Source organism: Dermacentor variabilis, chromosome 8 (genome assembly GCF_050947875.1).
Source record: "Dermacentor variabilis isolate Ectoservices chromosome 8, ASM5094787v1, whole genome shotgun sequence".
NCBI classification, from domain to species: Eukaryota; Metazoa; Arthropoda; class Arachnida; order Ixodida; family Ixodidae; genus Dermacentor; species Dermacentor variabilis.
Window position 1 is genome coordinate 111,038,238 of NC_134575.1, and position 144,179 is coordinate 111,182,416.

The 144,179-nt window shown below is 45.8% G+C and overlaps 2 long non-coding RNA genes across 2 annotated transcripts; both read left to right on the forward strand.

Moving 5' to 3' along the window:
• Positions 1-15,842: 15,842 nt before the first annotated feature.
• Positions 15,843-25,876, forward strand: LOC142591234 (uncharacterized). Its single transcript, XR_012830406.1, has 3 exons — positions 15,843-16,069; positions 18,207-18,245; positions 25,741-25,876. It is a non-coding gene; the product is annotated as an uncharacterized LOC142591234 (long non-coding RNA).
• A 17,554-nt stretch (positions 25,877-43,430) lies between these two features.
• LOC142591233 (uncharacterized) lies at positions 43,431-113,435 on the forward strand. The gene is made up of 4 exons (XR_012830405.1): positions 43,431-43,568; positions 82,346-82,485; positions 84,992-85,077; positions 113,356-113,435. It is a non-coding gene; the product is annotated as an uncharacterized LOC142591233 (long non-coding RNA).
• Positions 113,436-144,179: the final 30,744 nt, after the last annotated feature.

Here is a 144,179-nt window from a genome sequence, read left to right on the forward strand (position 1 = left end):
CAAAACACAGAAAGGAGTGTTTGCGCAGAAGACCGGTGGCTGACTGAGTGCATATTGGAGAACTACTCGAAGTCTTATATACCACCGTTATGCTTAGCACCTCTCTTCAGCGTAAGTAAACCAGAACGCGTCTGACGTATCCACTCGGGGTAAGCGAAGGATTGATGACGAAATTGAGAGGCTGCTCTCACTGATTCCTAAAAAGCAGCGGCGCGGAACCGATGTCTGTCGAGTGAAGAAACTCCTTCCCACCTCAATATGCAAGCCCGCGGAAAGTTCGAATTCACTCCTACGCCAGAATGAACGGAAGCCGTGAATGCTTATTTGCTCTTATTATTTCATCTTCGGTCCAGCGCGTGTGCAGTTGAGAGGAACATTTTGATCTGCTTTTCGCGTCGAAGCAGTGTTGCGAAAGAGTCGACAAGCCAAGCATGCAATTGTTGCCACACATTCTCAAATGCCAAGCTCTCAAAATGTAGAGAAAATAAAATATTTTTCAACTGGACCGTATTGTCGATGTCAGCTCATTCACCGTGTTGTGGGAATGGACATTGTTACTCATTTAGGTACGTACGAAGACAAGAACCCCATTTGTATGAATCCACTGGCGCGTGCAGAATGTTGCTTGCAGGTGACAAAATTTAACGTAGCTCTCAAAAAATATGTCCGCAACGTTTGTAAGTTCAATAAGGGTCAGCAGCTCTTCCAATCCTTTAAAATTTCCCCAACTTGCTTAGTACAGTGTTTTGTAAAAGCTCAAAGTATACTCATCTAATCATTACAGGGCAGTGCCTTAACTTTCGAAGAGTGTTGGTATATAGGTCAGGTGGTGAATCATGATTTGGGAAGTTACCGCGGAGAACACACGGGATGAAGAAACAGACAAAACCGTTCCGTGTTGTCTCTTTCACCATCCCGTGTGTTCTTTGCGGTAACTTCGCAAAGCTTAACCTTCCTTGCCAGTAAAAACACCGCATCTGCACCAAACTGTAAAGCAATCAATTGACGCTGAAGCTGATGTTAAGTGCGGTAAAAATGAATTTAGCATAAGTGACTGGCATTGTAGAAAAATTTTATTACATAAATGTTCTTTTCTTTTCATCATGAACGTGATCATTCATGCATAGAATACCGCAACAGGCCTCCTGCGCTGCCCAGGCGGCACTGAAAAAAGGGTGATTAGTAGCTCCGCAATTGCAGAATTGGGTAGTACAAAGCGAGCTGTCACTAGCGAAAGTGTTTCGGCCAGTACGGTTCCCCGACTTTTGGTTGTGTTGCACCATGATTTGCAGAGTATTAACGATAACCAAAGTACACAAATTTTACTTCCTTGGAGAATGAAGAACCTGAGCGACTGTCCCTTCTCAGTTATTCTCGCATCAACGATGACTTCGTGTAGCCATCAACCGTGTTATTGGCACACCTTCGAGACTCTAATAGACGGCCTTATTCCGCTTATGTTTAAATGCCAGAAAGTGGTTAGCGCACAGCGGTACCTACGAGTGCATTGGAGTAACTGCCAATGGCGAGCCTACCCCTGCAAGAAAGAGGAAGGCGGTCATGCACAATTTCTTGCGAGTGAATCGTATGACGAGCATATAAGTTGCAAGCTAAAACGTCCAGGTTATGTTTCCAAAACCTACCTGCACAAAGCTGAAATCAAATATTTGCAATTTAGTTTTGGTTGGCGCAGAAAGTATGTGGTCACTCTGTGGGGTACGCACGCACGCATCACTAATTTATGGGTCCGAAATTTGTATGAGTTTTCTGTACGCGGAAACAAATAACTTACTGTGGATTCAGCCTCACACATGACACCGATGTTATTGAGTAAGCAGTGACTAAAACAAACCACTAAACGGCTCTGGGCGCAATAGCGACGAATCTTTTCTTGTCGTGTCTTTCTTTTGTTACAGCCTAAGCTGTCAGGGCTCATTTAAATTGCCGTTTTGATTGGCGAGATTTTCAGCCACCGCCACCTTCGCTGCCGGTGTCCGGTGTCCCTAGCAGCTAGCGCCAGGAATGAAAAAAAAAGAATACACAGCTCCTTCTGAGATCGATCCCGGCCACGCTGCGTGAGAGTGAGCTACTCTGCCACTCAACCACGCCAGCGCTTGCTACAATGCATGAGGAAAAATGACATATCGCGCCAGGAGACACGAGTATGGAGACACTCGATGTGGTATGCGTGCCGCGTAACATCGACACGTGCACATTTTGCGTTTCAGTTGCATATTGTCACGTGGCAGTGACGGTGAAGAAAGCAGCAATACGGTGAAATACAAAACTAGCTTTCATTGGGCGAACCTGTACCCACAAAAACTGGCTACACTTATAGCACAACGATAGCGGCGAACATGGTCGGCGATCGTGGGAATTCTGATCAGCGGGTCAAGCGCGTCGGCATTTTTACAACAGTCGTCGAATGTTTCATACTAATCGTTGGGAGCTGCGTGCCTTCCACAACGTTCTACACCATTCGAGTCTGGCGATGAAATCAGATAACACAAGCTTCGGCGACAACAGACAGCGTATAGAAGCATCGATAACTTTCCAGAAACTTCGCATACATGCAGGCGCGTCCCGTGCTGCGCGATAACATTTGGTGGCGGCGAAACGTGGTCGCCCGATAAAGATAAGTACACGTGGCAATACCCCCCTCTTAAAAAGCATCGACCCGATACTGCAAACAAAAGTAATAAATGAAAACACTCGTAGCAAAGAAAACAACAATAATAAGGAAGTTCGTCAGCGTCCGTAAAAGTGTTTAAGGCACACCACGTGGACCACTTCAGATCGTGCGCGGCGCCACTTTGAATGCGAAATGCTGTCTGGCACGACCTCATAGTCCAGAGCGCCAATACTTCGGATGACCCTGTAGGGTCCGAAATAGCGACGCACAACCTTCTCGCCCAGTCCTCGTCGGCGTATAGGGGTCCAAACTTAAACACGGTCACCGGGCAGGTACTCGATGAAGCGTCGTCGGAGGTTGTAGTGTCGGCTGTCGGTCCTCTGCTGGTTCTTGATTCGCAGGCGTGCGAGCTGTCGGGCTTCTTCGGCGCGCTGGAGATAGGTAGCGACGTCAAGATTTTCCTCGCCAGTGGCGTGCGGCAGCATGGCGTCGAGCGTCGTCGTCAGGTTCCTGCCGTAGACCAGCTTAAATGGCGTGATCTGTGTTGTTTCTTGCACCGCCGTGTTGTAAGCGATTGTTACGTACGGCAGGACCCCATCCCACGTCTTATGCTAGACGTCGACGTACATTGCTAGCATGTCGGCGAGGGTCTTGTGCAGGCGCTCCATGAGACCATTCGCCTGCGGATGGTAGGCAGTTGTCCTCCTGTGACGTGTCTGGCTGTATTGCAGGATGGCATCCGGAGCTCAGAATATGCACGTCAATGTTGCGCTGTCCAGAGAGCCCACGATGCGGCGGTTAGGCTCGGCCTACCAGTCCCCACGTGGGAGCGGCCCGCAGCTCTGCCCTAGGGCAAAGCTTCTCAGGACCTTGTCATTAAAGTTCTTTGTCTGTCTGTCTGTCTGTCTGTTGCGTGAGCTCTGCTGTAAAAGCCGTTGCTCTGTCGGTGATGACGACTTCTGGAGCACCATGTCGCAGCAGGATGTTCTCGACGAAAAATTTCGCCACTTCGGCTGCGCTGCCTTTCGGTAGAGCTTTAGTTTCAGCGAAGCGGCTGAGATAGTCCGTCGCCACGACGATCCACGTATTTCCAGATGTTGATGTCGGAAACGGTCCTAACAAGTCCATCCCGATCTGTTCAAAAGGTCGGTAAGGAGGCTTGATCGGCTGTAGTAATCCCACTGGCCTTGACGGTGGTGTCTTGCGTCGCTGACAGTCTCGGCATGTCCTGACGTAACGGGCGACATCGGCGGTTAGGTGCGGCCAGTAATACCTTTCTTGTATGCTCGATAGCGTCCGGGAGAAACCGAGGTGCCCAGCGGTCGGATCGTCCTGTAGGGCGTGCAGTACTTCTGGACGCAGCGCCGACGGAACAACAAGAAGGTAGTTGGCGCGGACTGGTGAGAAGTTCTTCTTCACGAGTAGGTTGTTTTGAAGCGTGAACGAAGATAATCCACGCTTAAATGCCCTAGGGACAACGTCGGTGTGCCCTTCCAAATACTCGACTAGGGCTTTTAGCTCCGGGTCCCCTCGTTGTTGTTCGACGAAGTCTTCCGCGCTTATTATGCCAAGGAAGGCGTCGTCATCCTCGTCATCTTGCGGCGGCGGGTCAATGGGGGCGCGTGATAGGCAACCGGCATCTGAGTGTTTTCGTCCGGACTTGTATGTTACAGTGATGTCGTATTCTTGTAGTCTGAGCCTCCACCGTGCCAGCCGTCCTGAAGGGTCCTTTAAGTTAGCTTGCCAACACAACGCGTGATGGTCGCTGACGACTTTGAATGGCCTGCCATAGAGGTAAGGGCGGAATTAACTGTAGCCCCAATGATGGCAAGGCACTCCTTTTCAGTCGTAGAATAATTGCTTTCAGCTTTTGACAGCGACCGGCGAGCATACGATATTACCCGTTCAAGTCCTTCTTTCCTCTGGACTAGGACGGCACCGAGGCCTATGCTACTGGCGTCAGTGTGGATTTCGGTATCGGCGTCCTCGTCAAAGTGTGCAAGTACCGGCGGCGACTGCATGCGTCGTTTGAGTTCTTGAAATGCTCCGGCCTGCGGCGTTTCCCACTTGAACTCGACATCACATTTAGTTATATGTGTTAGCGGCTCCACGATGCGTGAAAAGTCCTTGACAAATCACCTGTAGTAGGCACACACGGCAAGAAATCTACGCACTGCCTTCTTGTCGATGGGCTGCGGGAACTTTGCAATGGCAGCTGTCTTCTGCGGGTCGGGGCGTACTCCAGACTTGCTAATGACGTGGCGTAGGAACAGAAGCTCATCGTAAGCGAAGCGGCACTTTTCTTGCTCCAGAGTAAGCCCTGATGACTTGATGGCCTCTAGTACTGTTGCAAGCCGCCCAAGGTGATCGTCGAAATTTCCGACAAAGACAACGACGTCATCCAAGTAAACGAGACAGGTCTGACACTTCAATCCTGCTAAAACCGTGACCATCACGCGTTGTAACGTTGCAGGCGCCGAGCACAGTCCAAATGGCATAACCTTGAACTCGTAGAGGCCGTCTGGGCTGTTTAAGGCGGTCTTTTCGCGATCTCTTTCGTCGACTTCTATTTGCCAATAGCCAGACTTCAGGTCCATCGACGAGAAGTATTTAGCGTTGCAGAGCCGATCCAATGCGTCGTCTATCCGTGGGTCCTTCTTCGTGATCTTGTTCAGACGACGATAATCGACGCAAAAACGTAGGGTTCCGTCCTTTTTCTTCACCAGGACAACAGGGGATGCCCACGGGCTTTTCGACGGCTGGATGATGTCGTCGCGCAGCATTTGGTCGACTTGGTGCCTTATGGCTTCACGTTCTCACGCCGAAACTCGGTATGGGCTCTGGCGGAGTGGTCGAGCGCACTCTTCTGTTATTATGCGATGCTTTGCGACTGGGGTTCGTCGAATCCTTGATGACGTCGCAAAGCACTCTTTGTATCGTCGAAGTAGACTTCTGAGCTGTTGTTGCTTAATCGTGGGGAGACTTGGATTTATGTCGAAGTGTGGCTCGGGAACTACGGTCGTCGGGGTAGATGCGGCAGAATCCGAGAGGACAAAGGCATTGCTGTTTTCCAGAATTTCCTCGATGTATGCGATCGTCGTGCCCTTGTTGATGTGCTTGAACTCCTGGCTGAAGTTCGTCAGCAACACTTTCGTGTTTCCTCCGTGCAGTCGAGCGATCCCTCTTGCGACGCAAATTGCACGGTCCAGCAGTAGACGTTGGTCGTCTTCGATGACGCCTTCTACGTCAGCGGGTGTTTCGGTGCCGACCGAAATAACAATGCTGGAGCGAGGCGGGATGCTCACTTCATCTTCCAGCACACTCAAGGCGTAGTGACTACGAGGGCTCTCCGGTGGTATCGCATGATCTTCCGACAGCGTTATTGACTTTGACTTCAGGTCGATGACTGCGCCGTGTTGGTTGAGGCAGTCCATGCCGAGAATGACGTCTCGTGAACACTGTTGGAGGATAACGAAGGTGACAGGGTAAGTCCGGTGGTGAATGGCAATTCTTGCCGTGCACATTCCAGTCGGCGTTATGAGGTGTCCTCCAGCGGTCCGAATTTGAGGGCCTTCCCACGTAGTCTTAACTTTCTTCAACTGCGTGGCGATGGGTCCCCTCATGACGGAGTAATCGGCCGCTGTGTCCAATAAAGCGGTGACTGCGTGACCGTCGAGAAGAACGTCGAGGTCGGTGGTTCTTTGTCTGGCATTGCAATTAGGTCTTGGCGTCGGATCACGGCTGCGTCGTGTTGAACTGAAGTTGGAACGTCGCGTCGTCAAGTCGTCTTTCGTCGGTGTAGTCTTTGCTTCCACATTTCGTCGGGACGGCGGCGTGTCTTTATGTCGTCGAGGTAGTTTCTTCGGCGTGTTCGTCGGCGGCGGAGGATCTTCGTCAGTTCGACGAACAGCAACCGCACCTCCATCGGTTGCTGCTTTTAGTTTTCCGGATATGGGCTCGCTGACCGACCCCGGGCTGGGCCAGTGTATGCACGGCGCTGCGGCGACAGGTAGGGGCCTGGTGACGGCGAACGGGACGGTCGTCTAGATCTCCACTGAGTAGCGGCGAGGTAATCGGCAATGTCACGAGGGCGTTCACCTTCCCTCGGGCGCTGTGCGTTGACGGCGAAGCCTCGCAATCCCAGGCCGCGGTATGGACATCGGCGGTACACATGGCCGGCTTCGCCGCAGTGGTAGCGGAGCGGGCGGAGGTCAGGAGCGCGCCAAACGTTTGTCTTCCTCGGGTAGCTGCGCTGAGCGACGGGTGGGCGTGCTGGCAACGGCGGTGGTGGACGGAATTGCGGCGTTACATGTGCAGGGCCCTGGCGTCGTCGCGGAGGGGGACCTTGATGGCGGGCGACGGCGGCATAGGTTATCGCTTCCGGCTGAGGTTGCGGTGATCGCGGTTGCACCTCAGGGACTCTAAGCGATCGCTGAACCTCTTCTTTGACGATTTCAGCGATTGGATCCACTTGGGACTGCGTCCTTGGGTAGAACTTCTGCAGCTCGTCCCGTACGACCGCTCTGATAGTCTTGCGTAGATCTTCGGTAGCCAGTGATTGAACCCCGGCGTAGTTTGTAGAGTTCGTGCGGCGATCGAATTGCTCGTTTCGGATCTCGAGTGTCTTCTCAATGTTCGTCGCCTCACGAAGAAACTCTTCGACGGTCTTCGGTGGGCTTCTTACCATTCCGGCGAAAAGTTCCTCCTTTACGCCACGCATCAGTAGGCGGACTTTCTTCTCCTCGGCCATATCCTGGTCGGCGTGGTGGAACAAACGGCTCATTTCTTCCGTAAAGATGGCAACGTTCTCGTTTGTTAGCTGCACTCCGGCGTCCAGCATAGCTTCAGCCCTTTCCTTGCACACGACGCTTGTAAAGGTCCGCAAGAAGGCGCTAGGGAACAGGTCCCACGTTGCCAAGGTCGATTCCCTGTTCTCAAACCAAGTTCTGGCGGCGTCTTCTAAGGCGAAGTATGCATGCAGCAGCTTGTCGTCGGAGTCCCAGTTGTTGAATGTCGCGATTCGTTCGTAGGTCTCCAGCTATGATTCCGGGTCTTCAGTTGCTGCTCCATGGAAGTTTGGTGGGTCCCGAGGTTGTTGTAGGATAACGGGAGACGCTGGGGCAACCATTGGGGTTGTCTTGACCACGATCTTCTTTGTCGTCTCAGGTAGAAGTCCGTGCTCCGGGGGCAGTCCTTGTAGTCTGCGGCTAGCACGCTGGTCTTGGGTGATGTTGGTTCTGTCCTCGGGCTTCGGGCTTGGATCGCGGCTTTGCGGGGGCATTCGGTACATGAACGCACAAGCACCTCCACCAGATGTCACGTGGCAGTGACGGTGAAGAAAGCAGCAATACGGTGGAATACAAAACTAGCTTTTATTGGGCAAACCTGTGTCCACAAGAACAGGCTACACTTATAGCACAACGATAGTGGCGAACACGGTCGGCGATCGTCGGAAATCTGATCAGCGGGTAAAGCGCGTCGGCATTTATACAACAGTCGTCGAATGTTCCAGACTAATCGTTGGGAGCCGCGTGCCTTCCACAAAGTTCTACACCGTTCGAGTCTGGCAATGAAATCAGATAACACAAGCTTCGGCGACAACAGACAGCGTATAGAAGCATCGATAACTTTCCAGAAACTTCGGATACATGCAGGTGCGTCCCGTGCTGCGCGATAACATTTGTTAGGCGGCGAAACGTGGTCGCACGATAAAGTACACGTGTCAATATTACTAAAACAGGTAGAACGCTCTGTAATCGTTGCAGATGTTTTGAGGAATAAAAAGGAGTGTATAGGTATGTAAACAACATGCTAGAAAAAAATACATATATTGGGTACCTGATTGCACGAAGCTGGCTAGGCGATTATGTCACCACCGCGTTTCAACGGTGGTGCAAATAAGCGATAATATTAATCGTGTCACTTGCGGTGTGAGATGCGCGCCGCGTAGCTTCCACACGTGCGCTCTTGGCATTGCAGTTGGGTATTATTACATCAGGTGGCACGCACTGGAGCAGTTGAATAGGTGGCGGTACAAGTTAGAGAAGTCATGAGGAAGAAAGAAAAGATGTATAAATATCGGTGCAATGAAAAGCATGTATGGCTTACTTTAATAATTCAAGCACGTTATGTGACTTTCTTACCGTGCCGTTTAAAAGAATGTGCCATTAAATCATCATCATCATCATCATTATTGGTATCGCACCCTGCCATTTAACACACGACGAGTTTCTCTGTATATGCTCCCGCAGGGAGCAGAGTTGCGCATAGGTTCGCCGTTGTGTTCCAGCTTTGCAGTGAATAAACTCCTCGCGCGCGCAGGAGGCAAATGCCCCGCGGTGTTCTATTTGCTTTCTTCTCTGCTGGTCGTGAGCTACATGCAGGAATTGCTCGCAAGCGCTGAGCAAAATGACACTTTTTAATGCAGGCTACGCTCGAACGATTGGCGTAGCCGGAGGGGTTCCAACCCCCCCCCCCCCCCGTTATATTTCGTTTGTATGCACATATATACATGCACATATACCAACGCACGCACGAGCGTACATATAGGAGTTGGAGCCTCTCGTCCCTCGAAAAGCTAAAAAAAATTGCTTGCAAACGCGCATTACCTTGCAACTAAAAGCGGTGGAATGTTTTTAAGCATGGATACGAAGTTTTCTCGCGGAGGCTGGAAGGGAAGAAATGTTTTAAAGGGTGTTTAAAGAAAACTTCACACACGTTTGGTGGACAATTATGTGAGCACATTTTGGCTGCCGAAACCAGCCGGTTAATTCTCGTCGCCAAGAGAGCTATCGTGCCTGCAGTTATCTCAGTGGTCGTTAACAGAACGTCATTTATCACTAGCTGTCGTTCACAGCAGCTGCACGGTTTCTATATATGCGGTGCAGACACACAGATTAAGACGCATTTGAAATGTTCATATGCGGACATTTAATGCAAAGCGTATTTTTACAAGTAATACCGCAGAATAAACAGGTGCTTCGTAGCAACAAATCTGCCCGTACAAAACGTTCAAGATGCACGAGCTTCTAGATCAAACTTATTCCGTATGATAAATGGATGACCAATGGCTGCTGGCAGCAGGACAAGAGTGCTGGTTCATGGAGCCTTGGGGAGCGAAATTCAAAGCTACTAGAAAGGCAAAAAGTTAGTAAAAGTAACAATAGGTTATTATCATTGCACTTAATCAAATGAGATCGCAAACTTCCAAAGTAATTATTCACAAATTGCAGACTGTGATACGACAACACATTTTTCTTTATCTCTTCATACTACACCGGTTACTTTACTATAATACAGCGCTTATTAAACGTACAAAATAATTTCACATTCCTCACGTCGACTAATGCTGATCGAACAGCAAGATATAGCGGGTGGGGAATGCTCCAGCTATCACAACTATCTCATAGGCGGGAGCGGGAGATGTTTTCGCCTACTACAAAACAATTAACACGAGTACATTAATCGACCTAACATGAAAAACAAACGCCCACAAGAAGTAAAAAAAATACAGATTAGAGAAAAGCCAGGGCGCAGCGGAAAAATTGTATCTGCTAGTATTTACTCCATTTTGAACACACTGTTCTAGAACGATCGTACAAGCTACACAGACACAGCGAATTAGGCGAGTTGGTAAGTTAACATTCTTGGCGTATATGAGCAACGCCACGCATACGTGTCGTCCATTCTTTACCCCGCGTCTATGTTGGGCTGCACATATACACCAAAAATTGCACAAGTGAACAACCTCTCACGACAGGCGTACGCACTTCAGCGTCCACAGTAGTTTTTACTTGAGATAAATGCTGCTTTAGTGTGAACAAGTGGAACTCACCTCTGTAAACAAGGCGAACGCACCTCGCATATACCGGTCCCTTTCGGAGCTGGCCAGTCTCGTCCGTTCGCACGGCACCTTGTAAAAAGCGCTGCCACCTTCCGTGCAATTTGTGCGTTTTGGTGCGTTGTACCCCGTCACACTGGAATAGAAGTGTCAAAATGATGTGTTCCGTACCACTTCACCACGGCTATTAACCTAATATATTCGAATATCATACCTGCAACCCGGAGCCAGTCCGCGCAACGCACGCTCGACGGTGCGCTGATTGCAATTTCGATGGCACCGACAGAAGCGAGTCAACACCGCGCCAGTAAAGGTGGCTTCGCAGCGCCGAAGTTGAACATTTCACGCCATATTGTACCACGTGAAAGCGCTCGGCGAATAGCGGTGCAAGCGGCGCCGGAAACGTAATGCGCAACTTTGCTCCCTGCGGCAGCATCTACAGGAAGACTACTTCGATTAAAGTCTCTCAATAATTTTAAAGTATCGAAAAGCTTTGATCCAGCCGACGACGCCAGCGATAGGCTGATCGGCGACATGTGACTTTGGTCCGACCCTTTGCCGCCATGAAAGTTCCTGCGCGCTGACCGAAGTGCAAGTGTTTCGCCTGTTGTGCTGTGCACATTGTTGCGATAATATCGTTCCGGGAGGGCCGAAATGCCTTGTTGCTGTGCGCTTGGGTGCCGAGATCAGACGGAGGACGGCCAGAAGTTATTTTGCATCTCGCGCGGCAACCAGAACCTAACCATAAGAAAAGTTTGGCTGCAGAACGGAAGGATTTTGAACCGTCGGTAGCTGCACGACTATGCGAGGCAAGTGACATACAACGATACAAAGGTGCGATAGAAAGTATACACGCGCGTGTGTCGAGCTGTGATACTACTTCACTCGCGCGCATGAATGTTGATGGCCGAAGTTTGTGGTGATCATTTGTTTTATTTCGTTATGGAGCCCGCAGAATAGCTCAGTATGACCTGCGATGCAAGGGACCGAAATGCCTTGTTGCTGTGCGGGTGGGTGCCGAGATCAGACGGAGGACGGCAAGAAGTTATTTTGCATCCCGCGCGGCAAACAAAACCTAACCAGAAGATAAATGTGATCGCATAGAATTGGACGGAAAGACTCAACCGTCGGTAACTGCAGGACTATGCGAGGAAAGTAATGTAGAGCGATACGAAGGTGCGAGAGAAAGTATATACGTGTATGTGCAGAGCTGCGATAGTATTTCATTCGCGCGCATGAATGTTGACGGCCGAAGTTTGTGGAGATTATTGATTTTGGTGCATTACGAGCCCGTTGATGTAGCAAGTGCAGCGTGACCTGGCATGCTGGCATGCAAGCAAATAGTGGGGCAGAAGCGCATTAATTCGCTGACAAATATCCGCATTGCGTTGCGTGCGATAAAAAATTACAAATTTCAGCATCGAATTACACTTTTACACTATCATGTGTTTGTGCGCGCGTTGTTAATTGCGCTTTACAATATGTCCAAAAAATCATTTCCAACTCTGCATATCCTAATCGTATTTGGTGCATTGCATTTGCGAATAAATATATTCCTAAGTGCCTGCATTACTCTGCTATTGAAAACAAATACTGCATAGCCACTGCTACTGGCCATCAAATAATAAGGTATAATACAATATATCAAAGTACATTACATACAGATGCGAGCTCGTTCCTTCCAAGTTTCCCTTACACTCGAAGATGTTTCGATAATCGGCGACGCCATTTTACTGATGAAAAACAGGCAACTGCAAATAACATAAGAAAAACGCCAGAACCGATACACTGATTGCCAGCAAAACACTGTGCAGTAATAGCTAGGCCAATCCGCGTGCGTTTCGAATAAGGGCCCTCTAATTCTTACGGGGCTTTGGCGGTGCACGGAGGCAAAAAGGCATCGACACAACAATGCGCGCCATGATTCAAGTTTACGTGGCGACGTCGCACGGGTCACCAGAACAGTCAACCGCATTCACACACGCGCGCACACTACGCTCGATGTTGGTGTGCCGCGAGATTAGATCACTCTGGCAACCCGAACACGATTGTGGAGACTCGCTGACAGGATCCATACCGCCGCTTCAAAATGTCACGACAGTTGCACTGGCTCATTGCACTGAACCACAAAACACAGCAGTCGTCGTGTAATCGCTGCATGACAGACACACTCAGCGGCAAGAAGACTGTTGGCACCCTCGTTTCCACACGCGCACACAGGATGTTGTTTAGTTGCCGCGAGGGTCGCACGTTTCAGCGACGTTATGTAGAAAGTGTTTCGGTCCAAGTGACTGTCAGCCTTCTTTTTTACACAAATTCTTCGTTCAAAGATACTGCTATGTGTACGCAGCACACTTACAAGCAAAAGAATTCACAGTGTAAACGGGAATAAGCGCAAGCAATCACCAAGGCTCACGCGGTGATTGAGCGCAAACGAACGAAATGCAAACATGCAGAATCGAGGCGATCGAGCCCTTATTCCGCTCTCTTGAGCGTTTTTCTTTCAGCGCTCATTTGAAATTAACGAACTAAATTTAGCAGTTCAGGCCCTTCTTTCGTGTTTCACCACAGTCAGGCACCAGTAGGTTTTATTTCTGCGCGTGTTCAGATATTTTTTCAACTCACGAATGCCGCTGTTGAGCGTGGGCGCCGTCTGCTACAGGAACTTCCTATGTGGCACGCGCGGCAGATGCCGCTAACTTGAAAGTTATAGAGGGACCTTTCACGCGATGTGACATGTGCGCCGCGTTGTGTCGGTACGCTCAAACTTTGAATTGCAGTTCCGTTTTATTCCACCAGGTGTGCCTAATTGTAGCGTTCGCAAATAGCAGTTGCGCGATGTATGCAGCCGGACATCGTTAACTGAAACAGGCTAAGCGACTATTTGTCAGCGCCCCATTTCCAAGATGATGCCGACAAGCCGTCATTATCGAACAGCAAGGTACTCTGCCACGGGTCAAAGGATGTGGCGTGTGCTCCACGTAGTCTGGGTATGGGTACCTGTGTTTACCCTTTGGTGCGCGTTAAATAGCGCCTCCTCGCAAGCTACGAACCGCTGCTGAAGAAGCGAATCGTAGAGCTACGCGTGCGGCTGCACCCAGGAAACATCGAGTTCGACGGACCACTGTGCAGAGCACAGGGCAAGCCGCAGCCCACCGTCGACGTTGGGCGCATAGTTCAGATCGTTTTCGTGTCCCTCGTGAGCAACAGACCTAGATAGACGTACTTGCGCACATATTCTAGCGGCTATTCTATCTACAAATGGTGCGAAATAATGGAAACTTTCGAATTGCATGTCTCACCAACACTTTATTGTGAGTGAGTGATTATATCCGAAAATGTCAGGCTGCCTGAGTGACACAGCGTGCTCTTCACTGTTATGTCCACTGTGAATGGGATGACGTTTTTTTTTTGCATTTTTGCTTCAATTTCATATTTGATCGTGTACATCCAAGTACGTAAAGCATTGGCAAACTATATCAAAGATATTGGGATTTTCCAGCAGTGACTATTCCATTAGGTCCTTAAATGGAATAGACTAATATTCAATGCGTTATTCGGAAGTTTGGAATAATCGGCTGCACCAAGCTATCTCTAAATCGCTAAAAGGACGCCTCGCGAATGTCTCACTAGCCCCATCGGCCTATATGGCGTAATTTCAGAGCCCATTGTAATTCGATCAATTCATGGAAATCAGGACAAAAAATATATGAATGTCGTATCGCGAAATGTATTGCGTAATTCGTATCTACAGCCTCCCTTCTTACTCTTATCCCTCAATAATATCTAATTAGCCCCGGTCGATGGCGGCTTTGACTGAAGTTTGTGCGTACATGTGTTTCGAGTTTACTCATGTTATTCAATTCTGGAGTTTTACGTGCCTGTGCCAAAACCACGGGTTGATTATGACGGACGCCGTAATGGGGGACTCTGGATTAATTTTGAGTACTAGGAGATCTTTAATGTACCTCAATGCACGGAACACGGGCGTTTCTACATTTCGCGTCCGTAGGTCGTTCTGTGCTGCCCTGTAGAACGATCTACGACGTCCACGCGAGATTTATGCAGTCCTTAGGCAGAGACCGTCCGTGATAGGGAAAGTTTTCTTTTGGAAAGTTGAGAAAATCTGGAACGACCACCACTTTGGGACAGTCCTTTGTTTAGAGAGAGAGACAAAAGGAAGGAAAGACAGGCAGGTTAGCGAGTGCAAGCAACGGCTGGTTACGCTGAGCTCAGGAAAGGCTTAAACGGAATAAAAGGTGAAAGAATAAACAAACAAAAAATAGAGTCAGAAAAATTCACTCATTAACGCGACACTACGCACTACAGCTTTAGATTCGGTCGCACAATTCACAAGCCCTTAAGAGGAATCTTTAGCTCGAGTGCTCCTATCTAAATACATGTAAAAGGAGAATTCGTTTTTCTCGGCAACCACTGCACCAAATTTGACGAGCTTTGTTGCATTTACAAGATAAACTCAAAATCTAGTGACTGTTGGTCTCGAAGTTTTGAGTTAGGTGGTCAATTTTTTTATTAAAAGTTGGCAAAAATCTAAAATTTTCAAGATACGAAACTATCAAGTTTACAACTCTGTCACTCAACCACTAAAAATGATAATACAATTCTGTGAATTGCATCTAATAGTACATCTAAAGCGGGCGAAATTGATATGTTACACATGAATATAAAAAGAAAATTTAAGCATAGGGAAATACAACTTTTACAAAACCGTTGTAACCAACGTAACAAATTCACGTAAGATGTAAAATGACATATTGAATTCGTCCGCTTTGAATGATCTAATGGATGCCTTTACAGAACCGCGATATCGGTTCTTGATGCAGAGCTATGAATTTGTAAGCTTCGTGCTTCTGTTTTTTTGAAACGGTCAAATATTTGAAAATCGTTTTAAGAAAATTGATGCGCTAAATCGAAATTCCGCTTCCAACAGTCACTGGAATTTCACTTTCTCTTCCAAATGCAACAAATTTCATCAAAATCGATACAGGGGTTATCTCATAAAAACGCTTTTGCGTTTTACATGTATTTGAATAGGCCGCGTCGGAGTGTGGCCCGAGCTAAAGCTTCCTCTTAAGAACTCGAGCGAAGCCCTTAAGGCGCTGAGAGCCGAAACGCGTTTGGACCTGGAACTTTTTCGTCTGTGAAGGGGCGATCGTTCAATTTTTCGAGCATGGTCGCGAGCGCTTTTTTTGCCACATAGCAGCGGGGACAGTCACAGAAGAGGTGCTCGATCGTCTCCTCGCAGCCACAGTTGTCGCAAGCAGGGTTGTCGCCCATTTAAATGCGGAAGGAATATGCGTTCGTCAACTCCATACCGAGCCACAGGCGGCACAGAGGTGTTGCTTCCGCTTATGGTAACCCTTCTGAAAGGCAGAGTTGCAGAAGTGGATCGCATCCGTGGATACGTGTGTTGGTGAATTCACTGGTGTCCTCACTTAGTCTGCGTAAGCTCGCGTGCGAGGGGTCGAAGCCAAGCGGCCTCATCTGTGCTTCTGTAGTGAGGTTAAGAAGACGCTGCGAAACGGCAACGAGAAAATGGACTGATTGGAAATTTACGCGCAAGGGCATTAAAAAAGGTAAGAGACTTTTGCGGAGACGCGTTGATTTAAAGGGTATATTACCAAATAACATTTTGCATTCTGCTAAAAATTAGGGCCAGGCTACAACGGAGTCTTGTAAGGGATTTCCGTTAAAAAAATGCTTTGCAGCTGAAAAAGAAGTCGGGTTGGCCGAGGAATATCAATTCGTCACTCACTTTGAACAGCGTCATCCAGCATAAGATAAGAGTTTGTGCATTAGACCTGTATCTTTAGACGTGTGCTGATAGTAATACGGTAATAGATTTTCATACGCTTTAATTATTTTGTGATCTCTATATTATGCATAAGCGTTTGTAGGTTGATTTCTGACTTGCCGCTATAGTTTATTTTTCTGTGTTTGTCACTTTTCGTACTTTGCCAACCTTTATGTAAAAACAATCTGACAAGGATGTTTCAGGTATTGAAGTAAGCAATCATCGAAACAAATAAATATTTAGGATACGTAAATGAATGAATAAATAAATAAATAAATAAATAAATAAATAAATAAATAATTGGTGCGAGATCTCTTTAGGGGGAACGGGAATGCATTTCTATATCCTGCAAATTACCATAATCTGCTTTACCTATAACTTTCACGCAGACATCCATAGTCACCTAAGGCAACCACGTACTGGTTCACGTACTGAAGAAAACAATGGCACAACCAAATTACTAAATACATAAGTAAATATATAATAGTGATTTCACCACAAGCGAATTTTTGTTAAACTTTCCTGGTTGCCGCGTGGCCCCACCTGTGGATGTTGGAGCACATCTAGTTAGCGCAGTAGTCTGAACTTTTGTTCACAGGTGTTACCAGCGCTGCGCTTTAAAAGGGGGTCGCTTAAAGCTTTCATTCTCGCAGCTGCCTCCGGCGGTCTGAGGAGGCTGAAGTTCGACCGAGAGCAGATACGTCATGCCGTAGAGAAAATCGACTTTTTGACGCTGCGCTGTGCCCTATCAAATTTAGTCGCTCCTAGCTCGAATAAGCTGCAACACGCCGGCTCCTGTACGTCGGCCAGTGACCGGGCCTCGTCGGAAACAGCGTGGCCGCGCTGCTCTTTCTAGAGGCCAAAGTGTGGTCTCGCGTGGAGACCCAGAATATCTTTGGCAACATTCCTAGAGCAGACAGGCATCGCGGCGTCCATCTTGACGATGAGCGACTGCACGTCCAAAACAGCAGCAAAACTTTTGCGTAGTACATGCTGCTGCGTGTGGTATTTTCTCAGTGCAAAATTCTCTAAGAGCACTCAATAAGCTTATACGCGGGTTTTAACTGTGCCCAGGGAGAAGGAGACAACGGGCGAAAGTTATCCCTGGAGGAAAAGGCAAACGTATTAGGAAGGTATTGGATGGTATTGAAGGGTAATTTTGAGCATAGAGGTTGATTAAGCATTGAAGAAAAATTTTTGAACCACTGGGTTTCGTTGTGCCTCTTTATAGTAGTTATATAATATTTTTGCTATCTTTGCCTGCTGCCGAAAAGAATGGCATGAATTTTATACCTGGCTAAAAACGGGTCGTGTTGTGGATTACGCGCGCCTAAAGTTGGAACTGTGTAGGTTATTTATCAAGTTAAAATAGGTATACAGCAGTTCATGTTCGTCCTATTTTCATGCATTATAAGAAGCGCGAGTGCGTTTCTATGGCCACGTTTCTGGGAAAACTATAGCTACCGGGTGCGTTGTTATATCGTGGATCATGTTGTAGGTGATTTGTCACCAAAGTTTATACTTGTAAAATTTAGTATTACATTTACAGCACATTAGATATATAAAAGCGTGCCGCAACATCAGAAACGTAGTTTACGCACAGCGTGGGATGTTCGCCCTATGCCCTGGGTGGTGGTGACCTGGGAACATATAGGTAACATGTGGCCGAGTTTCAAGACCCTTATTTAAAATCACTTTCGAGCAACTTCCTTAAGCAAGTGCTTCAACACATTATAAAGCCGCTATCCACAATGTCTCGCATTTGGCTGAGACCTACATTTCACAACCTGCTCTTATTTGGTGCGAAATGAGGTAATTTGAATGGCAAGGGTGGTGAGCGTTTGACGTGTTTGTGTTAAACATGAGTTCTGTAAATAATTACTGAACCATCGTTTCCTGCCTCTTTCTATTCTGTATAGGAGGCATCCCCGTTGTCGTCGGTGAAATAAACGAAGCACGTACGTACTTTGTGAAAATAGGCGGCCAACTATGCGCGATAATTAGGCAATGCTTAAATTGTGTAAATTAGTGCCTTTCAACCAAATTGCTTGTAAAAGCACTCTAGTTTTATATGTGTGTTTTTACAAATCGCGTAGCAAGTTGCCTTTTGCACTGCAAGAACTGTATCATCATTACATGACGTTCCTGTTGCAGAACACTGCGTACGCCAGGCACAAATACCTTTCCTAAATTTTGGTACTTCCCCTACCCACAGCCACTTTATTTTCATGCTGAAAACCTTTATTCCCCTTGCAGTATACAACGACCTTGTGACAAGGCTTAATTCATTGTTAACAAATTATGGCTCGTTGTATGGTTCCCGGACAGGCCGCCATTGGAATCTGAACCTGGCAACGTTTAACGTTAGAACGCTATCTAGTGAGGCGAGTCTAGCAGTATTATTGGAGGAATTAGAGGGTAGTAAATGGGATATAATAGGGCTCAGTGAGGTTAGGAGGACAAAAGAAGCATATACAGTGCTAAAAAGCGGGCATGTACTGTGTTACCGGGGCTTAGCGGAGAGGCGAGAACTAGGAGTCGGATTCCTGATTAATAAGGAAATAGCTGGTAACATACAGGAATTCTATAGCATTAATGAGAGGGTGGCAGGTCTTGTTGTGAAACTTAATAAGAGGTACAAATTGAAGGTGGTACAAGTCTATGCCCCTACATGCAGTCATGATGACCAGGAAGTCGAAGCTTTTATGAAGACGTGGAATCGGCGATGGGTAAAGTCAAAACAAAATACACTATACTGATGGGCGACTTCAATGCCAGGGTAGGCAAGAAGCAGGCTGGAGACAAGTCAGTGGGGGAATATGGCATAGGCTCTAGGAATAGCAGAGGAGAATTATTAGTAGAGTTTGCAGAACAAAATAATATGCCGATAATGAACACCTTTTTCCGCAAGCGGGTTAGTCGAAAGTGGACGTGGAGGAGCCCGAATGGTGAGACTAGAAATGAAATCGACTTCATACTCTGCGCGAACCCTGGCATCATACAAGATGTAGACGTACTCGGCAAGGTACGCTGCAGTGACCATAGGATGGTAAGAACTCGAATTAGCCTAGACTTGAGGAGGGAACGGAAGAAACTGGTACACAAGAAGCCAATCAATGAATTAGCGGTAAGAGGGAAACTAGAGGAATTCCGGATCAAGCTACAGAACAGGTATTCGGCTTTAACTCAGGAAGAGGACCTTAGTGTTGAAGCAATGAACGACTATCTCATGGGAACCATTAAGGAGTGCGCAATAGAAGTCTGTGGTAACTCCGTTAGACAGGAAACCAGTAAGCTATCGCAGGAGACGAAAGATCTGATCAAGAAACGCCAATGTATGAAAGCCTCTAACCCTACAGCTAGAATAGAACTGGCAGAACTTTCTAAGTTAATCAACAAGCGTAAGACAGCGGACATCAGGAACTATAATATGGATAGAATTGAACAGGCTCTCAGGAACGGAGGAAGCCTAAAAACAGTGAAGAAGAAACTAGGAATAGGCAAGAATCAGATGTGTGCGTTAAGAGACAAAGCCGGCAATATCGTTACTAATATGGATGAGATAGTTCAAGTGGCTGAGGAGTTCTATAGAGATTTATACAGTACCAGTGGCACCCACGACGATAGTGGAAGAGAGAATAGCCTAGAGGAATTCGAAATCCCACAGGTAACGCCAGAAGAAGTAAAGAAAGCCTTAGGAGCTATGCAAAGGGGGAAGGCAGCCGGGGAGGATCAGGTAACAGCAGATTTGTTGAAGGATGGTGGTCAGATTGTTCTAGAGAAACTGGCCACCCTGTATACGCAATGCCTCATAACCTCGAGCGTACCGGAATCTTGGAAGAACGCTAACATAATCCTAATCCATAAGAAAGGGGACGCCAAAGACTTGAAAAATTATAGACCGATCAGCTTACTGTCCGTTGCCTACAAAGTATTTACTAAGGTAATCGCAAATAGAATCAGGAACACCTTAGACTTCTGTCAACCAAAGGACCAGGCAGGATTCCGTAAAGGCTACTCAACAATAGACCATATTCACACTATCAATCAAGTGATAGAGAAATGTGCAGAATATAACCAACCGTTATATATAGCTTTCATTGATTACGAGAAAGCGTTTGATTCAGTCGAAACCTCAGCAGTCATGGAGGCATTACGAAATCAGGGTGTAGATGAGCCATATGTAAAGATACTGGAAGATATCTATAGCGGCTCCACAGCCACCGTAGTCCTCCACAAAGAAAGCAACAAAATCCCTATAAAGAAAGGCGTCAGACAGGGAGATACGATATCTCCAATGCTATTCACAGCATGTTTACAGGAGGTATTCAGAGGCCTGGAGTGGGAAGAATTGGGGATAAAAGTTGATGGAGAATACCTTAGCAACTTGCGATTCGCTGATGATATTGCCTTGCTTAGTAACTCAGGAGACCAATTGCAATGCATGCTCACTGACCTGGAGAGGCAAAGCAGAAGGCTGGCTCTGAAAATTAATCTGCAGAAAACTAAAGTAATGTTTAACAGGCTCGGAAGAGAACAGCACTTTACGATAGGTAGCGAAGCACTGGAAGGGGTAAGGGACTACATCTACTTAGGGCAGGTAGTGACCACGGATCCGGATCATGAGACTGAAATAACCAGAAGAATAAGAATGGGCTGGGGTGCGTTTGGCAGGCATTCTCAAATCATGAACAGCAGGTTGCCACTATCCCTCAAAAGGAAAGTGTATAACAGCTGTGTGTTACCAGTACTCACATATGGGGCAGAAACCTGGAGACTTACGAAAAGGGTTCTGCTGAAATTGAGGACGACGCAACGAGCTATGGAAAGAAGAATGATGGGTGTGACGTTAAGGGATAAGAAAAGAGCAGATTGGGTGAGGCAACAAACGCGAGTTAATGATATCTTAGTTGAAATCAAGAGAAAGAAATGGGCATGGGCAGGACACGTAATGAGGAGGGAAGATAACCGATGGTCATTAAGAGTTACGGACTGGATTCCAAGGGAAGGGATGCGTAGCAGGGGGCGGCAGAAAGTTAGGTGGGCGGATGACATTAAGACGTTTGCAGGGACAACATGGTCACAATTAGTACATGACCGGGGTAGTTGGAGAAGTATGCGAGAGGCCTTTGCCCTGCAGTGGGCGTAACTAGGCTGATGATGATGATGATGTATGGTTCCCAGCACATTTCTGATTCCTTGTTTTTCGTCTCCACACGTTGCGTGTTTCAGGTTTCGCTGCGAATTTTGTATGGTATCCAAGGGGGCTACCTTTTCATTATATTATTTTCCGGACATTTAAACCAGATTCTTGTTTCTGCCTATTGTTTTATTTCTTTTCCTCCCGGGCGTAAGAGACCACTGATTCTGGTTTATGCCTGATATTTCTAGTTGTAATTCGGTTGTATATTTTGTTCTAGTAATTCTTGCCTCTATCAGTTGTATGGCTGATTTATGATATATCTTCTTTCTGTGATTTTCATCTTGTCTTGCTCTGTGCTGTTACCAAAGTTTGGTAGGAGGCTCATACTTTTCAAGTCTTTTGTCACGGCTTTTTATCTCCCCCCCTACATTAAGTTTCCGAAAAAAAAGAAATAAGCTTTCGATTTGATTTGACCAGATTTAATTTTCATTGTCTGAAAGCAACACACGGTCGGTGAGAGACATCGTACTGGAGGGCTCTGCTTTAATTTATATAATATCTACCTTGCGTACACATTCTCGTAAATCTAAGTAAAGAAACCGAAACGTGGCCACCATGGAAGTAAATTCAACCCGTCACCTCGTGTTCTACAGGAAAATTCCATGTACACTGAGCCATCATATGTATAGCGCCGCTGTTTTGTATATTATTTTAGAAAAACACTTGCTTTCCTTCTCTATCGCTGCTAGCTGCCTATAAGGTATCCGAAGAAACGCAAGCCATCCTTAAACCAAACGCTTGCACAACGCCACCTTTTCAATGAGGAGCCTGCTGTGCGCCGAACACAGCAGCCTTTACGTCACGGTTTAACAATTTATTTTGAATTCAGAAAAGAAAAATAATAAAACATGTATTTTGCACAAAACAGATATCATATGACAGGAGAGAATTGTGGGGAAATATGAGCTATCACTAACGTAAGTAACGCTAGCAATAACTAGTGACCTTTCTTGGTAGCTTGCAATCGATAACATCTTTTCCCTTTCCTTCTGCAAGTTCTGCTTCCGAAAGCACAAGGTTCGGAATTCCCCATGGACACATAAATATCTCAGTTATTCCGCGTGTAAAAGACTCAAACAAGAATATTTCTATGTCGCATAGCATCCTATAATTGATATTAGTATCAATAAACATGAATAAAGGTGAATGAGCAAGACAGCAAAGCAAAGGGACCATTCCACCCATGCCGGTGCGGGCGAGCAGCGATTTAGCGTCGCGCATGTGGGGAGGAGGAAACCAGTCTCGAGCACCCTGCGGTAGATGACACAAATGTAATGTCAGTCCCCGGTCGCGTGGCAGCGAAACTGGTCGTCAGCGTCCAGGAAAATAAATTATGGCGTTTTACGTGCCAAAACCGCGATCTCATTATGAGGCACGCCGTAGTGGCGGACGTTGGGAATTTTGACCAGCTGGGGTTCTTTAACGCGCACCTAAATCTAAGCACATGGGTGTTTTCGCTCCCATCGAAATGCGGTCGCCCTGGCCCAGATTCGATCCCGCGACCTCGCCCTTAGCAGCCCAACGCGATGGCCACTAAGCAACCACGGCGGGTCGCGTCCATGAAGCTAACGAGCACGCCGCCTAACGTTGCCCGCTCGCCCAGTCAGTTGCTCACGCACAGTTGTGCAACGAAGCCACGCAGCTAGTTATTTTGTGCCATGTTTATGGCCGCAGCGCTTTGCATGCGTTTTCGATGTCCTTTAGCTCACGGCTGGTGGAAATGAGGCACAAGCGCGCAGCCCCGGCTTCTGAGATCGTGCAGCCCACCGTGTAATATCGGGGCCCGAGGGCCTGGTCAGATTTCACGATGTCTTTAATAGCCTGTCATAGGTGGTGTGTCCAGCACGCCAGTCCGCAGAGCGCGGGAGGTGGCCAAATCGTGACGTTATCTAATCGCAGGAGCGGGGAAAGTTTCTCCTGCTAAGTTATGTTACTGCACCATAAGTGCTTGCAGATTGATTTATTCTAAGTTTAATCTTACTGACTTAGTCACTGAGCTCATGAGTGCTAACGATATTATAAAGCTGAAACTACAAAGAACAAATGACCGCGTAAAGATTCCTTATGTACTTGTTAGCCCTACGCTAGCCATTGGACCTGGAATATTTAATCCCTTCTGACCAACAGGCATACACGACATCATCGAGTCCATTCTCTAGCTCCCTATTTGAACAAACACTTCTCAGTTTTCATTTTTTCCCGCTCACCAGAGTGCAGTGATCGAAATGAGCCTTACCAATTACAAGTAGATTAGGACCTTGTTTATTCTGTCATGTACAGTTTATAAGCGTCATCTGTTCAACTGTATCTTGTACCTAATTTGTATCTAGTTACGCCTGTCTGTCCTGCTTGGGAAATATTTGTATTACATACGTGTAATGAATCAAATAAATATGAAGTGTATTGTTTGGAGTACGGTAACAAAAAACAAGATGACGACAACGAAGAAAACACGACGGGCGCTTGTTCTCTTTGCTTCCTTTTCGTTCTCTCGTTTTGTGCTACCGCATTCATAACAAACCATCACTAACTACCGCTGCTGCGAATTCTATTTTCTGTAAATACAAGGTGTTTGCGATTCTTTCTTCCTCATGAAAAATTCTACATCCCTATTTTTCTTTCTTTCATATTTTTTTAATCTATGTCGTCAATATACATGTACTAGACTTTATTGGACGTTCAGAAGGTAGCAAATTATGCGTGGAAAAATTCATTCATATACACTTTCCCACAAAGCACTATCAATAATTGCCCAGAAAAAGTCCCCTTTCTTAGTTCCTCTTGAAATATTTACAATTTCTATCATTGTTGTGTTGGCTTGTGCAATCAATTAACGTTATCTTATTCGCCTTTACAGAGTTGTGTAAGTAAGGTATAAAGAATATGAAAGCTCGGATTTTTTTCCTAGCATGCTCCAAGCGGGACGCCCTGCAAATGCACAATCCACAATTTCAATCTTGTGCAAGGTAGTATTTTCGTGCCGTAGGAAAGGACATTGAAATTAAAGTGAGCTCACTTGCGATTTATAGCAGAGTTTGACTATGTCGTTTAAAAATTTGACTAAAATCAGAAAATTCTTGGGTTGTATTCTTATTTGTTTATTTATTTTGCATGCAGTCAATCCCTCACGGGATTATAACAGGAACGGCAAGTACATATGGTAGTATTTGCGAACAAAGAATATAAATGCATTATATAATCATAGCGCGTTATTGCAAAGGTTTTGGCTTCGCTAAACAAAACAATTAAGTGCTTCATTACGAAAGCAATATTTTGTTTGGTACTTTTGGTATTTTGGTACAACATCCTAAACGAAGAAGAATCTGAGAAAAGGAAAAACTAAATAAGACAGACAGAAAAAGCCTCCTGAAAACACATGCGACATAATACACCTTATGAACATGATAACCAGGATGCAGTCATGTACCCATCTTTGTCTTCAGCTGAAAACGGCTAGCACTGAGGCGTTGGCGTCAGCGGAAGAGAAATAATCAGTCCATGGCTCAGCGCAAGTCAGCGAAGTAACGTAACTGCGCCGCATGTGAGATCCAATAATACTAATTCAAACGGCTATGCCCCACCTATTTTTTACAACACCACTAGCATACCGCGCTTATTAAGCAAAACTCCTCTGTAATCACGGTCATCCAGTTCACCAACATCGCCACATTTCTGTTGCAGCCGTAATGTGCAGTAAACAGAAATTGGTGCTCGACGAAATTGGCAGTAACGATTGAATATGAAAGCAAAATGCTACAAGCCTATAGACCCATCAGACGATGGTATGTTCAAATCAAAAAGCGTCGACTACGTGCTTTGGCGTCAACTATGCGAAACAGAGGAGGCTCCACAGCGGTGAGAAAGCGAATCGTTTATTCGTAAAGTTACGTGACAGGAACGATAATCCAACAAAGAGCGAGTAAATATATCTGGGAGAAACGAACATGTAATTATCAAAAGTGGAAGTTCAACGGCTCCATGAGCGGTTGGTCGCACTCGCTCAGTTTTCGTTGAGTTCGCGTCGCACTTGACGGAGCAACGCAGCAAGGGTAGCGAAGAGCTTCCAAGCGAATCGGCTCGCGAGAACCGGTATTTTCCTTCGTTTACCGCCTCGTTCTCGCGCGAAACGTCTCCTCGGGCATGCAACAAAATTAGGTCATCTATACCTCCCCTCGATGCAAAAAACCTTTGCTGTGTTCATAACTTCATGTGGCAAAACTTCTGAAATTTTCTTGTTCAAAATTTCGCAGGAATACTCGACAAACGCTTGTCTCGCTAGGAACTCCCACTCGACCTTGTAAAATGTCTAATGAGACATTTTTCCCTACTGAAAAGGCCTCTTTGTTTTATGGCGTACGCAATGATATTGAGGCGCACAGAGGTTGTGTGGTGAGTACATGAGCCTTATGCGCACTAAAGCAAAAATGAGAACGGTATGTTTCACGATACAGGCTTTTCATAAACCTCGGCAATTATTTGTTCAATATGGAAAATCACTTCGTGAAATTTATCCTCAGTGACCAAGCGGAATTCGCACCTGTTCCGAAAACCAGCACTTCCATCACCATTTTATGCTGTTGTCGCAATGATAGCTGCAGTACAATTTTAGAGAGCGGCAAATAGATACACGAGTAGTACGTTGAATATCAATAAGGCCGTTTCTAAAAGAATTGTTTTACTAGGAAGATGGTGCAACTGTGGAGATGGGCTAATATGTACAGGGAATTGCGCACAAATATAGATACGACACATATATCTCTGCGCAACAAGGGCGATTTCATAATCTGACGCCTAATAAACTTTTATTGTTGTGCTCGACCATTTATCTATTTCATTCTGCCAACCGTGGTTGCTTACTGGCAGTGGTGTGGAGCTGCTAGGCACGAGGTCATGGCATGGAATCCCGGCCATGGCGGCCGTATTCCAATGTGGGCGAAATGCGAAAACACCCGTGTACATAGAATTAGGTGCCCGTTAGAGAGCCCCAGGAGGTGCAAATTCTTCCGTAGTTCCCCACTACGGCCTGTCTCATAGTCAGATCATGGATCCGGCACGTAAAACCCCTTATTTTTTTCTATTTCATTCTAATTTACATTCATACTTGTTGTATTATGTGCTATGTTGACTGTTATGTAAAGTAATATGTATTTATTATTTATCGTGATTGCAGAAAAGCGGGAAGGATTGACATTTACATTCCTCTTTGAATCATGTTGTATCACGCCAAAGCGCAGCGTAAGCCTAAGTTACCTTACGGCGAACGCAACAGTGTCGGCTCTGAGTGCTTATGCGAAAGCACGTCTAAAGATACAATATTTCTGTATTAAGGCAACGAAGATTCTCTTGTTCAGTACTATGTCACCTGATCATTATCAAACCTCCACACAATACGTCAATGAGATATTTTTTGCATAAATTACAGATGTGTAAACAACCTCGTTAAGGACAGATAAGGGCTCATAAGGTTGGGATCGATTGCGATAAGGTCGATAACGGCCGATAAGCGTTGATAAGACTCGGATCGAGTAAGATAAGGCAGATAACAACCGTCAAGGGATGGATCATAATGGTCACGTGGAGTCTGATAACGTATATACAGGTCGATTAAAATTTGATAAGATTGATAATAGTATTCGCTGCCTGGAGATGAGCAAGTGGCACAATGCTTACGTCTGCATTGACAACTCCAGTGGAGTTCCTGCATATTTTTTTCAACTTATGCTTGGGCGTACGCCTGCACAAACGGCCCAGAATGATGTGTTTGCACTACGTTTTGTATGTCCTACTACACATTAACTAAATGACGAACTTTTCACACCCGTTTGAATACTTTGACGGAATTACAAGTCTTAACGCGCCTCTCATTGCTGCAGACAATTGACACTAACTGGAAAGGCTTTGAAACGAGGCTTTCTTGATTATTACCGATATGCAGCCATGGTTTTTGAATGAAGTTAAGCGAAATAAGGTTCCTGCCCCTTGTTAGTACACTCTACGTTCGTCCGAGGTAGAGCACCTCACATTGCTGTGCCGGACGCTCGGATGTGGTGTATATGCTGAGCGATGGAAAAAGAAAGAGCACCGAATCGAAGTGCTTTCTGAGCGCTTGCATTGAGTGACCGAGGCGCCTTGAGCACAGAATACCTCAGTGTTGCTTTTTTTGTTTGTTTTCTGAGGGACAACCGAGATAATGATATCACCTCTGCAATGCATAAAGAATCAATAGATATCAGAGCGCAGCCCTTATACGCCCCTTCCTACGGCGCACGAGCAAAGCGAAGGATGAAAGAGCAAACCCGGACCTCAGCGGGAGATGCAAGACGGCGAAAGCAAAAAAAAGAGCGCCACGAAGAAAGCAGAGGAGGAGGGCATGGCGAAAGCGCGAGAAGAAAAGCGTAGTGCCGCGCAATGTGGGCTCAGCGGTGACGTTCGCTATGAGATGACCTCAGAATAGCGCACGTCGTGTGTTGACCGATGACGCCACCTGTATCATGTATAAAAACAGGTTCCTAAATCAGCGAGGTCTGTCTGCCGTGGCTACGGTGAATGGCGCTCTCGCGTCACCCCTCGCGCTGCCTCCCACAATCTCCTGATTAGCGAGGCATTCGCGCCACACTTCGCTGTGTTTGCAATGTGCCGCACGAGACAGATTGTCCGCGCCAACTAATATATCGCGAAAAGAAACACGTATAGAGCTAGGCTCAAATGTCGCATTAAAAAGTATCGTAATCGTCGATGAATGAAATTTCACTGCGCGTTGACTTATATATACCACTGCGCATTACAATCGCTAGCCTGATTATTCTTTTGTTTAAAGCGAAGCTTGCTTTACCTAAGCTGCCATCGTTTCGCCGGTGTTGATCAGTCGGCCTATCGGCCGATCACTTGAAGTGTTCTAGCCTAGTAGACCCATCCCTACTTTTAAATAAAGAAGCCTGCCGAGCGGCAGAATTCAAGCCTCACCCCACTGAGGGAAACAGCCCTATGCTAGGCTCATTGGATCAGATTCACACGCATTGCTTCGCTCGTACCATGAATTAGCTCTTTCAAATGGTCGCCACGTGTTCAGTATGTTGATAAATTTCATACTACGCCGAGATAATATAGACACTATATCCACATGCACAGAATGGTAGAATGGCATTGAAGTGGACGGAAGTAGGAGGTGGAGGAAAACATTTATTGAAAAAAAAAATAAAAGCAGATGTCTTTCTGCTTCTGCGGGGAGGCGCCCTCAGTACAGTGCTCATGCGGCTCTTGCTGTCTACCGGGCCCGCCACACCAGTTGGTGCGGGTCACGAGGTGCCGAGCTAGTCAAAAAGGCCTCCCACTGCTCGGGTGTGGGGCTGGGCATTTGCGGGGCAGCCTTCATATTGGGGGAATGCCCATGTGGTGTGATATAGGGGTGCGTAGTCGTTACAAAGAAGACATGTGTACGTGTCTAGTTTAGGATGTATTGCGCGTAGTCCTCTCAAATGCAGGTATGTGTTGGCCTGCAATTGTTGACATGCAACGGCGTCTTCTCATGAGAAGGACTTGTGTGGAGGCGGATATTGTCGTCGGTTCAATTATTGGTATTGCAGTATGGCGTTGTAAGTGTACGGGCTCCATAGATGTGGATGTATGGCCCGAGCTCATGCTTCGGCGGCATGATCTCTGGCGACAGCGTATGCACACTGATTTTCACAGAGAGACTAGTGTCGTGGAGTCCATACTATTTCAGCGTCCGGGAATTGGGAAGTTTATTTGAGGAATCGCTGGGCGATGGAAGATATTCTGCCTCTCGCGTAGCTACAGCAAGCTGCCTGGCAGTCAGTAATAATTGTGACGTGATCCTTGGCTGCACTAGAGGTGATGACCAAAGCGATGGCTGTGTCGTCCGCTTCGAGGGCGCTGGCATTGCGGACCGTCATCTAGACCACCTCTCAAAGGTTATGGTTGACAACGCTGGCTGTCATGGCTGCTTTCTGGGGGCACTGCGCGGCATTTGTGTATTGGTGGGTAGGCTGTCCTATCTTATCTGGAGGGCCTATGCGTGTGCTTAGTGACGACGGGCATGATGTTCCGGATGCATGTTTCTGGGGACAGGGGCTACCTTGATGTGCTGCCGGATGTTGGTGGCCAGACAGATTGTTTGTTCGTAGTCTTTGCCCTTTGTGTGGTAGCCGAGGTGCGTTAAGAGCGTTCTTCCTGTTGGTGTGAGGGCTAGGCGTTCTCGTTGGCTTGTGAGGTGAACGTCTATGATTTCTCTTGTTATGTTATGCGCTCCTAGGACTTCCAGCATGAGTGTGGCTGTTCCCGGTGATAGGCCGAGCGTTTGATGTGTGCTTTCCGCAAAAGTATGTCAACTTGATCTTTCTCTTTGTAAGTCAGTCAGTGCGGGGCAGCGTAGGCGATACGGCTGATTATCATGGCCTGGATGAGCTGCGTTGCCTTTTTTTCGTCTATATTGTTTGGTAGTGATGCGGCTGAACATTCGCATGATTTAGAAGGTGGTCTGTTTGAGACGTTGGTTGGTATAATCACCTCCGCCGTCCGGTTTTATGTGGAGGCCGAGGATTTGGACGCGTTTTACTGTGGGCATTTCATTGCAGTAGAAGGTGAGCTTAATGTGGGGTATTTATTGAGCTTTCGTCCTGATTTTTGTGGAACGAATAATGGTTCCGACGGCTAGGGGGAATCGGAGACCACTTATTTTCGTACATTTCTGGATAACGCTGGTCGCTTGTTGGAGGCCGTCTTGTTTCTCTTCTTTGGATCTAGTGGTGGTCCAGATAGGGATATCATCCGCCTATATTGCTTGCCTGATTCCTGGTATTGCGTTGAATTTGTCGGGTAATTTCATAATAGCAATGTTGAAAAGGGTGGTGATAGGTGAAGTGGGCGGTACATATCATGCCAACGCCAAATAGGCCGTTGAGATGATCCCCCGGTGTTAATCGTGACTATATTATAATTGCCATACAGTGAAACACCCTCAACGGAGATGAGCCAAGAATTGTGGAGACCTGTTTAATACGACTTCCATACTGGCATATGCCCACAACCTGGCATTGACCAAGAAGCCGACAGTACATATCGTGTCAAGGCCAACTGGGTCTTTGAGATGATCGCCCCGTATTGATGGTGATTATGATATCCACACAATGATCAGTGGCTCATACTGGCAAAAAGAATGGGCCATGAATCTTGTCCGTGCGTTGATGATGATAATGTGTACTATGACGCATGCCGACAAGTGGAGAATGGCCATGAAGCGGGCGGCACATATGCTAACGCAAGCTAGCACTACGAGATCATCTCCACATGTTCATGATGCTTAGGATTTATATGCAATGACACATACCCGCAACGGGCGATCAGCCAACAAGCTTATCCGCGTGTTAACTATGATGATTTGCACATTATTCCACATGCCCACAAGGGGGATCTTCCAAAAAAAGGGCCGGTACATATTCTGCAACACTTGCTAGCTCTGATCATCGTCACCCACCATGCGCCGTTTTCTTCCCTTTTTGTTTCCCTCTTCCCCTTTCCCTACGCAGAGTAGCTTGCTAGAGGAATGCACCTACGCCTAACCTCTCTGCATTTTGTGTCGTTAAGCCTTTTTCTCTCTCTCTTGCAGGCTATTTGAGAAGATTGCCACATGTTGACAATAATTATAATTTCAAAAAAAGGGCACATACTCACAAAGGGGCATAAGCCAAAAAGCGTGTCGATGTCCTGATTAAGATGATGAGGACCATTTTCATACAATGGCACATACCCCCAATAAGGGTTTAGTCAGAAGCGGGTGGTACAATGGCACGAGCCCACGATTGTGGAATGGCCAAGAAGCAGGTGGTGCAAATTTCAACGCCAACTAGCACTCTAAAGAGATCAGCGCGTGTAGATGATTACACTTTCATTACGATGACCCATAACCGCAACATGGTATCGGCCAAGAAGCGCGTCCACGTGTTCATTATTATGGTGATTTCCATACTATGTCAGACACCTACAACTGATGATTGGCAAGTAAGCGGACAGTACATAGAGGGCCAACGCCAACTAGCTCTCTCAGATGATTGCCCCGTGTTCATAATGGATATAAATTCATTGTATGGCACATTCCAACAACGGGGGATCGGTCAACATGCCTCAGGCCCATTTAAACTCAGTAAGAAGAAATTAGGAAACATAGGAGAATATAAGACGTTTCACTTTGCGTGCACAGTTTCGCTTACGTCAAAGACGTAGGAACGAAATAACAACCATAACAAACGATAAAACTATAACAAACATCTCAACAATAACAAACGATGGAACAGCTGGTGTAAAGTACATTACGCATACTCATTTGAACCCATCTCGCTGTGATCATCTCTAGTAGGCAGCATGACAGAGGGATGCAGGGAAACAGAGGATTCTGCACACGGTGCCCTTGTACAGGGTGTTCCGCGTAATAGAACCAAGAATGTTGAATAAGTGGTTAAGCGCAGCTGTATAAAAGCAACGACATATGGTTTGCTGTGATGTGGAACTCCTTAGAGTATTTTTATTTATTCTGCATACTTAGTTAATTAACTAGGGTAAATTATACAATATCTTCAATATTCACTTTACGACCAAGTGCGTTTCGTTACCTTGTACAGGGGATTCAATTTCTGGTGACAAGGCACGTGCTGCGTGGTGATTATTTTCGGTGTTTAAAGAAAACCCACGAAATATAAATTAAAACTACATTACTGCGCTCATGCGCTATTTTATTGCAGTGCCTTCAACCGCGCTACGAAAGAAAGAAGCGTGCGCGCGGACCGAGGCGAAGTGAGCGGCTGCGGCTCTAAAGTCCGTTTTAGACATCAGGTGCAATGCTGCGGAGCTTATAGAGATACTTTTTTCAGTGGTCGCGTCCACACTTACAAATATTTTGATGTTCTTGATCGTAATTGTGCAAAACTGTTCTTTACATAGGCGCAGTATTAAATGAAAAATGTTTTGCACGTTAGAAATAAACAAACTATGGTAGGCGGTCATCTAATGCGTTATTTTAGATGAATTTGTGTTTCATGGCTTTTCTCCTGCGTTGTTCGTTTTTTTTTTTTGGTAGCCTGTCGCGACAGCATGACGTGTATGCTCGCGCGAGCATAAGCCATTGGCGCGCAGCGCCACACGGACGCAACACGCGGCGGAGTGATACACTTTCGTCACTGAATTTGTTGTGTAGCTTCGAAAGCGTTGCACCTGATATCTGAAACGGAGTATAGGCATCCACTTCACAGTGCGTCAGCATCTTCAGCGGAGGCACGCAGAAACGACGGGTCGCCGTCTTTCATAAGCGAACGGTCCGCGTGCGCGGTTCTTTCGCTTGAAGTACGGTTGAGAACTCTGCGCAGGGACGCGGTTGTGTTTCGTGTTTCCCGGACTTTCTTAAAACCCCGAAAAAACTCACCACGCAGCATGTGCCATCTTGGTCGAAAAAGTTAAGGCCGCTATGCGCGGCCGGGGAGCGGGTGCGATCCGCTTTCGCGGCGCTGTCGGCGCTGGCACCGTCAGCGCGAACTGCCGCTCGCTTGCGCCGAGGATAAAGAGGGCAAGGGAAGCATGTCTCTTACTCCCAAGCATCCTTTGATAACTGCGCTCGCGAAAAACTAGTGTGACGAGTGCTGCGCGAACGCGACAGTCGCGAAGTGGAAGCCACCAGACCGGCTATCATGACATTTTGCAGCGTATTCTGGGTGAACGGGCGAGGGTCACTGGCGACCGCTGTTAAACGCGATACGCTCAAATTTCGCAGTTCCGAGTATCGTAATCATGAAGCAAATTTTTTTTTTTTGGGGGGGGACCAAATTAAACGGACAACGCTATGAATAGTCCTGCGCATGCTTGAATATGGGCACTTTGCGAGGATCGTACCTAAGATCTGATTCCCGCAGCTGAATGCTATATTAAATAGTGTGCCACACTGCCAGCTCGTATATGTCATCGCGAATTTCATAAGTAGCAAATTAATCAAGAAAGCGTAAGCTTCAGAGTGTCACCTGCATCTCTCGACGAAATCATAGGGGGGAGCATGCCTTCAAGGCATTAGATGAGGTTTGGTCTGTGGTTGCCCCGAAGAATTGCAGCTTGCCCCCATGTTTCACTAAACGAGCCAAAATCTCTACTTTGGTTGAAAGGACGCTAGGTATAACCAATTTTTTTAACACTACCTGTGATGACCTTTCTCGTAGAGACGAACGAAGCGTCAGTACACTATATCGGAAATACCTCTTCTAGTGAACCTGTGACAGCGACAGCACCGCTGTCGTGACGCCTTTACTGTGCGAAAATTTTATAATCTCCTGGCCGTGGTCTACTTTACGCGATTCCAACGCATGGTTCCCAATGTAAATGGGATGAACTTACACTGGCCTGATGTGTGTTTGAAAGTGGGCATAACGACAATGAGACAGTGTGCACGAAAACATGAAAAAGGCCGGGTAGTTGCCACTTTCCAAAATGCCGATAGAGTGGGTCTAACTCAATCGGCTACTCAGGTAGGACAAACGTCTTTTAGTTCTGAAATGTTTCCATATTTTCATTCTGGGTTTATTTAAATAACTTGAACGTTGAACACAATCGTGTGGTCGTTCCTTAGTGGAGAGGTGCGATCTACGTATTTGGAATATTGTAACAGTGGTTACAGGCCCTTTCCAAAGGGAGCCTATGCAGTTGAAAGCACTTATTCTGGTCCTTTTTGAACCAACGATTAGTGAATATACCGTATGCTAATGTGCAACCTGGTACAACGCTAGATAGCACTGAGAGATGTCTGGTTTATATGTTATCTTTTGTATTCATCGCACTCAGAAATACATTAAAATGTATATTTAACAGCATATTGTGAAGGCTCTCGACTTTGAATGTGGAGGATAAAATTGCAATAGGAAATTTTGATGAATAGGACAACTTTTATACTATACTGTGCTGCATCGAAACCCGGTAGTTTCGCCTATGCCACCGGATTTACTCGCACGAACAGCCGTAGCACGGCGGTCGCAAGACGAGTTCGCAGCTGACAGAACGAACGCCGCACTAGTTTTCCACGAGCGCTGTTATCGGATGATGCTTGAGAGTAAGAGACATGCTTCCCTCGCCCTCTTTATCATCGTCGCAAGCTAGCAGCGGCGCGCGCCGGCGCTGTTAGCGCCACGGTAGCGGAGTGCAGCGGCTCCCCCGCCGTTCATAGCGGCCTTAACTTTCTTGACCAAGACTCTACGTTACCCCCAAAGATTTACTCGGTCATTTCTGAATACCCTCTACAATGTAACGAAACGCACTTGGTGCTGAAGTGAATATTTAAGATTTTGCGTAATTCATTATATTATTGAACTAATTATTCGAAATATAGAAAAGTATTCAATATAGTGTCACATGACCACAAACCATATGTCTTTGGTTTTATTTAGCTGCAATTAACAACTTTTTTTCAAATCCTTGGTTCAAGTTACGCGAAACGCACTGTGTGTAGCACTAAACATTTGTTTCTTGCCTTTCAAAAACACCGATTAGCCTCGCTAGAATATGTTTGTACAAGTTTTCGAAACAATCTCTCGCAACATAGCATGTACACCCGTGAAATGATGTATACGGACCAAGAATTGCGCGATAAAACATATTTTCTCCACTGTTCGTGGATGCAACTTGAAATTAAAGGCCAGTTCAAACTTGGCATTACGAATTTTCTAATAAACGCGTCAGGTTCCGTTTATGCAAGTTAATTACGAAGAAATTCAGTTTTTTCGGCGACCCTGTGGTCCGTATACTTTTGCTCTCGGTGTACAACAAGAGGATATTTTAATCTTGGTAAATTAAACAATGCACACACTCTGTACGGCGCTCAGTAAGCTCAATGGTTTTTTTCGATGGACGCATGTGCTTGTTGACCTTAGGATTAGTCGAGTGCGTAGATCATTTCTTAGCACTTTCCGTGGACTGCATTTTAATGATGTGACGATTTGGGGAAAGGTCGAAATATATTCAGTGCAATCACTGGCGTCACACGGGGTCAATGCGCAGCGCGGTGACAAGCCGAAATGTAGGAGGCTGTAAACAGAGCAGCTAAATTTATTGAAAGAGGGGGAAGAAAGCTTTATCCATGTTTCAGGTGGTTTCCTCAGTCCGGGACTCCATTAGCAGAGGCCCGTCATTGATCTGCACCTCCCAGGACGCTAGGTGAGAGTTCTGAACGTGTGTGACGCCTCGAGGTTGTTGTCATTCCTTTGGTCAATCGTAGAGTGTCAGGGTGGCATGGTAGTTTGCGTTGCAGTTGCTATGACATCGAGTGGAAAATGAGCGTCATGTATAGGCTGGATTAGGAGGCGGTTTGACGTCAACGCCAGGTGGTGGCCTTTTGACGAATGAGCTGGCATCGCGAACATTCTTCTGCTTTCAGCTAGCGCCGTTTTCGTCACCTCGCTTGCCTTGTAGTGAACGTGGGATGAGGTGATGCAGCGAAGCACTGAAAAGTGAGTATACGAAATGTCAGACGTCTCGTCAGCCAGTGATGAGGTGAGGAACTTCATATTACGGCCTTTCCGGATGTCGCCTCGCCTAGCGTAGACGTGTAAGGCCATGTAACGCTAGGCGATGCGAGCCTAGAATTGACAAATGTGGGTTCATCTTCAGGTTCCGTGTTGGCATCATGAAGCACCTAAGGACATTTCTGTGAAAGCAAAAGCGTGCCTAAATAGCGCTATATTTTTCTAGGTGGCTTTGGCTATACTCTGTTTCATACATCAGGTGCAACACTGCAGAAGCTATGCAAGTAGTGCGGTCTTCAAATTTTATCACTCCTCGCGTTTCGTCTATTTTTCGCTGCGCGCCGGCGGCGTTTGCTCACGCGAGCATGCCTGTGAGGCTGCCGCTGACGGGCTGCAAATAAAAAAACAACGAAAAGCAAACAGATATTAAAAAAAAACACGTGTTAGCAGCCAAATGAGCGCATGGTTTGTTTGTTTCTAAGTGTAAATTGTTATTTCCATTCGGAACTAACCTTACATAAACGTTTTCACAGAAATCGGTCAAAAGACACCGAACTGTTTCTAAGTGCGAACGCAGCCGCTGAATAAAGTATATCTAGCCTCCACAGCGTTGCATCTGATTTATGAAACGGAGTATAGCTACAAGTGCATCTCACTAACCGGCAACATCCGGAGCGCAATTTTTTTTACTGTCTGCTTTTAAAGGGGAAAAAAAGTGGAAAAAAGAAACAAGAAAGAGCCGTGGCGTGGCTGTTGAAATGCTCAATTTCAAAATATAATTGCACCTCAATTATTTTTTTGCCCTCCAGGAGGCTTATGACTAGGTCTCCTGAAGATTTATGGTTGCCAGGATGGAACTGAAAGCACGTCTCCTTTCGACAAGGCAGTGCCATGCTTTTTCGCGTCATGCCAAGCCTGTAGCCAATTGTTACTCTTTTGCCTCCTTGACGGGATATATATATATATATATATATATATATATATATATATATATATATATATATATATATATATATATATATATATGCAGTGCGTCTCCATTCCATCCGGTGAAAGTGGATGCACAGTCAAGTGGTGTGGACGTCAGAGAAGTGCCACCACCCCAACTGATGTTAGACGACGTTAGACAGGCACCACTACAAGCTACGTATGTCACGCGCACACGCAATTGTGCGGAAGTGCAGCATACATCCACATTCTTCTAGCCCCTCCGCCGAGAGCAAGTGCCTTATTAAGGAGAAAGTCTGATATGTCTTATCAGTCAGTCGACCTTAACCGAAAATAGGTCGACGACACGGAAGGTACAAAAGATACGAACCCCCAGCCATTGGTGGGAGTCGAACCACGACCACTTGTAGGAGTCGTACCCTCAGGCTTTGGAATTACGGGTAATGACTAATTAAGTGCAATACGCGAATTCAGGGGGATGACTAAGCGAATACGGAGGATGAATAAGCAATTTAAGGGGATCAGCAAGCAAATTAAGAGGGATGACTAAGCGAAGTAGTCTAAGTGAATTGAGGGGGTTGCATACGTCATGTGTCCGTCTTTAATGCATCGGAACTTCAACTTTCGCCTTCAAACGGTTTTAGGGATCACATAAGAGACCTTTTGTGTTTTTACGTAAGTCAATGTTTAAAATTAACTTGCGTCAGAAAGTGCCTAAAGTAAAACTTACAGACAAGCTATATGAATGATAGCCTCTGATGGTTGTTTAAGTATACGAGAAAAAATAAATCTGTTATGCGGAAACTGACAGCTGTCCTTTGAGGTCCGTCTGAGTGGCCGCCGCCGCCAGGTAGCGAAACCGTTAGCACAGCATACATCCTCACTTTTGTAGACCCTCCGCATAGCGCAACTGGGTTATTGAAGTCATTGAATTTCTCAACGTAAAAGGGGTCGGGAAATTCGTAAAATGATTGACATACAAGCTACAGACAAGAGACCATCGGATTGTAATTCGAGAACACGAGAAACATAATTCTGTTAAGGAGAGACACGAATACAAGCCTTCCAGCTGCCGTTCTTTTGGGCCCCCTGCCTGGCGCAAGTGTGTCATTGAACTAATTGAATTTCTCAAAGTCAAATATTTCAGAACATTTGCAATGTATGACTTACAGACAAGGCACAGACAAGATAGCATCGGATTGAAATTTCGATTTACGTGAAAACTTAATTCTGTTGCGCAGAAACTCACACACAAACCCCTTTTCCACCTGCCATGTTTTGGGTGGGCACCCCACTAAATATCCTTACAATGTAGAACTAACAGCTTAGCTGTAGAAAGTGATCAGCATCCCGTAGTACACAGGAGCTGAAGATGACGTCCTTTTGATCAAAAGGTTACGCTTCTTTGACACCAAGGCGACAACCACAGGATGGCTGCAGCGAGACAAGTTCAACCACTCCAGCGATGACCTGAAAATTGAGGTCTCCGGTGGTATTTGACCGACATTTTCAATACCAATGAATCATGGGAAAACATGAAAGAAAGCGTGGTAGAATCGTTCACTGGTTCATACATTGTCGCCTGATGAGAAGTTAGCGAATCAAGCAGTATTACGAAGAGAAGGCACAATTGGGCTGCCTCGCCAACTTGAAGGACGCCGGTATGGTTTCAGGCTGAACTGACGATGTTCCTCCAGAAATGTAGATGCATCTTGCTACGGAGGCATTCTCAACTTCAGTGAAGTGGCTCGCCACTGCGCTACAAGCAGTCAGCTTTGCAATGCACCGACATTCACCGTTCAGCAAGACAGACAGTGATCCCGCTGCGAAGCGACAAGACTCAGCAGGACCAGCATGCATGCCACCGGTGATTGCCGACACTGTGGCTCGGCTCGAATGAGACATCCTCACTGGCAGAATGAATGCCTTCGCCGTTAAAGTGTTTCTCCCTTTGCCGTCGACCAAGGAAACGAAGAGAGCGACCAAATGCTATGTTGATATGGTTAGATGCTGTTGTGAACGGGAATGCTGTGAGCTCGACTTTAGATACACAAGCTACCATTACCTACACCAACGGTAATGTGTTCAAAGCTCTAAAACTACAATTTAGGATATTATTGCATAATCGTACAAGTCCTATCATAAACAAACACTTTGGGTCGCGCGCAAATAGAACATAACATAGAAAAATACAGAAAGATAGTCCAAGCTTTGTGCGTTGCAAGACCGGAAAACAAAACTATTACTTGGCCTGAAAAACATATTCGCAGTTAGAGAGAGAGAAAGTGAGAATCAACTGTTATTGAGCCCTTAGTAAAGGCTCAATAACAGTTCGTGCACGCTAATGGTTGGTGCACGCTGGCACCAGACGGGGTGGAACCTTCTTCTCAGGTCCCACATTCGTCCAGCAGTTCTCGGCCCCTAGCCGTCAGTGCGAGCTGGGTCGGTAGGTAGGGGCTGGACAACAAGGTCTCCCATCACTCGAGGGGGGGGGGGAAAGATGGTGGGGGGTTCTTGAGCTTAGTGAACTCTGCAAGGATGTGTTCTAGAGTGCCTTATGATCGTCTGTAAAACGGGCATGAACTGTCAAGCTCTGTTGGGAACATCTTGTGCAAGAGCACGAGATGTGCTAGCGACCCCGCGTGCGTCGCTGGATCGTTTGCGGCCTTCGGCTGAGTTGCGGATGCGGACGGGGAAGTCTACATCTGCCATTGAACAAATTTCTGTCTGCCTCTGGACCACGGTTCACTGCAGGCAAATTGAAAGAGCTTTTGAAACACAACTTTCATTAGCTGTTCACATCGTCTCAGCATCCACAGTGCAACGGCATGAAGTAACGTACAATTGAGAATATAGTGACTCGACTGAAATGTAAAACCATTGAAGAGTCTCGTAATCCATGCATTAAACATCTTTCGGAGGTCGTTCGCGATTACAAGAGGACTCCACACGAAGTGAGAAGATATCCTCCTTCTTTTCTGATGTATGGAATACCTTCTTATCTAGCACTGCTAAACAGCGAGCCAGGAAATCTGGGAGAGAAAAGAGAGGCTTCAGTTCGCAGTTCACTCACATATCACCTTAAAATCGAGGTCATAAAGGAGAAATAGTTTGCATCAAGTGAACTTCAAGTTGGTGACTTGGTGCTCTACGAGGCTCTGTGACATACAAACAAGGATAACTCTGTGCAGTGAGGGGCCGAGCTTACAAATTAATCCACCAAGTATCCACCATTAACTACGAGATTGACCGATCCACTGCTTCGTAGAACTACCGACAGTCTGCATGTCACCAAGTTGAGCCGGTATTATTGTCCCAGCCAGATGACCTTTTCTGTGGGGGAAGGGGAAAACTGTTGGTTCATGGTCATTCAGCAGGATGATTGTGAGCAAGCAGGAAGAAGTGCTCGTGACTATAAAATAAGTCCCAGTGTTCGGGTTGACCCCGTGGCCTTTTCGTCATATATATATATATATATATATATATATATATATATATATATATACAATTTTGCCAGGCTCGCAAAAATTGTGGGCAAACGTGTGCGTGCAGATTAGTCACGCGTTCTAAGGAATCGTCCAAGGCAGAGTGGAACAAATTTATACAAGGACAGCAGACATGGGACCACACTAGACATATAAACTAAATATAGATAATAAATTAAACAGGTTTGCCACGCTATTGTCACTAATCTCCGTTCGGGTTCTGCGCCACTCACAGTTCTCATGGTAGTGCTGGATTCGAGCCGCAGTGTTTGAGTAGCGCTGGCTAGGGCGGGGCTCAGCCGCAAGACGCTACGACAGTGACGGGAGCCGTCTCGCAGCCTGACCTCGGCGGGTGAGGAACGGTGATAAACACCGTAGGGCGGCCTATCTCGGCCGCGACAGGAGCCGGGCGGCAGCACGGCCTCGACAGGTCAGCACAGCGATGAGCGCCGCAGCGCAGCTTGTCTCAGAAGCGTCAGACGCGGGGCCGAAGCCCGGCCAGGGCAGGATGTGCGAGGCAGCGACCGAGGATAGCGCTTTAAACCGGTGCGAAGCCCGGTTCAACAGGGGCAGGACCGGTGACGTCGGGACGTGGCCCTCTACTCGATCCGCAGTACTGGCTACAGCTTCTCCTGCTTTCCCGCTCCGCTCAGCTGCTCGGCCCCGTCGCTCGAGACGATCCCGCGGGACCCTCGCAGGAATCACGCGCAGAATCGCGCTTTTCGGCCCCTCACACCGACACGAGCACCAATTCCCACGCACGTGCACCTCAGATACCTTCCTCCTGCTAGAGTGCTGCAAACACCGGAAGTCATCGCAGGATCTGGCATTACATCACGCCTCCAAAGAGTCGGTTCGTTTTTGCATGGGCACCGTGACCGTTTGCTGCTGCTGCTTTATCGCGCGAGTGTGGAATTGTGGACGCAAGTCAACGGCGAAGCCCTTGCTCGCCATTGGGTGCAAGAACGCGCGGAGCGAAAGATGTGGTCTCGAACAGTTTCAAAGCAGAGGACACAGCAATGGGCTCTCATTTGCTGACGTCACACAGACCCTGCCAAAATACCGATGGCTGTCTGTGACATGTGTATCGAGACCGCGCTTTCAAATCGCACTTTCGAGCCGAGTACTGATAGGAGTCGGATACTAGGATTCTCCATAGGTATACACTGTATTTAAGCTATACAGTTTTTTTTGCGACTATGAACGTCTCCAGCGTCCTTTGTAAATTTTTGTTTTTACAGTATAGCTGTAGTGGGGGGAGGCGGACATACTTCGACAGTATTAACCGCAGCTTCAGCACACTAATTGTTACGATGGTACCTTTTTGAATATTTGCAGCATTTGTTTCAGAGAAAATTTGGCGACAATCACATTTAAACCAACCCACTAAAGAAACCTTGCATACCCACCTCATTCGATAAATTCATCATCGCATTTCATTCGTTATTTCAGGCAATATAGAAACGGAGCGCGCGTGTTGTGCAAAATAGTTAGCCTCCTTGTTTCGTCACACGCACATTCCCGAATGAGTGAGCATTCGGTATTAACGCGATAGAATTAAGGGCCCCCTGTGGCTTAAAATCCTACGTCGGCGCCCTGCCACCAGCACCGACCGTTGTTTCGGCAAAAGTCATTTCGAGCCATGCATTCCCAACCACACAGGCCTTGCATGAGTGCAAGGAAGTTACTGAAGTAATTGCATTTCCCAAAGTAAGATACGTCAGAAAAATAGTAACGTACAATTTACGCACAACCCAGAGGCATGAGAGCGACGGATTATAATTTCTATACACGACAAAACAAAATTCCGCTACGCGGAAGCTCAAAACCCAAACCCCTTATCCAGCGTTTACACCGTTCTTAGAGCGGCCATGGCCTCCGAGATTGGCGCGCGCAAATCTCATAGGATATAAAGCGGCGGCGCATCCGGTTCCTTGCAATACCTCGAGATGGCGCTCGCCTCCACTGCATCGAGGCCCAGGCAAGAAGCCTCGTTTCTACCAGAAAGCTCGCCTTCATGCATAGCGTTCGCCGCCAGCGTTTCCAGGTAAAAATTACATTTACATAAGCTGCAGCTGGCAGGAAGTGTGAGAAGTAGTAAGATATATTTGAATGCTGTCGCGCCTCACTTATAAAGGCGAAACTTGATCATCCGCTGAATTTTTGGATTCGGTAATCAAACTTCATATTTTTCGAAATGTCCGTGATTAATTTCATTCGGAAGCGTCGCAAAAAGAATACAACTAGACCACAGCTCTTGCGTGATAACGTAGAAGGAATCAGCTATGTTGTAGCTATGTCAACCAGAAGCCAATCTGGAATTTAGGACTTGCTGTTTTGCGAACACACGTTCAATACAGCTACTAAATAGCTTGCGAGCGAAACAATTATATTCTCCACAATATGCACAGGTGTCATCAGCAATGAAGGTGCAATTATAGTATCGCGAAGCGTCGTCTGCGCGTAGGTGTAGTGGAAATTCCTTGAAATAACGGCGTTCCGCTATAAACTGCCAATATGTTGGCATATTGACGGCAGTGTTACGTAAAATATATTTATGTCTCTTGGGCAGTCATAATGCGTGTATATTGCCAAATGATGAAATTTAGTGCACAATTTATTTATTGTTCAATTACACTACAATTCACGCGCAATATTTTCGCAAATGAGGATACAAACAGCACCTGCACAACCACCTTGAATTCGAATGACGGTATTGGCTGATAAATTGATCGTAGTGCATTAGATAGAGGCTCGGTTAGCTGAAACCTGATAGGTTACTTTATCTCCTGCACGAAAATTTAGTATTCTTCGATATAGCCATGATGGCATCGCCATATACAGGTAGCGCCGCCTTACATCAGCATGCTGACGCTAGACGACGCCAGTACTTAAGGCGCTGGGATGAGGAGAAATATCTAGCACGTAAATACCATGCAATCTAGATTTTAACTTGACCTTTGCATACGCCGCACACATCTGTCGAATATATACCAGTGCAAGTGCAACTGCAGCCGCACAGAAAACGCATCGAGAAACGAATGAGGCAGAATGAATCGCTTTACAGCGATCTGTATACTGGGACTTGCTGGTGCTAGTGTGGGCAACACGCCGGATTTTACTTTCGAAGAAATATTTTCTGTAAGCATTTTACCAACTTTTATTGTCTCTGCAATTTAATTCGTGACTTCTGCGTAGAAATGATGTTTTCGGGAAGCCAATCGTTCGTAATGCATAAAATTAAAGAATTACATACCCAGTTTAATGCACTTACGTGGCCAGTAGTGGTTAAGAAACGGCAGCGTCGCTTTGGTTGTGGTTGCACACTGTGCAAGAAAGGGTCATTAATGCGCTAGCTAGGCTTACAATATTTCACAGAGAATGTTCGTCCCGTCCGAGAATATAGCAGTCACTTGAACTGCTGAAATTTTTTGTTTACGAACTTTTAAGTTAGAATGCAATCTAAGTTGGTGTCATTATACACTCCTGCATGTGCTGAAATTTTTTTAGAGGACAGCATTAAAATTCTCAGGCCAGATTTTGAACTTGGCCAACATGGACAGCTCATGGGAATGCGTAAGTTCGTAAAATACAGACCAACTATGTAAGTCGTTTGAAAGAGGAAATGGTCCGGCGAGATCAGCAGCAACATGGGTGGCAAAAAGTCTGCTTTCAGCAACATGGGCTTGGAGAGTGGTGCAGTTCATAAAAGGAAATATATATTGCGAAGAAAATCTCACCTGCTGCTTCATGACAATCTGTGGTTAGTGGACTCAGAGATCAGGGCCTGTGAAGAGCGTTTTCGTTTTCTCGGCCTAGCACTTTTATGTACAGCAGTAGACAGCATTGTGACAACTTTGCGGTCGTATTAGACATAGAGGCATTCCTTGTTTTACGCTGTGCAAAACTAGGTACGCGCTATCTAGTGGCAGCTATTCATGAATTTCCATATATTACTGAAGTGTCACCATAGGAGAGACCTTTATCATTTCTGAATGACACCAAGACGTGGCGCAAATTTTGTTTGTAATGTTCCGAAACCTCTGATCCGGTTTATCATCAATCCACTGTATGGATATCAGTTACAGGCAGGGTGCTACTAGCGTGTACGTTGATGAATTGACGAAGAAGCAATATCCATGATGATATTGAAAGCACCAAGGGATTGCGACACTTCTCTATCGTAGTAAAGGGCTTTCCTTCACCACCTGCTATTCGTATGTGGATCACTCTCCTGATTAGCCCTGTACTGTCCAACGTATAATGTGTGCTGCGCTTATCGACAAGTTAAAAGTATCACTTAATTACGAGAAACAATATATAGGCTATGTAGCGTATTTATACACTGTAGGAAGTTTTCACTTTAGGCAGTTCAACAAACCAATTGCTAACAAATTGTTATAATTGGAATCACATTTCGTTGTCTTTTTTTCTACACATGTACCCTCCGTGGCTTCAAATAAAGGTTAAGATGTTCCAATTTTTCTTCATCGGGAACTTTGTTTGACCATTAAAGGGCTAAGAGGATAGGATCATGAGGAATAGAGTCTCATATTGCCAAGCCAAACATGGTCTTGGTCACCAGATAGCATTATTTAAAAGTTAATCATTTGTGCTGCCTTGTTCCACTTCATTTGTAGAATCTTGCTTGCAGGTTTTAGACCTACTGTTTCGTATCGACGTCTTAATGGAATTTTAAAGAGTATTTTCGGCCTAAAACACTGTCAATCCAACCTTACAATGTAAAAATATATTTCACGAAAGAAGTTTTCGGAGATCCACTAAATAAATATTTTTTTTATTTATATAATAATTCATTAAGGTTATAGATAACGAGCTCGTGAGCTATATTTTGGCACAGGTTAATTTTCCTAATGCTCTTTATGCTTTCTAAATCGAATATCTCCGGGATGTTTACTGTAGCTCAGGTGCAACAATATGGACATGGAAAGTGCGCGGGGCAACACACAACCCAAACTACGAACATACGTATTCCCAGCTTTCGCAGTCGTACTGATGCCACCAGGAACGCCATAGGAAACACATATATTGCGAGAAAAGCACTAAAAAACGACAAAAAAACCTATACATATACTTTTTCGTTGACACTAAATACTACCAGTTATTTTGTTTAAAGTTGGCGTGGATATTGAACTTTTTATTTGAAAAGGATATGGACGACTTGGTTACGAATGAATTACAAAATTTTCCTGTGCGCGTGGATTTATAACCAAACAGGGCATTTGGCACTTGCACCTGCCTATAGCAATCATAATTTGACTCTTCGTTGGCAGTTGCGTTTGCGCATTTATCACCTTAAGGTCAAACTACACGTACGTGTGCCGGCGCGCGAAAGCATGCGATCACGCGCATCACGCAAGCACAGATGGTGTTGGGCGGATCGTACAGGTCGAAGCGCGGCGCGACGACAAATATCTAATGTATGGTGGCTAGATGGGCAGGTGTGCCCACCGACGCATCTAGACCGTAGTTTAGCGCTTTTCCGCATCATGACGCAAAATTGGCGCTGAGGTCAGTATAATGGTTCCGCAGCACGCGTCGTCTACTGCAGGTGACAAAAGGCGTGCAAAAAATAAAGCGCTTATTGGAATAATTATATGTGTCTGTTCGTGTCAGTTTGAAAGGTGAAGGGCTCCGGGTCCATTTTACTGTTAATGTTCCTAAGAGATGTGAAATATTCCGGGTAGTAAAAATGTCCGACGAGATTAGCGGCTGTATCTCTCCACTAAAGAAGACAACCAAGGACACTTACTACTTCGCATCTAACTGCAAGTCAAATCATAAATCTGTCAGAAAAAGCCCTAAAATAGCTTTGTTTTCGGTGCGAAAACCCCCTGACCTTTTTAGAACATGGTAACTGGCCCTTCATTGAGCGGACAAGCAGCTGTAACCGGCATCAGTTGTGTGCGAGCGATACTCTCCAGAAGAATTTATTCAGCGTGATTTCACCCATGTGGTCGATGGAGAGATTGATCGGATTCCAAGGAAGCCTCCACGGCTTCCCAACGATGCAGTGCCATCAATTCTGCCAGTTGCTCTCGCCTACCTCTGCAAAATGATGCCCCCCCCCCCAAAAAAAAAGGGGAACACTAAGAATTCTTTAGGACTGCGATCACAAAACGTGATTAAGAGAGCAAGCTGTTCTGAGATGGCGCAGGGATCACAGAAATGAGATCTTAATGAAGCCAACCCAATAGGTGAAGGCAACTTTCAGTTTTCTATACCTACGCTTGCAGAGATCGTCAGCTCATGTGTACTGCCTCACGGCCGCTGTACCGGCAAGTAGAACGGCTACCGGTAAGGAAAGTAGAACGGCTACCGCGTTTCCGCTTTAGCGAAAAATGGGAGCAGCATCAGCCTCCCTAAAGTCATCCTCCTGGAAGCGTGCGGATCAAATGTGCGAGCAAATGTGCGACGACTGCTAAATAAATCTGCAGGGGAAGTCAGCGCTTGTGGAAGTACACAAAATGCTGCCATGCCAAGGCATCAAAGTTGTGAAGGAAGCAAACATGAGGTGAAGGCAGTGGAGATTTCTATGAAGCTTTGGGGGTGGCTAAACACATAAAACACATGGGAGCTGTAAGTTCAGCTCCAAGTGTACAGGCCTCGCTCTACAAGAACGCGAATATTGTCTGCACTGTCGCTACGCAAGGAAGCTAGCCCTGAGTCAGATTTCTTACAGAAGAAGAAAACGACTGACTCCTAGAAAGACTTCTTCATATGTATAAACTCGAGGCGCAATAGCTCCGAAGAATGAAGCGAAGTGATCTCACCGACGGAATAGGACTACAGTAAATTAGAAACAAGAACAGCAAGTTATGTGAAAATGACCTGATACTAAAATATAAATGACCTGACAACAATACAGCAGTCACAAGTTATGGCGTGTTTGAACGCATCCAAGAGGAAGAGCGCCAAAGGATTTAGATACCAGACAGAATGGATCCGCGAGTGCATTATTATGCGTGTGAAGGGCAGGCGCCTGTACGAGCATCTGCGTAAACGAAAAATTATGCTGCCCCCTGGTCGCACGTGCCTGCAAAAGCATCTGCGTACATATAAGAGTGGATATGGCTTCAGCCGAAAGGCCTTTGTAGCACTAGGAGATAAATGCTGCCAAATGCCAGAGCAACAGTGTCATGGTGGCATATAATTATTGATGAAATAAAGTTGTCTGAGAACTTATCACTTGACCACTACGCAAATGTGGACGTGCTAGTCGACTTGGACACAAGCACCACGAGTACTTTATTAGCAGACCCAGCTCTAGTCGTTCTTTTCCTGCCATTGACGGGAAAGCGGCACGATGTTCGGGGTGCGTTTGCCTCAAGAAGGAAGGTCAATGCCGATGTCCATACACAAATTATCGTTGAAGCAGTAAGAATGCTAGAAAGTTCATTTCTTCGTGTGGACTACGTCACTACAGATACTACCACCGGGAACAGATCTATGTGGCACAATTTTGGAATTCCCTGTAAAATGAAACGGGTCATCTGCAAAAAGGTTCATCCCGTAGACTTACGACGTCATCTTCACTTCATTTCCGATTTCCCCATTTGATCAAGAACGTCAGAAACAGCCAATTGAAGCATCAATTTATGAGACCGGAGGGAATAGCATCAATTAACCTTGTGAAGGCTGCACGGGCCCGGGACCAGCAACGCAGCGTAACCTTGAAAGCAATGCCAAGAGTGGACAACCCAAATTGGTAGGCCAGGCGGCTTTGAAAAAAAAATGTGGGTTGGCTACGCATTTAATCTTTTTTTCTGATGAGATTCGGAGCTGCCTCTTCATGTATCGTCAAATAATTCAGCACAGGCATGGCTCAGTCACCGAAATCAATGTTTTATTCAAACAGTTCCGGGATATAATCTCGATCATGACATCTCGGTTTCGAACAGCTGCACTTCGTGCAAACTCGAAGAACGCAGAGCGAGTATTTGAACTCCTTAACTGCTCATACGAGGAGGAGCACACATCTGAAAAAGAAAGGCTTTATCAGCGCAAGTAAGGCTGATGGCTTTCGGGTAACTCTCTTCAGCACACTCTGCATTTCGGGGTATGTGACAACCGAACTCGGCTTCAGGTGCCTGATTACTTCAAGACTGAGCCAAGAGATTCTACAACAATTGTTCGGCATTCTGAGGAAAATGTGAGGCAGCGATGACCATCCCACACCTGTGCACTTTCTGATATCTATCAACACACTGAAATTTACTTATTTGGCAACCTCTCTTGACAGTGGAAATGTTCGCCCCGGGCAGCTCAGTAGTTTGCTCAGTATCGGCGACGTTTATGAGCAAACGGTATACTGAAAAACCTGCACTGATGAACTTCTCGATGTTGGAAAATTTCAAGCTGCGCATGAGGTGCTCAGTGCTTGCGACATCGAGCACTGTAGCGCCGCTACAAAGAAAAGGGACTCTATGGGTTGATATTCTATATAGGAGGCTCTGTAGGAATAAAGTTCCTGCAAATAACCCAGTGTTGCGATTGTTCAGACACATTACTAAACATTACTAAAATCAACCGAATTATCTCCTCCTGCCAAGTGGCCATTAACGCTCCAGATGAGTTGGTGAGGGCTATTGATCCCTTCTGAAGTACTAAACAAACTGGTATCACCACTATAAGACGCCTTCACGCTCTGCTTTAATTTAAATGAGTTACGAAGAAACAGTATCGCAGACTTTGCATCCTTTCTGCACATGAACTCTCCGAATTCGATCAACTGTGTACAACACAGGAAAGAGCTCACAAACGGTGTCGTGAACTTCTATTCGATTAAACACCTTTATTTTCTTGACAAGAGCACGAACATAGCGCGCGAAACCAACAGGGAGAACAGGAAGCTGCAGTGTGTGCTGTGAATAATGCGATTATGTGGTGGACCAACGTTGCAGCCTTGTGGCGCTAAGCTCTGTATGCTGGTGGGTCTGCTTACTCAAGTTACTAGAGGTTTTCTTGTATTGCAAATATATCTATGAATTTAGTCTAGGACGTATTGCTTTACTTTATTGCAACCAAATAGTGAACCAGACGCACTGACCAACAAAATTCTTGCAGCAAGTTAAATACCGTAACTGAGGCAGAAATAATAAACAATAGCTGAATTTCCCAAATTGAAAGATTAGAACTCGCTAAATATCGCATAATCACGTTTCCGTATACCATATTAAACCATTGCAGGGGTCATATAACGTAAAGCTCTTCCAATATGTTTTTATTTCAACCGCCTGACGTGAAATTTGCGTAACCGCCGACGCAAGCATCGGGAGGTGACCGACAGGGTTGTCTGAACATACCAATCAAATGCTCTACTCATCTATAGGAGGTCACCTTTGTTTGCTTTAAAAACAAATAACATTGCCTACAGTGGGTGGATTGTCTTATCTAATTGGCTGACAAAAGGCGAGGAGCCTGCTCAAGGGGAGAGGGATTCGATGGGGCCAGGCCAATGCACTGAAAATTGATAACCGCATGAAGAGGGTGGTGCAGGCGTCAGCGATTGATGCGCTTTCCCTTACTTGGCCTGAAATGGCTGCTTGAATATCGCGGCGGCACGAAACGGAAGTTTAAGAATGTCGTTAAAAGGGATCTTTAGCAAAGAAGAGTTGGCAGGGTGACGTCGTAAACGTCCCGAAAGCGCTTGAAAACGTCACACGGCCACGCAAAAAGGTTTATTGTGCGCAAGTAAACTCATGCCATCCGGCAGGTTTGAGTAGCCAGTGACTAAGCGATCGGCGGCATTCATCTTTTACTCATTTCGGAACGGGGCAGCAGGCAGCTATTCAGAAAATAAATTTGTTTTGTTCGGCATATTAATTCATCTTAACGCGTACACGTCACTTTAACGCGGTAAGTTTTCACGGTTTTGTGACGTCGCGTGCATGACAGGCAGGTGAAGTGGCTGCAGCACGAAAACTTTTGACCAATAGCCGTGGGGTAATGGCTAAAAGGCGTTGAATTAGAAATAACTTTTTTTTCTTTGGTCCAATGACGCATAATGAGTGTGTGCGCTACATATCAGATGGGGAGCTGTCGAGGTTTTCGGGATGTCGTCTGACAGACATGCGAATAGGGGGTGGCTCAAAAAGTTTTTTACCAATCGCGGAGGTCTGATGGCAGAATTGAAATAAAACAGCTTGGAATTGCTTTACGTAATAGCGCCCCAGTATTGTTCTATGCATAGAAAAATCTATGGGAACATTGCTAAGCTAAACTGCGATAGGCGAAAACTCATCTATGAATGCCTCCGTAGCTGTTTGAACTGTTCTGCGAACGGACGCCGCCGTGACGGCGAGCATGGAATGCATTTACAGCCTTATGGCTGCAAGGTTTGTCGCCGATTTGCGCGCAAACCCATGAGCAATTCCACACTCTCCTACGCGCCCACTCGCAGAGTGCTACTGTCATTGCGCCTCCTCCCCTTGCTCCACTCGCCGGTGGCGCCTCCTCTCCTTGCTCCCCTCGCCGGTTATCACCGCTTTGCTCATACTGCCTACCGCTTCTTTCACCTGAAGGACTTGGTCCGGCGTTCACTACGCGCGGAATCACAGGAGGCATCCTAGGATGTCACCGCCGGCACGATGCAACCATTGTTGGATGCATGTTTCATGCTCAAAGGTTCAGTATCCAAGATGAGGAGCAGCATAAATCGCAAGAACTGCAGAGAGGCAAGTGAAGCAGCTCAGCCACTCTGCGAGTTCGCCTGTCATGCTTGTGAAGGTATTGCTTGCGTTCAAGTAACCATGCAAATGAATTAAGTTGACCTATTTATTTTCTTGATCGATGTAAATGTTCATTACTTAACATTCTGGCTTATCTATACGCGCAACGCCATGCATCCCAGTATAAATATAAAAAGGCTGTAGGTCTCGCGGTGCAGCTAATACTGCAACTACAAATATTTGCACCAATAAATTTGATGCTTGACGCTTGACGTTTAGTGTGTCTACACCAATAGCAAGGAATGTGATTATGCGCTCCTCTAAATCTACGTCCTGAGAACTATCCTTTAGTGTAATCGTACCATAAAGAGTATTTTGCGCCCTGTAAGGCAGCCCCACTGCGCAAGTGCTTTCTTTCCAAGCTCCTCAGGAGTACGTTGCCGTCACAGCAGTCCTCCGTGCTTTCGCTCTCTGCGCCACATATGCGTGAGAGAGCCCTCTCACTACACCACCACAAAATCTAGCACAAGCGAAGAAGCTAGTTGCAAATGCTACACCTTAGCGAATTTAATGTCATAGCCGTATCAGGATCGACCTAAACAAAGATTTCAATTTTCTTGATTTTGCAGAATCAGCCAGTGCCGCAAACTTTTTCGAAAACTCATATAATGCACTGATATTATAATGAGGCCACCAACTCACAACTTCTGATTACCTTGTCTCTGAGATTAGACTAGTTTACTCGGCGAGACGAATGTCATGTGAAGTCCAGGTAGGTGGACAAATAAAGCATTGCTTTATAATGAGGAGTACAGACGAGGGAAATACAACAGGCAAGACTTTAATTACGAACGCGAATGCGAAAGTCTATGCCTCTATTTTTCTTCTCAATTACGCCTGTAAATGCGAAGTCAACATACCCGTTCCCAGTAGTGGACCTTTACTGAACAGGCCCGATCTTGTCTGCCGGTAGCTTCGCGCCACGGCGCTGCTGTCAGTTGTTGAAGATGACGGTTGTGCTTCACACGTCCATGGCGTTCGAGCAAAGAAGTGTGATTTGTTTCCTATTGAGCAATGAACGAATACCCGTCGAAATTCACAAGGAAATGCAGCCCACGTATGGCAAAGGTGTCTCGCTTTGAGAAGTGTGAGATGGTGGTGCTGTCAGTTCGCAAAAGGCTGTAAAGTCTTGCATGACAATGAGCGTTCGCGGAGGCCGCGTGCGTAGCTGATTGACGACATTTCTCAAATTTAGTGCTGCAACGAGAGAAATGCGTCAACAGTTGTGGTGACTATGCAGAAAAATGGTCTAAGGCACGTCGAATAATATGTAAATTTGTAATTACCGGGTTGCACCATACTTTGGCTAATAAAAAATAGGGACAAAGCCTTTCTGATTCGCCCTCGTGCAGTTTCTTCATTTTATTTAAGTCACAAGCTGACACGCAACTGCAGCCAAATCTGATGTAAAGTTCGGTCGTTGCTGCAGACATTTTATTTTTATTTTTCTTCCCTGAACAGATGACGCAGTGGCTTATTATCTGGATCAGTGACTTATTAATTAGGCGGGCTTCCGGCAGCTCACTTTTGTCATCATTATTTTTTGTACCACCAGTGCACGATTAAAATTAAGTTAACGGCTACAGTTGTGGCTCAGTAATTCTAAATGGCCGCATGAGCCCGTAGGCATGAAAGGGCAAAGGGTTCACATATCCTGTCAAAGATCGGCTGGCCGGTCTGGCAGACGTCAACCATACTTCACGTGAGAGCGATCCCGTGAATCATGGCTTGACACATTTTCTGATTTCCTCGAGGAATTTAGTTATGCAGCCCTAACTCGCCTGACTCTTATATGGCGGAATAAGGCCAAAATGTTGGCTCGTCGCTGAAATCAGCAAGTGAGCATTCTCCCTATTAAGCATTTTTTATATGTTACTGGACTATACCCCGCAGGGGCGTCTGCGTCAGCAGGCGTTTGGTGTGTTGCGACACCACGTACCCGAGCACACGAGGGTTGGACCCTCCCGCGTGTAGCCGTGCGCGGCTTAGTTGTGTCTGGGGAAAAGGGGATCCTGGGGGTTGAGCCGATGCTGGGTGTTCGGACCTTTAAGGCCCCCCGGCGGAGGCAACACACCTCTTTGGCCTCTGATTCACATAGACGGCACCTCCAGACTGACCCACCTGGAGGAAATCGGCAGTCGCCTTTTCCTGTCCCCCTTTGCAATCTTCGTCTTTCTCTCCCACTTTCCCATCCTTCCTGTCTTCTCTTCACTTCTTATTACTTCCGTATTTCCTGGCGGCAAGGGCTAACCGTGTGTGATATATTCAACCTTGGGTATATACATTAGGTTATAGTGGCGCTGTATAGCTGGCGTCTGCAGGTTTCTTGGAACCTGCAGCGTCCCCTTGTTGGGCTCCATGGTGGGTGGCTACCACCGCCGCCGAATTTTGAAACCATCCAATGGCAGAAGCGTTCCCGCGACTTTCAGATCGGTCTCTGAAAAGAGGTCGCACCGAAGCAACATTCCAGTTCTTTTTAAAACCAAGCGAAGACACATTTCCGAAATACCACGTTCTCCATAGTGAAGGCAACACCACCGTTAGAAAACTGTCACCATTCACAGTATCGAAATGCCTAGCAAACACAATTGGATCGGGTTACAAGGCCTCAAAGATGGCTAGCGGAGACCTCCTCCTTGAACTGACCAAGAAAAGTCAACTAGAAAAGCTCGCCGAACTCACCAATATCGGTGACATCAAAGTAACAATCTCTCCACACCGCTCACTCAACACTAGCAGGGGAGTTATATCTGAAGAAGACTTGTTGAACCTCAGCGACGAAGAGCTACTCGAAGGATTTCAGGAGCAAAACGTAATTAAGGTTCAGAGAATAACACTACGACGAAATGACCAACAGATCCCGACGAAACATGTGATTTTGACATTTGGTAGTAGCACTGTCCCTAGTTCACTCGACGCAGGATATCTGAAAATCAACGTCAGACCGTACATACCCAACCCAAGGCGGTGTTTCAAGTGCCAGAGGTTTGGGCATGGATCACAATCATGCAGAGGCAAAGAAACATGTGCGAAATGTAGTGCCAATAACCATCCTTCTGACAACTGCAATGCTCCCGCAAAATGTGTAAATTGCAAGGGCGATCATCCAGCTTACTCACGGAGTTGCCCTTGCTGGAAAAAAGAAAAAGAAGTAATTGCTCTAACAGTCAAAGAAAAAATCTCGTTCTATGAAGCCAGAAATCGGCTATCGTACCTTCCGCGAAGAAGTTACGCCGATGTGACGCAGATGGGGGCTGCGCCACAGAGGTTTGAGGAGTCCTCCGAGCCCAGGCGTAGTGGTCCCGCAGTGACCCCTCCCGCCCCCGTTATGTAAGCAGCCGACGCTGCTCCATCCTCTTCAAACGCCCTGCAGACACCAGTCCTGCAGGGCCCTAAGTTCAAGCGAACCACAAGGCCCGAGACACGTGTCTCGGCGCCTAACTCTCGATCCTCCAGCGCCTCAGAAAGAGCGATGGAGGTCGACGCAAAAACCCCGGTGTCATTGACACCAAAGGACAAGCGCTCTCTTGAGCGCGGTAAAAGGGACAAAATCCCGATAACCACTCAGAATAAGAAAGCGATAACCTAAAGGTTATCGCTCATTTGTATAAGCCTTTTTAAATCCATGTCACCTAACATCTCACTTCTTATTCTTTCCGTAGTACCAATTCTTACCTTTTAATTTTAAAATGGCTTTTATTATTCACTGGAATTGTAGAGGTCTCATACACAATCTAGGTGACATCAAAGACATCATCAACGTCTTTTCACCAGTTGCTGCATGTCTTCAGGAAACAAATCTCGGTCCAAAAAATAGTCAAATTCTCAAAGGTTTCACCGTTGTCCGAAGGGACCGCGAATGTTCCACCCGTTTGTCAGGCGGAGTGGCTATAGTCGTGCAGGGCGGCACTCCTACCCGAAACGTCCAATTAAATACATCTTCAGAAGCCGTAGCTGTCACCATTCTATCTTACAAAACCATCACCATTTGCTCTCTGTATATTCCACCCCACACCCACTTCACTACTAAACAATTAGAAAATTTAACAGATCAGTTACCAGAACCATTTGTTTTAGTAGGGGATTTTAATGCTCATTGTACTCTATGGGGGAGTGTCAAAACTGACCAAAGAGGACAGTTGGTTGAAGATTTTATTTTATCCAATGACATCTGCCTCTTAAATTCAGGCGCCCCGACCTACTTTTCACCAACTTCCCACACTTTTAGTTGTTTAGACTTAGCTTTTTGCTCACCTTCACTTTTTACTGATCTTAAATGGGAAGCTCTCGACACGTCATATGGCAGCGACCACTTACCCGCACTCATCAAACTCCTATCATCACCAAAAACCCTAGTAACTAGACCACGTCGATGGAAATTACAGCTCGCGGACTGGCCGGTCTTTATGGAGAACGCGATACCAGAAGATGTCTTTTCGCGAGAGCTAAGTATTGACAAACTTAATAAAAAAATCACTGAGGTTATAATCTGTGCGGCAGAAAAGGCCATACCCCAGTCATCAGGTATTGTGCACAAAAAGCTAAACCCCTGGTGGACGAAGGAGTGTGCCGACGCTAAAAAAGCACAAAATAAGGCCTGGGGAATCCTACGAAGGTACCCCACCTATACCAACCTGTTAACCTTCAAACAAGCGAAAGCCAAAGCTCGGTTCATTCGTAGACATGCTGAAAAATCATCGTGGCAAAAATACATCTCTTCAATTAATAGTACGGTAACATCAAAACGAATGTGGGATCAGGTGAGGAAATTTAGAGGAGACTACTCATCTTACACAATACCACTACTTACATGCCCAGGCACACATACAACACTACAAGACCAAGCCAAATCATTTTTACAATCAATTTTACAACACTTTTACAACATCTCCAGCTCGGCAAACTATTCAAATTCATTCTTAAAATATAAATAGTCGGCGGAGAAACAGAGACTGCCCACCACTGGGGCTTCAGCTGAAATGTATAATAAACCCCTCACAATACATGAGTTGAACAGAGTTCTCTCTGCCGGTAAAAAAACGGCAACAGGTCTTGACCGCGTCCACTACACAATGCTGGCACACTTACCTCAAGCATCGGTAGGGACACTTCTTAAATTTTTCAATATGATATGGGAGTCTGGGGTAATGCCCACAGATTGGAAAAATGCGATAGTAGTGCCCTTTCTAAAATCTCGTAAACCCGCAACATCCCCTAGTAGCTATAGACCCATTGCATTAACAAGCTGTCTAGCTAAATCCTATGAGAGCATCATAAACACAAGACTCACATTTATCCTTGAAACAAGACGCCTAATAGATATGCACCAGTGCGGATACAAAAAGGGTTGCTCCACCATTGACCATCTCGTACGACTAGAACAGGAAATACGTGACACCTTCCTACACAAGCAATATTGTCTGACGGTTTTCTTCGATTTAGAAAAGGCCTACGATACGACGTGGCGATATGGAATCCTAAGAGACCTGGCTGACCTGGGAATTCGCGGCAGAATGCTAAATTGTCTATGTGATTTCATGTCAAATAGAACATTTCAAGTACGTCTCGGCACAACACTTTCACGCACATTTACACAAGAAAATGGCGTACCACAAGGTTGCATTCTGAGCACGACACTTTTCATAGTCAAAATGAACTCTGTTAATAAAATTATCCCATCATCTGTTATGCACTCATTATATGTCAACGATTTGCAAGTGGCTTGCCGCGCTTCAAATCTACCCGCCTGCGAAAGACAACTACAAATAACAATAAATAATCTGACACAATGGGCCGACAAAAATGGTTTCCGTTTTTCAACACACAAAACTGTTACAGTTCTCTTTTCCCAGAAGCGAGGTTTACACTGCACTCCAGTTCTCACATTGTATGGTACAACGCTGCCGGTCAAAGAAGACTACAAATTTTTAGGTGTAACTTTTGACACAAAACTGAATTTCCTTGCCCACATTAACTCAACTAAGATAAAAGCAAATAAAGCACTAAATATCATTAAGGTTTTATCGCACAAGCACTGGGGATCTGACCGAACATGTCTATTACGTGTATACCGGTCTCTTGTACGTAGCATTCTCGACTACGGTAGTGTAGTTTATGGTGCAGCTAGGCAGTCCTACATTAAGCGACTTGATCCAGTTCACAATCTTGGCCTACGACTGGCGAGCGGTGCGTACAGAACATCGCCTGTCCAAAGTTTATATGTTGAATGCAATGAGCCGTCCTTACAGCAACGCAGAGCACTACTTACACTTTCCTATGTACTACGAATTCGATCATCACCACAACATATATGCTACAGCATCGTAACACAGTGCAAATCACGGATACACTACACAAATAAACCAAACATGATTCGGCCACTAATCTTACGACACGAAGAATACTGTCAGAATTACGATGTTCCTCATGAGGCCCTGCAGGTTGCTGAAAGGCCACCAAGGTTGCCACCATGGTACAACTTTTCACAGCTATGTGACTGGACACTAACACATCTAAAGAAGAAAGACATCCCACAAGAACACATAATACAAGAATTCCGAGCCATTCAAGAAAAATATAAAAATTACACGGAGTTTTACACTGACGGCTCTAAAACACAAGAATACGTAGGTGTCGGGATCGTAACAAAAAATTGGCAAAATAGCATTCGGATAAATAATTTTTCTTCAGTGTTTACCGCCGAAGTATTTGCAATATGGACGGCAGTAAAAAAAATTACCAGCGACAAGCAGATGAATGCTATCATATATATACCGATTCGTTAAGTGCACTCAGATCTCTAAACCTTAACTCCGCGTCTGAACCCCTAATTGGTGATATCCTAAACATGTTGGCCTATAATGAATACGGAAGAACCTTACGATTCTGCTGGGTCCCAAGCCATGTCGGGATACCAGGGAAAGAAGCAGCAGATAGATGCGCGTTCATGGCAGCACACAAAGGTATAACGCAAACAACACTTCCATACAAAGACAGTATCCGAGCGATTCATAAGGCCCTGACATCAAAGTGGCAACTAGAATGGGACTCTTGCACAAATAACAAGTTACACACAATAAAACCCCTGCTGAGCGAATTGAAGTCGTGCTGTCACCAGCAACGCTTCTACGAGGTGATCCTATGTAGACTCCGAATCGGGCATACACACCTGACACACAATTTTCTACTTCAAAACGATAACCCGCCAACTTGCGAGAAGTGCCATAAACCACTCACCGTAATGCACATTATTATGACATGTCCAAATATTGAAACACAGAGACAAAAGCTTTTACAGAATCTCAATAACTCACACATACCTTTACACCCCGCCTCAATACTCGGAAATGAACCGCTAGTGCCTTTCGCTGACTTGTTCAGCTTTCTAGAAGAAACCGGCTTTTTACACAGACTCTAAAAATACCGCAGCTTCCACTGCTTTAACATTTGAATTCTTAATATCTTGTGGCTGGCGCAGCATGACCTTAGTTGCTTTTGCGCCATTAAACCCGAATTAACTAACTGGACTATACGACCTAATATGGCCCTAGATTGGCCTTATCATTTTGTCACCTTGTTATTTATTTGTCGCACAGACCTTCCAACACTCTTCGGGAACTTACTAAGCAACCGCCTTAATCATCGTCAGTGGATATCATGCAATACATTGCTGCTAAAAGCAAGCATTTAGTGATTGAAAGCCACGCTTTTTTAGCTCTTTGATCACGCACAATATGACAGTATTGCTCTAATTAGGTTGCCACAAAAATGCCATCAGAAACTGCAGAGTCTCCTGTAATATATATAAAGATATGTACTTGAACATACTCGGTCGCAGGATAGACAAGATGCATGCCCTCTTATAAAAAAAAAGTCTGAATGACTGGCTCTGCTCCCAAATTTAAGTTAAAAGACAATTTTAAAGATAGCCGTTGAAATAATTCAATTCCTTTTTTCATGATTGAAAATAAATCTAAATATAACAAAGAGCTCATGATGGAAAGAAAAAGTGCTTTTGTAGGTCTTCTCGCAGCTCTGAAAAAATAAAGCAAGGGCCATCACTAAACTCCTATAGTAAACTTCATGTTCTTTTTTCTGGCCACGTTAGAGATAATATTAAATGCAGCAATAAGGGTCACATTACAAGCCATGCTGAATCACAATTTTCTGAACTCGATCTCTCAGTTCTGAGATACCCATCCTAAAGACTAAAAAACCTTGCTGAGTCACGGCCTTACATCGCAAGACAGCTTGAAGAGTTAATGCTAGATGTTTTAGTGAAATGGCAAGTAATTGAGATAGAAATACTTTTTTTTCTGTCTTGATTTTCATACTTTCGGCATCTCTGTCTAAGCGGCAGTGTGGCCGTTAAGAATGTTTCCTTTTTTTTGGCAGAAGAGGTTTAGTAGTTCTAGTTGCTTCGCATTTAAATAAGAAAAATAAACTGTTAGGTCGCATTACATGACATATTAGATAATGCTGCATTGATCACGCTCATTTTCACACCACTATTATACATTTGAACGCGCCTCATTTAATATGGCGATGAGCCTTACAAAGTCTAGACGGCGATGAACCCTCCTAAATATACAGAAAGTGGAAATCGCAAGGAATTTTCGAAATATAATTGTGCTATCACTTGTATATTAGGGTGAAACTGATGGAAGAGAGCGAAGGCCACCATCACGATTGCTTTCATGTGAATATAATGTAGAGCCCGAAGACGACAGCGAAATACCGCTTGCGAGGAGGGGTGGGTCACGTAATAACTATGAAGTATTCACAGAGGTGACTCCAAGAGGTTGCTCGACGAAATGGGTCAGAAATTGTAGCTTTAGTTCAAAAGCAATCTTTTAGGTCCTGTCGCTCACTGCTGATATTGAAGTCTGGCGACTCGAATAGCAAATCTCCCTATGAAATCAGAGGTGCCGGAATGAAACGCTGTATACGCTTATATTGAATGGCGATGCACGCGTGATGAGACGAGAACGGCATTAATCGCGAGGTATTTTGGTGTGGCAACGGGTAGACTGCGCTATCCGGCGTGTAAATAGTCGCCGCGAGACACTCCTTAGTCGCCACTCACGGTCTGTGGCCTAACCTATGTCGAAAACCGGTGTGAATGATCACTTTGGGAGACTTGCTTTTTATTATAAAGTATTGTTTGCCTCCATCTGGACACATTGTAATTGGTTGATAGGTTGATATCTGCCATTGTTTGGCTCTATAGAATAGGAATACGTTAGCCCAATGCTGACATCAAACTAAGCCTCCAAGCGCAACAGCTGAATACTCTGAAAATCAGGCCACACTATCAATGCGAAAGTATTGTACGGCTCATTACGCGATAATCTGGCGTTGTCAATGGCGGCTTGGCCGAAAGATAGTGGCAAAAATGGCGGAGGGCGCTAACAGCAAAAACACGTAAAAAATCTTCGATTGACGTCAGATTTGTTAGGCAGGTCTCTCTAAACAAAGTAAATTTGTGGAATCGAAAAGAAAATTCGGTACATTTCGTTCCAGGTAGAACTGTAAAGCGGGACCCCGGGGTGCGAGAACAGCACGCTTCCTTGACGCCACGGCGGTTCCATGGCTAGGGTTCATTGAAATTGTACCTAGTGCATGGGTTATTGTGCACGTCATGTCACTTTCTCCGTCACTGCCCCCCACGTGTCACCTGCTCTTCGGATTTCATCGATGTTGTGTCTACTGCGATGCACTCTCGACGCCAAACCATGAGTCTATAAAATTAGGCGGGCCCAGTACGTGCGTCATTGGACAGGTCACGTCGTTCCCTCCGGTACGTCACTTGCTCTTTAGCACCGTGCTCTTCGGATTTAACCGGTGCTGTGTCAACTCCGATGCACTCCGAAGTGCCTACCACAGCCGCACCTGTGAAATGTGGTCGCCCACGGAAGCACGATTCAGAAGCCGAAGCAAGGGAACACGAAAAATTTCAGTCGAGAACATTTCACCAAAGCGATTACAATGCTTTCGCATTCCCACAAGTAACAGTCTTAAATGTCTATGCTGAAATTTGTTTCACATCGCGGGCATTTGAGATTATGTATATTGTCACGTGGGTCAGAAATTGTCAGAAACAAAGGTAAATGCTTACACATTACCGCTACATATCCAGGCTTAGGAAATAACCGACATCCGAACCTAAAATGATTTTGCATTTCTAGGATTTCCTTGTCTTTGTCAGAAGTTCCACGTTCGGCAGTCATTCAGGAATAGAATCTGAACCTTCTCTTTGGGCATCTATAAACCATAAAATGGCTTCTCTTAACTGAAATACATACGTGGAGTTCGTGCGCCAGGATCGCAGTGATCCCCACCCTACAAAGAGTTCCATATGCTGGAAGACAAATTTGTGTCAAAATGAACGCGATAACAATGATCGATTGCTGGGTACGCTATCTCAAGTGGCGTAAGGGGAATTCTTATGGCGGGTTCGCTGTAGTGTGTCCGAAAATATACGACATCCCAACATTATAAAAAAAAAATGGGATTGATAGTTTCTTTTTTTTCCTTTGCTGCAAATCAGGCAAGTAGGGCCCCCCTGCCACTTAACAGCTTTCGGCGGCATGTTACACTTCTTTAACACGTGTTACGCGAGTGTAACACGTGAATGGATAACATGAATGCTTTTTTCATTCATGTAGAGCCATTTATTCTTTGCTTGCTTAAGTGAGTATGAGCCATTTCTGATGATGTTATTTTTTGTGTAACTGATTTTTGTATCACTGGACTAGACGCCGTTTTTTTGGGTATTAGACATTGCAACGAGCCACTTAAGGCTTTCGCACTATATTTTTTGCACGGGTAGGGTTTCTGTCTGCCACTTAAAAAAGTTATTTGCTTCAGGTGTCGCGTGCATTGTTAACACCCTTCAGCACATTTTGTTGTGTCGAGCCTCGTTATTCAGCTAAGTATAGAGTTTCAAGCTACTGCAATGTAACACTCCTTTTAGGAAACTTTTTACGAGCGAATCAGTGACTTTTGAGAAAACAGTACTGATAAAATTCTTACACCGATTATGATCTTCCTCAATTAACTAAGAACATTTACCAGCACGCTCCATGTGCTTGTGATCAGCTCACTTATCGGTTGCCTTATCGTGAATTGGCGCACTGTCTATAAAGCCAGTGCTTTGTGCCACGAGAAAAGAGGAACCTGCAGACTGGCTGGCATACAAAAATATAAGAACTCTCATTTATTTTCTCGACTAGTTGATGCGGCTGCCCTTTCCCACTGGGAAGCCCTAGCAAAAACTTTGTGTTGCTTTTGTTCCTTCATACGCAAGGTGTAAACTTCCATATTGTACCACACAAAACAAAAACAAAAGACGCTACATATTGTCCACCTGCCGAATAAAAATTGACAGTTTTGCACCTATCCTCATTCTCCTTGCTTTCAAACATCTTAAATAGCTTTAGCAATATAACGGCAACCTAGGTGTGTGCACTGAAATATAAGCAGGGTAATAGCATGAGCAATGTCGAAGATATAGTAAAAGCAGCGGAAGAATTCTACACTGACCTGTACAATACCCTGAGCAGCAGCGGTACCTCTATTCGAAGTAGTAATGAACAGGTTACAGAGGCTCCTTCTATAACTAGCATTGAAGTTAGAAGGGCCTTGCAAGCCAGGAAACGAGGAAAAGTGGCAGGAGAAGATGGAATAACAGTCGATCTAATCAAAGATGGAGGAGATATAATGCTAGAAAAACTGGCGGCACTCTATGCGAAATGTCTATCCTCTGCAAGGGTCCCAGAGAATGAAAAAATGCAAGTATTATACTAATCCACAAAAGAGGAGACGTTAAAGAACTGAAAAATTATAGGTCCATTAGCTTACTCCCAGTACTATATGAAATATTTACCAAAGTAAGCTCTAAAATAATAAGGGCAACACTGGACTTTAGTCAACCAAGGGAACAGGCTGGCTTCAGGAAGGGATACCTTATGATGGATCACATCGATGTCATTATTCAGGTTATCGATAACTCTGCAGAGTACAACCAGCCTCTCTATATAGCTTTCATAGATTAAGAAAATACATTTGATTCAGTAGAGATACAAGCAGTAATAGTGGCCTTACGTAATCAAGGCGTACAGGTGGCTTACGTAAATATCTAGAGAAATATCTACAGAGATTCCAAAGCTATCCTAATTCTCCACAGGATAAGTAGAACGATACCTATAAAGAAAGGGGTCAAAGAATGAGACACAATTTCTCCAATGCTGCTCGCTGCAAGCTTCGAAGAAGCATTGAAGCTATTAAGTTTTGAAGGCTTAGGAGTGAGGATCAACACGAATATTTCAACAGGCTTCGGTTTGCAGATGACAGTGTCGTCTTGATCAACACTGGGAACGAGTTACAAAAAAAGATTGAGGACCTCAACAGAGATAGTGTAGGAGTAGGGTTGACGATTAATATGCAGAAAACAACGATAATGATCAATAGCCTGGCAAGGGAACACGAGGTCAGGATCCTCTGTCAGCCTATAGATTCTGTGATGGAATACGTTTACCTAGGTGAATTATTCACAGGGGACCCTGATCATGAGAAGGAAATTTACAGAGTAAAAAGGGGTTGGAATGCGTGCACCAGACATTAACAGATCCTGACTGGAAGCTCACTATTATAACTAAAAAGAAAGGGGAACAATCAGCGTATTCTACCGGTGCTAACATATGGGGCAGAAATTTGGGGACTGACAAAGAAGCTCGAGAACAAGTTAAGGACCGCACAAAAAGTGATGTAGCGAAGAATGTTAGCCGTAAAGTTATGAGCCAGGAAGAAAACGGTTAGAGAGCGAACTGTTATTCTAATTGACATTACAAGAAAGAAATGGAGCAGGACAGACCATGTAACTCGTAGGTTAGATAACCGGTGGACCATTAGGTTTACAGAATTGGTGCCAAAGAAGGGAAACGCAGTCAAGGATGGCAGAAGACTAGGTGGGGTGAAGAACTTAAAAAAAATCGCAGGCGCAAGTTGTAATCGGTTGGCGCCGGACAGGTGTAATTGGTGATCGCAGGGAGAGGCCGTCTTGCTGTGGGCTTAAACTAGGCTAATGATGATAATGATGAATAGAACACAAAAATACTTCACAGGTGTTCTCACCGAACTAACACTGGCCTAGTGTCTGGGGTCGTTGGCCATTCTCCATGCCATGACACCAAGTACTTTGCCCAGTTTACAAGACAGCGTATGATTTCACAAAAATATTTGACAATATAGCAATTCCTTCATTTATGCTTTGCTTTTTGGTGCAAAGTAAGGTGACATTAAACGCATAGGTTGAGAGCTCTAGCTCTGAGGGATTTAATGGAAAGCAAAGAAAGCATAGCGTGTAATAAATGCCTAGGCATGTTCTCAAATAAATCCAAAACGACAAGGTCGAGGGCACAGTCCCGGCGCACAAAACACCCAGCTCTAATTCGGGCGGTGAAAGCTTTATTGATAAATATTCGGGTTGAGCGATTCGTGTATGGCCTAGGCCAACTCTACATTATACAATAGAGAATGCCTATAAGGATACCATGGGGCACGCCTTGATCCTCATGGTCGATTTGCAAAATCTACACGCCAGATTATGTCAGCCACAGCACTAAAGCACGCAATGTATTTTTTAATAAATGTTCTTCATTTTAGGGTACGCCCTTTGACACTCCACGTTTGGTAATGTTTAACAGAATCTATCATAGTCCTTGCCAATAACGTCTATGATAGAACGAGGCTTATTATAGTCGTCGCCGTGCAAAGTCCAAGCTGACCTTCAATTTTGAGCTGATAAAATGCCACGTGGCAAAGTAAAATTACGCTTTGCTTGCTAAAAAAACACGGCACAATGACGTTGTCAACTCGAGTAAAGTATACGCAAGGCTGCTTTGATAAACCTTGGCAAGTATGCGTTTCAAGCAGGTATTCGGGCTCCAACGAAGGTTGCGTTGCTGCTGTTCTTTGATTGTTATTTCCCGCGAATCTAATCATCCTAGCACGAGAACGGTTGAACAACTAACCTTCATAGATTTGCTGTCAATAATGCAATCGTCATGTCATTGTTCTCACAGTCATAGTATCGGCTTCACAGTCATCGCCTTCGTCTTGCTGGACAGGCTTCATAGAAACCGTAGGGTCACATACACACAATTGGACGCACTACAGAAACTTTTCGGTCCCGCTGTTAATTCTTTCCGGAATCCTCCGAAAAGTCGGATATCACGGTACATGCAAAAAGCTTCGCATAGCCGCACTTAACACCATAAGCGACCCTTGCACATTTTTTTTAACGGGCACTAAATTAGGCACTATTCTGCTTCGGCTAAACATAACCGCGTACACAAGTAAGGTTTAGGAAAATACAAATCGAGTGTAGATTACATTACATCTTCTGGTGATTGCATGAACAACCGCAACAAATTTCGATGTTGTGCTTAGCTGTGGTCTCAGAAGTGTGCTTTGTTGCGGTAGCTACCTCCCCATAGCCACATAATCTTCTCCAAAATTTTCGGTCAAAATTTTGTTGAATAGGAGCATGTAATGGTGTAAACAATATTTTATTCGCATGATATCCACATAATTTTCTCCCTGCCAAAGACACCTTTGAATGTCAGCATTTCCTTTTTAAGAACTGAGCTTCCTTTCCTGCTTTGTAGAGCCCGGCTACGCAGCAGCTCTGAAGAGAGTTGTCTGCGATATTTCCAAAGTGGCATGGTGCTTTTAGACTCAGCAGCTTCGCAGAAAAAGAGATCAGTGATCCAACACCTTGCTCAACCCAACAATTACCGTTGAAGCTCTCATCTCTGACGAAGCATTTTGGCGCGATTTGCTGTCATTCCACACACACCAGCAGCACCTAGGCGTTGCTCACAATTTATGCTTATGATTAAAGTGTTCGTGCTACGGTAGCGCTCGCTCTGTCTATGCCATTAAAAAAATTCTTCACGAGGACTAGGGCAGGTTCAAGATCTGAAGCATTCACGGTATATTAATGCTTTTTCGTAAAGTTCGCAATAACGTTTTACGTGACCTTTGTTTGGCGACGACAGCACTAAAAGGACACTGCACTCTTTTAGCCTCCGCGGTGAAGAACATTTTCATTTCAGTGACCTACCATTTCATTTCACTTAACTTTGATATTTTTGTTTCAACGTACATTGTTCAGTTGTCTGCAAGAATTTATCGAAGAAGCAGGCATGAATATGAGATATATAGCCTCCTTCGCAGGAATAATACACCGTAAATGTTGTAAAACATTGTGGCTGTTATACGCTTACCCTTGCTAATTGTCGCTTTTATACGCTTACCCTTAGAATAGCAAGATAATGGTATAGGTTCTAATGCTCAGCCTATAATAAAGTGTTATCTGAACTGAATTTTGTTTCAGGCAGCGGGTTTGGCGACAAGTTCGGTGCTGTTTTTGTTGCTCAACTAGTGTGTGCTGTTCAAATAAGTTAGTACTTTGAGTGTCACTCCAACCAAATTATTATCCTGGCGTTTCAAGCCCATTACGCTCATTCTTCAGAGGGTAATCTTCGGTGGTGGCGGTGTGCCGCTTTTATAAGGCCCTTCGTAGAAAGGAGGGGAGAGCGCGGAAGGGGGGGGGGGAGAGACACTTCAAGCGGATCCTTTTCTTCACAGACGGGAAGGGCGAAACAGTGGGTAGAGAGCGGTGGTGAATGTCTTCAGGGATGACCGATGCTCGGGGCGCTTGACGAGCTGAAATTCAATGAGCATCCCCGTTCCAAAGAGACGCTCATAACATCCATCCTTCCATCCTTTAATTCAAGCGGGTTTGGGGTAGGGGATCGCAGACGTTTCCGTGTTGGTGACCTATAGCGGGGACCAACCTGGCTGGGCGCTTTTTCTTATTTCGTCGTGTCGCCGTGGCCATGCACATACAGAGAGGGTAGGTTGCCATTCACGCGGTTTATATACCAGCCGCATTCTGAATGTGCCATTACTGCAATAGCAGCCTTTTCGCTAGTTCATCTTTCTTTGAAGTATTCGGATTTCACGGAAAGCAATTTTCTGGTCGGCATCTTCAGAAAATTTGGCGACGGCACTACGTATTTGGTTGAATATTCTGATGTCGTTCTCAAGTTGTCTGATTCTTTCTTTTAGATGTTTGATTTCCCTGATGTACGTACATAGCCGGACAGTTGGCAAAGCAGATTTCATGGACTACGCTTTGATTTTTTTTTTCTTTTGGCAGACAGTCTTTTGGTTTTAGTTAGGTACATGAAACTTTATTAAGAAAACGTTATTTTATGCTTTGAAGCACAAACGTAACTAGACCGCCCATACATTTCTGCGCAATGTTGGGGAAATATCTAGAAACTGGCATCATCCTGAGCATTCATTCCAAGCATATCGGCCCTGCGAACTCCGCAGTTAGAATTTGTAAATTGCAACATGAGCTCTAAGGTTCTTAGTTATACACTTAATTAGTGATTTCTTGTAATTAGTCGATTATGTATTAAAATTTATCGCAAATACCACGCGACACATTAAACCACCACAGATATTGGTGTCAGTGGCGTAGCCAGAAATTTCGTTCAGTGGGGGGGCGGGGCGCTTACTTTGCAGCTCGGCCTCCTCCTTATAGAAATTATCGATGGATGAAATACGTTAAACGTCAATAACAGCCGTGTTGCCATTGCCCAAGATACTGCAAACGAATTCTTCACCGCTACGCACGGTCATGACAAGTAAAATATGAATTTTTTCATAGAAGAATATACTCGTAAGTCTCAAAAATTGTGCCCGTAATAACTGATATCAATGTTTCTATGTTTTCTGTATATTTAAGAAGTAAAGCAAATATAACACGATCTTTAAAACTATATCAGTTTGAAACCAGCAAAGCAGTCCCTGGCGCTGATATGAAAAATGCATAGGTCATGAAATGAACAAGTTGAGGACAAATATTAAAAAACACTTTGTTATCCTCCCTGCCTTTCTCATATTTGCATCTCTCTCTTTCTCTCTCTCTCTCTCTGACATTCCAGAACCTTGTTTACATTTTTGTACATTGCAACGACGAGGGAAAAATCTCACTGACGCTGTCTTTTGTTAGAATGTATTGCGCAGGAGCAGCTGCCACCGGTCGTGTATTGTGATTAATTGCTCCGAAATTATAGTCGCAATAGAGAGCACATATAGAAAGCAGAAGTTCTGTAAAATATGCGAGGGCGAGTCAAATGAAAGTGAGCCAATGCGAATATATGACAAACGGGGTACTTTATTCAAATGTAGTCTCCAGGAGCATTTAGACATTTCTCCCGCTGCTTAACGAGTTGCGTGATTCCCGTCTGATAAAACTCCTTGGGTTGCTGTTTCAAAAAAAGTCTGTAACAGAATTTATCACGTCATCGTCTGACACGAATTTAATTCCCTTAAGCTTTTTTTTTCTTTTTCAAATGCTCCAAAATGTGGAAGTTGCAAGGCGACACGACTGGGATGTAAGGCGGACTTTGAAGCGTTTCCCACTTGAACTTTGCCAGTTTCATATTAACCACATCAGCAACGTGGGAACGGGCATTGTCTTGGCGCAAGATAACCCCATTCCTCAATTTTTTCCCGTCGTTCGTTCTTGATTGCGACAAGCAGCCGATCCAACGTTTCAGAATATCGGAAACAATTAATAGCCTCTCCAGGTTTAGCAAATTCGATACAACAATGGCCCCTGACGATTGAAAAAAAAGTCAACAACACCTTTCCGGCAGAAATGATGACATTTGCTTTTCTTGGGGGCGATGAATTCAAATCTTTCCACTTTAAGCTTTGCTGTCGTGTTTCAGGCTCGTAGTAGTGGCACCATGATTCTTCCCCGGTCACAAGTGCAGACAAAAAGCGCTCACCCTCATCGTGATACCGGATTGGATGAGTCAAGAGCGCCGAATCTCTCCGCCTTCTGGCGGCTGTTCAAAATATTGGGAATTCATTGCGCACACGAGAGCCGATAACCGAGATGCTCATGAATTATGGTTTGACCCGAATCGTGACTGATGTTCATAAGCCCAGCCAATTCATCGATGCTTATCCTCCGTTCTTGTCTAGCCAGCCTTTGTAATTCTGTTGGCGGTGGTTGCACGGTGGCTATGACCTCCATGGTCTTGGATCGTCTTTTCAACTTTCACGTCCTTCTTTGAACCGTTTGCTCCAATGCTTCACAGTGACCAATGAAATGCAGTGTTCAAAGTACACTGCAGCCATACGGCGGCTAATTTGTTTTTGGGAAACATCGTCATCTGTGAAAAACCTCATGACACCACGCTGTTCAACTTTTGGAGTGTCCATTATGTCACACAAACATGTTCAACCCAGTGTATGAGAGCATTAAAGAACCTTGAACCTCACACCTGCGTGTCACTTTTGTGAATAAGAGATGCCTCTGTGCCACGTGCATGCCTCGCAGATAATGAGCCGAGCCATTATTGCGCAGGTTTGGTGGGCTCACTTTCATTTGGCTCGCCTTCGCACATTATAAATGCGAAGATACAATGGAATATACAAATGCGAAGTAACAGCTTGATAAAGGGCAAAAAAGTGTCACTGGAAACAAAGTTCACTGCACATATACACAAAACCTCTCAACAAGATATTTAAATATACGTATAAGTCTCCAATAAATATACGTATCTAAGAAAAAGTCGCTATATATGATGCGTCAAACAAGGCAAATAAACATGTTGCTGGTGGTCGGGGTAACACGAGAAAAACGCATGCGCTCTGGCTGGCTCTGGCAGCACGCGCATAGCGAGAACGAGAAAATTGAAGAGGCTCAGTGTAATCCTCGCGAATAAAAGTCCAAGTAGAAAAATAAGTACGAACGTAGTTACCTTTGCTGGTTTAGTGTCTTGCCATGGATGCTTTGGTGCAGATGAAAAGAAATGTTGATATTTTTTCTGTGGCATGACGGCACAAATAAACCGCCACAACACTTTGTCTCATCGGACCTCGCCGCGTGCTTTGTCAGCTTGTCTGATAGTGTGTTGATTTCGCTTGTGTCGTTGTATGGTCCGATGTACGACTTTAGAAAAGTCAATGCACCTTTGGCGTCATATGTTTATAATGAGGGCCTTATAATGTAAAACTATTCCAATATGTTTTTATTCCAATTTCCTGACGTCAAATTTGCGTAACCTTCGATGCAAGCATCGGGCGGTCACCCACAGCTTTGTCTGAACAGACCAATCAAACGCTCTCCTCGTTCATAGGAGGTCACTTTTCTTTGTTTGAAAAACGAATAACATTGCCTACATCGAGCAGCTTGACTTATCTAATTGGCTCACAAGAGGCTAGGAGCACGCTCAAGTGGAGAGGGATTCAATGGGGCCGAGCCACTGCATTGAAATTTGATAAACGGAGAAGAGGGTGGTGCCGACATCTGCGATTGGTCCGCTCTCCATTACTTAGCTTGCGGTGGCTCGGCGATAATAGCGGCGGCATGCAACGGAAGCTTAACAATGACGCTAAAACGGATCGTCAGCAAAGAATAGTAGGCAGAACGAGGTCGTAAACGTGCCGAAAGTGCTCGAAAACGTTACACGGATACGCAAAAACCTTTATTACGCGCAAATAAACCCGTTCTGTCCGGCAGGTGCGAGTCGAGTGCCTGAGCGATCGGCAGCAGCCATCTCTTATTCCTTTCGGAACGGGGCAGTCTGCGGCTACTCAGAAAAAAATTCAGTTTTGTTCGGCATATTAATGCATGTTTAACGCTTACACGTCACTTTGACGCGGTGAGTTTTTGCATCTTTGTGACGTCGCGTGAGAGACAGGTGAAGTGGGTGCAGCCCGAAAACTTTTGACGAGTAGCCAAAGGGTAATAGGGAAAAGGCGTCGGATCAGAAATAACTATTTTTCTTTTGTTCGATCAAATCATGCACAATCATTGTGTACACGCCATATTAGATGGGGACCTATGCGCTTTTCGTGACGTCGCGTGAGAGACAGGTGAAGTATGGGTGGTATAAAAAAGTATTTATCCAATCGCAAAGGGCTGATTGCTGAATTTAGGAATAGAAATGTTTGGAATAGTTTTATGTTATAGCGCCCCAACATTAAACTCGCATAGTTCCGGAATTCAATACCTAAAGCACGACTTTGGAAGTGTCAATGCGCCTTTCGCATCAAAAGTTTATGAGAACTTTATACCCATAAAGTTTCATAATTTAAATCCAAGCGCTCCCTATAGATTCCACGGCCTCCGCGAAATGCCACGACGAGCCCGCTCGCAATCCAAACGCCTCTGAAACTTTGTGCTCGGATGGAGCTCCTTGGCGTTAGAATATGTGACTTCCCGTGCATGGGCGTTCCCGCGAAATCCAGCCCGATTGAGCAATTTTCGCGCTAAAATTTCTTTTCGAGCGTGAAAAGGACATCCTAGACAAAATCAAGCATGATTTCCGGCGCCAGGGGTTGTTTTGGTCCGCGGGGCATGACAGTACGAAAAAATTTCGGGGGGGGGGGCTGAAGCCCCATAAGCCCTCCCCCCCCCCCCCCGCCCCCTGGCTACGCCCCTGATTGGTGTCGTGTTTGTACCAGCCAGGGTGGTTCCCTGTAACTCCAGTAGCGTGCGTTGTGGTGATTAACTTATGTGTTCCTAGTGAAATTAGCCTCAGCCGTCCAAAGCACGCGAGTGAGAAAGTCCGGTTCTTTTTCACATTTCGTGAAAATCCAATTGGCAAAGTCAGTTATGTTTTCAAAATCTCGGTTTTCAACTTTCTAATGCAGGTGTACATGGTACGGCTGCATATGATCTTTCTTTAAAATCCTCCACACTGATGACCTTCAGGTACCGGCCTCCGCGCTAGCGTCGCGCACACTACCGTGAGGGTTAGCAGCAAAAAATACCACAACATCCGGTTCCGCTTCTTCAATTACCGTCGCAGTCCTGTGTCGCTTTCTTATGAAGCTACCCGTCTCGCAAAGGACTTTGTACTTTCTAAGTAATGTTGACGAATTAGGGCGTCCTCCACAGTGCCACAACTGGAATAGCTTGGCTGCTTTCCCCTTGTCGCCGTGCGCCGCCCCTAGAGCCAGGATCCTATTAGCCTTCTGATCATTCCTGAAAGGCGTGACTGTCTTCTTGAAGCGCAGGTCATTGGGATGGTACCGTTGGGATGCGCCGTTATTATCTACGCATTGACACGTGAAACAAAAAGGATTTACGTTATCGACAAAAGTATATGCTGGCCGTGCGGATCCGCAAAAAACGCATTATAAGGACATAGCCTGCGCTAGGTTTGTTTCTATTGCTAAAGTGAACAAAAGGAACACATTCCGGGCGCGCCTACCCATCGAAAAAGATGAGTGCGCCGTCGAGGTTTCTTGACTTCGAAATCCCCCCTCCCCTGCCTACGGCTCCGCTGCGCCTTTCAATGCGGTAGCGGCGTGTTCTCATGATGGCTCGACCATCACACAGCGTGAAGCCTTGTATCGAGCTGCCGCCGCTAGAACGCCGCGTATCCGTGGCTATTCGCTTCGAAGCGTTTGAGTAGCGGTGCTCGAGCACGTATCGATCTTGTATTTTGCAGGTTTCGCGCGCATTTGTTTTTTCTCGAAGAAACCAACGAGGCAAAGATGAGAACGAAACAAATTCTTGATTAGAAGGTTATTGGAGGTGCCCTCTAACTTTGTAATTGTGATGTTTGCGATCCAAGCAATAATTAGAAAGTTCACTAATTAAAAACAAAAAAGATTAATCAATACTTCATGTTGAAAAATATACTGGCTCTAAGTACACAGGACGACGGATAACTATGCATTCGGTAGATTTCTCTAGAGCTCCTGAGTTTTCTAAAATCTTGGTCCAAGTTAACTGGGACACCCGGTATGCAATTGGTATACTTGCTGTGAGTGTTATTTCAGCCGGGCGAAACCCACATGCAATTCTTGTTCCCTTATTTCTCTGCAATATCAGTGAACACCAAAATTTTTAGGGGCTGTCAGCGCATGCTTTAGGTTAGTGTTTTTTGCAATGGCCGCCGTCACATCAGCTTCTTTTGGCTCATTGGTCTTCGATCGAGTCTCGCGAGTTTTGACAACAGTCGGTTTCGTGGCTCATACTGCTTGTGGCATGCTTCTGGCAGAGGTGGTACATATTTATCTGCGCTGTCGCATTCGCAGTGACGGTTTTTAGCATGGTTCCCAATGTAATACAAAGCTTTGTTTTGACAAATACTAAGTCCCTAGATGGTGAATAAGTGTTTGAATACGACTGTTAAGCTCTATTCTTATAAGAAAATCAATAAGGAAAGAACTATTACATGTATCTTAAGTCTTATCAGAGACATGGAACAAAGTTGTTTTCATATTGCTTGAACATGAATCTTAAAATACAATGTATTTCAGATCCAGATATAGGAAATGTAGTGACCATGTTCCCTTGGTGTGCCTGGCGTGCCCATGCATCATCTGCACAATGTAAAGGTGTGTTATAGCGCCCAGGTATCCACTTAAAGATGACCGCATGATGCGCTTCGTTTGCTGTTGTGATATCGTTCACCGTTTCGTTAGTTGCTAATGAACGGAAGTACTGCTGTTGAGTCGCTGAACATATTTAAATGACCAATGTTTGTTCGTCCTGTGTCGATATTGTAAACAAAACTGCAGAGAGTTCAGCTGTAATCAAAGACGTGCCACGGAATAATTGAATAGCTGTCTGTATTTCAGTGACGAACGAAGAACGCTGAGTTAGATAAATCGGGTAAACTACAACCATTTGTGTAAACATGAGACTGTCCAGGATATGGGTTTATGTCGCATACAGCGCCATTTGTGGGGAAGTAACTATAAACACATATAATTTTTAATTATTGCTGGCGCAAATAGCTCGATATTTTGAACCATGACGATGATTGGTGCGTATTTTGCATCACTCTTCGGATACTAGTGAGCAGAGACTAGACCTTTAGGCGCAAGAAAAGCTGATTTAGGTGATTGCAACTGGTACTAAAGTTCTCATTTAAACCATATATAGGCGCCACATATAATGCTTTAGACATGTATAAGCTTAAGTATTAGGAACTTCCGCTGTATAGCTCAGAATAGCTCATAATTTTCTACGCAACGCAGCCTGCTCAACTCCTCCTTAGTGAAATTCACTTTCTCGATAAAACGGCATAAGGCAAGTTACGTTGCTTACAAGTTTCATCCGAAATTAAGTGTGACTGGACATCACGAGAAACGTTCTTCAAGCACTGACAAACTGACAGCATCTGAAGATTTACGATTTCTTGTTCTACTTTTCTTGGCTGCTTTTATTTAGAAAAAGGAGTGCCTTCATATTTACGAAAATTTTACAGTTCTTCGGAAATTTCTGTTCAAGACAGAGTAAAGTTTAGAACTAACTCTATCAGCAACTGTTCCATTTAGGATGGTGGGAAACGTTTGCTCAATGTCCAAAATGAGCCCCACATTCCTGGACAGACCTGAACGCGTGTATTCAGATTTCTTCGTTATGTCGGCTAAAAACATGTTGAATCACGAGAGCTCTGTTAACGTGCTGCGTTGATGAAACTGACCCACCCCATGTTGAGCCAGCACGTCTGCGTAGTATATTGATTGCAGTGAACACTTGGTACTTTAGTGATTTCATATAAGAAGCGCGTGGTAATTGTCGATCTAGTGTTGCTCCAAGAAACCGACGTTGCTTTACAATGTTGAAGTGCTCGCCTGACAAGGGCAGGTGCAAGCTGTGATTTTTGCACGTGAAAGGCAGAAGTACACATTTAGGATACGACAAGAGCATACCAGTTTTCATCAAGAAATTGTTAAGGTGAGACCTTCTTTTAAATCCTATGTAGGTCAGCTTAGGTTAGCTAAAACCTTGATTGCAGACGTCGTCAAAGCAAAGAGAACACTCCAATTTAGATGGCAACTATCGAAGTAAATCGGTCATCGCACAGTAAAAATAAGCACAATAAAGTCCAATTGACATCCACGCAAAGCGTAGCATTCTAGTGTTGGTGCAGCTGATGGACCACGTGTGTTTATATATGAAATGTGGTTTTCGAGGTATACATGTGTTATACAGCATGTATACAGCATGTTATACGAATAAATGAATATATTTGCCGTGAAGTTCCGGCAGGTTTTGGTATTGTATGCACATTCACACGCAGTGGATAATATATATTGGGCGTTAAAATTTAAGCTTCATGATTTTCTTAAAATTAAGCACTGGGAGGCACGCGAGACCACCTGTGCACATAAGTTGTGCTGCCAGGGGGGCACAAAGTGAGATTATAATTATCGCTGTCAGCAGCCAAATTATATAATATTGAACAAGTAACATTTTTTTCGACTGCAATAAGTACATATTGTTACGCATGAAGAAAACGAAGACCAGTGAACGTGCTTGCGGTCCCGAGTGGAAGAAGAAAGAAGAGAACGACGCTCAGTTGATAAACCAGCTGACCGCTCTTGCGCTCACCTTCGCGACCTAAAGTAAACGGTCCCCTTCATCCGTAACGGTTATACACGGTCTCCTTCGCGCGTAACAAAGTGGTGGAGGTGCGGGGTATCGCTCACAACAACGGAACCATCACTGCCGCAGCTTCGTCGAAGCCGTCGACTTGCCGGCCTCCCGCCATCAGCCATGACCATCTTCGACATGCCAGAAGAAGGAGCCACTCCGAGGGCAGCGCCTAGCAGTCCGCTGCCATACTACCGAGTTCCACCCACCTTCGGAGGCAAAGCGGGGGAAGATGCCGACGAGTGGCTCGTCCACTACAAACGAGTGAGCAAGTCCAACGGGTGGGATGCAACCGCTCAGCTCACGAACGTGGTGTTCTCCCTGACCGATACCGCCCTCGTGTGGTATGAGAACCACGAGGACGCGCTTACGACGTGGGAACATTTTGTTGACGAGTTAAAGGCGTGTTTTGGGGACTCAGTCGCCAAAAAGAAGCGTGCGGAGCAGACACTGTCGCAACGGGCGCAGCTACCAGGCGAGACATGCACAACATACATCGAAGAAGTGTTAAAGCTGTGCAAGGTGGTCAATGCTCGCATGTCGGAAGAAGATAAAGTTGGGCATTTGCTGAAAGGAGTGGCTGAGGATGTGTACAATTTTCTAATCGGAAAGGAGAGCCTCAGTTCTGTGTCCGACGTCATTCGGCACTGCAGAACTTTTGAAACGCTCAAGATGCGTCGGATTGCGCCAAAGTTTGGTCGGTTGGCAAACGTTACGACGGTTGCCAGTGTGGACACGAGTCCTTGCCTCGACCTCCCTTCGACCATCCGACAGATTGTCCGCGAGGAACTTTCCCGCCGCGAAGGGTTGTTGCATTCAACTGTTGACCACCATGGCGTGTACACGTCACGTGAGGCTATGATGGCGCCACATTCGGCCCCTTGGCAACCAATGGTTACCGCAGCGGCCGTGGAGTACAGCGCAGCCCCACAGTCGAGGATGACAACACGCCCGCCGACTCCGCGCTATGACCGATGCACTCAGCGCACGCCTTCTCGACGCCCGATGTATCGTCGTGACACACGCCACGAACCAACCCACTACACGCGCGAAAATGATAATATCCACTTCATGGACGAACGACCAAGGTTTAGACCTCTCCCGGTGTGTTATTCCTGTGGTGTCCAGGGTCATATATCGCGGTTTTGCAACCAGCGTATGACCACGTGGTATGGCCAGCCGTCAGAGTTTTCTCGGCCCTCCGAACGGCCACACGGTGCCCCGTGGCCAGCACACGTATCGTCTGGCGACGAGTATTGGCCGAGCAGCTCCCGGAATCGCTCCCCAGCATCTGACAGAAGTGTGACACCCCCACCGCAACGTCGTGCTCCCCGTTCTCCCTCACCGCTGCGTCGCACCGCGTCCCCTTCGTCACCGGAAAACTAGCTAGCGCGGCCGATGGAGGTGAGGTCGCTGGAGACGTGCTACTGACAGAAATACCTCCTGTGTTGATGCTGAAAAACAAAGTGCGCGTGCTTGTAGATAATGTCCCTGTGATGGCTCTGGTGGACACAGGCGCAACAATTTCGGTCATGAGTGTCTCGTTTAAACACGTGTTAGGGCGAAAGGTTTTGTTTAAATGGGACGAAGATTCAAAGTTCTGTGGAGTGAGTGGTGAGCCGTTGCGACCTATTGGTGTGTGTAGTGCTGACGTATTTTTGGGAGGCCATGTTATTACGACAGAGTTCGTAATTATTCCTCGGTCGACCCATGATGTTATTCTCGGCATGGACTTCTTGCGGGAGTGTGGTGCTACTGTCGACTGCCGCACCGGAAAAGTATTCTTAAGTGGTAGGATTCCATCAGGACTCCTGGAGAACCCTGTAGATCGCGAAACTACACTGTGTGTTTGTGGTGATACGGTCATACCTGCATCATCTACCGTTTGCGTTCCCGTTGTCTGTTGCGGCGCCGATTCCGACTGCTTCGAAGCTACCGTAGAACCAATGCACTTTAACTGTATGAAGAAAAATGTTTTGGTTCCACATTGTGTGGTGTCGATCAAAGGCGGACGCACTGGCTTATGGACCGTAAACTGTTCTAAGGAGCCCGTTATACTACCTGACGGCATGAAATTAGCCTTCACCAGGGAACACGCGTCCTTATCAGTGGCTCAACTTACAGATGTGCCGGAAGAACCTGACGGCCACAGTTCGGAAACGGCCCTTTTGTCGATGGTCAATAAATCGCTCAGCACGAGTGAACGCCGAACGTTAGTGGGTGTGCTTTCGAAGCACGTTTCGGTATTCGACTTTGCGCAGAAGGCCAATATACCTGCAATCCCTGCGTCTCGAACGCGCCATACCATCAACACGGGTTCGGCAAATCCGATTAGACAAAAGCCATATCGTGTTTCACCATCAGAGCGCCAGATTATCAACGAACAAGTGCACGAAATGATGAAAAAGGGAGTCGTACAAGAGTCAGCAAGTCCGTGGGCAGCTCCAGTGATTCTTGTTAAAAAAAAAGATGGATCTTGGAGATTTTGCGTCGACTATCGCCGTTTGAATGCTGTAACAAAAAAGGACGTGTACCCACTCCCACGTATTGATGACGCAATAGACTGCCTTCATTCCGCCTCTTACTTTTCCTCAGTAGATTTACGATCCGGCTATTGGCAAATTCCGATGCATCCTGACGACAAGGAGAAGACTGCCTTTGTAACCCCTGACGGGCTCTTCGAATTTAATGTGATGCCATTTGGATTGTGCAACGCTCCGGCAACTTTCGAGAGATTTATGGACACTGTATTGCGTGGCTTGAAGTGGAACATCTGCATGTGCTATCTCGACGACGTCGTCATCTTTGGCCGCACCTTCAGCGAACACAACTCGCGTCTGGATATTGTCCTGAACTGCATCAGAAACGCTGGTCTAGTTTTATACTCTAAGAAATGCCACTTCGGAGACCGCCAAACCCTTGTGCTTGGGCACCTCGTCGACAAGGATGGCATCCGCCCTGATCCCCAGAAAACAGCAGCCGTTGAAGCGTTCAGTGCACCGCGCTGTGTCAAGGAGCTCCGTAGTTTTCTGGGGCTTTGTTCCTATTTCCGCCGATTTATTCCTAAATTCGCCGACGTTGCGTATCCGCTGACATGCCTGCTACGAAAGGACACCCCCTTTGAGTGGACTCCGGAGTGCGACTCTTCTTTTCGTCAGTTGAAGTTCCTGCTGACGTCACGACCGGTTCTTCAACACTTCAGTCCTTCAGCTCCGACAGAACTCCATACGGATGCCAGTGGCATAGGTATTGGTGCCGTCCTAGTTCAACGCTGCGGTGACCGCGAACACGTGATCGCATATGCAAGCCGCTCATTAAGTAGGCCCGAGCAGAACTACACTGTGACGGAACAAGAATGCCTCGCGGTAATATTTGCGGTTCAGCGGTTTCGTTCTTACCTGTATGGACGCCCCTTTACAGTGGTCACCGACCACCACTCGTTGTGTTGGCTTGTGAATCTTCGTGACCCTTGTGGCCGCCTTGCGCGCTGGGCGCTCCGACTGCAAGAATACAGCTTCACCGTCTCTTATAAGAGTGGTCGACGACACGCTGATGCGGACTGTCTCTCGCGTATGCCACTTAGTACTACGGACTGTGACGCCGATGACTTCGATCACCTCGTGGCTTCTGTGTCGCCGCGTTTTCCAGACTTCGACTGCTTCAAAACCGAACAGCGAAAAGACGATAAATTAACACCGCTCTTCACCGCTACGACCACCTCGACGACAGCAAACCATTTCTGTGTACGTGATGGACTCCTCTATAAGAAGAACTTTTCCAGCACTGGCGCACGCTTTCTCCTAGTGGTGCCGGAGAGCCTTCGCACAGCGATTCTGCGTGCTATGCACGACGACCCTACGTCTGGCCATCTGGGTTCGGCAAGGACGCTTTACCGGATTCAGGAACGCTTTTATTGGCCTGGAATGCGACAATCTGTTGAGACGTATGTGGCCAGCTGCATGCAGTGTCAGCGCCACAAACGGCCATCTACTGCTCCGGCAGGTCTTCTGCAGCCGATCCCGCCTCCAAGCACGCCTTTCCAACAAGTGGGCATTGACTTCGTAGGCCCATTTCCCAAATCAACCAAGGGAAACCGTTGGATAGTTGTTTGCGTCGACTACCTCACACGCTACTGCGAGACGGCGGCCGTGCCCTCCGCAACTGCCACTGACGTTTCAACATTCCTGCTGCAATATGTGATCCTGCGACATGGTCCGCCCCGCGTGATCATCAGCGACCGTGGACGACAATTCACAGCGGACGTCGTAGAGCAGCTGCTTCGTTTGTGTGATTCCCACTTGCGTCACTCGACACCATACCATCCACAGACGAATGGGCTTACGGAGCGTACCAACCGAACAATTGTAAACATGCTATCTATGTACGTTTCATCCGACCACAAGAACTGGGATGACGTACTGCCTTTTATCACGTACGCATTCAACACCGCCAAGCACGAGACCACCGGCTATAGCCCTTTCTTCCTGCTGTACGCACGGCCACCCCGGTACACAATCGACACTGTTTTCCCCTTCTGCAGTCACGAAAATTCCACTGTCGCCGAGACTCTCTGCCTCGCCGAAGAAGCTCGTCGTATTGCTCGTTTGCGCACTTTGGCATCGCAGGACAGATCAAAAGTACGCTACGACTTTCGCCACCGTCCGGTAACCTATCGCCCTGGTGATTTAGTCTGGCTGTGGACTCCAGTACGGAAACGCGGGTTATGCCAAAAGCTTTTGGCCACCTACGATGGACCGTTTGTGATTATTAGCAGACTCACGGAAGTCACGTATAACATAGCTCGCCTCACGGCGAGTGGTAGAAGAGCTGCCAAGACACAAGTGGTCCATGTCGCCCGCTTGAAATTGTTCACGTCAAGACACATGGATTGACTCGCCCGGCGGGCTTCGTCTGCGACGAGAGGAATGTTACGCATGAAGAAAACGAAGACCAGTGAACGTGCTTGCGGTCCCGAGTGGAAGAAGAAAGAAGAGAACGACGCTCAGTTGATAAACCAGCTGACCGCTCTTGCGCTCACCTTCGCGACCTAAAGTAAACGGTCCCCTTCATCCGTAACGGTTATACACGGTCTCCTTCGCGCGTAACAATATGTTTGTACTGAAAATTTGGAGGCATTCGTGTTTCTACACAGTATCAGTTGGAAGAATTCTTCTAGCGTGTATGTGCTCCGACATATCCGGCTCGAAATTTTAATTGTCCTTCGCATGATTACGCATGCAAGAGAGTGAGGATCGGCGCAAAGCTGCTCCTTGATGTGACGTGGCGGTTGCGTGCGTCGTTTCGTCTAACAACGAGGCGGAGGCATAGGCAAAGATGATAACTGCTCCCCTTCCACTCTCGGCTGGCAAAATAAAGATATGACAGCGCGTTGTACTGCTCGATTGTTGCTCTTGATTTCAATAAAACTTACAGTACATGGAAATCAGCAGTCACTTTATTTGTCTTGCCCAGGCAAGAACCGTACCATTTCGCATTTCGCCCCAACCGAAATGCGGCCGCCATGGGTGGGATTTGATCCCGCGACCTCGTGCTCAGCAGCCTAACATCATAGCCAGTGAGCAACCACGACGGGTCACATAACTGTTATTACAGAGCCATACTTGACTACCCGGAAGATGTAGGGCTGCAGAATGTTTCATATTTTTTGACAGGCCTTTAAGGACAGTCGTTGAAAAAACGTCCCTACTACTCCGAGTCGGCAGATGGCTATATACCGGCCCTGATCGCGCCTATTAGTCCTTTAACTCACGTATAGCGGACAGGAAAGGAAAAGATGGCTATGGAACGGAAGTTTCGGGAAGCATCATCATCATCATCAGCCTGGTTACGCCCACTGCTGGGCAAAGGCCTCTCCCATACTCCTCCAACTACCCCGGTCATGTACTAATTGTGGCCATGTTGTCCCTGCGAACTTATTAATCTCATCCGCCCACCTCACCTTCTGCCGCCCCCTGCTACGCTTCCCTTCCCTTGGAATCCAGTCCAGAACCCTTAATGACCATCGGTTATTTTCCCTCCTCCTTACATGTCCTGCCCATGCCCATTTCTTTTTCTTGATGTCAATTAAGATGTCATTAACTCGCGTTTGTTCCCTCACCCAATCTGCTCTTTTCTTATCCCTTATCGTTACACCTATCATTATTCTTTCCACAGGTCGTTGCGTCGTCCTCAACTTAAGTAGAACCCTTTTCGTAAGCCTCCACGTTTCTGCCCCGTACGTGAGTACTGAGAAGCATATTAGCCTATATAAATGCAATTTTCGATCATTTGTTTGTGAGTCGTCTATTATGCTCACCTATGGCGGGTGAAAATGTATTTTCAAAACTCCATGCTCTATTTAGGTCAGCTTGATTTGATAGACAGGCACAAACGTTAAATGCAGGTTCGCGGCTTCAGTCACATGAATGAACTTTTGAAGTCTTGAGCGTTTTTAATTTTTCCTCATTTCGATTTCTCACTGTTACAAAAATGACATGCCACTACGCAGAACTAAGTAGTCAACTAAGGATATCGAATTGAATTAGTTGGAAGTGGAGAAACTGTGCAACGGGAATACTTGAGTCAATGCAATTCGCTCTTGTGCTTGGCATTATTCTATGTTTTAATCGATTGCTCGTAGTTATGAGAAATGTCCTTTTTCTTTACAGAAACTGGCAACGGGTGGAAAACTTTGGGCGCACCAGCGAAGTTTTTTAGGGGAGGGCTTGAAATGCATCTTTAATGAAAAAATACTATTGAGAGGAGAAGACTACGTTTTTTATAAGTGCCACAAATCTGGAGAAGAAATGTAAGATGTTATTGATTTATTACGACTAAAACGTAAGGAATAAATTCCGCGCAAATATGGCTCTTGAAAACTATATTTTAGACATTACTCATGAATCACTGAACGGAGGTAAATTATAGCGCCACATAAACATCACACTGATCCCTTTGTGTCTAGTTGTGGTTGTTCCATGTCTTTCTTGTGCACTAACTCACGTGCAGTTTTGCCGGAAAAACTAGCCCGAATATGCGTTTTGCATATGATCGAAATTTAATTCCCACAACCAGTACGAAATGTTACCGACCAGTAGCTGAGAGAAATAAACTAAACTACAGGTATTTACAAACAGCTACTACCTCGACCAACTTAATATAATTTAAAGATAACATTATATACAACATAGCAAAGAAATAAAACTGCGAAACGAACAGGAAATATAGATGACAGATCCATCAACGAAAGTGCGCACAAGTTATATTTGAGGTGCTTATGAATACAATGGTACGGGAGCCTTCCTCATAAAGTTAAGTAAAGAGGCATCACTACTGAAAGTGTTACTGAAAGCTGTTGTTCTAGGAAATCATAAGTTTGGAAAAAAGGTATTTTGAGACATGTTTCATGGTGATGTAAATTCGTGTAATTCCTTCAAATTATGACTGTGATTCCTCCAAGGTATTTGTGTAAAAGAAAATATGTTTGGTTATATGAAAAGTCTCGCATATATTTATGCTAGACAATATTATCTGTCAGACCTCTATATGTATGTATGTATATATATATATATATATATATATATATATATATATATATATATATATATATATTTATGTAGATATATATATAAGCAGAGGAGGACGAGTGACGCACAAGCAGTAGCGTGAGCCGAGGCAGGACGCTGCTGGCCACGACATAATCCTGATAGCTAGGATTGCGGGGCCATGCTGTCCTCCACAATGCATGCTTAAATATTTTACGGAAATATAGAGAAATCTGGAGAATATTCAAAAGTATCTGGTTTCTAATAACAGAACGGCTCCGTCGACTACCTGACGTTAGAGATGACGACCATTGCGCGATGGGTGTAGCCAGACTAGTCTCTAAGTTAAAAAAAAATATATATATAGGTGGTTACATATTATGCTTCTTATTTACGCGGGCTCTTTGTATTCGGAAAATTCAAGCCAGCTCTGCCATACTAGCCGTATTAGGTTTCGCATCTAGAGAACGCTGTTACCTGCATAACTGTGCCATTATGAATTTTGGCCATCAGAGTGCGTTATACCGAAACTAGGATGCTGCAGCGGGTGCGCCGCCACAACCGTCAAGGCGGCGTAGTGCTTACTTCACCCAGTGACGGGCAGCAAGGGCGTTGCGGCTCTGTGTCCCAGTGTTTCGAGTCGCTTACATCTGGTAGCCTCCTCGTTTGTGTAGGCGTAGAGCAACCGCCGCGGAAAGGCGTCCATCCTGTATTTAATTTCCAGACAACGACTAATGTTTATTTAAGTGCGAAACTTTCCATTGAAGAAACATACAGGGGGTTTGCTTTGTGGCTTCGAGCTACAAGACGGGTGGAAGTCAATTTAACAGTCCCATGCGTAGGGGTCGCGCATCACCTACAGTTGAGGCTTAGCTTTAAGTTCCTCGGATAGCCAATGAAAATTGCAAATGTGGATCTCAATAACGAAGCAAAAATATGGTTTTTCTATGGCAATAATTTCAATGCCTCCTAATATTTTTCGCGGATACGCACATTGCAATGCCGCCGTGCATATACCGCCTGTCCTTAAGGTTTTCGATCACTTGACAAGTACTCGGTATACAATAACTTAAATAGTCCACAGAAACAAGCCATATAGCAGGATATATTTTAAGGACGATTGCGCGTGAATCATTTACTAGCCAAGCACACTATTTATGTGACAGAATCGTCAGAAAAGTTATATATGTTGAAATACATGGGTGGAGATGTTTTGACCGGGCAAACGCTGTAAATACAGGCGCTAAAATTATTACATTATCATGCTTTCTGCTTTGAAAGTGCAGATGTTCTCACAGGACGATTGAGGATTCTCAGCAGAATTTGCAAGTTTGACACCGATGGCACAGTTCTAGATTTACCCCATATTTTCCAGCTATAAAAAATGTAGCGTAAATCGAACTATACGTCGTAGATACCTTATTTCAACTTCTGATCCGACGCACATACTATTGCAGAAGCACATAAAAAGGAAAACACACAGACCCACACGCACACACACGCACGCACACGCACGCACGCCCACACAAAACAAATCTCTCGGACGAAATAGCATTTGACATCAGTACCCGGATTGGGTAGGAATTTTACCCGTGTATTCATTGTGTCGTGCATTATTTCCCTGACCTGTACGATCAACTGTACTATTAAATTTGCTGTATATTTGGTGTATTTTCTGCCTTGCGGTAATATTAAAATGTCTTTATCTAATTTTTTGTGTATCTGGTCCTATGAGGCTCTCCTTACCCAGTTGATCATCTTTATTTGCAGTGTAAAGACCGTAGCACACGGAAAAATATACATAAAACAACTCAAAAGGAACTTGAAATCGGCTATGAATGTCAGCATACCAAACGGTAAATGCTACTGCATGGTCCTATTCCAGGACAGTTTCCTTATTCTGATTGTCAGACACCAATGTTTACGCTAACGGAGCGAAGCAAATTATTCGCACATAAAACATTATTCGCACAATGTTTATACATTAAAGAGGCAATTAAGATATTTGGGCGCGAATAAAAAATGTCACGTACAAGGAGCCAAAAATTATATCATGCGTAACATTGCCGGACATGTTATTATCTTATTAACATCATGCACGAGTCTTCGTAGTTTTGTTAACGGAAACAGTGAAGATTGCTTGGAAATTTTTTTGTAATATACATTTTCTTGACCAAACTCTTAATTAGTGCTTGGCATGTTAAGGAATACTGAACAACTGTGCAATATATTTAGTAAACCAATGTCGTTGCTTTCACAAAACAGAAATAAGATTGTAACCATTCCTTTGCTTAATAATGAAAGGCACTCTTTAACGAGTCAAGCCTGTATATGAGAATGCATCTCACACCGCTGTTTTTGTGGGCCCATGTTGAAGATAGAACAGTCTAAAACTACGTGCCAGAGAGAGGAGCTAGTAGGCGCCCAGATGTTCAGTTGATATATATATATATATATATATATATATATATATATATATATATATATATATATATATATATATATATATATATATATATATATGGAATGGGCGATGGGTAGAAGAACAAAATGCACTATACTGATGGGCGATTTCAATGCCAGGGTAGGCAAGACGCAGGCTGGAGACAAGTCCGTGGGGGAATATGGCATACGCTCTAGGAATTGCAGGGGAGAGTTATTAGTAGAGTTTGCGGAACAGCATAATATGCGTATAATGAATACCTTCTTCCGCAAGCGGGATAGCCCAAAATGTACGTGGAGGAGTCCCAATGGCGAGACTAGAAATGAAATAGACTTTATACTCTGCGCTAACCCCCTCGCGTCATACAAGATGTTGACGTGCTCGTCAAGGTGCGCTGCAGTGACCATAGCATTGTAAGAATTCGAATTAGCCTATACTTGAGGAGGGAACGGAAGAAACTGGTACATAAGAAGCCGATCAATGAGTTAGCAGTAAGAGGGAAAATAGAGGATTTCTGGATCAAGCTACAGAACAGGTATTCAGCCTCAACTGAGGAAGAGGACCAAAGTGTTGAAGAAATGAACGACAATCTTATGGGCATCATTAAGGAACGTGCAATAGAAGTCGGTGGTAACCCCGTTAAACAGGATGCCAGTAAGCTATCGCTGGAGACGAAAGATCTGATCACGAAACGCCAATGCATGAAAGCCTCTAGCCCTGCAGCTAGGATAGAACTAACAGAACTTTCCAAGTTAATCAACAAGCGTAAGACAGCTGACACAAAGAAGTATAATATGGATAGAATTGAACAAGCTCTCAGGAACGGAGTAAGCCTAAAAGCGGTGAAAAAGAAACTAGGATTAGGCAAAAATGCGATGTATGCGTTAAAAGACAATGCCGGCAATATCATTACTAATATGAAGAAGAAGAAGAAGAAGAAGAACGCGGATTCCAGTCGGGGAACACCCTCCGGTAGAGGCACCTAAACTTTTAAAACAGGGCATAGGTTAATAAAAATATTAGTACATAGGTCTCCAATCAACAATTGTACTTTCTACATCCGTTTTTTGCGATAAGCTACGGAGGTCCAGGAGCATAACTAGATCATGAGGTCCACCATTTTGTTGAGAACCTGGAGATAAGAAATTAAGTTTGGATAACGCGATGCTTCTTTGTTTTTTGCCTTCTTCTTTGACTTTGCCACTGATGCCGCCGCGGGCAATGTTGCTGTCGTCCACGTCGGTTCGGGAGGTGATTCAAAGCATGCGTATAGACCACCACAGCGTCGCGTAGGACCGTTACGGCGTCATTCGCGGATGCTACCTGCAGCTAAAAATTTACAACATCCTGCGGTTCAGTGCGCGCTCCTTCTCCGTGTCTCTGCCCTGTCTAAACGCGATTTTCTATGCGCCGGCACATCGTGTCTAAACTTTAACGATGTAGGCTTGCCAGGGCTGCTTTATGCCATGGGTATCTTCACCAACTGATCTGGAAGGAGCTCAAACAATTTTCACCCTTCAAACATAGCGAAAACACAGTTCGGCGTGCATCGATACCTAGATGCCTCAGAGAAAGTGATAAAAAAGTGCTTGTGCGCAAGAAATGCGTCTCTCTGTCGAGCATTCATTTTTTTTTATTTCGCCGGAATTTCTCAGCCCACTTGACATGTCTCTTCAGTAAACTGTGTAATGCTGGGGCGATTTTCCAACTAAATATTGATTAGCGTCAGGTCGTTTCTCGTCCTTATTTTTATTTTTCAGCCAAAGAAATAATTGGAATATTGGCTGAAATCAAAACGAAGACGAACACATATGGTAACCTAAAGCTTAAAAATGTCGCTCACGATGAGTATAATCCCTAATCCGAAATTTGAGCGCAGCTGTGTACGTGTTTTCATTTTGCAATATATTGACTATCGTAGACAACCGGTCTCGTACGGCACGTTGCAAATGGCGCGCAGTGTAGCGCGAATGCCTCGCTAACCGGGAAATCGCGAGAGGAAGCGCGTGGGTGACGCATGGGCGCCATTCACAGGAACCGCCGTAGACGGTCCTCCGTTTATGCAGGGTTCTGTTTCCACAGAGACTGCGTGCGCTACTTTGGCGCCATCTCGCAGTCATCCTCACCGGAAAGCCCGTCTTTGGCGGCACTATGCTTTTCTTCCCGCGCTTTCACCATACCCTCCTCCTCCGCTTTCTTCTTCGCGCTCTCTTCGTTATCTCCGATATTATCTCCAGCTGTTATCAGCGTTCGCTTTCCTCCTTCACTATGTTCGTTCGCTTTGTTACGAGGGACAACGCCGACGCTCGTCGCAGGAAAGGCGCCTAGCAGCTGCGCACTAAAATAAAATTCGTATGAGGGGCAGCTTATCTTCAATATCACAAGTTTTTAGCGACGGTTATCTCATGTGTTATGTTGAATTAGCATTCCAATCTTGGAGTCCCGGGAGGATGCTATTTAATTACTCTCACTTCGTAAACTGCGTCTACTCTATACGGCACTTACACCAATAAATTTAAAAATCCTGGTGTACCATGCATTGTATGTGCAATGAAAACCACCAGATGGTGAAAATATGCGTAAATACGGAGGCCTCAACTACGGTGGCGGTCGTAGCCCCTTTTCCAAATTCTGGAGGTTAAACCCCGAGACTTCACATACCCCAACACTTTTCAAGCTGCCATTCACTTTAAGAACAGCACAGTTTTACGCACATTTATCACATGCAGGATAACAGAGAAAACTGTTTCAATGATTGCAATCAGAGAAAAAATTGGGCCAGTTGCTGAAGCTTCACGGAAGCCACATCGCGACAGACTCACACAGAAGGAATAGTAGCGGACACAAGAGGGCTTTGACTAAGAATTGAAGTTTATTGAAAGAAAATATGCAATATATACTACGCGTAAAATGACAAGCGCACCCCCACCCCCCCAGCATACGCAGATGCACTATCAAAAGCCACCTTCATATGGCTTTACCCAAGATCTCAGAAGGCAACCTCGCTATCTCGCAGTGAAATAGATGGCTGATTAACGTATAGGGAGCCTTTCTTTCTACTGTTATGGGGCTCATAATTTCACGTAAGCGCTTCTCGCTCTGTTTTACGAGCGCGATAGTTCTTTCAAGAAGCGGCTGATACCCACAGTCGCAATAATGCATAGAAAGATACAAATGCGCAAAACCCTTGAAAGAACTATTGTGATCCCTTAATCGTCTGTTCCGGCATTTTCCAGTCAGACCGATATATAACATAGGCAGCAAGAAAAAGTAATCCGATAAACAACATTTTATGTCGAGGAGGCGAACTGCATGCGACGCTTTACTTTGCAATCCTCCCTGTTGTTCAGACACCCCTTGTGAAGAGCACGCTTGTATGCGGCTTCACGTATTGCCATTAGCTTATGTTTGCCTGAAAACCCAACCTTGACCGGACACTTAGAAGCCACCATTTTCAGCCGTTGCAAGAAGGAATAGACGTAGGCGATAATGGCAACCCTGTTCCGCTGCTTACTCATTAGGTTTATTCCACACTTGTTGCTCTTTAAGTTCCGTAATTGAGCGTTCGCAGCATAAAGGAATCACTGAAATTGGATAACGTGCCTCATTCAGCCTTGTCACCTGATTCCTCACACTTTCAAGCATAAGGTGAGGACAGCTCTTCGTTAGGGTTCCTGTAATTGCCTCAGTAGCAATGCCATGCTTAGCACGTTTCGAATGGCTACACCTATAATCGAGAAGGGACTCAGAAGTTCTCGGCTGATATGGCGAGCACACGTGATCCCCCGCAAAATAAAGCCTGATATCATGAAATTGCAGACCTTCTTGTTCGGGAACTTCAAAAGTAAAGGTGAGACACTGTCCTTGTCGTCTAAATAGCTTCAGTACATCCACGACAGCTACGCGAAAGTTACGTTTGTCAATGAAAATCAAATAAGTATCAAATATCTGAAAAGATTAAGAGCAGCCCACTCAGGTTTCGATGAATCTGCGGTCAATGCAAGCTAATGGACATATTACAGAGAACACACCCAACACAAAAAGCTATGCAGACGCCAGGTTTCTGGACAAATATTTCACCTTCCCTCAAGACCAAAGATGACTTGAAATAGAATCAAGAAACTCCAACATGCTGGCAACCGGAATTTGTCACATTTGGACATATTCCAGTTCATGAGTTTGATCGTCGATGCAGTCCTCAACAAAATGCACCTGACGCACATGCGCCCACAAATAATGTAGATGTTCTTCTTTAATACTAAACCCTGCGCATTCCCCCGGATTATGTTCTTTCATGAACTGTACAGCGCTCGGAGAACTGGCAGCAAGGAACTGGTCCTTGATTCTCAGCCAGTTAAGGTGTGTATGCATAAGCCCTAACCAAGAGGGGTACTAATTTGGGAACGAAATTTGGCGAAAGAAAAAAACCCACAATATTATGCGTATCCATAACGTTATAACTCTTCGTAAGATTAGCAAGTTTGCGATGCGTGCCGCTACAAAGATCGGCGCAGTATTCGAAAAAGGCGTATATTTAATGGCAACACAGGTGCGAACTTGAGTACTTGCACGAATAGTAAGCGTAAGTCGATTCACAAAACCTAAACAGTCGTCACAGCGGCTGACGTAAGCATACACTTCTACGATACAGGGCTAGTACTCTTAAGGACATAATTATATCTGCCTGCGCCTCTCGAGCTTACGCGGGTAAGCATTTCAACACGCTGTTGTGGCCGATTGGCCAGAGGCCACAACTGATAGCCGACGATTGCGCTTGCTTATACCTTTGTGGCGCACTCTGAATTGTCATCTCGACGTGCATTGAGCAGTTTTAGCCCATAATTGTATTTGGGTAACGCTGCTCTCGATGCCAGTATCAACAATGTGGCGCTGCGAACTTGTGCCTAGTGTCTGATAGCCTGTGTTTATGCTCGCAATAGCCTGACTTTTCATACTCGTCATGGCGATCTGCTGGGTGGAAGGAAATAGAAGTGCAGTGTCCATTCCTGACAACTGTCAAGTTTGTCATTGATGCGTCTTGAGCACTTGTATCGTTCTTTTTTCTTAGTTTGTGTTCCTCTCGCTCATAAGGCTGCGGGTGACTATTTTTCCCAACGCTTTTGAACCTATGATTCTCCATGCGATATGAAACAACGTAAGAACGCCAGAAGCTTTCTAATGATCTAAACTTGTAGATGTTGTATAATTTGTGGTCGTCTTCCATGCTGTTCACATCCGCTTTTTTTGTATTGCTCTTAGTTTCAATTCACCACTAAGACGAAATGATGTAGTATGTGGGCGCACAGTTATGCTCATCCTGGGGTGTAAGGTGTGAGCGAATGCATGCGTACGACGGATGACAATGCTGTCTATGATACGAAGCCGGGGGGGGGGGAGGCAGTGAATTATATAAAGAAGCAATGGCGAAAAATTGCCGTACCGCCATCGATACGAAAAATTATGCGGACTGCTGGAATAAGAGTGATGATGTGAAATAAAATGCACTTCAGGAACGCAGCGAATAAATATAGCATGAGTCCGTGCAGCCGCATGCATACACACAAACACTGATCCACATCCACACGCCGATGCACACGCACGCACACGCATACATACATATATATATATATATATATATATATATATATATATATACAGGGTGTTTCAGCGAACACTTTCAAATATTTTAAAGATTGCCTGTGGCACATAGCTCGATTCTAGTTAATGAGTTGGCGTACTCGAAGCGACCAACACTACTTGCACAGACAGACAGACAGACAGACAGACAGACAAAGAACTTTAATTACAAGGTCCTGAGAAGCTTTGCCCTAGAGCAGTGCTGCGGGCCGCTCCCACGTGGGGACTGGTAGGCCGAGCCTAACCGCCGCATCGTGGGCTCTCTGGACAGCCCAAGTTTGACGTGCAAGTTCTAGCCTCTGTATGGCAGAGCTCCTTTCTTCTTCCGTGATGCGGTTGGGTCCCTGTAAGGAGGGGCATCGCCAGAGCATGTGCGCGAGATCGCTAACAGCCCCACAGTCGGGGCAAGTAGAAGTAAAAGCCTCTGGAGTGACCGTGTGGAAAAGGGCCAGGTTTGGATAGCACTTAGTCTGAAGCATGCGTAAAGTAGACGCCAGAGGTCTAGCTAGTTTGCTGTGAGGGGGAGGATAAGTCCTCCTACCCAGGTGATAGTGCGTAGTAATTTCGCTGAAAGGAGTGAGAGTGTCCCGAAACTCGAGAACCCCGGAGTCTGAGCTCTACTTTCACAAAAAATTTTAAATGCAAAATCGGTTACTCAACGAAAATTCAATAATCAACTGCTTAACTAATTGCCTAATGAGCTATATTTTAAGTTACAAATTCTAGCCGTTGAGTTCGCAAGGCGGATCCAGTTACAACAAATTCTCAGGATGACACGAGTTTCGAGATATTACTTCTAAAACTTTGCGGAGAAATGCATTGCCTTCAGTTTCTTGTGTGCTTCAATGCGTAAAAAGAGGTTTTGTTAACAAATCAACCGGAACGCCAATGCATTTCTCCGCAAAGTTCAAAAATTGATATCTCGAAAGCCTTGTCATCCTGATAATTTGTACCAAGTGGATCCGGCTTGGACATTCCACGGCTACAGTTTTGGAATTGCAATATCAGCCCTAAAATAATGAGTTTAAAAGTTAATTAGTGAACTTTCGTTAATTAGTCATTTTTTCATTGCAATTATTGTGCAAGTAGTGTCCGCCGCTTCGAGTAGACTACCTCATGAAATAGAATTGAGCTATCTGCCACAAGCAACATTGAAAAGTTTTTGAACGTGTTCACTCAAACACGCTGTATGTAACCACACTGAAGCCTACCAATGCAGACACGTAATTTTTGGTAAAAACGTGCGCTGTATATCGCTCATGGAGATGCGCCGTGTTTTTTGAATTCAAGTAACAATGAGCAGGCCATATCAAGACGAAGGGACAAAAAAAGAAGCGAAAACTGACGACAGACGTCGAAGGCTTATGATTGGCTGCAGATGCTTATTCTAAAGTACACACAAAAATCAGCCAAGGATAAAATGACGTTACTCACGTCTGTCAGTCAAATTATGCAACAAGCGAGAAGAAAGGGGATTAACCGAGGGGCCCGATTTCTTTAATAACCATTTCATAAGTACCCAACAAACACTGGCACCAAGGACAACACAGGGGAAATTACTTGTGCTTAATAAATGAAATAAAGAAACGATTAATTAATGGAAATGAAAGTGAATGAAAAGGCTATTTGACGCAGGTGGGGAGCCTTCAGCTTACCGATGACATTGCCCTGCTCAGCAACGCTGGAGTAAATTGACGCAATTTATTGAGGACCTACCGAGAAAGTGTAAGAATAGGTTGAAGATAATAATGCGCTAGAAATGGATCATGTTTAATAATCTGTCAAGCGAACGAAATTAATAATTTGTTGGGAGCCTCTAGAGTTTGGGGAGGAGTAAATTTATCCATGTTAATTACTCATAGGGAACCCGAATCATGCGAAGCAAACTTACCGAAAAAGGAGAATGGGTTCGAGCGCATATATAGGGCCGGCATTGCGAAATCATAACCGGGAGCTCACCGCTGTCGTTGAAAAGAAACGTGTACAGTCATTCCATTCTTCCAGTACTATCATATGGAGCGGAAACTTAGAGGTTCCCAATGGAGCTTGAGCACAAATGTAATGCGAGCTCAAACAAGGGATACAAGGAAAAATGTTAGGCCTAATGGTTCACAGACAAGAAGACAGCGGTGTAGATGAGAGCACAAATGAAGGTAGGGGTAGTTAAATTTAAGCGTACAATATTTGAATTGGGCCGGCGAGGTAATGTGTAGGGGAGATAGTCGGTGGTCGATTATAAATACAGGGTACGTGCAAGGGGAAAAGAAGTGCTATTTTGGGCGGCAGAAAATAGGTGAGGTAATGAAATAAGGAAATTTAAAGCACAACCTGAAATCAACTAGCGCAGGTCAGGGCTAAATAGAGCTGGCTTGGAGAGACCTTCTTCCTGCAGGGGACATGAAAATGGACCGGTGACGTTTTACAACATCCAAAATTCGTCCTATATTTCAACTTTTTTTTCCCTCTTGAGCCACAGCTCCCTCCGTACTGCTAGACCATTTTGGAATTTTTCAGAACGGTGTCTGTCGTTGATTAAACATCCTACCCGCTTGTCCTCGTTGTATACACGAAATGACTGTTCCAAACATACAAATTGCGCCAACGTCGCAAGATTGATGGCGTGAACCGGTTTGGCCAGAAACCAGCAGAACTGTTATACGCTTTGTGTACGCTCCGGTGGAGCATTCTGACGAGCACTTGTACGTGTATTCTTATGAGCCGGGAAAATTGCCGGAAATGTTGGCTCTGACAATTGTAGTCATGTTCCCTAATTATGCCTGACTTCTACGAGGTGCCACATGGGCTGTGACAGACAGCGTAGATGGGGGCTGCAGGCCCTGATGTCACCTTCGTATGATTTGTTAGCGGTCTCCAAAATTGAAGTGCAAGCGCCTTTGTGCATCTTGCCTCTGTCGGGTTGCGGTCGCCTGAACCTGCAACACAACCTCTTGAGTTGGTTCGAGGCGTTATCGTAAGTTGTCAGCTGAGGAGAAGCGAAGAAGAAGCGATGAACGCTAATACGATGTCAAAGTGTGATAGCAAGCGAACCTTGTACGTGCGGATTTTATGCAGTGAAGTATTCTGTCATAGTTTGGGAATGCAGAAAGAAGCCACAGCTTCTCTCTGCATTTCTGTTTTAGGGCTGCATTCGTAGCTCTTACTGGCCTTGACAGGGATCCTTGTGAAGCGAGCGAGGGCACTGTTCGTCGTTGGTTGTTTCTCGATGACATTGTTGACCAGCCCCGAAAACATTACTGGCTGCAGATGAAGCTGATATTCAATATATGTACTGCATTACACCCGCAATTGCAACCGTGTGCGCGTAATCACACACCATACCGTTGAGCATACGGGTGCTGGTCGCCTTCCCTTGGAGCCATATGAACTTTTTTTCTGTAGCTTTACCTTTTTCCTTGCCGTAATTCGTATCAAAATAAATACCTTTAGGCGCTTTGTAATTGGTGGTGGTGGTGGTGATGGTGTTACTACACTTGGGGTTAGCCTGATAGATCTGGCCAGAGATTGCTCCGCATCAGCGTGTTTTTATGCACGAAATATTCTACCTTGTGTCCATCAGTCCTTATTCTCCTAAGAGGACAATGCGCGACACTTCCACTGCTATTCTTTTGACAAAAGTGTGCTTGTGCTTGTCGGTGCTGTAGTAGACGCCAGGCAGTGAAATCTTTCGAATACGGATGTATAGTGTGTTGCTGTAAGAATACAGCCTAAACTACACGCATTGCGTGCGATCATGCTATTAGTTGACCGCGCTTTCTTTATTACTTGTCATTAAATCCGAGCTTTGGTTCCTCTTGGCTCTCCAACGAATCAGTAAGTTACATGCACGGCCACATCAGCTGCACCTTTATTCGGAATATCGTAAGAACTTTTAGGCTTATAAATTACGTACGAGCAGCGCAGCTTCGTAAATCCACCCCACGTGACAAGGCTGAATGAGACAGGTTATCCAATTTCAGTGATATCTTTTTGTTGTGAACGGTTACTTGCGGAACTTAAAGCACAACAAGAGTGGAAGAAGCTTGAGGAGCAAGAGCTGAACGGGGTTGCCATTATCACTTACGTCCATTCCTCCTCGCAAGGGCTGAAAATGGTGTCTTCTGAGCTTCCGGTTAAGGTTGGGTTTTCGTGCAAAAAATAAGCTAAACAGAATTTCTTAAGCAGTGAACAAGCGTGTTCTTCACAAGTGGCGCCTGAACAGAGGAGATTGCGAAGTAAAAGTGTGGCATACAGTTTGTCCCTTGTACACGAAATGTTGTTTATGAGATTCCTATTTCTTCTGGCCTACATTATATCGTTCGGACTGGAAGATGCGGGAACAGATGATTAAGGAATCACAATAATTATTTCGAGAGTTTTGCTCATTCACCCCTTTCTGTGCATTATTGCGACGGTGGCTGTCATCCGGTTTTTAAGGTATTATTCTCCTCCTAAAGCACCCCGAGAAGCTCTATTGCGAATGAATGGCAGCACATCACATTAGAAAGAAGGGCTCCCTATGCGTTAATCATGCATCCATTTCGTTTCCAGATAGCGCGGTTGCCTTGTTAGACCTTGGGTAAAGCCGCTGAGTTGTCTCCTGCCATTGCAGTTTGTTTTTTACGGTTGTTAATCAGCCGTTATCTGCGTATCACCTTCAAACTTGCGCCTTCTGTGATATGAACGTAGGTATTCATAGTGTGTCGGTGTATCCTGGTGGGGCAGCATGCTGGGCATTTGGTGCTTTTAATATATGAGCTATTTCCTTTCAATAAACTTCAGTTGTTATTCAGCGCCCTATTGCGTCCCCTACTATTCTTTTCGTGCGCGTCTGTCACGACGTGGCTACCGTGAAGCTTCAGCAACTCACCCAATTTTCCATCTCATTGAAGTCATTCAAACTATTTTCTGTGTTATTCTGCATGTGATAAATGTGCGTAGAGCTGTGCTGCTCTTAAAGTGCACAGCATCGCGAAAGCGGTAAGTTATGTTAAATTTCGGGGTTTAACCTCTAGAATTTGGAAAGTGGGCTATGTGGGCTACCGTAGTGGAGTTCTCTGGATTTTTTCGCCTATTTTCACTATATACCAGGTGGTCTTGATTACACATCCCAAGCACGGTGCACAAGCTTCTCTTCGATGAGCTCTCTTTGAAGGTCCTAAGCAGCGCAATGGTGTGCCCACCGAACGGATTGAGTGAGTACAGAGAATGTGAAACGAAAGCAATTATCTCAAATGCGACTAACTTGATACAACTCACTTTCTGTTAACTTTCTCTTTATTTTTATTGCTATTTTTTTACCTGTCAAAGTATAATTTCTCTTCGTGGTGGTTTCAAGAAGAATTTGGCCACTGGAATTGGCAGGGCTGGCTTGGACGTAAACATTCATGTCTATACCATACTCTTCCTGCCACTTGAACCAATCAGCTCCACCTCCCCCTTCCTTCACCCTCCTTCTATATGAATAAACACTCGTTTCCGAACACATCGTTTTTTGCCATTGTATTCTACACGAATACTTTGCAATTTCACGGCTGCGTGTTCCAGCGAGCATCCGTAGCAGTTGTTGCCTCGACGAAGACAAACCACGTTGTTTAAAATCTGGCTGGAGAGACATCCTTTTTCAATCGATCTTGACCTCTTCAAGTGAATTGAATAAAGAAGCGGCCACGTGCATCAGGAAAAGGGTGCAGCGAGCGAGGCGTTAACCTGAGCGTACTGGCGTGCACACTCGTGAAAGATGGCCTTACTCTGGTAAAGAAATGACAATCGCTGTCGACGGTGAAGAAACTTGACTTGGACCTATCTCTTATAGATGGAAGGAGCGTGATGGAGAGGAAAGGCGACGCGGTAAACTCGTTTGGAGTTCTCCTTCGCGTCGCATGTGCACAATGGCCTCTGGAGCTGCCTGGGCTTCGCCACAATACGCTCTTGACATATGTAATTAGCGTGACTCCTAGCAAAAACATTGGAAAACACTGTAGTGCTTACCTTTCTATTAACGCTAAATAGTTCAGAGTGTAGTTTGGAGAGTGGAGACAGGATTAAAGGATTGATTATGCTAAATATATATTTGCTATAATTGTTCTTCCCTTTATTCTTCCCGTTAGATGCGGACGGATTAGCTGCTGCGTTACAATCTGAAATTTGTTGGCTAATAATATTGTTGCGGAAGAATGACAGAAGAGAGGAAGAACAAGATCGGGAACGCTGGCTGCCGCGTGTTCTTGGTGGTCAGCCATCTTACCCACTCTGACTCAGCCTGTATATATTTGTAAATATAGTCTTTCTGTACTCGCAACATCCTCGTAACATTTTAGTGACAGGTTCGAGGTACCACAGCTGGCAACGGAGCTCCGCAGTAGACGCCGCGTTACCGTTCGCGTCATGAATGACGGTGAGCACGCGGACAGGCCGCCATTGGAATATGAACCTGGCAACGTTTAACGCTGGAACCTAATCTAGTGAGGCGAGTCTAGCAGTGCTATTGGAGGAATTAGAGGGCAGTAAATGGGATATAATAGGGCTCAGTGAAGTTAGGAGGCCAAAAGAAGCATATACAGTGCTAAAAAGCGGGCACGTCCTATGCTACCGGGGCTTAGCGGAGAGACGAGAACTAGGAGTCGGATTCCTGATTAATAAGAATATAGCTGGTAACATACAGGAATTCCATAGCATTAACGAGAGGGTGGCATGTCTTGTTGTGAAACCCAATAAGAGGTAAATATGAAGGTTATACAGGTCTACGCCCTTACATCCAGTCATGATGACCAGGAAGTCGAAAGCTTCTATGAAGACGTGGAATCGGCGATCGGTCAAGTCAAAACAAAATACACTATACTGATGGGCGACTTCAACGCCAAGGTAGGCAAGATGCAGGCTGGAGACAAGGCAGTGGGAGAATGGGGCATAGGAACTAGGAATAGCAGGGGAGAGTAATTAGTAGAGCTTGCGGAACCGAATAATATGCGGATAATGAATACCATCCTCCGCAAGCGGGATAGCCGAAAGTGGACGTGGAGGAGCCCGAACGGCGAGGCTAGAAATGAAGTAGACTTCATACTCTGCGCTAACGCTGTTATCATACAAGATGTTGACGTGCTCGGCAACGTGAGCTGCAGTGACCATAGGATGCTAAGAACTCGAAGTAGCCTAGACTTGAGGAGGGAGCGGAAGAAACTAGTACATAAGAAGCCGATGAATGAGTTAGCGGTAAGAGGGAAAATAGAAGAATTCTGGATCAAGCTGCAGAACAGGTATTCGGCTTTAACACAGGAAGAGGATTTTAGTGTTCAATCAATGAACGACAATCTTATGGGCATCATTAAGAAGTCTGCAATCGAAGGCGGTGGCAACTCCGTTAGACAGGATAACTGTAAGCTATCGCAGGAGACGAAAGATCTGATCAAGAAACGTCAATGTATGAAAGCCTCTAACGCTACCGCTAGAATAGAACTAGCAGAACTTTCCAAGTTAATCAAGAAGCGTAAGACAGCTGACATAAGGAAGTATAATATGGATAGAATTGGACAGGCTCTCAGGAACGGAGGAAGTCCAAAAGCAGCCTAGAAGAAACTAGGAATTGGCAAGAATCAGATGTATGCGTTAGGAGACAAAGCCGGCAATATCATTAGTAATATGGATGGGATAGTTCAAGTGGCTGAGGAGTTCTATAGCGATCTATACTGTACCAGTGGCACCCACGACGATAATGGAAGAGAGAATAGTCTAGAGGCATTCGAAATCCCACAGGTAACGCCGGAAGAACTAAAGAAAGCCTTGGGAGCTGTGCGAAGGGGGAAGGCAGCTGGGGAGGATCAGGTAACAGCAGATTTGTTGAAGGATGGTGGGCAGACTGTTCTAGAGAAACTGGCCACCCTGTATACGCAATGCCTCATGACTTCGAGCGTACCGGAATCTTAGAAAAATGCTAACATAATCCTAATTCATAAGAAAGGGGACGCCAAAGACTTGAAAAATTATAGACCAATCAGCTTACTGTCCGTTGCCTACAAAGTATTTACTGAGGTAATTGCAAATAGAATCAGGGACACCTTGGACTTCCGTCAACCAACGGACCAGGCAGGATTCCGTAAAGGCTACTCAATAATAAACCATATTCACACTATCAATCAGGTGATAGAAAAATGTGCGGAATATAACCAACCTTTATATATAGCTTTCATTGATTACGAGAAAGCGTTTGATTCAGTCGAAACCTCAGCAGTCATGGAGGCATTGCGGAATCAGGGTGTAGACGAGCCGTATGTAAAGATACTGAAAGATATCTATAGCGGCTCCACAGCCACCGTAGTCCTCCATAAAAAAAGCAACAAAATACCAATACAGAAAGGCTTCAGACAGGGAGATACGATCTCTCCAATGCTGTTTAAACACACAGCTGTGGGGGTGTAAACACACAGCGTGTGTGTAAACACACAGCGTGTTTACAAGAGGTATTCAGAGAGCTGGATTGGGAAGAATTGGGGATAAGAGTTAATGGAGAATACCTTAGTAACTTGCGATACGCTGATGATATTGCCTTGTTTAGTAACTCAGGGGACCAACTGCAATGCATGCTCACTGTTCTGGAGAGGCAAAGTCGAAGGGTGGGTCTAAAAATTAATCTGCAGAAAACTAAAGTAATGTTTAAGACTCTCGGAAGAGAACAGCAGTTTACGATATGTAGTGAGGCACTGGAAGTGGTAAGGGAATACATCTACTTAGGACAGGTAGTGACTGCGGATCCGGATCATGAGACTGAAATAATCAGAAGAATAAGAATGGGCTGGGGTGCGTTTGGCTGGCATTCTCAGATCATGAACAGCAGATTGCCATTATCCCTCAAGTGAAAGGTTTATAACAGCTGTGTCTTACCAGTACTCACGTACGGGGAAGAAACCTGGAGGTTTACGAAAAGGGTTCTACTTAAATTGAGGACGACGCAACGAGCTATGGAATGAAGATTGATATGTTTGACGTTAAGGGATAAGAAGAGGGCAGATTGGGTGAAGGAACACAGGCGAGTTAATGATATCTGAGTTGAAATCAAGAAAAAGAAATGGGTGTGGGCAGGACACGTAATGAGGAGGGAAGATAACCGATGGTCATTAAGAGTTACCGAATGGATTCCAAGGGAAGGGAAGCATAGCAGAGGGCGGCAGAAAGTTAAATGGGCGGTTGAGATTAAGAAGTTTGCAGGGACCACATGGCCACAATTAGTGCATGACCGGGGTAGTTGGAGAACTATGGGAGAGGCCTTTGCCCAGCAGTGGGCGTTACCAGGCTGATGATGAGGATGATGACGCGGGACAGACGTCGTCGCCACCTGCAACGTCACCGTCGCCACCTACGTCGCTGTCACCTTCGGTTATCGTTGTGCAACCCAAGGATACTGGAACTTTCTGTGGAGCCTATGGCGCCGACGTCGAAGGGAGGGTGGCTATGTACGAAAGTGCGAGTTGAATCGACAGAAGGGACCAAACGCTAATGCTAGCTAACCTATTGTTCTACCTAAGAGGCACGGTCAAGGTGTGGTACGAAAACCACGAAGAAAAGCTTACCAGCTGGGACCAATGCAAAGAGAAGTTGACAGAGTTGTTTGGCAAACCAGTGGCCGTAAAACTGCCTCAAAGCAGGAACTCGTCTCCCGTTCCCAATCCCCCACGGAGTCCTATGTCTCGTACATCCAGGACGTGCTGGCCTTTTGTCGTAAAGCCGATCACGACATGACAGAAGCTGAGAAGGCCGGTCACGTACTTAAGTGCATTGCTGACGACGCGTTTATTCTGCTCATGTGAAAAAGCTGCTGTACAGTTGATGCAATAATTAAAGAGTGCCGACAATTCGAGCAGGCCAAAACCCGACGTGCCTTGCAACCATTCGCCAGACTTCCCAATGGTCCCGCAACGTCGACGTCCCGCAACGTCAACCCGCACAGCAGCATGCGTCGCCATCGGAGGACGTGGTGCGAATCGTTAGACGTGAACTGGATGCGATAGCGCTCGCAGCTTTCTGTTCGCGTAGCCCTGATGCTACCACATTTTGAGTTCCCCTCGTACAAGCCATTGTTCGCCTGGAACTTGAAAACATTGGTTCACATTCTGTGTGTGCTGTCGCCAATCCCAGAGGTAACGAACGCCCTTCTACTATTTTAGCTCCACCCCGAGGCTTCTCTCCACGTTATCGCAACCGGACTGAGTGGAGAACTGCGGACGGCCAGCCGATATGTTTCACCTGTCGCCGTAATGGTCATGTCACCCGATACTGTCGCAACTTGTGGCCCTCAACACCCGCAAGCCGACCAACCGGAGCCATTTTGATGAAAATGCCCGCAATGTTTCGCCCACCACCGAGTCTAACAGCGCCGAGAACTGCTAGGAACACGTGTTACAGCTGCTAACCGTCGCCGCGCAGACACCAGTCTCGTTCACCGCAAACACGACGCCCACCTTCTCGTTCGCTGCAGCCACGTCGTATTTCATTCCCTGTGGCTTTTGGCTCCACTCTTTCGGAAAACTCAGACATGCAGCTCTCGGAGGTGGTCCTGCATTGCCGACTACTGCAGCAAATCCTCTGTGCCCAGAAGAAGTGTGATTGACATTAAAATAGACGGTGTGCCAGTGAAAGCACTCGTCGACACTGGAGCCCATGTCTCTGTGATCAATGGTAGCCTACGTAGACGTTTAAATAAGGTCCTCACCCCAGCAGCTGCCCGAGTGCTTCGTGTGGCCGACGGCGGCATGCTGGTTGTTCTTCGAATGTGTACTGCGCGTTTAATTATAGCCAGAAGCGCTACTTCGGTTCTCTTTGCTGTGATCGACAACTGCCCTCAAGATGTTATCCTTGGATTGGACTTTTTATCTATTCATTCTGCTCCCATCGACTGCGCGACCGGCGTTCTTCAGTTAAAACTGCCTCAACTTGCGATGCTCCAAGCACCGCCCCACCGCACTTGTGCCCGCTTCACGATGTGTGTCTGGCACCCGAGGCAGTTACTTACGTCATTTTGACCGCCAAGCCACAGGTTCTTGACGGTGAATATGTGCTTCGCCACATCGTCGACGTGATTTTGAAACGGAACCTTGCTGTTCCGCATACGCTGGTCACGGTTACTAATAAGGACGTCGTTCTAGCGGTTCTGAATTTCAGCCTGGGTCCTAAAGTGTTTCCGGCCAGTGTTTCTAGTGGTTCCGAATTTGACATTGAGAGTCTGAATGCCGAGAGTGATTTATTAGCGTCAGTTGCAGCTGACAGCTCTGGTTCTTTAACGGATGACTTCGCGAAAATGATTGCACCTGACCTCACATCTGCACAGGCCACGGACATACGTCTCCTGCTTGAATCGTACAGTGACATCTTTGATTTTGGCGACAAGTATTTAGGCCAAACATCTGTTGTTCAGCACCGTATAAACACTGGAGACACGAATACTATTCGTCGGCGTCCCTATCGTGTATCGCATGCTGAAGGACGAGTCATCCAATCTGAAGTGGAGAAAATGCTACGCAAAGGGGTCATCGAGCCATCAGTCAATCCTTGGGCTTCGCCTGTCGTCCCAGTGAAAAAGAGAGATGATACCTGTCATTTTCCGTCGATTATCGGCACCTAAGATCACGCGAAAGTACGTCTACCCACTACCATGCATCGATGACACCTTGGACTGGTTGCACGCAGCTAAATACTTCTCGTCCGATGATCATCGATCCGGCTACTGGCAGATTTCAGCTGATGAAATCCCCGTAACAGTATTTTCAGAATACTTAATCGTCGAGGTTTGTCAGGCTTACGGCTGTCTATGAAATAACATTACATTATTTGATTAGGTAAAAAAAGATCATGTGGGCTTAGAGAAAGTGTGGTTGTAGAGACTTCTGCTCATAAGCCTCGTTAAATACTTGAGTCAAAACAGGCACGATAACGCCATTGAACACTTTGGACTTAAACAATCACAAGTTACTCGCCAATTTCGTCTTCCGAGGGGCAAGCCACATGTTATAATCTTACCTGACTCACTTGTATTCACCAATTGTACTTGAGCGCCAAGGGCCGGCAGGATGAACACAATGCACCCTGCAGACACACCCACCACATTGTAAGCACACACATCACAGCATCTAGCAAGAGGACGCAACATGCTCTCGGCGTTCTCTTTACGATATGCTTCAGCTTCCTGTATTGCGATTGCCTGTAGCTCTTGCTGCGTAACCATGCGTGGCAGCTACTTTCGTCACCGCCTGGCGAAGAGTCCGCGTACATTTAGCGTTGAAATTGACGGCGTACTTATTTAACTCAGAGAAAGAAAGCCGAGCGTACAACGCTTACCTTAAGAAATGTTTAATGTTATCACATCTTACCTTAAGGAAATAGTTATTGATGTTCAGTCTTATTATCTTCATCTGGTGTGCCCTTTGGTAACAAATGAGGTTTTATCCGCTATACGAACAAAATACAAATGGCATAGAAAACATAAGGTATTTAAAAACAGTTAGTGCTATGGATGACAGTATAAAACACACAGTAATATAAATCTGGCCTTGCTTCGAAAATGCAAATAGCGTTACCGTATCAACCTTATTGACAGCAACCAAGATGCTCCGCGAAAGATGTGGAAAATAGTTCACCAATTAATTAAAATTCCAGGCAAGGATTATGTATTAGCAGAAATCATTCCACCAATGAGAACGACAGAAAGCCTTTCTGTGGAATTTAATCAAGATTTTTCCAATATAGGGCCCGCTCTTCCAGAACAGCTTACCAGGTATGAAACCCCTAAGCCTCGAGCTCCTATACTCCATTCATTCATATATATGACATTATACATGACGAAATAATTTCTACTGTTACAACAATGATGTGAGGAAGACCACTGCGCAGAGCTTAAATCTGCCTTTCCGTTATTAAGTGACACATTGAGGAGCTGAATGAGCATTGGTCAAAATTATTTATCATATGCAGTTATGTGGCCACATATCCGGGCACTATAAGGATAGCTAAATTCCCTGTGTACATACAAGTCCGGAAGTAAAGGCGACACTCAAAAGTACCAGCCAATGTCACTACTTAGTAGTTTTAACGCCTTATTTGAAAAATTATTAGCTAACCGTTTTACTCGTTTTCTAGATAGCTATCAAGTCCTAGTAGATGACCAGCATACGTGTCGTTGTCGACCGTAACCTTCAACAGGTAGTATCCATGACGGTCCACAATGCGAAAGCCCTCGAAGCGGAGAAGACAGCCAGCGTTTTGGCCATCACCTCTAGCCTAGAAAACGAGGACGTCACAATTGTTGCTGACTCTCAGGTGGCCTGCCGTAGCTACACGAGAGGCAGAATACCTTCCATCGCCCACTGCCGCCTCAACCAAGCCTCCCAATTCCCAGACGTTGAAATATTATGGACTCCAGGACATGAGTCTCTTCGTGCAAATCAGCGTGACCCAGGTACCACAAGAAAGGGATACAGCCGTATCTATGGAGCCAGCACGTTTACAATAGAACGCCATACCTACAACACAGAGTGAACATGTACAATAGCACATGCCAATCAAGACACGGCTGTGGGATTATTGCGCCTCATTTTGATCGCATGATATAGCCTTTTCCCTTTGAGCTTCTCGTGTATTACTTCGCGAGTTATCCAAGGGTCATTTTTTTGTGGCCTATAAGTCTAGAGTGGCACAAAATGCGTCCCGAAATATGCAACAGTAGCCTTGAAGTTCAACCATAGGCCGTTAAAATTACTCGCTGGATCAACAACCATCTATGAAAAGATTTCAAATTCGTGAGCTGAGCTGGTCAGAATGCTACTATTGTCAGCGATATAAATAGTAAAAAGCTCTAAAATTTCCATTAATGTATACACTCTGCACAGGCTCACATAGATTCTATCTTAAATTTATGTAAACTGTCAGCCCGCACTAAAACTGCTCCAATGCCTCCCAGATTGTGCTACTTTTGCTCAGTCAACCGTAATGCGCTTTTGTCTCTTGCTGGGCTATGGTGAACCCTATCAGCAGAGGAGCATACGCAGTTAAAATTCTATAGCAGACGTGACTACCTACGATACGTGGCTTAGTGACTGTGATGCCCAGTTGGGGGCAAAGGTTCGTGTACTCAAAAAGTTCTGACCGTTCTCTTAGGCGGAGCCTCCGAGAACCCAATTGAGGACAAAGCCGTTGGTTTTGAAAACGCACACAAACTTTTAATGAAACTAAAAAGAGGCTAGAAATAAATAGAAGAAAATAGAAAAACATAAAAGAAACACTCAAATAGACATCACGGCAGTAAGAGGCACACTTGGGGCTAGTATGAACTTAACTAGTGCGCGAGTCCGGGCTTGCCACGACGGCAGGGACGCATAACAGTCTCGACGTGGAGACGCGGCGGCAAGTTGACGAAAGGAGTTGCGCCGGTCTCACCAAAGATCGGGGTATAGGATGGTCGACCGGGCAACCGGAGCGCCCTTGCTCTGGCTTGGAAATAGAGGCAGGCGGCTTGGCGGCACAAGCAGGCGGCGGTGGCGGCGTCCTGGCCGGGCAGCTTGGCGTAGAGTTCGGGCCCGTAGCCCGACTGCTCTCGTCCTGCCCACGGACGTAGAAGCTCACCGGCCTTGAGGAGCTGGCGGCACGCTCGGGTAGACGGGCGACACGCAGGAACGGGTTGGCAGGAGGCCCCGGTCGGGTGAAGTCCTGGTGGCTCGGGTCCGGAACCCGACGGCCCGTCTTCAACTCCCGGTCCGGTGGTTGACCTCCTCCTGGCGTCGCTTCCTGGAATTCTCCCGGCGTCTCCCCCCTTCTGCCAGCGCACCACGCTTTTTCTTCTGCTCTGGCGGATTTGTCATTTTCCGATTGGCTGCCTGACGCCGCGTCGTCTTTCCTAATTGGTTGGCATTTCTTCTTTTAGTTGCTTTTCTTGGTCCGCGCGTTCATGAGCCGGACGCTCTTTGGCGTTGTCGTTTTTCTCCTTCCCGCACGGAAGTCGCCTCGGCGCGCTCACTCCTTGTTGTCTGCTCCTGGCCGTCCCGACCACCGCACCATATCACGCACCACACATCACAGTGATCGATTGCATAGAAATCTGTAGTGTTAAGCTACCGTGTTCGGCCCTTACACACATGAGACGCCAATACTTTTCACAAAGTAAGATATCTACAAATAGACGCGCACTTTGACAGAGTGTAACACGCTCCTCAAAAATGCCTAAACCATTACGAATGAATAGAAAACGGCCACCCTATGTGCGAGCAGATTAAAAAACATAAGTATTATAATATGTCAGGAAGAGAGCCACCATACGGTCAGTCCACTCTTCGCTTTCGATTTTTGTCTCATGACTAGCAGCCACGTCGAAATCATTTTTGAGCAACTCTTCTAAGCTGGCGATCTCGCCTCCTCGTTCGTAGCCCTCCAAAATTTACGGTGGCTAAACGCAGGAACAAAACCATTTGAGCTGCGATAAATTATAAACACAAAAAAACGTATAAGAGCCGACTGGGTGATTCGGACGCAATATCGAGACGCGGGTGTTCAAACGAGCATTTAGAACCCATGTCAAACAGCCGCTCTCGTATACAGGGTGTGCTGCCACAACCAAAGGCTCTGCTTCCATTCGTACCAGCCCAACTACACGTCTTCCACAAGCACAATTATTTGCGGTAGATAAAGAGGCGGCTTCCCTTCCTCCCCCAAAGCGGCCATATTATTGGGACGCGACTTTCCTGTTGTCATTCCGGTTGACGTGACCACCGCTACCATCAGTCTAAACAATCTGCTTAGCGACGAGAGAACCCGCCGTTATCAGGGGCTCATCGCCGGCGATGAGTGCCGGTGTCTGTGTGGCATCTGAAGTTTCTTGTCACAGCCACTTGCCTGCTAAAGGACAGGCAGGCAGCGTCATTCTTGAAACCGTTGCATAGAAAACAAATGCAGCGGTTATAACTTCTTTGGACGGCTTGATTTCACCACCTTCATTAGGATCTTTCTGGCCACCCAAGCTTCAATATCACACTAATTCTGTGAGCCAGTAATCAGCGCCGCTTGTTCAGAAGTAGCAGACAATGCCTTTGTCTTTCTCTGCGTGCAGTAGAAACCCGCTGTTGCGGCCTCTTCTGCGTCCGCCTCCTACGTCAACAAACCGGACGAACGCTGCGCAAAGAGGCCTGCTACACTTTATATCGAAGTCGTGACACATAACTTGGAACGATACATTTTAGAAATATTGTTCAGCAAAAAGTACTTTAATACGTTAGCAGAAGCAGAGCTATTGTCATTAAAATATCGTATTCATTCAATCGAACGTCTTAGTGACTTTGCCACCACTTTTTCGTATCGGTTATGTTTCGAACCTCTTTCCTGAGCGGATTGCGTTGGAAATGCATGGCCCCGCCCATTAAAATCACACTGTACTCAGGTTCAAGCTCCGTTTTTGTTTCGTACTTTTAATATCTAAGTCTGAGCAGATTTAAGGTAAGAGGCATGCACCGTAGATGTTTTGTTTCGCAATATACATTTGTTGCCTGCCATTCTGAAAATGTTGAGCAATTTTTGTCAAGACTCACAGGCTCGTCGCCTGCGGGGACTTCAACGCGGAACACCCGGCATGGGGATATAACAAGCAATTGGCCAAGGGGCGAGACCTGTTCCAAGACACATTAGACCTGGGCTTCACCCTCATCACAGACCCGACTGATCCTACAAGGATTGGGAACTCTGTGTCCAGGGATACGACGCCGGACCTCACGTTCGTGAAGAACGACGAGAAGGGGAATATCTCCTGGCGCAACACGGGGTCAGAGCTCGGCAGCGACCACTACATCGTAGAGGTCATCATACCGGAAGAGGTCAAGGCCTCGGAGGACACCAGAAAACATTATTTTACGGATTGGGATGCCTTCCGTAGCTTGTTACCAACGGAGATGGAGGAAATCAATAACATAGAAGAATGGTCAGCTCACATCGCGGGGAAGGTCAAGGAGGCGACCAAAATCATAGAAACGGATGAGCAGGTCGACAAGGTTGACAGCCGCCTCGCGCACTTATTCGAAGCAAAGCAATCTATCCTAAACAGGTGGAAGAAGCAACGACTAAATCGGCGCCTAAGGAAGAAGGTGGCGGAGCTGAATCGCGCCATCGAAATTCATTGTCGGCTGCTCTGCACGCAACAATGGAACGAAATCTGTAATGCTGCGGACGGGCAGATGCATAGCGGCAAAACCTGGAACTTGATGCGGCATCTGCTCGACGAGACTAAAACAAAGTCCCACCAACGCGACCGCCTCGCAAAGATCATTCACCGAGCAGTCAAGGAAAACGGGGAAACTGAAGTAATCAGACGCATAAACAGCAAGTATCTTCCGGTTACACCCACGGAAAGGCATCCTGAGTACGGCGGTCAAGCCAACGAGAAGCTTGACCGCGACATCAGCGTCGAGGAGGTGCGAGCGGCCCTGCACGAACTAAACAGCAAGTCGGCGGCCGGCCCGGATCACATCTCGAACAGAGCGCTCAAGAACCTCAGCGATGTGGCCATCGAAAACCTCACCGGTTACTACAACAAGTGCTGGAGTGCGGGGTCACTGCCCCAGCAGTGGAAGACTGCCAAGACCATACTCATCCCCAAACCAGGCAAGCCGCCGAACACGGACAACCTCAGACCCATCTCGCTCACGTGCTGCGTGGGCAAGGTGTTGGAGCACGTCCTCATGTGTAGGTGGCAGGATTACCTGGAGGAGTCGGGACTATACCCCACCACGATCATCGGTTTCGGCGTTCCCTCGGCACCCAAGACGCGATGATTCTGTTGAAGAAAGATATAATTGACGAAGATACCGTAACGAAAGACAACAAGGCCATTCTGGGGCTGGGCCTGCAGAGCGCCTTCGACAAGGTGAAGCACTCTGCAATCCTAGCCCAGGTGTCCAGACTCAACATGGGCGCAAGAACATACAATTATATCAAGGACTTTCTGACGGGACGGACTACTGAGCTCTGCGCCGGCGATCTACGGCTCCAAGAGAAGAGGCTCGGCAGTGTCGGGACCCCCAAGGCTCGGTCATCTCGCCGTTGTTATTCAACCTCGTCATGATCGGGGTGGCCAAGCGACTCTCTCGCGTCGAGGGCGTCCGGCACACCATCTACGCCGATGACATCACGCTGTGGGTTCCGGGAGGCAGCGATTGTCACATTGAGAGCACGCTGCAAGAAGCCGTCGACGCGATTGAAGACCAGCTGAACGGTTCTGGTTTGATCTGCTCACCGAGCAAGTCAGAACTGCTGGTGTTACCACCGAAATACGTCAGACGTAAGAAGAGCGAAGCGAGGGATTACGAGGCCATCAAGATCGTGACGAGGAACGGCCACGTGATCCCGGAGGTCGACAAAATCCGGGTGCTCGGCATGATCATAGACAAGCGACGGGGAAACGGCGAGACTATTTCCCGCCTTACAGCCAAGATTACCAACGCAATACGTCTCATCAGACGGGTCGCCAACCGCAAGGCCGGGATGAAGGAGGAAAGCTTGATTCGGCTTGTGCACTCCTTCGTAATCAGCCACGTCACCTACGTTGCAGCCTTCCACAACTGGATGCAATGTGAAAGGAATAAAATCGACGCCCTGATACGCCGAGCTTACAAGGCGGCGCTCGGACTACTCGAGTGTACGAGCACCAACAAGCTCCTGAGCGTAGGGGTACGCAATACCCTCGACGAAATTGCGGAAGTGCAACGGACCGCCCAGCTGGAGCGGCTCTCTATGACCGAAACCGGCAGGCGCATACTTCAATACTTGGGCTTCACGCCCGGAGCGAAAGCGGCGAGTAGCGACGTTTCTGTCCCGGACGGAACCCGGCGCCGGATTCGGGTGGACCTCATCCCGAGAAACATGAACCCGGAGTACAACAAGGAGAGAAGAGCGGCGAGGGCCAAGGCCCTCATCGACTTTCACGCCAAGGACGAGCACGCAAGGTTCGTGGATGCGGCAGAATACCAGGGAGACTGCGCGGCGTTCGTAGCTACCGTCATCGAGGCGTCGTCCGGCGCGACGAGGGCAGCGGCGAGCTTACGGGTCCGCGAGGCGTGTCAGGCGGAGGAGGTGGCCATTGCCCTGGCCATTGCCGACCCCGGGTGCCAGACGGTGTTGTGCGATTCCCGAAGTGCAGTGCGGAATTATGCAAAGGGCAAAGTGTGTGGTGAGGCTGTGCGCGTTCTGTGCTCGGCTGACCTGCAACGACAGAATCGGTGTGTTAGAATCAAGTGGTTCCCGGCGCACGCGGGCAACGATGTGTCCGAGAAGCACGATAACCACAACGAGACGGCACACGCAGTGGCGCGAGCGCTAACCAACCGCGCCGCTGCAACCGACCGTCCAACGTGGTGTAGTGCCAAGGACCGCATTACGACGTTCAACGAACTTACCCAGTTCCACCGCCTGGCTCGAAGGACTTTCCCACCCCCGCACCCGGGGCTGAGCCGAGCGGAGGCGGTGCTGTTCAGACAATTGCAAACTGGTTCTTTACCCACCGCAGTATTAATGACTCATCTATACCCTAAATTATATGTGAGTGATGTGTGCCGCGTGTGCCAGCGGGAGAGGGCCACCCTGACGCACATCCTATGGGATTGCACCAAGTTCCCCAATGAGGCTTCGACAAGTACAACGATTCCTCCGCGACTCGCGGCTGCGGCGGAATGCCACGACCACGAAAGCCAAACCTGGGCCGTCCAGCAGGTCTCGGCGGCTCTTGAAAGACAAAGGCCGAGCGAAACCGACGGAACGTTGCCCCACAGGGCGACCAACCGCGGGAGTAACACGCGCTGGAGTTGAGTAGAGACCACCCGCTGAGAAGACGTCAGGGCCCGCGTCACGGCGCCATTTAGTCATGGTGTCGTTCTGCAGGCGACTACATATAGTTGTCTCTCTCTCTCTCTCTCTCTCTCAAGACTCCAAGACCTGGTTTGAGGGACTTTACTGATGGAATGGTGCGGCAACATAACTCGCATATACCGCATGTCATATATCATGGCATTGGATGTATCTTATGTATGCCTAAATATTGACGGAACCTCACGGCGACGCTGACAGCCACGAGGGCAAAAATTCGCTTGAAGTGCCCATGTATTTGTTATCGCAATAAAATAGCCCTGGCAGTAACATATATGCGAATCCCACGCACTGTGGGGATCGATGTAAGCTAAGCTTTGTATGCTGCTTGCTTTGATTGACGATAATTACCGGTGATATTGGCGGGGAATGTGTAATTTCTTAAGCGTTTAGCCCAATATGCGACTGGTTAGTTGATCTTAAGCTTTTCCTTGCATGCAACACTGTTATTTGTCTTCGTAGTCCACAGAACACACAGGGACACGTCTTTGCTTGAGGCGTTGCGCGTCATTGTTCATAATCTCCTGAAAGCGTTGAGCTTTATCATTACCTAACTTGTCATATCGCATCGTGGCAAAAGTGCTCAACCTTCTTTGAAATATGGGGCTGTACCTAATTCGAATAATAATTTTATACGTATATACGCATTGTATAAATATATGGGCAGTGCGCATCACTTTTCACTGCGTACCGAGGACGCTCCTGTTCCGCGCGACCATTCTTTCAGGTCTGGGTGTCCTCGACGCTGAGTGCACGCTTTGGAGCCTATTTGCTGGCACGCGTTTACGTGCCCAGCAGGCTGTTGAGATGCCAGCTTGAAGCGCTTTCTTCAGGCTATGGACCACTCTAACGTTTACACTATCAGAGCCCAGCATGTGACCTCCACAGCCCAGCAGATGTATTTTTGCCGCATAGGAAAACATCAACAAAACGTGCCATACTCAAAAAGTATGAAACGCTGCCGCGGTTGCGCCGCCCTTGATGCGCGGAGGCGAGCGCAATCTGGTGGAGCTGCGAGCAATTCAGCAGCATGCACGGCAAGACCATCACAGCAGCATCAATGCCCGGTAAGTCGGTAGAAGAGGCACACAGAGTTTCACTTTAATACGGTGGCTATATTTCAAAGAAGCCGAGGAGAGTTTTCTCCGTGGATGTCTCGTATACTAAGCCGCACCAGAAGCCATCTGGCTCGGTCGTGTTCGCGTGACGATGGACTGCACTTCGCGACGGCTGCTAAATCTCCTATTTGCAGACTTGGCCTTCAATCCATACGTTGACGCTTCACTGCGGAGAGCAACGAGAGAAAGCGACGCTCCTCATGCACCACCTCCGCCGGCAAAGCGCGTTTTGCTGAAATGTCTGAACTGCGAATGCGACAAACGTGCGTTGCATGTATACTCTTGTTGAAGTGAGTTTCTGTATGCACTAATTCCACACGACAACACAAAGACCCACTGGAACGCGCAGATGCGCTCTTCGGTAGCGGTCAGAAAAGTTTCGGTGATGCTACAATCTGGCGCTTTGAAGGAGGCGAAACAACTTGAGCAGACGACCACCCCTACATACCGCCAGTACTACAATGAGTTTTTGTATCGATGCTTGAAACGCAGCGATATTTCGTATTGCCGTTACACGTAAGATGCCGTGAACATTTTAAGCGTTGCAGATATATATATATATATATATATATATATATATATATTCCTCGTGAGGTTTTTACGGATAACATATCAACATATTAGTTTATGTCATTTTACCCCATTAAGTGCTGCCGATGTGGGCAGAAATGTTTAAACATTAGCTAATATTGCAAACCGTGATAATCTTTCGTTCGTAAAAAGCCTAGAACGGTATCGGCACTTATTGTTTATTGTGAAATAAATAAATATTTACTAGGCTGTATTTGTAAAACAATATCAATCGAGCATTTTCGAAAATGCGTAACATTTATAATTAAATTTAGCTACGTTAATCGAAAATCTCTAACACGAGAGTTAAAAATATGGAGGGGATACAAAATTTTATGCTTAAGGGCCATAAAGTTAGATGGTGAATGGAAGCGCTTTAAGCTATTTTTGAAGGAGTGTTGAACATATGTCGTATTTCAGAAAGGGAATTATATGAATATTTCGAATATGCTTATTGATAAAAAAAACACTTGCATACTGCATACTTACAGTTCCTATCGTCACATACATACTGCAGTACTGGGACAAAAAGGAGCTGTGTGGAGTTATAACATTTTATGACACAAAAGGTAACAGCACAAATTTTACCATATTTCCCATTAAAAAACACCTTAAGAATTTTCGCCCCGTTGTGCTTCTGAAAAAGCATGAACATTCGTTATCATTTTGATTTGTTTTGCGTGAGGACCACCAACAGCCGTCATCGCTTATCTTTCTTTTTGAGGCCTGTCAATAGTGGGCTCAAACTAAATCTACATGTCTGGCAGGAATTAGAAATACAGTGACATCCACGTGTGGTAAATCAAATCTTTCACTGCGGAAGGTGTTAGGCTGAGCAAGGCAAGATGCTCAGCAATTGAAGGAAAATGCGAGGAAATTATCACCTCTGTAGCCAGTCTTCACAGCTGGGTCTCATCACTTCGATATGGAATAAAGAAGGCCAGCAGCATACTGATCAGGAAATAAACAAAATTGACGTTTACCGTGACTACAATTGCAATTGATAAGAATCGCCCGTTTTAGGAGACAATCTGGAACTGACATGCGAGTGCTGATCTGTATTGGTGCTACGGCCGGATCAACTTGTTGCAGTTCACCACTGTGGTAGCACAGTGGCTATGGCATTGTATTGCTGAACTTGAGGCCGCAAATTAGATTCCTGCTCCGGCGGCCGCTTTAAGTTGAATGGGAATAGAAAAACGCACGTCTGCCGTGCGTTAGGTGGACGATAAGTAACTGCAGATTGTCAAGCATAATCCTAAACACCCACTACAGCGTGCCTCATAAATAAAATTGCGGTTTTTCGTTGGTAAATATCGACTATTTCATTTTTTTCAGCGCAAGGTGAATTATGCGAATGATTGCCTATGGAGGTGGTAATTTTCCAGTGACTGTTCGAAGGCTGCAGAAAGTCCATAACGCGATAAACTTCCGTGTAGTAAATGAGCGCTTTTGCCGCAGCCATGTAGGACTGACGGTTGCAGAAGCCTTCGTACATTAAGCCAATGCTGATTCGTTGCCTTGGCGCAAAAAAAAAAGAAAACAGGTATGGAGAACACCAAAAAATTCAAACGAATGAGGCTGGACCGCGGGATTTTGCAGCGTTTAATTCGTCAAGACATGCACGTCTTTCTTTTAAATGTAGTTAATAATTTTCAATTGATTATACGGGAAAATATAAGTTAACAAACATGTTACAGTGTGTTGACCTTTCGCCTTGGTGATCCTTTGGACGTGCCTGCCGAAGCAAAGATAAAACTGAAGGAAGCTCAGAAAGCATTGCCTGTAGAATAGGCAACAAATCATGCCACCTAGAGGTCTAAAAAATTAAAGCAGAGGTTTAACGGGCCTGATGCGCTGAAGTTTTGAACACATCGTGTTGCGACCAGTTGGCGAGCGACGAAAGTGCCTCGGTAGCACAAGTCGCAGGTCTCTGAAATTTGTTACTCTGTCAAGAAGTTAAACATCCAGTTTCACTTCCGTAGTTTGTGCGTTTGGGCTACAATACCATGTTTATTTACGTGTGTAGAATCGCAAGAGGCACCGTCGTCCGCTAAAAGTACGCTGCCGTTCGCTTCATCATGAGGGCACGTACCGCGTTCGTTGCTTGACCATTATGAAAAGTGCAGGAAAAATAAAATCCTGTTTCTCGAACCATAGGTTGTAGTTCTTATTTAAGTGCTGCGAAGTGTTATAACTTACAGGACTTAAGGAAATTTCCGATGATGAAGTGGCATAGGTAGTTAGGGGAAACCTCATGGAGTGGCAGACCCCGCAGGGGCGTCTGCGTCAGGAGGCGTTTGGTGCGTTGCGACACCACGGACCCGAGCACATGAGGGTTGGACCCTCCCGCGTGTAGCCGTGCGCGGCCTAGCCGTGTCCGGGGAAAGGGGGATCCTGGAGGATGAGCCGATGCCGGGTGCTCGGACCTTTAAGGCCCCCCGGCGGAGGCAACACACCTCTTTGGCCTCTGCTTCACGTAGACGGCACCCCCGGACTGACCCACCCGGGGGAAATCGGTAGTTGCCTTTTCCTGTCTCTCTCTTCCTCCAGCCTTCGTATTTCTCTCACTTTTCATCTTTCCTGTCTTCTCCTTCCTTCCGCTTACTTCCAAATTTTCCAGGCAGCAAGGGTTAACCTTGTGTGAATAGCCAACCTAGGTTACTTCATATTTGGTTATAGTGGTAACGTACAGCTGGCATTTTCAGGCCGTGTTTCGCGTGTACTGCAGCATTCCCTTGTAGGACTCCACGGTGGGTGGCTGGCGTTACTGCCGAAATTACAATCTCCTATGGCTACTTCCTTTCCTCCACTACCTGATCGCTCCCTGAAAAGGGGGCGCACCGATGATGTTTTAGAATTTTTCGCTCGTCAAAAAGAAACTTTTCCTCGCTTCCACGTTGTCCACTCCGAAACACCAAACAAACCCGTACGAACAATATCACCATTCCTCGTGTCCAAGTCTCTGACCCAAGTTCTTGGTAAAGGTTACAAAGCATCCAGAATGACAAGCGGTGATCTCCTTTTGGAGCTCCGCAACCTGAAGCAATATGAAAACGTACCCAATCTAGATTCATTTGGTGACGCCAAAGTGACAGTAGCTCCGCATCGTACTATGAATACCACCCGTGGCGTAGTCTCCGATGATGATCTCTTGGAGTTGACTGAGGCTGAGCTCTTGGAGGGCTTCAGTGAGCAGAACGTCATCAACGTTAAACGAATTAAGATGAGGCGTGACAACAAAGAAATACAGACGAAACACCTGATACTTACTTTTGGAACAAGCATCCTACCCGAGTCAATCGAGGCCGGGTATATCAAGCTCCGTGTTCCGCCATACATCCCTAATCCCCTGCGTTGCTTCAAATGCCAGCGTTTCGGTCACAGTTCACAGAGCTGCCGAGGCCGCCAAACCTGCGCGAAATGCAGTGCTCACGAGCACACTTCTGAATCTTGTGAAAACTCTCTCCACTGCGTAAACTGTGAAGGCGAGCACGCCGCGTACTCACGGTCGTGCACATCCTGGAAAAAAGAAAAGGAAATTGTTACAATTCTATAAAGCTTTAGAAGCAATGTGCGTACTCTTTTTATAGTGTTGTGCAGACGTTAGTCCAGCATTTCTAAAAAGGTAGAATGAAGCATTCTGCCTTGTACCATCTGGCAGCACCGGCTACATGAGTTACAAAATATTTCATGTCTTCCAAAATGACCGAAGATATTGCCAAATACTTTCAATCTTGTGAGTTAACTATCGGGATGAACCAGCCAGCTCACACCGCAGCACATTGTAGTACGGTAAACTGCATAGTGGTGCCCTGAAATTTCTTTTTAATACTGTAAGAAATGTTGGTGATTTGCAGAAGGGGCTCTTGAGAACATGTGAGCCAAATATTATTGCACTGCATGCACCTGGGAATTCGCAATCTCGTCTCACACGACGCCAAAAAAAAAAAAGAAAAGAAAACGATTGCTCCCGCTTCCGCATTTGTCATCGTGCCGTCCCATCGAAAGCAGGTGAACCCAAAAATAGATATTGGCTGATTCGGAGATGGCGACAACATTCACAGGTAATTTTGGTTTGAGGGGGGATGCGGGGCTAAAATACCGATTTCGGTAAAAAAGATGTGTTTTTTATTCCGAGTTCTTCTGAATCGCATGTTTAATAAAGAATGTTCTCACCAAGTTTGCTAATTATCTGAGCAGTAAAAAGGAAGAAAATGAATTTTTTTCACAAGTTGGTGGCGCGCATTTCCCGTCGAACGCGACTCTGAATGCTATTTTTTTCAGACGCACCCGCATAGTGGGCAAGAAACGAAACTCAAAGTGAATGCCCGCGTTAAGAAGCTTGTTTTTCGCGCTATTTAGAGAAATTGAGAAACTAAAGAAAACGACGAAAGGTCTAGGAGGCAAGGGGAAGCAGACACAAAGTGTTGTAAAAAACTCGCGGCTTACTATGCATCTGCCCTGAAAGACAATGCTCCAGATGCAAAAAAAAAATGCGACGAGGAGTATTTGCGACGCTTTTTCACTCGAACTCAACAGATGAAATCCCACGACATGACGCTTGCCCAGTTGGTGAGGACTCTTGGTGTCACTACAATCGGCACAGAGCCCTAGTTGCAGCGGACAAGCCATCAGGGCCAAGATCCCATCGTCCAGCTTTCAGCAGAGACGTTGCCAGAGAGCTGGTGCCTCTCTACAACAGGCTTAGTAAGCCAGAGCTTCTTGCGCGATGTTCAAGGATGCAGACACAGAATGCAAACGAGTCCTTCAATGCTCTTCTATGGGAAATGTGCCCAAAGACAGACTTTGCGTCACGGAGAACAATGGAAACTGCAGAGGCCCTGGCTGTGCTAGAATTTAATGAAGGAGCGCGTGGCATCAAGAGAGTTCTCGACAAGCTGGAACTTGAACATGGAGTCCAGACGAATAAGCACGTTCAGGAAGCAATGAAGCAAGCCATTTCACGAGCGAGGGCAAGAGCGATGGATAGCTCCAAAGTTGAAATAAAAGAGCCGATGTCTTGAAACGATCGCCGCAGAGCAGCGTCGTGTTGGAGAGGAGGGCCCGACATATTAAGCAGGGAACTTTAATTAATTTTTTCTGATAATAAGAATAAATGTCATGGTCTGAAATCTTTGAATTGATCTTTCTCAGCTTGAACTTCTTGCAAAGTAAATACCTTTAGGAAAAGTATCTTTTCAATACTGCTTCACCAAATGCTGCTTCCAACGTTTTTCCTCGACTGAAATTTTGTGAGGAACAAGATAAAGTACGTTTGAGATGCCTAAATCTTTTTCAACATATATTGTTTAGCTGATATTTGACATGTAATGACAGCGAAAAAAATAAACTTCATTTCCAGAATAATGGAGTTTTTACAGAAATGACATACTAAATGTGCAACTGACCTTATCCTGCACTATAAACCATCCACAACGGATCTAATCACAAATAATTTGTATATTTTTATTATTTTGTAAACGATAGTTTGCCTAAGTTAGCATCCCCCCTTAAATATGTGAGGCGTCTGTAATCTCAAAAAAAGAGAGAAAAGTTGACAGTCACGTTTATTACGCTAAAGACGATGATGCAAAAGCCTGCCCGCACACGAGGCATTCATTACAGTGCATAACATTTTCATTTTAATGCGTTGCTACTTCCTATAGTTTTCTCCCACCAAATGTCTTGGGCTCAATTATTTTTATGAACTCTACCCTAATTACGTGAGTCTTAATTAAATTCGCTCTAATTAAAACCAAACGTCGCGCGTTCGACTGCACCCAGTTGTCGCGGGCTCGAGCGCCCTAATTAATTTTATGGTAATTAGGTGTCACTTACTTAGTTCGCCTTAATTAATACCAATATAATATTTGACTCTCGTCCTTTACGATATCAATTTGAATCCAACTTGGAGGTATGGTCAGTTTGACCATTTAGCAGTGTTGGATCGTGTCTTAATCATCTACGCCTTACCTAACACCAAAGGTATTGGGTTCGACTCCTGCCAGAGATCTTGAATTCGACTCTCGGCCTTCACATTGCAACTGGAACCCAACTTGGAGATATCGGCGTTTCGTCATATCTTCAGTGAGTTCAACACCCACGAATGCTCGAGGTTTCCCTTCCGCTAAAGGTCGCGGGTACGACTCTCAACGTTCGCGATGGCAGTTAGAATCCAAGTTGGAGATATGGCCGGTTTGCCCACATCTCCAAGTGGGTTTGACTCCCACCTAATGTCGTGGGCTCGAGTGCCTTAATTAAATGTATCCTTATTGACCGTGTCTTAATTAACTTTGCCCTAATTAACACCCGAGGTTGTGCTGGCGCTTCTTCGCCCTGATTAACACCAAAGATAGTGGGTTCGACTCCCTCCCAAGGCCGAGGGTTCAGCTCTCACCAAAGGTTGTGGGTCCTATTTAAATTCGCGTTAATTAACACCACAGGTAGTGGGCTCGACTCCCACCAGAGGGTTCGACTCCCTTTGAATTTCGGTGCCATAAATTTTAGTGCCCTAACACCGGACGGCATTACGCGGGACATCGGATTTTTCGGCCCATGAACCATATAAGGTTAGCGCTTTAATAATTTCATTTTCGCACTGTCGCACCGTACGCGACACACGCGCGTAGCGGCGCCTGGTGCACGTGACCTCCGAGATAGCAGCGGCGTGATGCGTAGTGCAGTCTTCCGCATTCACCATGCAGCGCCGCGACGAGCAATTTCCCGCCAAGACAATAAACTTTTGGGCGGCCGTTTGCGCTTTCCGATTTCCCCGCGTGTATCTTCCAGCGCACTTGCGGGGACGAAACGAGAGACAAAGCAGCGCATTGGTTCAACAACGTCGCTTATATAACAATTCAAACATACTTTGCAGCATGAGATTCGTGAGAGGACGTCCTTTATTAGTGAGTGTATTATATCATTAGTTAGAAAGGTTAATGAACGCCATTTTAATGTACAGACATTCTTCGCCGCCCTCTGTCAATGGACAACTTGGAACTCATTGTGGCCAATGGCATAGAAGTTCTGACGACAACAGTAACCTTTATCGTGTGAGATTCTTTGTTGAAGTTTCTTGAAAATGGTGACATCTATGTGGAGGTTCACTTCAGGCAACAGCGTCCAGCCTGCTGTCATGTAGGGTAAGGCAAGGCAAAGAGAAGCGTGGGGCGATAAGGAGCCATCTTTTTCTTCCCGCTCCCTATCTGGAGACGGAGCAGCCGGAGAGCATAGAGATACTGTCGACAGGTGTCACTACTTACACGCTTTATCTGACTAGACAGCTATCCTGACTTAATATTATTATATTACTCACCGGCCAAAATGTTGAAATCGCAATATGTGACATGAGATAATTAGTTACAACTTTGATTAAGGAGTTATTGTTGATTAGTCGATTACGCATTTCAGTTCTTTGTGCAAGTAATGTCCGCCTCGACAAGCAGACTAGATCACTTACAGAGATTGTACTATCTGGCACAGGCAATCTAAAATACAAAAACAAAAATTTGAAAGTGTTTGCTGAAACTCCCGGCACGTGATATTGAATTTAAAAAATAGATTTAAAGTAAACAGACAAAACAAAAAGTGAACATATAAAGGAAAATGAGTTTTCGAAATTCGAGATGCGGTTCTAGTTTACTATAAATATTTTATGCTAAAAAAATAAAATTGAATATTAGCAAGATTGCTGATGGCGGGAGCAGAACTCGTGTCAATTTCATCGTACCAGCTTTACGCTAGCAAATAACCAGCTGCGGTTGTCATTCCAACCTTCATGACCATTTATGTACATAACTTTGGACTGCAGGTCTTGTAGCGCTGGCCGTTAACAGCCGAGGTAGCAAATCCACCAGCTTCGTATCATGTATTAGCTAGCGTTGAAGTACTTGATTTGCTGTTCAGAAGTGCTTGTCGGTTTGTCCACTATGCATCATTTCTTCACGCAAAATAGATAAGCAGCGTTAATATTATAAAAGTGAAACTCTTTCTTAGTTCCGATTCAAAGAGGGATGGCTTTCCCATGCGTTATAACCCTTCCTTTTATATGGTGGTAAAACGTTTGTGGCTCAGTTTCACTAAGGAACTCAGGTGCATTTAGTTACTTTATGGCAACCAAAAAAAAAAGGACATGCGAATCCCACACAGTGTGGGAATCAATGTAAGCGGTGCTTCCTATGAAGTTTGCTTTCATTGACGATAATTAGTGGCGATATTGACATCGAATGTAAAGTTTGTTCATCGTTTAGTCCAAATGGAGAATGGTGAGTTGATGTTACACGTTACCTTTCGTGCACCACTACGGTTTGTCTGCTTTGTACACAGAACACCGAGGCAAACGTGTTTGCTTGAGGCCTTGTGACGCGCCATTGTTCATAATCTTCGAGATGGTTGAGCATTATCACTGCCTCATATTGTACATGCTGTTCTGGCAGAAGTGTTACACTTTATGTAAATTATGGAGCTGTCATGCCAAAACCCGGATTGGATTATGAGGCACGCTTTGGGGGCGTACTCTAGATTAATTTTGACGCCCTGGTGTTTTTTAACATGCGCCTAAATCTAAGGCCACTCGTGTTTTCGTATTTCGCTCCTGTTGAAATGGGACTCGCATGGTGTGGATGGAACCTGTGACCTCGAGTAATACTATAGCCACCAGGCTACCGCAGCGGGTAAAGAAGTCTTGATTTGATGTATGACCGCTACCGTAGTGTGGCTTAGAACCTACGGTGTTTGAATGTGGCTTTGAGTCTGCAAGGCTTTCGTATGTAGTCCGCTTGGAAAATCTGGATGTTGCGTATGTTTTTCAGGAATAGCACAAAACTACCGTAATGTACCTGCCGTATGCCCGCAACCATTGTTTCCTTACCTCCTTACGTGAACTTTTCCCTCAGCCTCTCTTTCTCCCATGTACGGGAACTGCGAGAGTGGCAAGGCTGTTATTCACTTATTTCGCGACTGCGTCAGTTCTGCCCATTCTCTGCCTCTTCTTCCCTCTCCTCTCTACCGTTCTGTGCACGTCTCCTCGGAAGCTTGAACGTAAGTAGAATGGTAAGTGCTGTAGTTTCATCAATGCTTTTGAGGCGGGGGGTGGGGAGGGTGGCTCACGGACATTTGCATCTGTCAAGAGGTAATGTGGCGACACCCATGGTGCTCAAGAGGGCATTCCGTACATGCCTCGCAATGGAAGGGTCCAACCAAGTTTTTCCCGATGACTTTCCTCTCAGCCACGCTTCTTCCATGTATATACACGCTCTCAACCATCGTATGACGCGCAATGCAAGATCACACTAGCAATAGCGCGACAGTTCAAGAAAGGGCAAAGAAATCTTGGCTTTAATACAAGCAGTATTGAGGGGAAGAAAAGTGGCTGCAAAACAGTTATGCAAGTGAAATTCTTAAGTGGCCCGTTGAAACAAATCATACCTAAAAAATATGACCACCCCTTGCAGTCGAACTCGAACATCGAAGATGTGTTAGTTACAGCGAGTGTTACACCACGCAAGTAAAACTTCGCAAGCAGTCGATATTGTAAATCTTTGGTTTCACCATTCTTTCACCAAATTCTCGCTTTGGCGTACTTCGTGTAGTGAGCATGCTCTAGGAATGCTTTTTTTTTTTGCGGTTCTATCAGTGCTTTTTTTTTTCGCGTGAGTTTTCTCTCAGTGTTTCACCGTGATCTTTTTTTTCGCGTTCAATTTGCTCCGCCCTTGTTTTGCGCGCCAAAGTGAGAGCAAGGTTTGCCATGAAATAAAAACCATCTAATTGTTTTTTTTATTTGTTTTGTGTCTGATCTTCTATTTGCTTGGTCTGGTGTTGTCTGTTTTACCGCTTGATCTTTAGTTGTCATTTCAAGTATGTGCACTGTTCGATGGGCCTCCGGTTATTGCAGTGCTTCGTCTAGAAACGCATAATCTTGTTATCTGTTGAGTTGACCGCAGAGTACACGGCGTTCACATTTCACAATCACAGCCTTGTGCTTCAAAATTAAATATGTCCGTCACGTAAGACAATGAGCGGCGCATACCACCTTAAGCAATCGCTCATGTCCCCATAAACGCAGCCTTCCCTTTATGATTACAGAAGTAAGATTTTTCGCAGGAATGACGAGAGTTAAACGGCGCCAGCTGTGGGAGAAGACGACGACGCTCAAGCCATTCCTGAAGAATATATTTTTAGCGAACTCCGACAATGACTGCACAGGGTCCGCATCAACAGCTTCGCTGTAAAGCACAGGGTCTAGTTGAGTGACGCAAGAAATATCATCATCAGGAAGCATCATTCCCCCGTAAGCAATGGCTCATACCACTGTTAGCAACCAAAAATGGAATTTCTCTTACACCCTTAAAGCAGAGGTTACACGCGCTTAGCAAAGTGAAGGCAACAGGGCAAACATTCATCGATAATCGCCCATACAACACACAGAACAGCATATGCTCAAATAAAAAACAAGCTCAATAGAAGTATCCGAACCGTCAATAAGGCATTGCGTACCACATCGGAAGTACTCTACGGCCGAAATTGCTCGCCAAACGAGAAACGAGGTGAGATCTTTGAAGTGGCGGGAGCAAGGCGTTCGAACGAGAATGCAGCTTTCCTCTGTTGGATGCAACGAGGATGCAACGAGGATGCAACGTAAAGTCAAAGAGAAATGTCGTTGGCGCAAGTCTGACCACGCTATACGAGTGCGCGTAGCCGCAGCTGAGCGCCGAGAACGAGCCGAAGAAGCCGAACTGCAAAAGCAGCAACGTGACGATCCGAGGCGGCGCATTACCAAGCGTGCAGCAGGATTTCGTCTTCGTGTGTTACAGGAGTGTGACATGCTGCCGAATTTTCTTTTACAGAGGCATATTCGGGGAGCTTCTTTCGTACCCGGTTTTCGGTTCTGCATATTAATTTGCTTAGTCGACTGGTCTGCGCGCATAAAAGCGCGTTGTGTTGTAAAAAAATTTTAAACTTCGGAACTTAGCGCTGGTTCAATACCTTGTTATGTTTCACGGTTTTGTCTTTTAGCGATGTATTTCCATAGGATGCGTTAATCGCGTAAAGCTTCTTGCACCAACAAGAATACCTATTACGCGCACAACATTCCAGGAGGAGGAGGAAGAAAGAACTTTGTTGTGTGCCCTGCGAGTTCGTGGGGAGGGCCAAAGGTCCCGCCTAGGTGACGGCCAGGAGTTCGTGGGTCCTGGCGGCATCCTCGGCCCGCTGGACGGCCCATACTTCATCCTCGAGGGCAGGGCTGAGCAGCGCGGCTTCCCAGCGAGTGCGCAGGCTGCTGCTAGAGGCCGCGTTTCGTTTATTGTTATTTATCCCTCGGCATTCCCATAATATATGCTCCAGAGTGGCTCTGGATCCGCATGTTTTGCATTTGTCCGTAGGATATACATCCGGATATATGATGTGCGAGAGTGCAGGATTCGGATACGTCCTAGTTTGTAACTGCCGCCATGCGACAGACTGCTTTTTTGTCAATTTTGCGTGAGGTCGCGGGAATATGCACCTCTGTAACCTATATTGTGTCGTAATGTCATTGTATGTTGTCATTCTGTCCTCCCACTCCCACTCATTCACCGCACCGTCGCGTCCGGAAGGTGTCGGGGCGTCACTTGCGACTGCGGCTCGGTCCGTAAGCCCTCGAGCCGCCTCGTGTGCCGCCTCATTGTTGCCGTCCTCCGCGAGGGTGAGCGGATGCCCAGGTGATGTATATCTTTCTTTTGTAATTCCATTCCATATTCCAGGACAAATAAAAAAAAGAGACCTTAGCTTCAAGCAATAATTATCTGCATAATTTTGTTGTGACCATCAGTTACTTCACCGTGCCTCGCCGTGCCTCGCCATGGGGTCCATTGACCCCTGCTCTTTCTTGGAACCGAGAGGGCTGCTGACTGGGGAGCCACGACAGCCACCCGCAAAGCCGGTTTTGCTTTTTACTAAATCCAGTCGACTCTCCATTCTCAAGCTGTCAGAACGTGTATCCTTTGCCTCCGCTATACCAAGCTCCGAACAACTTGGAAAATGACTTTACAGTGATACTTAAAGCAATCGTACAGGTACACGCAACAATACAGATAATTTATTAGGCACATGGACTGGTGGAGCCCATGTTTGCATTCCAAAGAATGTTCGAGACCCAGCACTTGTACCGAGGATCCTTCTGAGAGAAATAGGTTCAGTGCCACGGGATTTTGTAGAAGAGATCGTCGGTTTGGAGAGAGAGATCTACAAGCGCTAAGCGTATATTTGTGGTTTTAGCCTGCTGATCACCTGGCATGTTGTGTATGCACTGGGTGATAATTATGATATAAACAGTGATCACTTAAACGCACCAACCGCACATACAGTCACACACAAACAAACGTATGCAGAAACTCACAATACATATATCTGTAAATCTTACTTAACGCCAGTGAGCCTCAGAAGGGACAGCAACGCTTGTGCGGCGCGTAATGCGAAGGTAGTTATTTGGCAACTGCCTAGAAAGTACCGTAGGTCCAAGCTCGAATTCGACAGTTTTGCTCGCTTGCTGGACTGAAACACCCAAATAATAGTAAGCCGTTCGACCAGGGGTTTAATCTACGCACCACGTCTGTTCTTGTAACGTAGACAGAAGGTGACTAAATTTAGGGATATCTTGTTCTTATAAACTTTGCCGTTTTTAGAGTGCTAGCGACATTTTACTTACATTTTAGTGATGTAAATGGTCAGTAGATTGTCCTGATAAAGGTCCTGTGGGATCTTTGGTTCAGCACAAGGCCTCGCCCATATTAAATCAGAAGTCTGATGTACGTGCCTTCATTCGTCACTACTTAAAAAGACCTAGCGAAGAGCCTCTTACTGGGCTATCAGCTTGCATGAAAGCTGCATTTACAGGCAAAGTAAGATATGATACTATTTTAGAAAAGTGCTGTTTTTTTCCCCAGGAACCGCTCACTGGTTGTCGCATTAATTTAAAGAACGATGGCTGGGAAGAACTGAAACATAATGACAACTGAAGTTCTAAGTATTTATAATGATCATCATCATTTAGAAATATTTTACTTAAATTAGATGTATTTCGCCCGAAACTGATGATTTTGTCCAAGGAAAAGTTAACAACACTGGTAGTGCCATGTCGCCAAGTGGAGCGAAAGCGAGTACGTTGCCTCGAGCCGAAGGAAGAAGCCTAACGGAGGTGAATGGCAACGATGACGCCGTTGTTTGCTGACACAAACACGGCGTAAGAGGCTGCGTTAGGAAAATGCCGATGGAATGTAAAGATAAACAATACTCAACATGGTGAACGCATGACAGCAAAGATTTATTAAGAGATACTAAAGGAAAACAACAAACACAAGTGGAGATTTTTGCAAACTATAAACACTGTCTGTGCAGTCATTAGTATTGTTGCACCTAACTTCAATTCCATATGGCATGCGGCCAACAATATTTCTTTAACACAGCTAGAGAATTAGGATTACAAACAAATATTGGAATAACAATATTCTTGCAATATTACTCTTTATAACTTCAATTATATTCGTTTATATTACACGATGGTAGGCGGCTGATATCCTCGACTGAATACATCTATTCTGCGGAAATAATTGTTCAAGTTAACTACGATTATTTTTAGGAAAGATAAGTTACTGACACTTCCCAAATCAGAGCTCTACTCATGCTTCTTGTGCCTATAATGCAAAATAATGACCAAATAATTTTTTACAAACAGGATAGAATATAATAATAAATCCAGGATGTTCTAAACATAGCGAGACAGTAGGAAATTTAAGATTGATATTTTTGAAGAGTTTGAATTGTATGTCGACTAAAGTATTAACACTGGCTATGAAGTTAAATCAGCCGTGTAAGTATGTGCGGATTCGCGTAACACTAAGACTGTAATTTCGCCTTGCTTCAGGCAGGTGTTATTGCATGGCGACAGCCCCCTTTTATTAGGTATAACGTTAGTTGGCGAAAATTTGTTTGAGCACCGTAGAACTGTTCAGTTTTGAAGCGAAAAACATAATTCGCAGACTTTACAGGGTAAAGGAAATGCTATTAAGTTTAGCTTCATGGAGTGTCTCAAATTAAACATATCGACTCTACTTCTAACGTATAGCACATATTCCTTGAACTGTCGTTTTCTAATGGTGCACCGAGTTTCTGGACGTCCAAAGTGATTTTTTTTTCAAACACAATGCGCCCTATTTTGTTTGCAAGAGCGATCATTATTGCGTTTGACAGGATTTGTCCTCTTTCAAGTTGTGTGCTTGATGCATTTATGTTTATGTGGTCCCGTGCTAGCCTTGAAATTGCAATCCCTTATACTGCAAGCTGGGTGCCAGTGTGTCTTCAACGTTCAGTTATGATGTGTTAATGATAAAATCCTCCTCATTGCCCATCTACAGTGACTCAGCAAGGTTCGCAGCCGCACCTTGAGCACCGATTGCACTCAAATGCAATAAATTCTGTGTGAATTCAATGTTCATCGGCCGCCCACTCTTCTTACGTGTTCGTTAATACATCATAGCTCAAGAAATTATCTCCAGAGACAGCACAAAAAAGGCCACCGGTTTAGTTTCCTTAGAGCAATAGGTTGCTAGGCACACACTATTTTCCGCAGGATGACTCGTAGATCTGGTATTTCGGCGACGAGCCGCAATTCTCGTCGTAGATGAATTTGCAGCAGTCGTCTGGATTGTTCAGCGCATCCGCACGTCTCCAGTAAGTGCATCCAAAACCTGAAAAGTAATAAATACGAATACACAAAAGAAGAAAACAAAGGTGTTTGAGCAAGGGAGCGGTAAATCTTACAAAGGGACTCTTGTTGAACGTGTGGTAGGTGTGAGTGTTCTGTCGGAATATCAATTACTTGGACACTCCAGGCGAATTTTCGACGGGATGGACGGCGTTGCCGTGATGTTTCGTATGAAAGCCAAGGGCGAAAAGATCGCCGCGCCCGCAGTACGCTGTAGGAGCGAAGGAAAGCATGCGAGGGTGAGGGCAGATGGATGGTGGCTTGGTGCGGCAGTGTCGTCTTAGAACGAATGAAGGTAGGCAGGGGGTGCGCAGACTTTTCACGCGCGGAGGGGGGGGGGAGGGCAGGGGGAGCGGGGAAATCAGCGTGCACTAGGAGAGAGGGGGCCCGGGTAGCGCGCGTCTCCACTTCAATTTCGGCCGCGGATGCACATGACATGGTTGAGCGTGGCGCGCTCCTATCCTATTGTGTATGTAATTTGAGGTGGGTTCGAAGGCAAATCAACGCAGTATAGCCGATAGCTTCGTGTGTGCTTTATTGTTGCGTGCCCAGTTCGCGTATAAGCGAGACACAGCACGATGGGGAATTCGATCGTCGCCGCCGCCACTGTCCACGACGCCAGCTTTCTCGCACCAAGTGCGTGCGGTCATTGAGTAAGATGTGTTGATGTTTGCAGGTGTGGGCGTGACGCCGTACTTGTTATTTTGGTTAGTTTGCGAATGCTTACAGCAGTTTTGACAGATGATAAACGTACTAACGTTACTGAATATGGTTGTCTACGAATTTGCTATTGAAACGGCTGCTTCGCAATTCGGGTTAAACAACGAAATATTTCTTGGCCGACTAGAATTTCTTATATTGCTCTCAAGCTGTCTCATCCCAACCATATCATTTCCGCTATTTTCAATCTTCGTTACCTTTACTGCCTGTTTCCTACTATTTGACTAGGTTAATGAGGACGACGTACGCCAGTGGTTTGTGACCAGTACATTCTATTCACTCTAATTGCAGAGATGCACTGTGAATAAATTTTGTGCCAAGAGCCGCAATGTATTTACCACGCATTTTGGAACTGTTACCCTAAAAGGCAATATTCTGGGTGATATATTGCGCCGTGAATGAATTCTGCCACGGCAGTGTAATTACGGGGTCTACAGCTATCTCATAAACCAAAAAGTAAGGGCGTAAATATTAGTACACGCCTTTTAATTACTTTGATTGCTATTTCGAATGAAATTATGACAAGTGAATTTAAACGCCAGATTTCTACATGCAACTCCTTGCTTTGAATGCGTTCGGAATTTGGTAGCGGCTTCTCTCAGTTGCAGAAGTCGTCATCTCCTCGTTGACATTATAAATAAAGCAGAGTATTGGCATCCCAGAGCAACTGAACGAGCGATCTGCTTTTTAACCTATCCAGCATTCTACAGGCATATGAGATCACTGCGCAATGGCTGCCAAAATTGCTTCGCATTTTGCTTGTACGGTAGAATACACTATTTGCGATGTGAACACTAACCTGGACAATATGCAAGGAATTGCGACATCTTAGAGTGCCTGAATAAATCACCTTATTCTATCTCAGCGGTCGGTCACATGCCTAGATTATCGTGTTTTTAGGGCACTATAAACAGCTTCACATCTCTCTAGCCTTGCCAGGTTACACACTTAAAAAAAAAGTTGAGTGTTTTGCAAGACGTTTATATCTCGGGATGTATTTGTTTGTTGAATCTATTTAAACACCTAATCGAATGAGCGTATTGTATTTATTTCATTGACAATCGTTATGTAGGAAAATAAGTTGAAGAGAGTGTATGGATATATATCCGGTGTGCAATTAACATACACACCTAGTTTAAAATGGTTGCACCTACAGAGGCGGTGGTCGCTCCGTCCCCACTTGCGGGAATGTTCAGTGATATATATATATATATATATATATATATATATATATATATATATATATATATATATATATATATATATATATATATATATATATATATATATGTTATCGCAACGGCAGAACAGGGGCTGTAGAGCAGGAGGCACAGCAGCATGTCGTCGTTTTAATTATGAGCGCAACCGCGACTTCTTCTTCACTGCACTTTTACAAATGCGCTCATGCACACTCGCGTTCTCCTCTTCGTCATCGGAGTGCCGGCGCGGCATTTGCGTCCCTCTGAAGGAAGCATCGTTCCGATGCGCAATTTAAGCGCATGAGGGTGGTGTATAACGGCACACGCAAAAAAAAAAGAAAAACAAGAAAAAACACAAATAAAAAGTTAGTTCGACAGGTATGGCTTCATCAGTATCACGTGCGTCACAGTGCTTACGGCGATTTGAACAATTGTCGCCGTCAGGGACGACCTCATAATTCACGTCACTCAGGCGGCGGATCACCCTTTACGGCCCAAAGTGCCGTCGTAGGAGTTTTTCGGAAAGTCCACGACGGCGTTTGGGTATCCAGACCCATACTTTGTCTCCGGGAGTGTAGAAAGCGGATCTGTGTCGAAGATCATATCGTTTCACAGCTTGGGCGGTGTTATTCCAGTAGTTTCTTATCGAGCGGTATTGTAGGCGAAGGTAACGTAAGGCAAAATCTGATCGCAGTTCTTATGTTCTACGTCAACATACATGCAAAGCATGTCAGCTAGGGTCTTGCTAAGGCACTCGGTTAGTCCTTTCATATTGGGATGATATGCGGTTGTTTTCCGGAGGCTTATACCCCTCTGTCTGTGAACCGAGACAAATAGTTCGGCAGTGAAGGCAGTTCCACTGTCTGTGATGACGACTTTTGGGGGGCCGTGTCTAAGGACGATGCGTTCGATGAAAAAAAATGGCGGCCTCAGCTGCTGTGCCCCGTTGGGTAGCTTTTGTCTACGCGTAACGCGTCAGGTAATCGGTGGCAACAATGACCCATCTGTTGCCAGCTGTAGACGGTGGAAATGGGTCCAGGAAATCCATTCCAACTTGGGCGAATGGCTGGCCTGGTAACTCGACCGGATGTAAGAGACCTGCAGGCTTACCTGGATGTGCTTTGCATCTTTAGCAGTCGGCACATGTTTGCAGCAGCAGATGTCTTACAGCAGCGGATAGGTTTGGCCAGTAGTACTTGCGTCGGAGACGGGACAAAGTTCTCGTGTAGCCTAGATGACCTGCGGTGGTTTCATCGTGGGATGCGTTTAGTATTTCTGTTCGAGGTGGGATGTCGCTACAACAAGTAGGCACGTGCTACTACTCGCAGAAAAGTTCTTCTTATATAGAACATCGTTCCGCAGACAAAACGAGAGCATTCCGCTGGCGTAAAGTCGCGGAACATTTTCACTTCGGCATTTAAAGAAATAATTATTGGGAGCAAATCTGGGTCCAGGCGCTGCTCTTGTGAAATGGTGACCGCGTCAACAACGGCCAAAAATGCAGCGTCCACGTCCACGTCATCGGTACCTGCGGACTCGACGAATGACCGCGAGAGGTAGACCGCGTCGGTCTGCCTCTTCCCTGATTTGTAAATTATGGTCATGTCGAACTCCTCAAGCCTAAGACTCCAGCGCATCAGACGGCCAGAGGGATCTTTCAGGTTAGTCAGACCATAGAAAGAGACTTATGATCCCTGACAACCTTGAATCAACGGCCATAGAAATGCGGCCGAAATTTGATAACCGCCTGCACCACGCCGAGGCATCCCTTCTTGGTAGTCGAGTAGTTTTCCTCCGCACGACAGAGTTCGGCTAGCGTAGGGGATTACTTTTTCGGAGTCGTCTTGCCCCTGCACCAGTACGGCCCACAGACCAACATTGCTCGCATCAGTGTGAAGTGCTGTGAGAGCATGCTGGTCGAAGTGCGCAAGAAGAGGAGGCGTTTGCAGGCATTTGCGTAGTTCGCTAAACGCTACTTGCCCATTTTCCCCCCACAGAAAGGGAACATCGTCTCGTGCCAGACGTGTTAACGGCGCAGCAATACATAAAAAGTTCGCAATAAAGCGTCGGTAATAGGCGCACAGCCCCAAGAAGCGCCTCACTGCCTTCTTGTCCTATGGTGTGGGCAACTTTGCCACAGCGTCTATTATGTCTGGATCAGGTTGTACATCCTCATGACTGACGACGTCGCCGAGGAAGCGCAGTTCACTGAAACCAAAATAACATTTCTCTGGTTTTCACGTCAGGCCAGCTGAGCGTATAGCTTGGAAAACAGTGAGTAACCAGCTTAGGTGCTCCTCAAATGCGACGAGAATATGACGTCGTCTAGATAGACCAAGGATATTTGCCACTTCAGACATGACAGTGCGATGTCCATTAGATGTTGAAAAGTGGCAGGCATTGAGAAACAACCGAAAGGAAGGACCTTATACTCATAAAGCAACGTCGTGGGTCACCGAGGCAGTTTCCTCACGATCTCTCACTTCAACCTCGATCTGCCAATACCCGCTTCGTACGTCCATTGATGAAAAATAACGTGCATGCTGTAGCCTGTCCAGCGAATCGTCGATGCGTGGCAGCGCGAATACGTCTTTCTTTGTATGGTATGGTATGAAGAACTTTATTTAGGTCCTGAGGGATCAGTCTGGGACTGATGCAGGCCGCTCCCACGTCGGTACAGAGAGGCCGAGCCCCTCTGCCAGCACACGGGCCCTCTGGACAGCCCTGAGTTGGTCCGCCAGCACTTCACTGTGCAGCATTCGCTGCCACCACTGTTCACCTCGAGAACCATCACCGGCCAACGCCAAGCAGCGCCACAGCATCTGTTGTAAATCGAGCAAACCCCCACACTGACTACAATAGACTGAAACCCCGCAGTCCGGATTAATTTTATTCATGATGACCGGGTTAGGGTACGTCCGTGTCTGCAGAAGCCTTAATGTAACCGCCTGCGGCCTACTTAATTTAGGATGTGGCAACGGGAATGCCCTGCGCCCTAAGTAATAGTGCTTGGCGATGTCGTTGTAGGTTAACAGTTGGTCCCTGTACTCAGGAGCGGGAGATCCAGCCCCTTCAGGGAGTACACGGCACACTAACCCTCGTGCCTCCCTGTGCGCCACCTCGTTGAGGTTACGCGGGGCTCCCTCCACTGTCGCCATGTGCGCTGGGAACCAAGTAACGGTATGCGAAGTGATATCCCTACCCTGCAGCAGTCTGTTAGCCGGTTCCGCAACAAGTCCTCTCGAGAAGGCTGTAATCGCAGATCGCGAGTCGCTAAACACCAAAACTCTTCTAGAATCAATTAGTGCTAGAGCAATAGCCACCTGTTCAGCAACCCCCGGGTCGTTGGTATAAATGGAAGCAGCATTTCTAACGCTCCCTTTGCCATCTACTACCACCACCGAATAAGCATTTTTACCATTAATCCATGCGGCGTCAACAAACGCAGACTCCTCCTCCTGATCCTCTGCCTCTCGCAACAAAGCCCTAGCTCTCGCGACCCGCCTACTTTCTTTGTGACCTGGTTTAATTTCTTGTAATCAATGCAAAACCGCAAACTGCCGTCATTCTTTTCGACTTATACCAGGGGTGACACCCAGGAACTTTTCGAAGGCTGTATCACGCCATCCTCGAGCATCTTCGCATCTTTTTTAGTCTCTTCCGTTTCTTTGGAGCTACACGGTAGTTTAAATTTATCGAAGCGGCCACGTAATGTCATCCGTGATGATACGGTGCTTGTTCCGTGGTGTTTGTTTGACCTTTGACGTGATCAAAAAGCAATCTTCGAACTGGGGTATCAGCTCCTATAGGCGCTGCCGCTCCGAAGCCGACAGGGTGGAGCTGACGTCGACAGGCAAATGTGGCGAGGGCGGCACGGTTGTTTCTTGCAGAGCGAAACAATCTGTAACTTGGGTGATGTCGTCGCAGCACGCAATTGCGGTACCCTTATGGATGTGACGGCGTTTGTTGCTAAAGTTCGTGAGAAGGACTTTGGCACGCACATGAGTCACGTCGAGTATGGCTATAGCAATGGAAACGTCTTGCCTCAGCGAGAGTACAACAATTTGCTCCGCGATCATATCCCCGTGGTAGGGATTCTTGCATAACACAGAGACAAGGTGACAGGATCGCGGCTGAATAGTCACATCGTCGGCGATTCGGAAACGTTCATGCTTCCCGTCATTTACCGTGTCGCCATATTGGCTGGTAGAAAATATCACCATACGTTCCGGAATGTTTGACTGCGCCGTGATCTGGCAGAAGATCCATCCCCAAGATGATGTCTTTGCAGCAGTCGGGGAGAATGACGAAAGTCGCAGCGAAGTTGGAATTACAGATGTGAATTAGGGCTGTGCATGTTCCTGTTGGTGTCATCAGCTGACCCCCGGCACTTCTTATGTGGGGTCCCGTCTACGGCGTCTTCACTTTCCTAATGCGGTCAGTCAGCTCTTGCCGCATAATCGAGCAGTCTGCGCCAGTGTCAAGAAGTGCGGTGACGTGATGTCCGTCCTCCAGAATGCTAAGATCGGCATGGGCGAAGTCATCGGCGTGAGTATTCGTCGTCGTCATGTCGTCTTCGTAGGCGTAAGAATTCGTCGTCGTCATGTCGTCTTCGTCGGCATTAGTATTCGTCGTCGTCATGTCGTGCTCGTCGGCGTTATGAATCGTCGTCTTCATATCGTCTTAGTCCGGAGCGTGGGGGGTATTTTCGGCATCTCGACACAAGGCAATCATCACCCCGGAGGTAGCTGCCGTTACTTTGCCCGGCGCAGACTAGAGGAGCGACCACCCCAGCCGACTCAGTGGTGAAACTCTGGCGGTTTGGAGAAGCGGAACACACAGGTGAAGGGGACTGACAGCGACGATGGGCGAAGCTGCTTGGCGGTGTGACAACTGATCACTGTTCCGGGCGCGACAGTCGTCGAAGTACAGATAACCAGCAGGCAAAAGAGACCCGCTGCAGCATCTGTATGGGGGCAGTAACGGGCAATGTGGCCTGGTTCACCGCAACGGAAGCAGAGGGGTCGACATTCGGCCGTGCGCCACAAGTCGGTAGGGTGAACTGGAGGTCGTCTCACAGACTCCCGTTGACACCACGGCACGGAAACGGGCCGTGGCTGAAATGGCGTTACCGGCGGTGAAGGGGGAGGACATCGGGCCATATCGGCATAGGTCGACGGAGGTGTTGCTGGGTCTGGGGCTGGTGAGGAGAAGGCTTGCTGCAACTCCTGGTGCATGACTTCGGCAGCAGAAACGACCGGCAACTCTGTAGGAGGAATGCCGAGGGCTCGCAGCACTTCATGCAGGATGTCTAAAATCATGTGCCGTAAATGAGTGTGGTCACCAATCTGAGCTGTGTAGCTGATTGGCATATTGTTCGGCTGGCAGTCGAAGTGGCGGCAACGTTGCTGAAGCGTCAACCGTTGTTGGTGGGTTTTGGACAAGGCCGGGTAAAGAGTGGTTCCTTAATTCCCCGCATCAGGTGACGTACTTTCTTTGCCTCGGTCATACCGGGGTCAGCTCGGCGAAACAGACGGGCCATGTCTTCCGCAGTCATGGTGCGATCTCAGTACCTAACCAATCAGTGGCTTAGGTAGTGGCGCGAGTTGACATTTTGTCTTGCGGGAACAAGAGCCCTTTGACAAGGAAACACGAACTAAGCAGTCTAATAGAAGCACCCACTCATGACGGATATTTTACTGCAACACATGAAATAAAGATGCTAAGTCGTGGTGCATGTCCCGTCAACTAAGGAACACCTAAGGCAAGTATATAATAAAGATGGTCAACCTAGGGGAAAACTTTATCAGAAAGTCTTAAGGCTACTCGGCTCGCGAATAGGACCACACTCTTAATGATGTTATATGCCACCAATATTTTCCACGCCGTGGTATCAGGTTGGCGGAACGAATTGTCTGCGTACAGTGGAATAATGCACTACACAGAGACCAAATCATATATTTAAATGGTGGTTCTAGGCATAGCTGGGGAACTGAGTAAAGAAAACACAGCCAAGTGGGGCTTGATACGGAAGCTTCGCATGCAATGCTTGATGGTGAGTAAATCTGCCTTTGATATTATTTATTGGTTGGAAGCAAGTAATGTCACCTCCTCCTTATGGCACATACTTAAGAGTTATTTTCATTCTCTCTCTGACGTGAGTTGCGAGGAAACATAATATAGACGGGTGGCCCACCATTTAGCAAATTTTTATGTTCCCTTGATAAAACGGCCTGTCTCGTCTGCGCTTCTCTGTGTCATGAAAGACGAACGTTATGCAAGATTTCCGAACAGAGTGCGAAAAATGCTTTGCATACTTCTGGCGGTATGCATCACTAATAGTGATGTGCCGTGCGTGCTTATGTGTAAAACCGCAGAGCTATAGTTAATATGCTGGCGTATAAAATAAGAGACCTTGGAAACTCAACCACTTTTGGCCTAAGTACGGCTTTTATGCAGAAGTGTCAGGTAGGGTAAAAAAAGAGGCGATCAGTTACTGAAGTCTAGGATTTCCCTCTTATCGAAGAGAGAGTGAGAGAAAGAGAGAAGTTAGTCAAGAAAAAACCGGCCAACCTAGACGCAATAGGGTTATGAGCAGACAAATCCAGGCTATTGTTCGCAAACAAATATGCAGCTTTAGAATATGGATGATCAAGATAACCTAAACGTACTGAACGAAAACGTAAATCGACTGATTTCAGAAGCAGCAATTGAAGCGGGAGGCAAGGCACAAAGACAACCAGTAGACAAGCTCTCCCAAGTAACAAAGGACCTAATAGATAAACGATAAACCTGAAAGGTCGTAGCTGAAACAATTAGGTCGAATTCGCGGAAGTGTCAAAAGTGCTCATCAAGAAGATAATAAGGGATATTCGAAATGTTAATATGGGAAAGATTGAGGAAGCAGCAAAAGTGGCCAGAGTATAAAATCAGTGAGAACAATATTAGGCAAAGGACAGGGCAAGATGTATGCTGTTAGAGATAAGCAGGGTAATGTCATCAGCAATTTTATGACATCGTACAAACAGCAGATGACTGACCTGTACAGCACCGAGAGCAGCTACACTACCGTCATTCGACTTAGTATTGAACACGATACTGATGCTCATTATATACTTAGCGATGAAGGTAAGTGACATCGTAAGACACGACCCGGGGAAAAGCGGCAGGAGAAGATGAAATAGCAATCGCTTTCATCAAACAGGGTGGAGATCATGGAAACAGGGCTTGAAAAGATTGTGGACATTCATACCCAATGCCTCACGACTTAATGTGTACCTGAGAAATGGAAGAACGTCGCCTTAATACTAACTCAAAAGAAGGGAGCCGTTGAAGAATAGAATAATCACAGGCCCATTAGTTTCCTTTCAGTATTGTATGAAATTTTCATGAATTATAACAAATCGTTAAGGACCTTAACCGAGAAAGTGCGCTGATGGAGTTGAATAATAATAGACAGAAGGCCAAGGTATGTTCAATAGGCTGCCAAGGCAACAAGAATTCAGGATCGCCAGTTAGCCTATAGAGTATGTTCAGGAGTATACTTATATAAGTCGCTTATAGACAATGGGCCTTTATCATGAGAAGCAAATTAATAGAAGTATAAAATAGGTTAGAGTGTGTACGACAGGCTTTACCAAATCTTCAGTGGGAGCTGACCTCTGTCGCTGAAAGAAAAAGTGTACTATCATTCCATTCCACTGCTGCTAACACATGGGCAGAAACAAGGAGGTTGACAAAGAAACTCGAAAACAAGCTAAGGACCGCGAAAAGAGCAGTGGAACGGAAATATTAGGAGTAACGTTAAGCGACCACAAGAGCGCGGTGTGGATCAGAGAGGAAACTGGAATAGCCGATATTCTAGTTGGCAACAGCATAAGAAATTGGAGCTGGGCAGGCCATTTAATGCATAGCGCTGATAACCGGTGGACAAATAGAGTTCCCAAATTGGTGCGAAGGAAACGTAAGTGCAGTCGAGGAGGCCGAAAATTAAGGGCGGGGGGGGGGGCGACGAAATTAGTGAACTTGCAGGGCACCTTGGAATAAGATAGCCAAAGGCAAGTGCAGTTATAGATCGCGATGACATGCTTTCGTCCGGCACCGAACAGAAATATAGGCTGCTGAACATAACGTGACATCTGCCTGAACAACTGGCATGGAGCGGGGGAATCCGACTCTCCAATTAAAACAAAGCATTGCGAGGGCCGTTGACCATGGCTATAGAGCAGTGCGGCTTTGGGTTCTCCGTTGTGCTTCTACTGGCATGAACCGGGGGAATCCGACTGTGTAAATAAAAAAAGAGCATTGCGTTGGCCGTTGATCATGCTGACGCTATGTGATTTCTGCCCAGTGCTCTAAATGTCAACGTGATGAAATGCAACAACGTACGGGTAAACGAAAGGACTGACTATGACTCCCTTGAGGTGTGGCTAGTGCAGTGCGGCTTTGCACTGTCCGGTGTGCTTGAACTGGCATGGACCGGGTGATTCCGGCTCTCCAATTAAAATAAAGCATTGCGAGGGCCGTTGAATATGGCTAGAGCAGTGCGGCTTTGCGCTCTCCGGTGTGCTTCTACTGGCATGAACCGGGGGAATCCGACTGTCTAAATAAAGAGCATTGCATTGGCCGTTGATCATGCTGAAGCAATGTGATTCCTGCCCAATGCTCTAAATGTCAACGTAAAGAAATGCAAAAAGTTACGAGTAAACGAGAGGAGTGAATATGACTCCCTTGAGTTGCGGCTAGAACAGTGCGGGTTTGCACTGTCCGGTGTGCTTCAACTGGCATGGACCGGGGGAATCCGACTGTCTATTCCTAGTGCCGATGCCATATTCCCCTACTGCCTTGTCTCCAGCATGCTTCTTGCCTACCTTGGCATTGAAGTCGCCCATCAGTATAGTTTATTTTGTTTTCACTCTACCCATCGCTAATTCCACGTCTTCATATAAGCTTTCGACTTCCTGGTCATAATGACTGAATGTAGGGGCGCAGACCTGTACAACCTTCTTTTTGTACCTCTTATTAGGTTTCACAACAAGACCTGCCACCCACTTGTTAATGGTATAGAATTCCTGTATGTTACCAGCTATATTCTTATTAATCAGGAATCCCACTCCTAGTTCTCGTCTCTCTGCTAAGCCCCGATAGCAAAGGACGTGCCCGCTTTTTAGCATAACGTGACGTGACATCAGTCAGATTCCTGTTTTTCTCCTTTTTATTCAAGTACGGAGCGCTACCTTCTCATTATTAGCAATCTGTACAAGCTTCTCACACCTGGTGATATGATGTTCAGAAGTAGTCTATAACGCACCAACCTTTACTCCGGGGCTATAGTGCCTAGCTGCTGCTTACATAATATTCTAAAACCGAAGTTAGGTATGATTAGTCAATACCACGCTTGGTAAGGTTAGAGTCACGCAGAGTGAAATGTTGCACTAGTTTCGCAGAACGTAATGTATACTATCACCTGCGCACGTGATCAGCAAGTGTGTGCCGGTAAACGTAAAAAAACCTCGATTTCCGTTTTCAAGGCCATCCTCTAAGTGATCTAACAATCCCCTAATCACGAGTTCGGCATGAATAATCTTGACTGTTGGACAAGTGACTTCTCTATGTGCTCACGTGACGTGCGTTCTCTGTCTGCGTATACTTCTTGGTGTGCACTCAACATTTCCTCATGTCAAGCAAGCGTGAAGTCAGTGAGACCACGGCTTCATAAGAACGCTCACCGCATTTGCTCTCTCCCGAATCATCATCATCATCATCATCATCATCATCATCAGCCTGGTTACGCCCACTGCAGGGCAAAGGCCTCTCACATATTTCTCCAACAGCCCCGGTCATGTACTAATTGTGGCCATGCCGTCCCTGCAAACTTCTTAATCTCATCCGCCCACCTAACTTTCTGCCGCCCCCTGCTACGCTTCCCTTCCCTTGGGATCCAGTCCGTAACCCTTAATGACCATCGGTTCTCTTCCCTCCTCATTACATGTCCTGCCCATTCCCATTTCTTTTTCTTGATTTCAACTAAGATGTCATTAACTCGCGTTTGTTCCCTCACCCAATCTGCTCTTTTCTTATCCCTTAACGTTACACCCATCATTCTTCTTTCCATAGCTCGTCGCGTCGTCCTCAATTTAAGTAGTACCCTTTTAGTAAGCCTCCAGGTTTCTGCCTCGTGCGTGAGTACCGGTAAGACGGAGACGTTATACACTTTTCTCTTGAGGGATAATGGCAACCTGCTGTTCATGATCTGAGAATGCCTGCCAAACGCACTCCAGCCTATTCTTATTCTTCTGATTATTTCTGTCTCATGATCCGCATCACCCGTCACTACTTGCCCTAAGTAGATGTATTCCCTTACCACTTCGAGTGCCTCGCTACCTATCGTAAACTGCTCTTCTCTTCCGAGACTATAAAACATTACTTCAGTTTTCTGCAGATTGATTTTTAGACCCACTCTTCTGCTTTGCCTCTCCAGGTCAGTGAGCATGGATTGCAATTGGTCCCCTGAGTTACTGAACAAGGCAATATCATCAGCGAATGGCAAGTTACTAAGGCATTCTCCATTAACTTTTCACCCCAATTCTTCCCAATACAGGTATCTGAGTACCTCCTGTAAACACGCTGTGAATACCTTTGGAGAGATCGTATCTCCCTGCCTGACGCCTTTCTTTATTGGGATTTTGTTGCTTTGTTTATGGAGGACTACGGTGGCTGTGGAGCCGCTATAGATATCTTTCAGTAATTTTACATGCGGCTCGTCTACACCCTGATTCCGTAATGCCTCCATGACAGCTGAGGTTTCGACAGAATTAAACGCTTTCTCGTAATCAATGAAAGCTATATATAAGGGTTGGTTATATTCCGCACATTTCTCTATCACCTGATTGATAGTGTGAATATGGTCTATTGTTGAGTAGCCTTTACGGAATCCTGCCTGGTCCTTTGATTGACAGAAGTCTAAGGTGTTCCTGATTCTATTTGCGATTACCTTAGTAAAATTTAGTCGTAAACAGTGATGTCACTCCTGGCCATGGGCGCCAGCTAAGGGCGAGATATATGTGCTCTTAGGCCGTTCACTTTCACTTTTGCGGGTGAAATTAGTCGGAACGCATTACTCCGCACAAATTACGACTGTCAGTTTTTTTTTGCTGGCTGCGAACGATTATGAATTCCTCGGTCTACTGGCTTCCAGTATTGCGTTAAAATCAGTGACCTGACCTTAGGCTAAAAGGTTGATCTGGCTAATTATTTAACTATTTTGTTTCATTACTGCCTCAAATTATGTTAAAATGCGTGCTTCTCGTAAAAGCAACCGCGATGCACTAGGCAAATTATCGCGTATTGTATTTACAGAAATCGCGAAACATTACAAAGTACACTGCATATTAAAATGGGTTCTAAGTTGCGTTAGTAAAGTATTCCAAATAAGGTTAGGAATCGCGGAGCGATCTGTCCAATAGCCGCTTCCTGGCCTGGAGAATGGTATACTAATTTACCTACGGTGATGGCTGTCCTTGCATCTACGTTTTTAAGTGCGTGTATAAGAAATGGGTCGCATAGTTCATTGTCCATAAGCAACATCTGGGCTTTAGGGTACTTGATAGCAGGGTGCTCCCATTCGAGTTTTGCCACTATTAAGTATGCGTCCGTACTGGACTCATCCTATGCAGCCTCCGTTTGCTAGAATTGAACTCCCGATCTCAGGAGAAAAAAACTTTTAAGCCACAATACCGGCTATACGTATGTGCGAATAATTTATTTGTCAGTTAACCACCAATACTTCATAGTAGCCGCCATACGCCCCGCTGTCGCTCGGTCAATCTGGCGTTCTGCTACTGAACACATGGTTTTAGGTTTGGTTTGTCCCAATGGTAGGCACATTTCTGTAGGGGAAATCGCGTTCGCCTACAGTGCATTAGGTGGAGCTTAGAGAAGGCAGAGCGATAAAAATTTAACGATATAGGTTAAGAAGAAATTTGACGTAACACGGAAGATGACAAGGGAAATACACAAACTTGCAGTACCTGAAACAACTGCTGCGATACAGTCATTTAACTCTAATTTCACTGTTTGTGCCTCCTTTTTCTCTTGCCATAGGATGCTTTCTTGCTTCGCTGCGCTTGTGTGGTGAATTGGTTAAATTTAGTGCTACTCACAGAAATGAACTTTGCTCGAAGTTAGCACCATCCCATGACGCTCTCGTCTCGCCTTTTTCTGTGTTGCACTGTGTCTCAATTTCTTCAGGCATAATGAGGCCCGTGTATTCCACCTACAATTTTATATGTCTATAACCTTTCTCTACGGCGACCCTCCCAAAAAACAGTTTATGTTTTTTGGACATTTAACGTCATAAATATTTCGAAACTCCCACTGTGGCCACATGTGGAGCAGGGTACGACAGCTAATTTTCCTTTTTAATGAAATTCGTACTCACCGTTCCCAGCATATCGATGTCTAATAACGCTGCATGTCAAGCAGTCCGTGTAGATGAGGTAGAATGCTATTGAGGAGAGGTTTGCTGAAAGAAGAAATGTGACAACATGCATGAATATCAATGCTTGTGAAAGTTAAGTTCAATGGAAACGCCTCTGACTCATGGTGATTACTTCAACTGTGGGGTCACAGTGTGTGAATGCAGTGGGTACGCGAAGAAAAAAAAGGAGAAATTGAAGACGTGTGCCAAAATGCAACAACTCCCAGCTGAGTTTGCACTCAACGGAAGGCTTATTTTCAAGCGAAGCTTCTTGGCCCAGTTCTTGCGCTGCTGAACCCCAACAGTAAGTCGCGCGTTACCATGAATCAAATTCGCAATACATGGTTTTAACGCAACGTGAACAGTTCTTTGTGTGTGGTTAGGCAGAGTATACAATTGCTCGTAATATGTGTCGCTGTACAGCATTTAATAGGAACTATTCAAGAGAACTGAGCCTAACGAGGAGTCCAACAAATGTGTTCGATCTGCCATGTTTTTAGTTGAAACATTCTTTTGCTCAGTTTGAATATATCAGCGATAGGGCTCATATTTCTTCTAAGTAATGATTTTGAGATAAAATGAGGCGAGGCCATGTTCATGCGTTACGTTGCCGTTATCCGGAAATCCTCGTTATCCGGAAATCGATGGGACTTACGAGGGAAAATGGTGCAATTACTTGTAAAACCAAAATAATGCGTTGTTTTTCACACGAAACATGGTATTATAATTTTATTTGAACACTGGTGTGAGCGTTTCCTGAGGTTGTACTTACCATGAAGAGCATTTGAGAGTACCAGTCTGTATACAGTGCGCATGGCGCTGCATCAATAAGGGCTGCACATGTGTAGCTTACCCTTGGACCCTCGCCAAAGATTGCCGATATATAGCATGGGGGTTAACGCAGCTTGGTTAATATTCATCTTTTTTTTTGGCACAAGATAAAAGTAAGCATTGACGATTGCAAAGTCCCCGTCCAGAGACGTTGCCTCTGCTTCTTTTGTGTGTTTTGCCTTAGTACTATTCAACCCGCCCTGAATCTTTCTGACAAGAAGTGGCCGCAGGAACTGTTATTTCGTGCTAGATGTCGAGACCTACTCATCTGTTAGGACGCGCCTTAATTGGCTTGGCCTATACCATTTCCCTTAGTGGCGCTTGTACGAGATATTGCGAAGCTGTGGACCGTATATATAATAATTTCCAGCCAAGAATGTCTAGGCGGATCAACAGAAGCTCTCGAAATAACATACTTATATATACATAATGTGAGCACGAACCTGCGTACTCCATTAGAGTCCTAGCGCAAAATTGATTGCTATTGCCGGTGATATAAACTAGCTGTGCGCCCTGAAGGGAATCTTACACATATTTATTGACCGTGCTTCCCGCATGGACCATGACGAACTGTGGTAGTTAAAGTGCCATAGAACAGACGCAATACTTCAAGAGTTGTTACGTTTAACGACTTTCTCAAATTGAAGATAAAAAGTTTTGCTTCAGTGAAGACAAACAGCATAACTTATTTGAGAAAGAAAGCCGTGGTATCACTGGAGAGACGAATCATCGATTGGGATAGCAAATTATTACACATCTATATGAAGTAAGGCTAGTATTTTATCGACCCTATAATCTTGTAGACATTCGCTTACTAACTAAATTACCAACCATGGTGTGCCGAGCCCACACGCAAACATAGACACATCTCACTCAATGACGGCGGAGATTCGCTGTCAGAACGCTGGCGTGAACAGCAGCAGCAGCAGAGAGCCAACGGACTTTCTTGCTTTTTCTCGCTTCAACACAATCTGACCGGCGAGGACTCAGCGCACACGAAGCTATCAGCCTCCGCCTCGCTTATGTTCGATGCCCAGAGCAGATCGCTTTCAGTAAAGGGCCCGCGCGGCCACACTCATCCATGCTACTCACGGCCGCCGCCAGAATAGAACTTTATATAAAGAGCCAGTTTGTCTTTTTCGCAACATAGACAGCCTTCTTCATATTCCTTTGCGGGATGTTTTTCCTAAGCAGGATTGAAGACAATAATAGAGGGCGCAAGTTCTACACTGTCTTGCCGTGACGTGCCAAGACGCTTCCGAATTCCCAAGAAGGCTGGTTACCTCCCTGATATATATATATATATATATATATATATATATATATATATATATATATATATAT